Below are 133,966 nucleotides of genomic sequence, written 5' to 3' on the forward strand. Positions count from 1 at the left end.
GCTCCTTTTTCAATGTATCTGGTACCACCAGCTGATACCTGTACCCATCACCCACTGATTTCTCCCATGTTCTATACCATAATTCATCTTTAAGCTCCAAGTTTTCCCATCCTGACCAGCATAGTGAGGAGATACTAGATGCTCTAAGGTGGCTGCGTTTCCAGTTGCTCTCCCAGTCACACACTATTCTGAATTCAGGGCCATCTCTTTGGGAAGTTTTTCACTGCTCTGGAGTTCATTCCTGCACCCTACATCCACTGTCCCAGGGATGAAGCAGGAACATTTTCACTTTGAGGAGCAAAGAGAGTGAGGCAAGGCTAATCTCTCACTGAGCACACACTTTCCCTTTACTGGCCAGTTCCTTGTTCTCCAGCTAAGGGCAGTGTTTGCAATTAGCCCCTCAAGAAGGCCAGCTGGACAAGGCATCAGCATTCCATCATTCAGGTGATCGTTCCCCTCTATTCGACATTGGTGAGGCCTCATCTGGAGTACTGTGTCCAGTTTTGGGCCCCACACTTCAAGAAGGATGTGGATAAATTGGAGAGAGTCCAGCGAAGGGCAACAAAAATGATTAGGGGACTGGAACACATGAGTTATGAGGAGAGGCTGAGGGAGCTGGGATTGTTTAGCCTGCAGAAGAGAAGAATGAGGGGGGATTTGATAGCTGCTTTCAACTACCTGAAAGGGGGTTCCAAAGAGGGTGGCTCTAGACTGTTCTCAATGGTAGCAGATGACAGAATGAGGAGTAATGGTCTCAAGTTGCAGTGGGGGAGGTTTAGATTGGATATTAGGAAAAACTTTTTCACTAAGAGGGTGGTGAAACACTGGAATGCGTTACCTAGGGAGGTGGTAGAATCTCCTTCCTTAGAGGTTTTTAAGGTCAGGCTTGACAAAGCCCTGGCTGGGATGATTTAACTGGGAATTGGTCCTGCTTTGAGCAGGGGGTTGGACTAGATGACCTTCTGGGGTCCCTTCCAACCCTGATATTCTATGATTCTATGATTCCCATGATTGTGTCGAGGCCTGTGTGTGATTGTGAAATCACATCATTGCTGGGTCTCCAGTCACCTGGAAAGTGGCCCCTCAAGACTCCTAAATCTAAAGAGCCATTGAAAGCATGCCTGGTCTGGCCTGACCACAGGAGTTAAGTTCTCCTGGACAGCGAGTGGTGGAAATGTTGTAATCGTTGCCAGGCATTCCTTCAGTTGGTGCAATAATTTCTTCCAAGAGAATTTAGTCTTTTGCTGTGATAAGCCACTACCGTCTCCTGTCTTTTGTGTTTTTGTATCAATACCACCCCCAACTCAAAAGCGCTAGCATCTGTGTCCAATATGAAAGAGGTTTTGAAACATGGCTAAGCTAAGACAGGAGCAGTCACAAGAGCCTTTTTTGGCTCTGCAAATGCCAGATCACACTGTGCCGACCGCTGGAATGGTTTCCCTTTCTCACCCGCCCTATGCAGCAGCTTTACTCACAAATAAACCTTCTGTAATAGGAGCAGAGTCCTGTCAAACTCAGCACATCTAGGAGTGGCTGAGGAGTTGGCTGTTCTGTACAGCCTTGATTTTCTTTTTGTCAGTGGAAATTCTCACCTCACCAGTTGTGTGCCTGAGGTAGGCTACCTCTTCTTGGAACAACTTCGGTTTTGGGGTTTATTTCAGTTGATCAGCTTTAAGCCTGTAACAGACCATTTGTAAATGTACCAGGTCCTGTTCACAGGTTTCAGCAGCACCAGGATGTCATGTAGAGTCTAGGTGTAGCAGGCAGGCTGGGAGGGACCTGCCCTGTCACACTCGCCATTAGCGTCTCAGATGTGTGTGCTGCTTTACACACACCAAAGCCATCACCTTGTATTGCCACAGGCCCGCCCTGCTGTGCGGGCAGGTTGTTCCTTCTCTTTTGGATCCATTTCCACATGCCAGCACCCACTGCTAAGATCCAGTGTGGGAAAACCAGACGGAACCTGCTACAGTGTCCAGGGTATCACCTATTCGTGGTAATGGGCAAGAATCCTTTAAAGTGACTTCATTTCATTTTCTATGGCCCACACAGCATCTGGTGCTGCCACCCTGTCCTTACCCATCCCTCTGGTGAGCCCAAGGGCTGACTGAAGGCTCTAGTATGCGTTCCGGAGACATTTTCTGGATGGCCTGTAATGCCTCTTCCCCCTTCCCAACTGGTGAGCTGGTTTCCTCCAATGCACTACAGCCTATGTCTTTGGTGGATCAGGAGAACAGCTCCTGATTCCTAACTGGAAAGTCCCTTAGGTCAAGGTACGTCTGCCCTGCAATTAGACACCTGTGGCTGGCCCGTGCCAGCCGGCTTGGGCTCAGAGGCTGTTCAATTGCTGTGTAGATGTTCTGGCTGCAGCCTGAGCTCTGGGACCCATCCATCTCTCCGGGTCCTCGAGCCCAAGCTCCAGCCTGAGCCCAAATGTCTACACTGCAATTAAACAGCTCCTTAGCCTGGGCCCTGTAGTCCAAGTCAGCTGGCACGAGCCAGCAGCCACAGGTGTTAATTGCAGTGCAGACAGACCCATAGGGTATGTCTACACTACGGAATAAGGTTGAATTTATAGAAGTCGGTTTTTTAGAAATCGGTTTTATATATTCGAGTGTGTGTGTCCCCACAGAAAATGCTCTAAGTGCATTAAGTGCATTAACTCGGCGGAGTGCTTCCACAGTACCGAGGCTAGAGTCGACTTCCGGAGTGTTGCACTGTGGGTAACTATCCCACAGTTCCCGCAGTCTCCGCTGCCCATTGGAATTCTGGGTTGAGATCCCAGTGCCTGATGGGGCTAAAACATTGTCACGAGTGGTTCTGGGTTCATATCGTCAGGCCCCCGTTCCCTCTCTCCCTCCATGAAAGCAAGGGCAGACAATCGTTTCGCGCCTTTTTTCCTGAGTTACCTGTGCAGACGCCATACCACGGCAAGCATGGAGCCCGCTCAGGTAACCGTCACCCGATGTCTCCTGGGTGCTGGCAGACACGGTACGGCTTTGCTGCACAGTAGCAGCAACTCATTGCCTTCTGGCAGCAGACGGTGCAATACGACTGGTAGTCGTCCTCGTCGTGTCCGAGGTGCTCCTGGCCACGTCGGCTGGGAGCGCCTGGGCAGACATGGGCGCAGGGACTAAATTTGGAGTGACTTGACCAGGTCATTCTCTTTAGTCCTGCAGTCAGTCCTATTGAACCGTCTTATGGTGAGCAGGCAGGCGATACGGACTGCTAGCAGTCGTACTGTACCATCTTCTGCCAGGCAGGCAAGAGATGAGGATTGCTAGTAGTCGTATTGTACCATCTTCTGCCAGGCAGGCAAGAGATGAGGATGGCTAGCAGTCGTACTGTACCATCTTCTGCTGAGCAGCCATGAGATGTGGATGGCATGCAGTCCTTCTGCACCGTCTGCTGCCAGCCAAAGATGTAAAAGATAGATGGAGTGGGTCAAAACAAGAAATAGACCAGATTTGTTTTGTACTCATTTGCCTCCTCCCCTGTCTAGGGGACTCATTCCTCTAGGTCACACTGCAGTCACTCACAGAGAAGGTGCAGCAAGGTAAATCTAGCCATGTATCAATCAGAGGCCAGGTGAACCTCCTTGTTCCAATAAGAACGATAACTTAGGTGCACCATTTCTTATTGGAACCCTCCGTGCAGTCCTGCCTGAAATACTCCTTGATGTAAAGCCACCCCCTTTCTTGATTTTAGCTCCCTGAAGCCAACCCTGTAAGCCGTGTCGTCAGTCGCCCCTCCCTCCGTCAGAGCAACGGCAGACAATCGTTCCGCGCCTTTTTTCTGTGCGGACGCCATACCAAGGCAAGCATGGAGGCCGCTCAGCTCACTTTGGCAATTAGGAGCACATTAAACACCACACGCATTATCCAGCAGTATATGCAGCACCAGAACCTGGCAAAGCGATACTGGGCGAGGAGGCGACGTCAGCGCGGTCACGTGAGTGATCAGGACATGGACACAGATTTCTCTGAAAGCATGGGCCCTGCCAATGCATGCATCATGGTGCTAATGGGGCAGGTTCATGCTGTGGAACGCTGATTCTGGGCTCGGGAAACAAGCACAGACTGGTGGGACCGCATAGTGTTGCAGGTCTGGGACGATTCCCAGTGGCTGCGAAACTTTCGCATGCCTAAGGGCACTTTCATGGAACTTTGTGACTTGCTTTCTCCTGCCCTGAGGCGCATGAATACCAAGATGAAAGCAGCCCTCACAGTTGAGAAGCGAGTGGCGATAGCCCTGTGGAAGTTTGCAACGCCAGACAGCTACCGGTCAGTTGGGAATCAATTTGGAGTGGGCAAATCTACTGTGGGGGCTGCTGTGATGCAAGTAGCCCACGCAATCAAAGATCTGCTGATATCAAGGGTAGTGACCCTGGGAAATGTGCAGGTCATAGTGGATGGCTTTGCTGCAATGGGATTCCCTAACAAAAGCCCTGGCTGGGATGATTTAACTGGGAATTAGTCCTGCTTTGAGCAGGGGGTTGGACTAGATGACCTTCTGGGGTCCCTTCCAACCCTGATATTCTATGATTCTATGATTCTATGAACTGTGGTGGGGCCGTAGACGGAACCCATATCCTTATCTTGGCACCGGAGCACCAAGCCGGCGAGTACATAAACCGCAAGGGGTACTTTTCAATAGTGCTGCAAGCACTGGTGGATCACAAGGGACATTTCACCAACATCAACGTGGGATGGCTGGGAAAGGTGCATGATGCTCGCATCTTCAGGAACTCTGGTCTGTTTCAAAAGCTGCAGGAAGGGACTTTATTCCCAGACCAGAAAGTAACTGTTGGGGATGTTGAAATGCCTATATGTATCCTTGGGGACCCAGCCTACCCCTTAATGCCATGGCTCATGAAGCCGTACACAGGCAGCCTGGACAGTAGTCAGGAGCTGTTCAACCACAGGCTGAGCAAGTGCAGAATGGTGGTAGAATGTGCATTTGGACGTTTAAAGGCGCGCTGGCGCAGTTTACTGACTCGGTTAGACCTCAGCGAAACCAATATTCCCACTGTTATTACTGCTTGCTGTGTGCTCCACAATATCTGTGAGAGTAAGGGGGAGACGTTTATGGCGGGGTGGGAGGTTGAGGCAAATCGCCTGGCTGCTGGTTACGCGCAGCCAGACACCAGGGCGGTTAGAAGAGCACAGGAGGGCGCGGTACGCATCAGAGAAGCTTTAAAAACCAGTTTCATGACTGGCCAGGCTACGGTGTGAAAGTTCTGTTTGTTTCTCCTTGATGAAACCCCCCGCCCCTTGGTTCACTCTACTTCCCTGTAAGCTAACCACCCGCCCCTCCTCCCTTCAATCACCACTTGCAGAGGCAATAAAGTCATTGTTGCTTCACATTCATGCATTCTTTATTCATTCATCACACAAATAGGGGGATGACTACCAAGGTAGCCCAGGAGGGGTGGTGGAGGAGGGAAGGAAAATGCCACACAGCACTTTAAGCACAGCACTTTAAAAGTTTACAACTTTAAAATTTATTGAATGACAGCCTTCTTTTTTTTGGGCAATCCTCTGTGGTGGAGTGGCTGGTTGGCCGGAGGCCCCCCCACCGCGTTCTTGGGCGTCTGGGTGTGGAGGCTATGGAACTTGGGGAGGAGGGCGGTTGGTTACAGAGGGGCTGCAGTGGCAGTCTGTGCTCCAGCTGCCTTTGCTGCAGCGCAACCATACACTGGAGCATACTGGTTTTGTCCTGCAGCAGCCTCAGCATTGAATCCTGCCTCCTCTCATCACGCTGCCGCCACATTTGAGCTTCAGCCGTCTTCAGCCCGCCACTTACTCTCTTCAGCCCGCCACCTCTCCTCCCGGTCATTTTGTGCTTTCCTGCACTCTGACATTATTTGCCTCCACGCATTCGTCTGTGCTCTGTCAGTGTGGGAGGACAGCATGAGCTCGGAGAACATTTCATCGCGAGTGCGTTTTTTTTTCTTTCTAAGCTTCACTAGCCTCTGGGAAGGAGAAGATCCTGTGATCATTGAAACACATGCAGCTGGTGGAGAAAAAAAAGGGACAGCGGTATTTAAAAAGACACATTTTATAAAACAGTGGCTACACTCTTTCAGGGTAAACCTTGCTGTTAACATTACATACATAGCACATGTGCTTTCGTTACAAGGTCGCATTTTGCCTCCTCCCACCGCGTGACTACCCCCTCAACCTTCCCCCCTCCCTGTGGCTAACAGCGGGGAACATTTCTGTTTAGCCACAGGCAAACAGCCCAGCAGGAATGGGCTCCTCTGAGTGTCCCCTGAAGAAAAGCACTCTATTTCAACCAGGTGACCATGAATTAGATCTCACCCTCCTGAGGATAACACAGAGAGATAAAGAACGGATGTTGTTTGAATGCCAGCAAACATACACTGCAATGCTTTGTTCTACAATGATTCCCGAGTACGTGTTACTGGCCTGGAGTGGTAAAGTGTCCTACCATGAAGGACGCAATAAGGCTGCCCTCCCCAGAAACCTTTTGCAAAGGCTTTAGGACTACATCTAGGAGAACCGCAAATGCCAGGGCAAAGTAATCCTTTCACATGCTTGCTTTTAAACCATGTATAGTATTTTAAAAGGTACACTCACCAGAGGTCCCTTCTCCGCCTGCTGGGTCCAGGAGGCAGCCTTGGGTGGGTTCGGGGGGTACTGGCTCCAGGTCTAGGGTGAGAAACAGTTCCTGGCTGTCGGGAAAACCGGTTTCTCCGCTTGCTTGCTGTGAGCTATCTACAACCTCCTCATCATCATCATCTTCTTCGTCCCCAAAACCTGCTTCCATATTGCCTCCATCTCCATTGAAGGAGTCAAACAACACGGCTGGGGTAGTGGTGGCTGAACCCCCTAAAATGGCATGCAGCTCATCATAGAAGCGGCATGTTTGGGGCTCTGACCCAGAGTGGCTGTTTGCCTCTCTGGTTTTCTGGTAGGCTTGCCTCAGCTCCTTCAGTTTCACGCGGCACTGCTTCGGGTCTCTGTTATGGCCTCTGTGCTTCATGCCCTGGGAGATTTTGACAAACGTTTTGGCATTTCGAAAACTGGAACGGAGTTCTAATAGCACGGATTCCTCTCCCCAAACAGCGATCAGATCCCATACCTCCCGTTCGGTCCATGCTGGAGCTCTTTTGCGATTCTGGGACTCCATCATGGTCACCTCTGCTGATGAGCTCTGCATGGTCACCTGCAGCTTGCCACGCTGGCCAAACAGGAAATGAGATTCAAAAGTTCGCGGTTCTTTTCCTGTCTACCTGGCCAGTGCATCTGAGTTGAGAGTGCTGTCCAGAGCGGTCAGAATGGAGCACTCTGGGATAGCTCCCGGAGGCCAATACCATCGAATTGTGTCCACAGTACCCCAAATTCGAGCCGGCAATGTCGATTTAAGCGCTAATCCACTTGTCAGGGGTGGAGTAAGGAAATCGATTTTAAGAGCCCTTTAAGTCGAAATAAAGGGCTTCATCGTGTGGACGGGTGCAGGTTTACATCGATTTAACGCTGCTAAATTCGACCTAAAGTCCTAGTGTAGACCAGGGCATAGACCGTTCGGCTGTGTCTCATTTAAATGCACAGCACTGCACTGAAACAATTCCAGCTGAAGCGCTGGGAGCTTGCCTCTCCGCTGTGTACTCCCCCAGTGCCAGTGTTTACCAGACTCACCGTTCACAGGTAGTGACTGTGGTTCCTTTTCAGCTATTTTCTGTTTGTCAGAAACATTTAGCAAACAAATGGGGATCAGTGCCAGCTTCAGAGCCACAAGAACTTAAACAGCTAAGATTCCCCAGGACCCTGGATCTCAAATCAGGGCCCAACCACTCCCCATCGTTCCTTGCTGGGAAGATACCGCAGCATGTAGCGGTTATCATGATTTCTGCCCCTGGAGGCAGGACAGCTCATTCACTGCAAACCAATTACCTACAAACTTGTCTCACCCGGGCCACATCCGTAAAGGGAATTTGCACAGACAGCATTTGTAAGACACCTTCCCTGACCCTGACTATACAGTCCTTAGCCATCATGAAAGCCAAATTAATTATTAGCTCATCTGCATCTCAGCTACCCTGATGTCTTGCTTGAATTCCAGTCTTCATTCCCAATTTCCCCATTGTGCGGGGATGCCCATTCCCCAGTCATGGCTCCAGCTGAGCCCAAGGGGGCAGCTGGTAAAGGGTCTGGAGGATGACCCCGTGGCTGGGGTGGTCCAAAAGTCCTGCTGTTGATCACATGGGTTGCTGGAGCTGCTCGGTTAGAGGGGAGTAGGCAGGCTCTGACCGTGCCTGAGGCCAGCAGCTACTACCCAGCTGTGGGCACACACACAGCCAGGGCATGCCACAAGCACCGGGTGTGCCTCAGCAGCAGTCCCCTGGCAGCTCAGCATTGAGGGCCTCCAGAGTCCCCTCCCTGGAAAGACAGTGGATAGCATGGAGTCTCACTCTCAAGGGTGGGGTGAGGGGAAAGTGAGGACAAGTGAGGGCTCCTCAGGGGCTGGAGGGGGATACCTAGGAGTCCTCTATCATGGATCTTCTGAGAGACCCCTACTATCCCCCCTGCCCCACACTCCTCCTGGGAGTGAGATGGATCCATGGTCACTACTCCCCAGGATGTGTGATACTGGAGCAGCCAAACTGCTGCCATTCTGCTCCACCCCTGCATGTCCCTGGCTACAGTGTCAGTTCCGTAGGGAAATGCCCTGCTGATAAAACCTGCTCCCCTGGGACTGATTGCACTGGGATCAAGAGCTCTGCAGTGCAGGTAAGAGCTGGGGCTGAAGTCCAGAGCTTGTCAAGTCCTTGGGAGCTGGTTCCAGCCTTCGCTCTGCAGCACAGCCCCTCCAGCAGCTGTGTCAGCTCCCAGCTGCACACCTGCCCCGGGGCAGAGGCTCAGGAGATGCCTGCGCGGCTGCTCCTCTTGGTTCTGGTGCTCTCTGGTAAGTTCCCCTTGCGGACGCAGCACTTCCCAGCTGGACATTGCTGGGAGAGGGCAGGGAACAACCCATCACTTGCTAGTTCAGATTCAACCTCCACGTCTAACTTCTCTGTGTCCCATTTTGGGGGACTGTAAACTCCTGCCGTGCCAGGGCTTTAAGGAGACATTTTGCCCTTAAACAAGAAGCTGAGGCAAGATTGGCTTTGATCATGCCACATGTTAGTTCCCTTGGACTGAGTTGCCAGAGAGCAGAAAGTATGTTGAGCCTTGGATGACTCCACACTAAAGGAAGGAGAGTTCTCTAGTGGTTAGAGCATGAGGGTGGCACACTGCGAACCTAACTTCTATTCCCAGCTTTGCCACTGATTCCCTGGATGACCTTGGGCAAGTCACTGCTTCGCGCTGTGCCTCAGTTTCCCCTTTGTCATGTCTCTTTAGATTGGGCTCTTCAGCACAGGGTCTAGTTTCTCACTCGGTGTTTGTACAGTATCTAGCACAATGGGACCCTGAGCTCAGGTGGCGCCTCCAGGCACTACTGAAATACAAACACTAGAGCTGAGTGAACAGGAACAGACTGATTTAATCAGAATGTTCCTGGGAGATTACTGATCTGGTTTCTTTCAGCTGTATCGTGTGGACATGTTTAATATAATAGATCAGTTCCTGTTGTTCTGTTATTAGTTAGGTGCATTTCCCTAGCACCTAGGAGCCTTCGTCCTGGGCCAGGAACCCTTTGTGCAAGGTGCTGTGCAAACACAGACCCAAAAGATTTTCCCCACTCTAAAGAGCTTCACACCAAATCGAACAGAGAACATGCAGCTGGATGATAAAGTCTAAAGGAAAAAAAATGATCAAATCAAAACAAAACCAGACTCCTGGCAACTCTAGGTGGAGGGTCCAGGGCTCCCCACAGCAGCCTTGGCTCCCTGGGCAGCTCTTACCATGGCCCTGCTGGCTCCAGCTTCTGGCTTGGCCAGGGGGTGGGGCCTTGGGTGGGAAGGGGAGGAGCAGAGGCAGGGTACAATGGTGATGGAGGTGTGAGGGGCTCAAATGTTCTTTGTGCCCAGGGCCCCAATAAATCTTAATGTGCCTCTGTCAAGGGAAGTGGATTTCAAACCTGAGTGTTAGGTCCATCTTTTCCAGGTTTGGATGTGAATGCTGATTGGAAGCCAGTGATGCCATTCAAACATCTGTAATATCAGCATTGCTCAGGCTCTGACTTTTCCTTGGGTGCATGTTCATTTTATGACAAGAGCAAGCCCCCGGGGCATTGATACAGAGGTTATTGGACACCTGAGTGATCACTAACTATTAGAGCTATCCCGAGGCCAGAAATGCCCATTCACAAAGGATTCTAAAATATGGCTTAATTCAGAATTGGAATGAAACTGCACAATATTGAAATTCTCCATGAAGGAAAATTCTAAAAAAAAAATTGTTTCAATTTTAACTTTTTTCAAGTTTGGTATTCTATTATTATGAATTACAGATAGTGTATTGACCTATAGTATATAACTAAATAGAAAATCAAACTGAAACAAAAAGTTATTTCAAAATGAAAAATGGAAATGGTTCATTCTGACAACTTCACCTAAAGTTAATGCCCAGAAAGATACAGGAACAAATGATTAAACAATCGATTTGTAAGGATAACAGGGTTATAAGGAACAGTCAGCATGGATTTGTCAAGAACAAATCATGCCAAACTAACTCAATTTCCTTCTTCGACAGGGTTACTGGATGTGGATGGAGGGGGAGGGGAAGCAGTAGACATGCTATAGCTTGATTTTAGTAAGGCTTTTGATACAGTCCCACATGACATTCTCATAAGCAAATTTGGGAATCATAGAGTCATAGAATCATAGAATACCAGGATTGGAAGGGACCTCAGGAGGTCATCTAGTCCAACCCCCTGCTCAAAGCAGGACCAATCCCCAACTAAATCATCCCAGCCAGGGCTTTGTCAAGCCTGACCTTAAAAACTTCTAAGGAAGGAGCTTCCACCACCTCCCTAGGTAACTCATTCCAGTGTTTCACCACCCTCCTAATGAAAAAGTTTTTCCTAATATCCAACCTAAACCTTCCCCACTGCAACTTGAGACCATTACTCCTCGTTCTGTCATCTGCTACCACTGAGAACAGTTTAGATCCATCTTCTTTGGAACCCCCTTTCAGGTAGTTGAAAGCAGCTATCAAATCCCCCTTCATTCTTCTCTTCCTCACACTACACAATCCCAGTTCCCTCAGCCTTTCCTCATAAGTCATGTGTTCCAGCCCCCTAATCATTTTTGTTGCCCTCCACTGGACTCTTTCCAATTTTTCCACATCCTTCTTGAAGTGTGGGTATCCAAAACTGGATACAGTACTCCAGATGAGGCCTCACCAATGTCGAATAGAGGGGAACGATCACGTCCCTTGATCTGCTGGCAACGCCCCTACTTATACAGCCCAAAATGCCATTAGCCTTCTTGGCAACAGGGGCACACTCATATCCAGCTTCTCGTCCACTGAAACCCCGAGGTCCTTTTCTGCAGAACTGCTGCCAAGCCACTCGGTCCGTAGTCTGTAGCGGTGGATGGGATTCTTTTGACCTAAGTGCAGGACTCTGCACTTGTCCTTGTTGAACCTCATCAGATTTCTTTTGGCCCAATCCTCTATTTTGTCTAGGGCCCTCTGTATCCTATCCCTACCCTCCAGCGTAACTACCTCTTCTCCCAGTTTAGTGTCATCTGCAAACTTACTGAGGGTGCAATCCACGCCATCCTCCAGATCATTAATGAAGATATTGAACAAAACCGGCCCCAGGACCAACCCTTGGGGCACTCCGCTTGATACTGTCTGCCAACTAGACATGGAGCCATTGATCACTACCCGTTGAGCCCGACAGTCTAGCCAGCTTTCTATCCAAATTGAGATGTGGTCCAGATGAAATTACTATAATGTAGATGCAAGACTGGTTGAAAAACCACATTCAAAGAGTAGTTATCAGTAGTTCACTATCAAACTGGAATGAAGTAACTAGTGGAATCAGTCCTGGGTCTGATACTATTCAATATTTTAGTTAATGATTAGGATAATGGATTGGAAAGTGTGCTTATGACATCTGTGGATGACACCAAGCTAGGAGGGGTTGCAAACACTTTGAAGGACAGGGTTAGAATTCAGAACTGGAGAATTGGTCTGAAAACAACCGGAAGAAATTCAGTGAAGACAAGTGCAAAAGTACTTCAGTTAGGAAGGAAAACTCAAATGCAGAACTACAAAATGGGGAAGAGCTGTCAAAGTGGTAGCATTGTTGAAAAGGCTCTGGGGATTATAGTTTATCACAAATGGAATGAGAGTCACCAATGTGATGCCATTGTGAAAAGGACTAACATAATTCTGGGTGTATTAACAGGAGTGTCGTATGTAAGGCACAGGCAATAACTGTGCCACTCTACTTGGGCCTGGCGAGGCCTCAGCTGGATTCTGTGTCTAATTCTGGGCGCTGCACTAAGAATATGTAGACAAATGGAGGGAGTCCAGAGGAGAGCAATAAAAAAGATAAAAGGTTTAGAAAACCTGCTCTGTGAGGAAATGTTACAAAAACTGGGCCTGTTTAGTCTTGAGAAGACTGAGGGCTTGTCTACACTTTCCGGGGGATCGACACGGCGATTGATGCGTTGGCGGTCGATTTAACAGATCTAGTGAAGACCCGCTAAATTGACCGCAGATCGCTCTCCAGTCGACTCCTGTACTCCATCAGATCGAGAAGAGTAAGACGCTCTCCCATCGACATCACGTAGTGTGGACCCTGCAGTAAGTAGATCTAAGCTACATCGCTAGTCATGTCACTCAAATTGCATCGCTTCGATCGACTTTTCCCTTTAGTGTAGACAAGGCCTGAGAGGGGACCTGATAGCAGTCTTCAGGTATGGTAAAGGCTTTTATAAAGAGGCTAGTGATCAATTGTTCTCCATGTGCACCAAGGCAGGTTGTGGAAGCCCCGTCACTGGAGGTTTATAAGAACAGACTGGACAAACATCTGTCAGGGATGGTCCAGGTTTCCTTGCTTCTGTCTCAGTGCAGGGGGCTGGACTAGATGGCCTCTCTAGATCCCTTCCAGCCGGACATGTCTATGATTCTATGACAATGTCAAAATGGGACATTTCAACAGTGTTAGGACTTTTTTTTCTGGTTGTCTTCCAAGGTGAAATTCCAGAGCACTCAATGAGTGGAGTGTTCCACTGTTAACAGACTCCCATTCCGATGGAATATGGTTCTGTCAAAGCTCTTCTGAACAGCTCTATTAGCTACGGCGCTGTAGGAGCCATCCAAGGTGTGGACTATATTGCCCAGCACTGCATGGCCTCTTAGGCCGCATGGTTCTATATGGCTCTGCCAGGGACATTTCTTCACCTGGAGAAACCTATCAGACAGAGATGTGAGCTCTGCCCCCCACAGACGGTGCCAGCTGTCACTGAGACAGGCCTAGTGGAAGGGATTATGGGATAAAGCACATTCTGAATCAGGTTTGAAAGAATTCAGGGAGGGGAAATTGTTACATTCCATTTCTGGCACATTCCCATAAACATGTTGGTTCAATTGCCTAGGATTTGGTTAAAATACAATAATATTGTGATGCTGGCAGACCAGGTGCCAGTTCATGTCAAAGCCCCAGGCCTCACTGCATGCTCACAAATGCATGGCTGGAAGCCAGGCCCATTCACTTGTGTATTAGTATAGATCAAAGTGATTGTTAAAGGTATAAGAGTGCATTTAAACTTCATAGAAAATGAATGGGACATTAAATGCATTGTTTTCACTTATCTGTATCCCGTTATAATGTAATAGCAAACATCTACATTGTGTACACCTCTGTAACTAAGTAACCCCTCAAACGAGAAAGAGGCCTTGTGGAATGCAAATGAAGAACTCTAACAGAAAAGTGCTAATTTCAAATCAGGTTGTCATTCTGTGTGATGATCAGAGATCAAAGACTTAAAATGCATTCCTCACTCTCTGTCCTCAGAGAAAGAGCCCACCAGGGTAGTGACCCTGTCAGCTTGTTTTCTGTCAGAAAAAGCTATAAGAATGGATTCAGGGAAAGATCTTTCATGTCTGGACTGTTTGGACTCTTACAGGGAAGTGTACGGGATGCAAAGCAGAGATTCCCCAGAGACAACCTAGGTACCCTGAAAGACTTTTGGGAAACTGGCAGTTTATTACATCACTGACACCTTTTGGAGTTACAAACTGTGACTCACCTGTGCATATATTTTACCTGCTTTAACCTCAATAACTCTCATTTCCTTTTTTTAGCTAATAAACCTATAGTTAGTTTACTATAGAATTGGGTGCCAGCCTTGTCTTTGGTGTAAGATCTGGAGTACCAGCTGATCTGGAGTGACTGGTCTCTGGAGACTGGGAGCAACCTGATGTTGGTGTGATTTTTGACATGACCATTTATTACAAAGTCCAGTTTGTCTGGGTGACAGGATAGACTGGTAGGGTTACCAACTTTCTGATTGCAGAAAACCGAACACCCTTGCCCTGCCTGCTACCCCATTCCTTCCACGAGGCCCCACCCCTTGCTCACTCGATCTCCCCTCCCTCCATCTCTTGCTGTCCCCCACCCTCACTCACTACTTTCGCCAGGCTGGGGCAGAGGGTTGGGGTGTGGGAGAGGGTGAGGGCTCCGGCTGGGGGTGTGGGCTCTGGGATGGGGCCAGAGATGAGGGGTTTGGGGTGCAGGAGGGGGCTCCAGGCTGGGGCCAAGGGGTTCGGAGTGTGGGAGGGGATGCGGGGTGCAAGCTCTGGGAGGCTGTGGGAGGGGATTCCGACCTGGGGTTGGGGTGTGGGAGGGAGTGCAGGGTGCAGGCTCCGGCTGGGCGGTGCTTACCTCAGGCGGCTCCGGAAGTGGTGACATGTCTCTCTGACTCATAGGTGTAGGGGTGGCTACAGGGGCTCCACGTGCTGCCCCCACTCGCAGGCCCTTTCCCCGCAGCTCCCATTGGCCATGGTTCCTGGCCAATGGGTGCTGCGGAGTTGGCGCTCGGGGTGGGGCAGGAGCTCCCGGCAACCCCTGTGCCTAGGTGCTGGACATGCCGGACACTTCCGGGAGCCACACGGAGCCAGGGCAGGCAGGGACTAGTCTTTTAGCGGCCCAGTTAGCAGTGCTGACTGGAGCCGCCAGGGTCCCTCTTTGACCGGGAGTTCCGGTCAAAAACCGGATGCTTGGCAACCCTATAGAGTGGAGAGTCCAAAGGGACTGTCTGTGACTCCATGGTAAGACTGGTAGAGTGATCGAGGAGTTCACATTTGTTAGAATTATAGGCCACATCACCAGCTTGGGGAGTCTTGTGTTTTCTGACAGTCTGCCCTGAGGTGGGCACTCATGGTCATGAGCCACTCCAGACAGCATGACAAATATTCAATTAAATAACATCACTATTTTGTGATGCTCACAAAGGTTTTGCAGGAGTGTGAGCGCCAACCTCAGGACTGACTCAGGGCACCAACCCCAAAAGTTGGGAGTTCTAAACTTAGATTTCACCAACCAAATGCACCAAGTGAACACTTCTCAGGCACCCAAACCAGGCCTTCCCCCCCGCACCGCCCCTTCCCTCACTGCCTGACCCCTACCCCCGAGGCCTCCTCCCCCACGGCACCCCTTTTCCCTGAGGCCCTGCTCCTTCCTCCAAGGCCCCACCCCTGCGCCTCCTCTTCCCCTCAAAACCCCACCCCCTGCTCTCTCCTCTCCGCTCCGCCAACACTCACCCTTACAGATGGTAAAAAGTGATGGGGCCATGGGCCCCCTGGCCCCCCCCCGTTCTGGCGCCCCTGGTCACAAACAGCCCCTTGGGTTTGCCAATCTGTCTTGCCACACAGGTGATCATAGCTCTGTGGTAGATGGCCCCTTACACCAAGAATCACAGCAACGTTCAGGTTATTTCTGATCCCAAAGAACCAGTCAATTATCCCAGTCAGTTGTGCTTTAGGTCTCACCCCAAAGACAAAGCTTGTAGTCAATCCTGTAGTAAACTATATGGAGATGTATTAAACAGGAAAAGGAAATTAGAGAGTTATTTGCAAGCCAGCAAATATAGACACACAGGTGACACAAATGAATTACAGTCTTAGATTTCAAAAGATAATGTAGGCTTCTGTCATCAGCAAGCTCTGTATGTTCTTTAGGGCTAACCCAGGCTAAGCAGGCAAGGATCTCTTGGTTACGCCTAAAAACAGCTTGTGTCCCCCTGTGCCTGAGTCCAAGCAGCACAGAGACCTTAGTTCCTTTGGTCTGAGGTTTTTATCCCTCTCCTGCCATACGCTCTGAGCTGCAAACTCAGCAGAGGGGCAGCGGCCACTCAGGTGACTCACCCTCACAGGGAGGGAGGGAGCAGCAAACCAGCTATAGGAGTCCTTTTGTTAACAGTTTGTCAGTCCAGATGTGGGGAGTTTCCAGTTGTAAGAACGAACCAGAGCCCACCTGGTATTGCCAGGTCTCCTCTTTGTGGGGGGGAGGGGCATAATTTCTGTAGAAGAGCAGCTCCCACACTAATTAATGTCCCTCTCCTCTCTGGCAATTCAGTCCCAGAGGGTCCCAATACTCCTGCTCCAACATTATCTTCCAGTCTGGAGCACAGATATTATAGGTAAGATGAACACAGGTGACAACTCACAAGTATTCAACAGAGTCTAGACACTAAAAACTTTCTTATAATTCTAATACCTATTTTATCACTATTAACCCACATGTGTCCAGTCAGGGTGACCAGATGTCCTGGTTTTATAGGGACAGTCCCGATTTTTGGGTCTTTTTCTTATATAGGCTCCTATTACCCCCCACCCCCGTCCTGATTTCTCACACTTGCTGTCTGGTGACCCTGCGTCCAGTTGAGACATGGAACCCTGGCATGAGCTGGTGCCTGGTCTGCTGGCGTTACATATTTATCTCCAGATCTCAAGGCCCTTTACAAGGCTGGGTCAGCACCATTATCTTCATTTTACAATGGGGAAACTGAGGCATGGAGCGGGGAAGTGACTTCCCAAGATGTCACAGAGAGCTGGGAATAGATCTCAAGCCCCATTTCCCACTGGAACCTGCTCTCTCCCAGAGCTGGCAATATACCCCCAGCATCCTGAGCACTAATCATGCGACCAGGCTCGTGCCCACCCCCGACATCAGAAGTATTTTATGGTGTATTTGAGACATGCCACTGTAAGGCAGGAGAATCCAGAGCTCAAATGTAGCCTGTGGGTCTTCAAATCCAGATCCCAAGAGGCAAATGAGTTCCCACCCTCCTAGCCCCAAATGCTGATGGGGCAGATGTCTTAGCTCTTTTTCACCACATGGTGACTTTCACTGGGATTTTGCCTCCATTCATGTTTAACTCTCCAGCCCATGAATCATGGTAAATGACCTCCCCAAAAGCCACCATCTTCCTCCTGCAGCCACAGGCTGATGTGAATGAGAACCAAGCCAAACTACAGCCTAGCTGGAAAGGGCAGCTCTGCAATCTCCCCCGGCAGAATCCCCAGCCTAGCTCTGCAGGTGCTGGAGTGTTCAAAGGGGCATATGAACATCGCAGGTACAGAGGCTCCCCGCCTGTCAGGCCCCCAAGCCTCAGGATTCACAACCTAGTGTCATGCTCTGGCTGTAACCCCCTGCAGAGATGGCAGCCAGTGGCCAGGGACAGGCCTCAGTGCTGCCTGGGGCTGGCCCTCCTGATGCTGGCTTTTACCCTCTCTGGTAGCTTGGCCTCACCCTGGCATCCAGTCCATCTTCATCAACAGATGCAGCAGTCCTGCCCCGGGGGTGTGTGACTTTGTGTGCGACTGCAGGGACTGCTCCGATGAGAACCAGTGTGGTGAGTGCTGCCTCTGACTTCTGCTCTTTGGCTTCTGGCTGCTCTTTCCTGCATAGCAGTTTTCCTGGGATTAGCAATCTGCAGCCCAAGAGGCTCGGGTTCCCAGGGGTCCTTGACCCTGAACCTGCTCCAAGAGAAGAGTAGGGAACCAGGTAGGGTTGCCAATCCTCCAGGATTGGCCTGGAGTCTCCTGGAATCAGTATCCATCTCCCGGCGACTATTGAAAGGAATCCAGGAGATTTTAATAAGCTATTTTAAGAAAATTACATTATGTCATGTTGGGGAAAAAAAAACCCCCGGAATAGCTTCAGTCAGAGTTGGGAATCCTAGAACCAGGGCCCCACTGCATCACACAAGGATGGGCCAAAGGCCCTGAATGAGCGAAATGCGCTGCAGAGCTACGCAACTGTCGCTTTCCTGCTAGCTCTGCCTGGCACACAGGCCCCATGAGAGCCACCTCAAGCTATCCACATGCCACTTACCCACCCACCTAAGTACCCACTCTCCTCACCCATTCCACTCATCCCCCACCCCCTACCCACTCCCCCAGGAATCCCTAAATGTCCGATGCTGCTGATTTATCACCAACAGAAACATCCTGGAATTTGCTACTCTCAGGAATGAGTGCTGCCCAGCCCTCATAAGCACTAATCACTCTCCTCTGCTTCCCGGCAGGTTATCACAAAGAATCAGTCACGCTGGGAACTCCCTTCACCTGCGATTTTGAAGAGGGTAACTGTGGATGGAAGGATGTGAGCACCTCTGCCTACAGATGGGTCACAGGCCGAGCCAGCATCGCCATGTTGGGGACAGGACCCAGCGCCGATCACACCCGGGGCACTGATCTGGGTAACCGCACCACATTCCACTGGGTACATAAGAACATAAGAACAGCCAGACTGGGTCAGACCAAAGGTCCATCCAGCCCAGTGTCCTGTCTGCCAACAGTGGCCAATGCCAGGTGCCCCAGAGGGAGTGAACCTAACAGGCAATGATCTAGTGATCTCTCTTCTGCCATCCATCTCCACCCTCTGACAAACAGAGGCTAGGGACACCATTCCTTACCCATCCTGGCTAATAGCCATTAATGGACTTAACCTCCATGAATTTATCCAGTTCTCTTTTAAACCCTGTTATAGTCCTAGCCTTCACAACCTCCTCAGGCAAGGAGTTCCACAGGTTGACTGCGCTGAGTGAACAAGAACTTCCTTTTATTTGTTTTAAACTGGCTGCCCATTAATTTCATTTGGTGGCCCCTAGTTCTTATATTATGGGAACAAGTAAATAGCTTGGGTAGCCAGTGGCTGCTCTCCTTACCGCTGCACTGGGGTATCAGAGCTGAAAAAATCTCCCTCCCTGCAGCAGCTGTACCTGACGAGTGTTTAGGGGTAGGGTGCACTGTGGTCTTCAGAACAGATCCACCTGTGATCAGCACACGGTGGCTCTTTGGGAATCCTTAGCCCTGTTGCTTTAATGCTGGGATTATAAATGCACAAAAGCCAGGGTGTTACCTGCACCATACACTCTAGGGCACCCACCTTTACCATTCTGTGGGCTCAAGGTATAACCTGATTAATTTAGGCACCCCCACCCTTACCCAGTTCCTAATGCTCTGGGCGAAAGGCACCTACCCTTACCCAGTTCCTAGGGCTCAGGATGTAATCTTTTGTGGGTTTGCAGAGTCTTTTACCAGTGAAGGAGCCTTGCACAGTAATATTCTCTATTTATTAACAGTTACCAAAACAGAACACACAGGCTAAGCAGACAATGCTCCTCACTCCCAATAAGGCAGATGAACTTTTCCTGGTGGCCAGGCAGGATCAGGTCATTTGGAGCAACAGCTTCTGCACAGTATGATTGGCAGGTGTTGAGGTCTGGCAGCTCTGATCCTGGGCTGTGTCCTGGAGTTGGGTGCTAAAGAACTTCCTTTTGGATCCCAGTTTATATAGTGAAACTTGAGTCCTGCTTAGCTCTACCGTCACCAACCACTGTAAACTGAAGTGTTACAAGACAGTATTTTTACCCATCTTAGCCCATTGTGAAACCATTCTTTACCCAATCAGACCCCAGCACCTGAGTTGATTTAAATCTTGCAAAATTAGTTATGCCACAGACAGAAACAATCAAAGAACCAGACAGAGACCCTACAGATAAACAATAGAGAAGTGGGGCCCGTAAAGGCAAAACAATAGAAGTAGAGATTTCACAATCACAACTGTTGAGAAAGGAACAGGGGTACTTGTGGCACCTTAGAGACGAACAAATTTATTTGAGCATAAGCTTGCTTGGGCTACAGCTCACTTCATTGGATGCATCCACTGTTGAGAAGTGGTTCCTTGCCAGGCAGAACGCTGTCAAACAAAGTTTTCTTTAAACTTTTTAAGCTCTGTTTCTTGGTTGGTGGTGGTGGGCACTGTTAGGACAGAAGCACATTCTTCACAGCCGGATATGACATTGTTTTGATGTAATTTAGAGGGAATGTGAGGATGTGACTCTCTGCTTCTTAGCTCATGGCTGCGACTGTCCTACTGTGGCTGCTGCACCTTCCTGCAGAAAAAGGCCTCAGACCTCGCAAGGGAATTTGGGAGCCAGTTTCTTTATTAGCCAGTGCAAAGCTGCTGTGAACTACCCAAATGGGGGGCTTTTCCCATTCTCGGCCGGAGTAAAGGGCTACCCAGGATGTAGGGCACTGGGAAGTCTGGCCCTTGGAGTCCTGAAAGGCCCATCCAGTCACATGACTTCATGGCACTTAGACAGAATTTGGTATTTCTGTAGCTGGGCTTTGCCTTTATTCTTTAAGACACATGCTGGCTTTGTGTCTGTCTATGCTGCAATTAAACACCTGGGGCTGGCCCATGTCCACTGACTTGGGGTTGTGGGGCTATAAAATTGCAGCGTAGACATCCAGGCTTGGGCTGAAGCCCTGTCTCTGGGACCCTCCCCATTCACACCCCTGAGCGGCACAGCTTGGTTGATCTACATTTTAAGTGTAGACCAGGCCTGAGAAAAGGACGAGGCATGATGGAGGTAGTCAGAAATAAGGAGGCCTGTGCAAGGAGCTGGCGTAAGTGGAGACGCAGAGAAGAAAGGGTGGGGGAAGGCTGCTCCAGGTGCCATGAGCTGCAGAGGAGACGGCTCTTTGCACAGCTAACAGTGACTCAGTTCTCAGGAGTATATGGAATCATGCAGTCAGATAAAGCGGGGTAAATGCTGCCTCACGCACTGGTAGTGCTGCACAGGAATGAGAACTGTTTTCACAGCTTGCATCCGATGAAATGGGCTGTAGCTCACGAAAGCTTCTGCTCAAACAAATGGGTTAGTCTCTAAGGTGCCACAATCCTCCTGTTCTTTCTCCTGGGGGGGCATTCCTCCTGGTGGTCTGTGTTAGAGCCTAAGAACTAGAGCCCGGTTTGAGACTCCTGGTGAGAACACGCGTGGTGTGGCAGTCGCGGTGGGTCTGTTTCCCGTGAAGTGGATCAGGGAAGGGAATGTGTCTGCTTCTCTGCCTTGCCCTTGCAATGTGAATACCCCTCCTGATGTATGCTCTCCCCAGGCTGGTACATGGCTGCAGAGATGCGCAGAAACACGTTTGCTGCCATCGCTAGGTTAAGGTCCCCTGTGATGCGACAAGCAGCAGCCACCTGTGAGATCAGAGCATGGTATCGCCTGTGGGAAACAGGTAAAGGTGCACCCACTGCACTGTCTGCTACAGCAGTGCTGCACTGCTGGGGGATGTCACAGCCTCTCCTGCCCCTGACACAAGCACAGGGACAAGAGCTGTGCCTAGTGGTCAAAGGAGCACTGGAGGGGCCAGGGCAGCTGCAGAGGGTGGAGGCTGGGATGGGATCAGCTGGCCAGGACAATTGACGGGGCGGGGTTGCTCCCAGCAGGTTGATGTGCTATTGTCTGGTATAGGGAGGTGTGCACGCCTGTCCAAGACAGCTGGTACGGGACTCTTCTGGAGACAGGATCTGGGCTTGATGGAGCCCTATCTGATCCGATCTGGCAGTGCTTATATTCCTTGTATAAATTGAATTGTCAATGTTTTAGCAGCTACTGAGCACCAGATACCATTGGTATTACTACTAAATAGCCCCTTGCCTTCCACTTGCCCATTTCCTTCTGAGGGTCCATAAGCATTTTACAGACATTTCTGAATCCTCTCAGTCTCCCTGTGATGTGGGGAATAATATAATCCCCATGTTATGGCTGGAGAAACCGAGGCACCGAAGCGGAAGGGATTTGCCCAACTTTACCCAGTGAGTCAATGGCAGAGCCAGGGACAGGGTCAGAATCTATCATACTCTGTCTGGGTCTCTAGAGGGCCACTGGACCGAGAGAGACCCTTCCAGCTTCCAGGCCACCAGAACTTGGTCCTTCTGGTGGAATTAAAGCAGAACCTTACTGAACTCAGGAGTCCTAGTTCCCAGTTGCCTAGAAAGTGTAAAGCACAAGCCAGGCTGGCCTCGCATCCTGAGCAGCAACATTCTGTGCTGCTGTGCAGAAGACTTGAGTGGGGGGCACCATTGTGCCCTAGCTAGGATGAGAGGATGGCACTGGTTGATGCTAGAAGAACATAAGAATGGCCCTACTGGGTCAGACCAAAGGTCCATCTAGCCCAGTATCCTGTCTGCCGACAGTGGTCAATGCCAAGTGCCCCAGAGGGAATGAACAGAACAGGGAGTCATCAAGTGATCCATCCCCTGTCACTCATTCCCAGATTCTGGCAAACAGAGGCTAGGGACACCATCTCTGTCCATCCTGGCTAATAGCCATTGATGGACCTATTCTCCATGAATTTATCTAGTTCTTTTTTGAACCCTGTTATAGTCTTGGCCTTCAGAACATCTTCTGACAAGGAGTTCCACAGGTTGATTGTGTGTTGTGTGAAAAAATACTTCCTTTTGTTTGTTTTAAACCTGGTGCCTATTAATTTCATTTTGTGGCCCCTAGTTCTTGTGTTATGAGAAGGAGTAAATAACATTTCGTTATTTATTTTCTCCACCCCAGTCATGATTTTATAGACCTCAATCATATCTCCCCTTAGTCGTCTCTTTTCCAAGATGAAAAGTCCCAGTCTTATTAATCTCTCCTCATATGGAAGCTGTTCCATACCCCTGATAATTTTTGTTGCCCTTTTCTGAACCTTTTCCAAGTCCAATAGATCTTTTTGAGACGGGGCAACCACATCTGCATGCAGTATTCAGGTTATAGGCATAGCATGGATTTATATAGAGGCAACATGATATTTTCTGTCTTATTATCTGTCCCTTTCTTAATGATTCCCAACATTCTGCCGCAGCACATTGAGTGGATGTTTTCAGAGAACTATCCACAGTGACTCCAAAATCTCTTTGTTGAGTGGTAACAGCTATTTTAGACCCCATCATTTTGTATGTATGGTTAGGATTATGTTTTCCAATGTGAATTACTTTGCATTTACCAACACTGAATTTCACCTGCCATTTTGTTGCCCAGTCACCCCGTTTTGAGAGAATTGGTGACTAGAGACTGGCATGTCATGCTGGGGCCAGTGGTGAGCTGGAGCCGGTTCGCACCGGCACCTGGAGTACCCAAGGGGAAAATTTGGTGGGTGCAGAGCACCCACTGGCAGCTCCCCGCCCCACCCCCAGCCCCAACTCACCTCACCTCTGCTCCGCCTCCTCCCCTGAACGCGCCACCCAGCTCTGCTTCTCCACCCCCCCCCCCCCCGCCAGCTTCCCGCGAATCAGCTGTTCGCGCAGAAAGCCGGGGCAGGCTGAGAAGCAGGTGCCGGCTTCCCGCTCAGGCCCAGGGAGGCAGAGCGGAGGTGAGCTCAGGTGGGGGGGGGGCACAAGGAGGGCCGCCCACGCCGCAGCAGGTAACCCGGGGGGGGGCCACAGGGAACCACTCCCCGCCCCAGCTCACCTCCACCACCCTCGGCCTGAGCGGGAAGCCGCAGCCTGCTTCTCAGCCCTCCCTGGCTTCCCGCCGAACAGCTGATTTGCGGGAAGCCAGCGCGGGGTGGGGGGGCACGGAGAAGCAGAGCGGGGCGGTGGGTTCAGGGGAGGAGGCGGAGCGGAGGTGAGCTGGGGCCGGGTGCAGGGAGCTGCCGGTGTGTGCTCTGCACCCACCAAAATTTCCCCGTGGGTGCTCCAGCCCCGGAGCACCCAGGGAGTCGGCGCCTAAGGCACCACTTTTGATGTGATCGGTGGGGGGAGCGGCCACTCCCCCTGCTCCCCCCCAGCTACACTCCCCCGCCCCTAGGAGCCAGAGGGACCTGCTGGATGCTTCCTGGGAGCCGCCCCAGGTAAGCACCGCCGGGACTCCCCACCTTGCCCCCTGACAGGTGCCTCTGGCTCTTAGGGGTGGGGTGGGCACCCACTCCGGTGGCCCACAAGATCCTCCTGCCCGGTTCTGGGGACAGTCAGGGGACAGGGGAGGGGGGTGGATGGGGCAGGGGTCCTGGGTGGGGGTGGGCAACGACCCCCTCATGGGGTGAGGAGGGAACCCATTGTTAAGATTTTGGCAGCTCATCACTGGCTGGAGCACTCTTGGGGTGTCCAAGGCTGGAGGAGAGACCATGTGATCATGTATCCTGGCTTGCTTGTAGGGCTTAACAAGACAGTGCAGCCGGCTCTGTGGGTGGAGCTGACGTATGACAGTGAGACCATAACGCTGTGGCAGAGCCCTGAAAGCAGCATTTCTGCCTGGCAGGAGCTGGTTGCATACACAGGCCGGGTGCCAGGGGAGTTCCAGGTGAGAAACCAACCCTCAGCCTGCTCTGCGCCCCCTGGCAACAGCCTGAGCCAAGTTGGCAGAGCCTGAGCACATGCAGGCCTCCCATGCTAGCTAGGCGTGATGTGCTGATACATGGCCCTCCAATGTGTGGGGCGTGGGACACTGGCCTGTGGGGCAGCCCCACTCCTACCTCCCAGGGAAGCGCAGAGTTGCAAAGGCTGGGAAAGGGCTGGGTAGACATTGCAGCTCACATGGGAATCAGCCGGCTCTGGAGATCAGGGCACCGGTTCAATATTGGCCCACAGCATTAGCATAGAACCAGGCCAGTGACCGGACAGGCTCTAGACCGTCCACATGTGACAGGCTTGTGTCTACAGACCCCCTTTGAGAGGGGCTAGTGCTCATGTGTGATGGGCCCTGGACAGGGGGCATGCCCAGCAAATGCAAAACTCTGCAACACCTGCTGCGGGGCTCTTGTCAGCCCTGGCTGGGGGAAAACAACCTCACAGTGGCTACTTGCCCCACCTGCGGGGGAAGAGCAGGCAGAATCATAGAATATCAGGGTTGGAAGGGACCACAGGAGATCATCTAGTCCAACCCCCTGCTCAAAGCAGGACCAATCCCCAATTTTTGCCCCAGATCCCTAAATGGTCCTCTCAAGGATTGAACTCACAACCCTGGGTTTAGCAGGCCAATGCTCCAACCCCTGAGCTATCCCTCCCGCCCAGAAGTCTCTCCCCCTCCCCATTCTCACAGGAGGGGAGGGGGAAGAGGGAGCAGAAGGAACCCAGAGGCTGTGGGTGGTCAGGCTGTGCCAGTCATGCCCACTCCTTGGGCCGTGTCAGTTGTCCTGGTGCCTAGGCTGTGCCCACACCGGGGTTTCTCTTCTCTTGGCAGATAACCCTCTCCTCGCAGCAGAGCTCCTTGCAGCTGGACGACGTGGAGTTCAGGAGCTGTGGCTTGCCACGTAAGGCAGCATGCCCCCCCCGCACCTGCCTCTACCCGGGGTGCTGCGCTTGGCTGTGGAGTCAGGAGGGAGCCAGTGCAAAGCCCCCAGATGCTTCCCTTATTCCTTTAGCTTCCCCCAACTCCCCTCGGCATGCCCAGGGCAGGACAGAGCCCCAATCCAGAGCACATGACCCCCTCTGAGGGGCTGCTGCTGCGTGGGAAAGCGGGCACTCTCGCTGCACTGTGGCCAGCTACTTCCACCCCCCTGGCTGGCTGTTGATGTTGTGGATTCTCTGGGACCCCTGAGCTGGGCAAAGGGGTCAGAGGAAGTGAGCGCGCCACTGGCTGGAGAGGGCCCACTGCGGCTCAGTGGGCCCAAGCCTGTGCCCAGAGCTTACGTGTGGCCAGAGCCAACAGTGTCCCTGGGGCTGCACATTGTGCCCGCTCCGACACCCGTAATGCACTTGAGCCAGAGCCCCAGTCACCTACACTGTGCTGGCTACACAGTCCCACTGCCCCTCTTCTCAGCCAGCTGGGCCCAGCTGCCCCGGCCACGGACCCGCAGCAAGGGTTAAGTCCAGCTAGCAGCATTCAGCTCTTCCCAACCCTCACAGCCTCATGCCCCCTCAACTCCCCGGGAGGCCCCAAGCACTACCAACCTGCCACGCCCAGGCCATCTCTGGGGAGTGGGCACCAGCCCTGCAAAGCTGGGATTTGCCCTATCTCTCTGAGCGACTTAACCCTTTCCTGCCTGCACTCAGCGCCCCTGAGCCTAGTGTGTGGCTGGGAGGAGAGGAACTGCAGCCGTGGATCATGTGTGCAGCTGGAGCAGCTCTGTGATGGCACCGACAACTGCGGGGATCTGTCAGACGAATCCACCGCAGAGTGCAGTGAGTGTTCCCGGGCAGGAGAGAGCTCAGCACCAGCTGTCGGGGCAGGACAGCGGGCAGCATTCCTGGGCTGGAGAGCACTGGCCACCAGAGTTTGTAGAGTTGGCAGCATTCCCAGGCTGGAGACCAGCAGCCATCAGGGGCCCTAGAGCAGGCAGCGTTCCCAGGCCAGAGAGCGCTGAGCACCAGCTGCCAGGGCTGGAGAGTGGGCAGCGTTGGTGGGCCGGGGAGCACTGGCCTCCAGGGGCCCGAGAGCCGTGATGCTGTTAAATCCAGACAGGAACCACAGAGTGTATGTGTGTTGGAGTCAGAGGTGGATGGGACCCAGTGGGTCTTTCCCAGTCCACCCTGGGGAGCAGGCTAGGATTGCTGGGGGGCTCCATGCCTGAATGGCTCCCAAGAGCTCAGAGTTTGGCCAAATGTTGCCATGTGCCACCCTGCTGCATGAGCTGGGCTTGGGGGAGGTTTAGGTTGGATATTAGGAAAAACTTTTTCACTAGGAGGGTGGTGAAGCACTGGAATGCGTTACCTAAGGAGGTGGTGGAATCTCCTTCCTTTGAGGTTTTTAAGGTCAGGCTTGAGAAAGCCCCGGCTGGGATGATTTAGGTGGACTGGTCCTGCTTTGAGCAGGGGGTTGGACTAGATACCTCCTGAGGTCCCTTCCAACCCTGATCTTCTATGATTCTGTGACTTGGGAACTTTGGCATTGCCTGGTTCCGGCTGGATGGGGAGGCGTTGAAGCAGCCTAACCCCACCTTCCAAGCCTGTATTTGCCAGGAACCTCCCCCCAGGCCCAGAGCCCTGCTCCTAGGACCTAGGACCCCCAGCCACGCAGTTCTGGCTCCTCCTAGAAAGGGCGGTGCCACGTGTGCACACATACCCAGGCACCCCCAGCCAGCTTACTGGGTATCTCTGGCCTGGATGTGAGCCAGCCTAGCCTGAGTGGTTCTTGTATTGCCAGGCTCGGATCCCTGATCCTGAGCCTCTGCTCCCTTTGCAGGCTGCTCTAGACAACTCCCCACTGTCTGCTGGGCATCCTGGTGAAAGCCCCAGGGGTGCTCATATGGGCAGCGGAGTGGGTCTTCCCCCAGCTCTCCTGCCCGCCAGGGCTGGGGAACTGAGCCTGGTGCCACCTTCCACATTGCCCCCCATGCCACTGAGTACCGGCTGTTCTCACACACCCCCTCAGCGGGAAGAGGGCAGCACCCTGTGTGCGCATGCAAGAGAGAGCAATCACCATGAAGGGGATAATGAAGGGAGACTCCAGCCCTGGGGATGCCCTGCAGAGCCCTCCTGCCGGGTGGTGAGGGGAACCCCCATGTGGTGTCACCCCTATTGCCAACTCCTTTCTCCTTCCAGGATCTTTCACCCCCTGTTCCTTTGAGACGGGCTGGTGTGACTGGGTCTCTGCGCCCGATTACCCGACCTGGGTCAGGAACACAAGCCTCCACCTCGCGCCTGCAGCCCGCACCCCCACACGGGACCACAGCAGCAACAGCAGGACAGGTACCTCTGCAACCCACTTAGGGCTGCTGGGTCGCCCGCCCCCGCGCTGGGCCCCTCCTGTCAGGAGAGGGAAGCAGAGTCCAGGATGCACCAGGGGCCTGGGCTGCTAAGGGGCTGGGTGGTTTTCTGTGTGTGTCTAGGGCTGAATAGATGCCAGAGTCTGACCCTGTTCCCTGCCCCCCGGAATGCTGCTGCCTGGAGTGGTGTGTGGGGCCAGGTAACGCTCTTTGGAGAGGCCAGGGAGAAGCAGCTGGCAGATCCCGCCCATTCCTGTCCCATCCTGGTCATCAGGTCACTGTGACTTTAGGATTGGCTCAGCTCTGCTCCTACTGCTGTGAGGACTCCATGCAGAGGGCGGGTTTGGATTTCCCTGGAATATTTCCTGCCCTGAGCCCTGGCCTGGCACAAGGCAAGCCCGTCCGAGCCCAAGACAAGCTGATGCTTTGCTTGCTCAGTTATTCAGTCACGGAACAGGGCCCAGGCTGGTTCTTAGGGCTCATGGAATCACACCCATGCTAGGGGCAGGTTCCACACTGGCTGCCTTTACTACCTTGATTATGTGGGTTCCCACAACGTACCGCGGGCCCTCTGGGATGGCTGGATGGAGCAGGCTCCAAAGCCGTGTCTTAGACCCCTCTGCTGGTGGTTCTGGGTAAGGGGACAGCCATAATGTTCTCCTGGAAAGCAAGCTCTGTGGTTACTGGAAGGCACTGCCAAGAAAATAGAGCATAACAAATGTTAAACATTAACCCCCTGCCAACACACCTGGGACAGGCTGGGACCTCTGAGCCCTTGGGGAGGAGATAAAAGCAACCTCACCTTACTGTTCCCATCGAGGATGAACTGTTCCCTCTGACACAGCACATCAGAGTGACCTTTGAGTCTGACAGTCTCTCCCCAAACACCCGTCCCCGAGTTCCGGCTCAAAGCTGCTCTCCTGCGTCAGTACGTTCTGACATGGTGCTCGGTGTGCCCATGCACAGCAAGAGGTGTCTCTGCCCCCGCCAGCGCAGAAGGGGGGCGTTGGGAGAGAAGTCCTAAGTCACTGTCCTAGCCACCTTGCCACTCTGCTCCGTCCTTAGCTCGCTAGTTTCTTTGACTGTTGGGTTTTTCAGTTGTCACAGGTACATTCTGATGTGCTCATGTCTGTTTCAAACAGGGTCTTTGTTCCAGGGGTGGGTGATGGCATCAGAAGTCCCCAAGTTAAAGTAGCTCTCTTTGGCCTTCAGACCTTTATGCAAGCAAAATCTTACCAGATCTTTGTCTTCCTTCCTGCAGTCAACGCCCTTTGCGTATTGTTTGCCTTGCTGGAGAGTGCCTTCCATGCCCACTGGGGAGCATGCTAGTGAAACACCAGTGAGCAGTTCACCATGGGAACTGGCTTGTGCAGGGAAGGTCACAAAATTAAAAACCAAATGTGCAAGTGCATGGAGGGGGCCCTAGTCTGCAAAGGTGTCTGCTGTTTGAGGCGGGGGCACTGGCAAAGCTGGGGGCCTTGCCCCAGGTGGCAGATTTCTCTCTATAGTATTTGCCTCTCTTCATCCTTCTTGCTGGGGACTCTTTCTGGGAGGCGGAGTTACTGGACAGGTCTAACAACAATCCCTAGCTCACATGGAGCGCTAGTCAGCAGGACATCTCTGCTCCAGGGGGCGCTGTCATTATCCCCATTCTACAGCTGGGGAAGCTGAGCCACAGAGCAGGGAAGTGACTTTCCCATGGTCCCCCTAGAGCACACATCCCATTCCAGTACTTTGCCCACTAGGCCACACTGCCCCCTCTACCCCCGGCAGGTACAGCATGGTGCATGCCCAGTAACACATGGGGCCTGGGTATAAAGCCAGCCTGGGGGGCTGTACTGAATATGTTCTTAGGGTTGCCAACCCTCCTGGTCTGCCCTGGCCCCCCGCTGCTCTCGGAAGCGGCCAGCACGTCCCTGAGGCCCCTGGAGGGTGGGCAAGGGGGGTCTCTGCATGCTGCCCCCGCCCCTAGTGCCGACTCTGCAGCTCCCATTGGCCAGAAACTGCGGCCAATGGGAACTGTGGGGGGGTGCCAACAGGCAGGGTCAGTGCACAGAGCCCCCTGCCCCCCCCACCCCCCCGGGGACGCAGGGATGTTGTGGCTGCTTCTGGGAGCAGTTCACGGACGGGACAGCGCGTGGAGCTCCCTGGCCCCACTTACCTCTTTGGCAGCGCAGCGGGGCTAAGGCAGTTCCCGGCCAATGGGAGCTGCGGAGTCGGTGCTCGGGATGCAGGCAGCACACAGAGATCCCTGCCCTCCCACTGCCAGGGGCCGCAGAGTTGTGCTGGCCGCTTCCGGGAATGGTGCGGGGCCAGGGCAAGCAGGACCCTGTCTTAGTCCCACTGCACCACTGACCGGGAGCTGCCTGAGGTAAGTGCCACCTGGCCGGAGCCTGCACCCCTCACCCCATCCCACACCCCAACCCCCTGCCCTAGCCTGGAGCCTCCTCCTGCACCCAAACTCCCACCCAGAGCCCACAACCCTCATTCACTCCCACACCCCAACCCCCTGCCCCAGTCCGGAGCCCCCTCCTGCACCCCAAACTCCTGCCCCAGGCATAGCCAGGAGCCCCCTCCCACACTCTGAACCCCTCGGTCCCAGCCCAGAGCCCACACCCCTGCCCACACCCCAGCCCACACCCCCGCCTGCACCTCAACTCCCTGCCCCAGCCTACTGAAAGTGAGTGAGGGTGGGGCAGAGCGAGCGACGGAGGGAGCGGTGATGGAATGAGCAGGGCGGGGCCTCGGAGAAGGGGCAGGGCACGGGGCAGGGCAAGGGTGGTTAGACAGTTGGCATCCCAACGTGTGCTGCTGATCTCCCGTAGGCTTTTTCCTCTACATCAGTACCGGCCCACAGGACCTGAGCAGCGGTGCGGCCAGACTGATTAGTCCAGTTTTCCAAGCAACCAAGACCAGCAGCTGCTCTGTAAGTCACCCCTGGGCTACCCGGCTGTCAGTCTCCTCTTGGCTTTGCCTGGCCAGGGAAGGATGGCTGACATCTTGAGAGTGGCTCCTACGCAGTGTCTAGGGACTGCAGGCAGGGCCCCTCTTTACCCACACGCACCTCACCCTCTGGGGGCTGCTGCTGGGGAGAACCAGCCCTTCAAGGCTTGCTGGAAACCACTGAACTTTAAAGGTGCCACTGGGCTTTGTGTTTGCCCAAGGCAGCTAGGGTGTTTCCATCCAGCTGGTGCTCAGCTCCTGGCAGCTCCCAGCTAAGCAGCAAAGGGAAGGGCTGGGGATGAGCTGCATGAGGTGGGTATTTTATGGGAGCCTCAGCAGATCATTAGGCTTAAAATTCCTAAACTCTGGATTTCATTGAGTCAAAGAGAGCCCTGGGCACCACCCCATTGGGCAGGAGGGACATTGACCTGCTCACCAGCCAGTCAGGATTCTCCAGCGCTAGGCACGTTCAGGAAGTTTGGGTGCTGATTGGCTGGTGAGGGTCGTGCTGTAGGCTGAACAGCATCTCCTGGGATCTTTCGGTGAGGAGAGCATGGTCCAGAGCCAGGCAGAGCTGCGGGGCACACTCCAGCCAGCACCCAGATAAACCAGGGGCTCTTCTGCAGCTGCCCTGCACTCCTCATGCCACCTCTGCTTTGGGCTTAGTGGCTGAGCCAAAACCATGCTGGAGCCGAGGGCCTCCTTCCTGGCTGGTTGCTCCTGGGCATGCAGGGATTGAGCCTGGCACTGAGTGGCAGGGCTTGACAGAGTTATTATCTGTGTGCTTGTTCCGGGTCCAGCTCGTTTTCTACTCCCACCTCTACGACTCGGCCACCGGCAGCCTCAACATCTACTACCAAACCAACTCCGTCACGCAGCTCATGCACGCGAGGGCTGGGGACCTGGGCGATTACTGGTTCAGGGGGAAAGTGGACTTCAATGTGACCGAGAACTTCCAGGTGGGCAGCAAACCCTTCTGGTGCCACCGTGGGGGCTGGGCCAGCACAGGGCGCCAGGCCCATCTCTTGCCATGGAGCAGCAAGGCAATGTGGGTTTTAAGCCAGGACCCAGTAGGCTCGTGACATGGCACAAAGCCACCCGCTCAGAAGGGGCAAAGGAGAGAATGGGCATGAGCGGCCTCATCCCCTCGGAGCCGCTAGAGGGGTCCCTCCCAGGAAGGGGTGGGGCAGCATGGGGCATGTCCCTGCCCAGGAGATACGTTTCTTGGGGATCACAGGGGCTTTCAGGCTCCAAGGATGCCATTTCAGCCCTGTTCCCAGCCTGACCCTGCATCCCCATAACCTCATTGCTCATCAACTTCTGAAGTCACACTATGACCGTGCCCCAATGAGCCAGGCCTTGGCCAGCCATGCCCCAGTGCAGGGGGCACAGGACATGGGGAGAGTTCCCACCTGCCATGCTCCACAGCCATGGACAGGACATGGGGTCTCCTGCCGTGCCTCACACACCCCAGCCAGGAAGGCGGATTAAAGAGCTGGACCAGCACTAAGAATTGGGTGCTGCAGCCGAGCTGCCCTAGGGGAATGAATTATACCCTGTACATTGACCCACCCCTCACACCCTCTACCCCCCACTAGGGTGACCAGACAGCAAGAGTGAACAATCGGGATGGGGGTGGGGGGTAATAGGAGCCTATATAAGAAAAAGATCCCAAAATCGGGACTGTCCCTATAAAATTGGGGCATCTGGTCACCCTACCCCCTACGCACTGACACCCTCCACATGTACACACTGACCCACCATCGTCACAGCCTAAACACTGACCCACCTCTACCCCCCCTACACACTGACCCACCCTCATCACACAGCCTAAACACTGACCCACCTCCATACCCTACACACTGACCCACCATCGTCACAGCCTAAACACTGACCCACCTCCATACCCTACACACTGACCCACCCTCATCACACAGCCTAAACACTGACCCACCTCTACCCCCCCTACACACTGACCCACCCTCATCACACAGCCTAAACACTGACCCACCTCCATACCCTACACACTGACCCACCCTCATCACACAGCCTAAACACTGACCCACCTCTACCCCCCCTACACACTGACCCACCCTCATCACACAGCCTAAACACTGACCCACCTCCATACCCTACACACTGACCCACCATCGTCACAGCCTAAACACTGACCCACCTCTACCCCCCCTACACACTGACCCACCCTCATCACACAGCCTAAACACTGACCCACCTCCATACCCTACACACTGACCCACCATCGTCACAGCCTAAACACTGACCCACCTCTACCCCCCCTACACACTGACCCACCATCGTCACACAGCCTAAACACTGACCCACCTCTACCCCCCCTACACACTGACCCACCATCGTCACACAGCCTAAACACTGACCCACCTCTACCCCCCCTACACACTGACCCACCCTCATCACACAGCCTAAACACTGACCCACCTCTATCCCCCCTACACACTGACCCACCCTCATCACACAGCCTAAACACTGACCCACCTCTACCCCCCCTACACACTGACCCACCATCGTCACACAGCCTAAACACTGACCCACCTCCATACCCTACACACTGACCCACCCTCATCACACAGCCTAAACACTGACCCACCTCTATCCCCCCTACACACTGACCCACCCTCATCACACAGCCTAAACACTGACCCACCCTCATCACACAGCCTAAACACTGACCCACCTCTACCCCCCCTACACACTGACCCACCCTCATCACACAGCCTAAACACTGACCCACCTCTATCCCCCCTACACACTGACCCACCCTCATCACACAGCCTAAACACTGACCCCCTCCATACCCTACACACTGACCTACCATCACATACACGTTCAATACACAGACCCACCTCACACCCCCATATGTCCCCCGCATCCACCCACATGCCCTGAAACCATCCCCATCTAAGCCAAGGTTCTCCAGGGAAACGAATCACGCTGGTATCGGTCTTGCATCACAACACACCATTTGCTTTCATTTGCCTATTAGGAGATGGCCCCTCCATCCTCTGTCTCGCAGCCTCTTGCAGTGCCGGCAGATACCCCTGGCTGGGACTCCATGGGGCAGGCCCCATTCCTGTGTGACATCTGGGGTGTCCTGCCTGGGGAGCAGGCGCTAGCCTGCTCCCTCATGTTACCCGCAGTTTGTTCTGTCCCTGCAGATCATTCTTGAGGGCATGATCGGAACAGGACAGAAAGGCACCATGGCCCTGGATGACTTGGTTCTATCCCCAGGCTGCATCCGGGCTGCAGGTGAGCCGCCAGACAGGTCTCTTTGCTCACCCTTTTCCAGCTGCTGGACTGGAGTTTTAACCTCAACTCCCTCTCCACGGGACTAATGGGCAGGGCAAGGTTAGTCCTGTCGCTGATGGCAGCTTCTTCAGGTCAACCTCAGCGCTGTGAGGTCATCCACTCCTGACTCCCTGCTCGCCATGCAGCACAGCATGGCTTAAAACCTATCTGTCTCTCTCTCCAGCTAGCCGTCTGCCTGCCCCATACAGCCCCTCTAGCTATAGCCCCAGACAAAGGCAGAGTAAGATTTTCTGGGGCCTTGGGCCAGAGCAAGTGGGTAGTCCCTCCAGACTCCAGCCACCTGCAGCCCCGCCTCTGTTCCGCCCCTTCTGCCTGTGGCCCCGCCCATAGCCAGACCCCTTTCTGCCTCTTCCCCAGCGTCCTCTCCATTCCACCACCCCATTGCAGTCCCACAACCCCTTTTGCACCTTTCTGTTCCCTGCTCCCCCCCCCGCCCGCTGCGCGGCCCCAAGACTGAGGAAGCTCTGTCTTTGCACCATGGCCTGGGGCGCAGCAGGGAGTGAGAGCTCCTCCAGTCCCAGGGTCACAACGGGGATCCGCGTGCTGGGGCTTCCCCCGCTACGCCACGCGCTTCTGTGGGGGACTAGGGTCGGGGCTCGGGGTCTTCTCCTGCTCGGGGGCTTCTGCCAGGGACAGGGTTGTGGGCCTCTGGGGGGAACTTCCCCCCACCCGGGGCTTCTGCTTGGGATGGGGTCAGACTGGGGCTGGGAGGGCCTTCCCCCATCCCGCAGCTTCTGCCAGGGATGGAGTTGTGGGCACTGCTTTTGGGGAGCGGGTGCGGGGCGCAGGGGTGCTGCTGTGGCAGAGCGGGGTCGAGGTGCGGGAGCTTTGCCCCCTCAGCAGCCAGAGCTCCAGGCTTCTGCTGCCCAGTGGCGGATTTTTTCTGGGAGCTCCCCAGGTGGCTGGGGCCCCTGGGCACAGGCCCCATCGGCCCAGTGGCTAATCCACCTGGCCTCAGGTCCCCCTCCCGGGCTCTGCCATGTTTATTCCCTCAGCCAACTTTGTTACAAACCAGGCAAGTGTCCCATCGACACACCCGGAAGCCAGGAAATCCTCCCCCGGCCCTTGTGACCTACCCCTCCTGCTCCCCCTCCCCCAGCCCCCTCCTCCTCCTACTGCCACATGTGGGAAGCCTTTACAGGTTCAGTGACTCCCCAGCTACCCATGGTGTACCAGGCGAGGCAGGCTGGGGCGAGCTGGGATGGGGGTGGGACTGTGGGGTGCGGTTCAGGGGGAAAAGCCCAGGGGAGGCCGGGGGGCTGGCAGACACACGACTCAAGCCGTGTCCATGAGCCACCTGTGGTCTGGGCCACACTGGCTGGTCACATGGGGCAGGCTCTTCCACGGCTAGCAGTGCATGGCACAGGTGCCTAGTGGGACTTTTCCAGCAGTGTGTCATGAGGGGAGGTGGGGCTGGGCTGGGGAACAGGGGGGAAAGAGACTAGGCCTCTCCTGGAGTGACCCCCACTCTGAAGAGCAGAGACCTTCCCCTCCGGTCTCCGCTCTCGGTAACGTTCCAGTGCGGCTTGTGCTAAGGAGACATCGGAGGGGCCTGCAGTGCCCCGGCTGGGTCTGTGTTTGCAGGCAGTTAGCTGAGCACTAGGGCCCAGTATAGCCCCTGCCGTAGTGCCCCCTGACCTGCTGTTGCTCTCACCCTCTCCAGGCAATCCGGTCATCGCCCCCACGCCTTCCTCCACTGACCCCACCACGCCCTGCACCCCAGAGGAGTTCACCTGCGACAATAAGAAGTGCATCAGCGCAGAGCTGGCCTGCGACTTTACAGAGACGTGTGAAGACGGCTCCGATGAGAAGTATTGTGGTAAAGGATCACGCAGCAGCTGGCCTGGGTGGGAGAAAGCTCCATGGTGCTGTGATATTAACATGAGGTGCGGGACTGAGAGCACCAGCTAGAGCAGGCAGATTGTGGGCAGGGGCTGGGCACACACATTACCAATGCCGCTGAGTCCTCACCTGTGCCCTGCTGCCATCCCAGCCCTGGGATCCCTGCACACACCACTCTGCCAACGCCCCTGAGTCCTCACCTCCTGCCCTGCTGCCATCCAAGCCTGTTCTACCCTCCCAGCCTCGGATTTCCTCCCTACTCACATCTCTGGATCGTGCAGTGCTTTTGTGCTTCTGAATCTGGTCAGTAAGGACAGTGCTCAGCCCACTCGGCAGACTGGCACTCTGCAGTGACAGCTGGGGCTTTGACACCAGCACTTTGACACTCTGCATTTCCAAACCCTGGCTCCTCGCCTGGCTGGCCAAACCCTAGTGCTGCTGTTTTACACTTAGCAGATGGAAATGCCCAGAAGCCTGCTCAGAATCAGGGCCCCATTGTGCTAGATTCTCTGCAGACACAGAGATAAATTCGATCCAGCCCAGAGAACTGTCAGGCCAGGAACCCTCCCTTTGGAAAGTCACCTGGGCATCACAGGTAGCCACATGAATGCCTATTGGACACGCCTGGGGGCCTAGCTCTGGTCACGTGAGTGAAGCCCAGGTACAAGGAGCGGGCATGCTGCGGCACAGTGGGGGGAGGAGAGGAAACCTCAGCCCAGGGGAGTCAGGCAGGCCCAGGGCACCTACCCAGCAAGGCCATCCAGAGCTCCCCAGGCTCCCTGGGTCCACGGGGCTCAGGGTAATGCGCTGGCTTGTCTAGCCAAGGCCGTAGTGCATGTGATCATGTCTCCAGCTGCCCCGCCGGTGCTGATGGTTGTGGGCACAGACGGCTGCAGCAGCGCGCGCCTTCAGGCCAGGAGCAGGCAGGGCTCTTGGCACCGCCTGGTGAGAGGCTTCGCTCTCCCGGGGGCTGCAGGGGCCCAGGCGAGGCTTGTGAAAACTTGGTGTGTTGCAGGGACATCGACCTTCGAGGCTGGGGCTAGGGGCTGGAAGGACATCAGTGTGGGCCAGCTGCAGTGGGTGAGGGAGAAAGCCAGCAAGGGCTTACTGCCTGGGGCAGACCACACCACCAACACCTCCACAGGTGAGACCACCCGCAGGGAGACCCCTGCCCCCTACCCTTCCACCGGTGAGACCCCCACTCCCATCACCCCACAGGGGAGACCTACCTACCCCCTAACCCGCCCTATAGGGGGCAGTGGGGGAGGGGAGGGGTGGCAGGCGGCGCCTGGGGGCAGTGGGGGAGGGGAGGGGTGGCAGGTGGCGCCTGGGGGCAGTGGGGGAGGGGAGGGATGGCAGGCGGTGCCTGGGGGCAGTGGGGGAGGGGAGGGCGGGCAGGCGGGGTCTGAGGGCAGTGGGGGAGGGGAGGGTGGCAGGCGGCGCCTGGGGGCAGTGGGGGAGGGGAAGGTGGCAGGCGGCGCCTGGGGGCAGTGGGGGAGGGGAAGGTGGCAGGCGGTGCCTGGGGGCAGTGGGGGAGGGGAAGGTGGCAGGCGGCGCCTGGGGGCAGTGGGGGAGGGGAGGGGTGGCAGGCGGCGCCTGGGGGCAGTGGGGGAGGGGAGGGGTGGCAGGCGGCGCCTGGGGGCAGTGGGGGAGGGGAGGGATGGCAGGCGGTGCCTGGGGGCAGTGGGGGAGGGGAGGGCGGGCAGGCGGGGTCTGAGGGCAGTGGGGGAGGGGAGGGTGGCAGGCGGCGCCTGGGGGCAGTGGGGGAGGGGAAGGTGGCAGGCGGCGCCTGGGGGCAGTGGGGGAGGGGAAGGTGGCAGGCGGTGCTTGGGGGCAGTGGGGGAGGGGAGGGCGGGCAGGCGGGGTCTGGGGGCAGTGGGGGAGGGGCCTGGGGGCAGTGGGGGAGGGGTGACCATTCCCCTGCTGTGGCCTGTGTTTCCTGCCTAGGGAGTTACCTGGGCGTGGAGTTGGCTCCAGGCCAGATGGTGTCCGTGGCAAGGGCTCGCACCCCCCTTCTGGGCCCCTCGGGCCTGGCCTGCTCCGTGGAGATGCACTACTGGCTGCACAGCGACCCCCAAGGTACCGCACTCGCTGCCCCCCAGCCGGGCTGCACTCAGCTCTCCAGCGCAGAGGGGGGTCCTATGCCCTGTCCCCCACAATATGCCCCGGTGGTAGAACTCCTGGCGGGGCCTTAGGTGCTGACTACGGGCCAACAGGCTCCTCCCGGTGCTGCAGGGGGAGGAGGCAGCCATGTTCTGCCGATTTGCCCCAGGGAAGAGGTTTCTCTGAGCCCCACCTGGAGCCTGGCCCCATCTTCCCATCCCCATCCCCAGGCAGTGCAGACCCAGCCTCCCTGCTGGACGTGACCCCTCCCCGCATCAGAGCGGCAAGGAGTCACCGGAGGGGTCACTGCAGTCCTCCAGCCCTGCCAGGCAATGAGCTTGGCTGCTGACTCGGATCCCGCTGCCTGACACAGCTGCTGGTACTGGGCCCTGCCATGCTGGGTGGGCTCCCAAGGAGGCTGCCGGGCCGGCGGCTAGGGCCAGTGTCTCAGAGCCAGCGGCTGCCCTGCCATCCCCCGTCTCCCTTTGCTAGGGTTCATTGCGCTCGGCATCGTGGATCATGCCCTGGGGACACACAGGCTGGCCTGGCACATGCAGGACAACGGCAGCGCGGAGTGGAAACATGTCACCGTTCCTCTTGGGGAGAGAGCCAGACCCTTCCAGGTGGGCAAAACAGCCTGAAAACACCCATCTTGGGCCTTGTGGGTGCTCCGAGGGCGTCCCCAGCACATGCAGGCAGCTTGGGCACCGTCTTGGGTCAGTGCTGCAGCCCCAAGAACAAAGTACAGAGCCAGGAGCAAACCCCGGAGGTTGCCTGGGGTGAGGGGACCGGCTGGTCGGGGGCCAGGGGTGGAACAGGAGCCCTTCATGGCAGGGAGCCCAGGGAGGCAGTGCCCAGACTCAGCCCCAGCCAATCTCCATCCTGGGGAGACATAGGCAGGGGTCTCAGCAATGATTGGCTTCTTGCTGTCAGCAGCCAAGGGCTGAATGGGCCCCACAGAGGGAGCTCCTCTCTTGCTCCCAGGGGAGGCCCCTGCAGGTTGGTATGTGAGGGGGCCACTGCCCATCCACCACCAGGCTACCACACGGCACCTCTCACCTTTGTGCTGAATTTTCAGAGAGACTTCTGGGCCCCTAGTGTCTGGAGGGGACTGTGGGGCCAGGATGGGGTGTGTGTGCAGCCATGGCTCTTACCAGGGCTGCTGTCCCCCTCAGCTGGAGCTGATCGCCCTGGTGAATCTGCGTGGCCCCGTAGTGCAGAGTGCTGCTGTGGACGATGTTGCATTTGTGAACTGCGACCCCCGCTTTACCCCTCCAGATGCCTCAGGTACGTCTCTCCCTGGGGCACCGCAGGGAAACGGGAATCGGACAATTACCAACTTCTGCCACTGGGGTCCTGCTCTGCTGCTGGCCCAGGATGGGTAGACTCACCAGCCCTGACCCATTCATGCTCCAGGGCTTGGTTCCAGACGGTGCCAAGTGGAGGATTTGCTCTTTTTCATGGGTTAGTTACTACCACTGCGTGAAGAGCAGGTTAACAACAGGCTGTGGCTGGAGGTGCCCTACACTGGCATGGTATTGAATTTCGTGCACAGGGACTCCACCATCCTGTATGCTGCCCGTGTTGGGCGCCGAGTTGAGGTGGGTGATGAAGGTGCAGGGTGTCTACGTGCTCATCCAAGAGCCAGTGATCTCTGCCCCCTGCAGCCTCCCTTGCCCTTCTTCCAGGTTTGCTCCTCATCCCCTGGGGACTGTGGGGACAGCCCATGCCAGCAGGCAGTAGGGAAGCAGCTGCCATCTGGCTGGCCAGCAGAGCTGTCCTTGCAGAAGGTTGGGGACCAGTGGTATCAATGGGAGTTAGGCACCTAAATAATTTTGAAGATCTAGGCCCAGGAGTATAGTCCCAGCACCAGAACCTCACCCTGTCAGATTCACATTCCTAGTGCCCATGCAGGGGATGATGCTGAGAGTGTCTCCAGAACCACGGGAGCAGAAGAACTGGGAACCCTGGATACCCTTTCTTCTAATCACTGCCCAAGTGGCCTTCCTTCCTGCAGCCACCATGTGCCCTCTGGGCTACTCCCCGCCCTCCAGGGGGTGATCCAGATTCCCCATGCCTGCCAAGTGCTCAAGGCTCCCATCAAAGGGGCAGGGAAGGGCATCAGGAGCCAGCAGGGACTGGAGCTTGCTCTTCTTCTTCCCGGGCAGAGAGAAGGGCATGAGGGATCCACCTCCTTCCATCTGGAGAGCTCAGAGCAAGGAGCTCACCCCAACTCCAGATTGAGAAACTGAGGCACGGGCACATTTAAGTGACTTACCCAGGGTCACACAGTGAAGCAATAGCAGAACTGGGATAGAGCCCAGGAGTCCTGACTCCCAGTTTGCTTGCTCTGACCACTCAACATCACACCCTTTCAGAGTACAGTAGAGAACCTAGGAACAGAATTTCCTGCTCCTTTGCTCTGGCCACTAGACCTAAGAATGCTTTGAAATTAGTGGGGTTGGGGATGGACTATAGCAGCTGTAACGTGCTCTGATGTGGGGCTGAGCCAGGAGTGAGGAGTTTGGTTGCAGGATGGCGGTCCCCTGGCCCCTGCGCCAGTGTCTGACTTCATTCACAACTTGGCCTTTCCTCTCTCTGCACAGAGCTGTCTTGCAACTTTGAGATGGGGCTCTGCGGCTGGTACCAGGATCAGAGCGATGATTTTGAGTGGGTGCGAGGCACAGGGCTGGGGCTGGGCTCTGACCACACCACCGGCACAGGTGGGTCCTGCTGGGGAGCCGGAGGGCTTGCCTCAGAAACTCCTTGGCTATGGGGTGCACAGGGCAGGTTAAGCAGCAGGGTTGGGGCCCTCCTCCAGGGCCTACCCTGTAGAGCTGGTCTCAGAGCTGCACTCAGCTGGGGCTCTGGGATCCATTCCAAACTCAGCCCAAAGAAGGCGAGCTGAGGGCCAGGAACTTTAGAAGGCAAAGCTGGGCCCCTAGTTGTGGAGTGCAGGGGGGCATGCCTGGGCTCGGCCCCCAGGCTGGGCTGTGGGGCAAGGCAAGGGATCTGGTAGGGAGCAAGCAGAGTTCCTCTGGGAGAGGCTGGGTTTGCTTCTGTCTGCTGCCTTTCCAGCTCTCAGGGGTTGCTGATACACCTGGGCTGGGGTAAGGGCCTGGCCAAGATCTTGGTGAGGCTGGTGTGATGGGGCTTGGCCTGTAGCTGTAGCAAGCTGGGGCTGTGTTTGCAGGGAGGGCTGGGCTCGTGTCTGTAGATACCTGCCTGCCCTTGTTCCTGCTGCTCCAGCTCTCACCGTGGGCTGTGTTTGCTTCTGAAAGGCTATTTCTTGTCCGTGGATCTCTCCGCCCAAAGTACCTGGGCCCTGAGCGCACGTCTCATCACCTACCCCCAGGACCCTCCCACCAGAGAGCAGTGTCTCTCGTTCTGGTACCGCCTGGATGGCCCTCAGAGTGGTAAGTCGCACCCTGCTAGGGCTTCCAGGGCCCATTATCTGTGGGGCAGGAGAAACAGATCCTTCCCCATCTCCTCCAGGAAGGTGCCAGTTGACATGCCTGGCATTGGCATTCAACAGAAGGCACTTCTGGCAAGGACACACCTGGGCACTGCCCAGGAGGCCATGGTGAGGGGCGTGGGTGTGAGCCAAGGCCTGGAGTTGTGTTGCAGAGAGGGACATGTCCCTGCTGTGTGGGTCACCCTGGTGCTCGCCCTTCCGGGGGTGAGGTCCCAACTGTGTGGGTCACGCAGTGCAGGCTGGGAGAGAGAGTTCCCCAGCACGAGGAGCCTCTCTCCCATCCTGGCTCCCTCCCTTTCCTAGTGCCCCCAAAGAAGGACAGACGCCTGCCCTCCCTGCCTCAGCCCTACCAAGACTCCTTCCCACAGGCCCCTTGCTCACTGGCCTGGGGTGGCTGTTTTACAGGGACCCAGTACTTGGGGTGCAAGGCCAGCTTTAGCTCCCAAGAACCACAGGTTCCATTCTCAGCTGCTCAGCCCAGCATCTGCCCCTTCCGGGGCGATGAACTGAGTGCCAGGCATGTTTCTCTTTGGGGACGTAAAACCCAGGCTCCTGTATGCTCTGCCAATGCAGATCCCTGGTCACTTTCCAGCAGAGGCTGCCCCTGTCTGCCGGCGGTCATCTCCCCAGAGCTGGCTGCAGGTCACTGGGGAGGGGGTTCCTGGCTGTGTGACAGGGGCTCAAGGAATGCTCTGTGACTGTCCCCACTTGCTGTTCGCCTGCCCATTCCCATGGGCTCCCTAACCTTCAGTTCCAACCCAGGCACGCTGAACCTAAAGATACAGCACGATGGGGAGCCCGAGACGGTGCTCTGGACCCGAACGGGAGCTCACGGCAGCATGTGGCACCTGGGATTCGCAACGCTCAGTCGTCAGGCTCTACAGAGGTACCGGGTAAGGCCCCCGACATAATGCCTCTTCCCTCAGTGCTCAAGGCTCTTCCGTGGCACGTGGGGAGTCACTGCAGAGCCAGGGGTAGGACTCCGGCCTTGCTGGCCCCAGTGCCATGCTGTGATCACTGAGCTGTGCCTGCCCGCATGTGCCTGCACCAGGGACCTTGCTGGCACTCAGTAAGTAATAACAGCGAGTGCCACACTCCTGAGCCCGAGGCTGGGCTGCACGGCCATGCAAGCTCCGTACGGCTTTGTGCTGCTCACCCAGCCACAGGGCACCTGGGCTGCAGCCCTGGCAGCAGCTGCTTCCAGGGGTCACTTGGGCCCAGACCCTCGAGGGTACTTAGGTGTCTACGTGGCTCTGAAGACCCTTTATCCTGTCCCAGGCAGGCGTGGCGCTGACATGGTGCCCTCCAGCAGTGAGCATAGGTGACAAAGGGGGCGGTGCTCAGTGCTGTGTGCCTCCCTCCTTGACAGCTGGTCTTCGAGGCTCTCCGGGACGGGTACCTGGGGGACATAGCCCTGGACGATGTCACCGTGCGAGCTGGAGCCTGTGGTCCCCAGGATTCCTGTTCGTTCGAGGCCAATGCCTGTGGCTTCTCCTCCAGCTGGCAGTACACGTGGGCACGGCAGAGCAACGTCACTGGCACTGCTATGGCTGGCCCTCCCACTGACCACACCGTGGGGACAGCCCGAGGTAATGCAGCCCCTGTGCTCCCGCAGGGCTGCGGGGGCCCGTCTGCCTTCCTTGGGCCTGGCACGCAGCCCCTGCACACTGCCTGCAGCACAGGGCCCTGGCCAGCCACGAGGGTGCCGTGCGGTGCTGGGGACTGTCCTTGTGTGGTTCTGACTGCAGAAGGCAGCTCTTCCACATGCCCATGGGCTGATTGTCAGGCCCAGGGCTGCACCTGGCACGCTGAGCGCTGCGGAAAAGATGGTCCCCCAGAGAGAGACCACGTGCGGGCAGCTGGAATGCTGCAGCATGGGCGCTGCAGGGCAGGGCTGAGGTGGGGACCAGGACACGGGAGGGGGATGGGTGAGCAGGGAGCCTGCGTGGCACTGCCAGGTGGGGCTGAGCCAGTCCATTTCCAGGGCACTCCAAGGTGGCCATGCCAATCTCCTGGGTTCCCGGTTCCACTTAGCCAGTGGAAACAGCCGGGGTGCTGTGCTGTGGCTGGCAGGGACCAGCCATACCTCCCCAGCCTGAGGGGTGGGCTAAGGCAGGTGAGGCACCAGATTAAGGGTCTTCTAGGCTTTTGAAAAGGAGATGTGGGGGTTGCTCGGTAGTTGGCACTGCAAGGAGAAGGCAGGCTGGGACTGGAAGGAAAAGGACACTCCAGGGACCCAGGTGGGACCTGGGGCTCCGGGAGGTGCTGAGCATAGAAAGGGGCTGGGAGCAGGGCTGGGGGAGGGGGAGCAGGTGAAGAAGTCCTGAAGGGCAAAGGAAACTTTCTGTTTGGTGGGAATGTTTGAGTTTGGACTCTTGGTTTTCTCCCCCGTCTCCACCCTGGGGTTATGTTTGTTGTAAAATGGCTGGAGGGCTAAGCCATAGCTCCTCCCCAGACTGATGCATGACAAGCTGAGGGCGCACACCTCGGGAAGAGAAACTGAGGCAGGGAGTGCTGGCAATGCCATGCTGGGCCAACAGGAGGTACAATAGAGTAGCCATGCCCCTGTGACAATCCCACTGTCTTGCACTCTAGGAGGTGCCAGGTCAGGTAACAGGGAGAGCTCTGTCAGCCCGCATGGTCTATGCTGGTTCAGGTGCACTGGAAGATGCAGTTGTTCTCTGGCTTTTCCTTACTGTGGGCCTGCAGCTGGGTCCCTTCTCTGGTTGGTTGGAGGGCTGGCAGGGTCTGCTGTGGGGGGGTCCATGATTGTGCCCTGTGCCCAAAGGTCTGCCCAGGGCTGATGCTGGGGTGTTACCCGCACACTCTAGGGCGCCCACCTTTCCCCAGTTCCTAGGGCTCAAGGCGTAACTCCAGCCTTACCCAGTTCCTAGAGCTCAGGGCCAGTGGCGTATTTACCATGAAACAAACCGTGCAGTGGCTTGGGGCCCCCAACAATGGGGGTCCCCAAAATGCAGGACGAATCTGACAAATGACTGAATTTAATGAGTGTTTCAAGTTGTGAAGCGGTCCAGGCTTTCTGCATTCTGAGAACTTATTCTGTGAACTGTGCTCTAAACATGGTTTTTTGAAGTAGTCTATTTGCTTTGCCATTTTTTCTGTGTCTTGGCAATAGCATAACAGCAATTAAGGGAAATCATCATTTGCCAGGCACAGTCTGTCTGCTTGACCAATTATCCAATTGAATAAAAGCACCCTCCCCCACATTGTTTCAGAGCCTGATAAAAACACGGAATTAATGGCGTTAAAGCTAATTAGGTGGTCCATGGCCCACCCAGGCCCACCCGTGGCTACACTGCTGCTCTTTCAGACATTTTTAATCTGCCTAAAATCAAGGTCAATTTTTTAGCAATAATGGAACAACGCTGAGTCTGGCAGTCAAAAATGCAAAAAAAATCAAGGCGAGGCAAGAAGACAAAGCGAAGCAAAAAGACAGTTTGTCATCTTATTTTTAAAAGCTTGAAGTATTGAATTGTGGACATTCATCAAAAAGTATGGGCGAGGAAACATCTGAATTATCTGATCACTTCCCGAGTTGTGGGGATACCACAACGACTGCAAAAGTTGAAGAAGTGGACTCTGAAGTGACAATGGAACTACAAAATATTGGTAATTTTGTTGAAGTAAGGGAAGAAACCTACCCTGAAGACATTGCATTATGGCCAAAATCTGTTGCATTGGATATGATAGAATATTTCTTAGTAAATGAACCGAAAAATGTAGGTAATATGGAAAATTTGAGAAAAGAGTATGAGATTGCAGGACGAAAGCAATTTAGAGGTCTTCATGAGTCCCATTTTCTGAGGATGAAGAAGAATGGGATGACAGAAATGAGAATTTGGTTGATTGTTTCATAAACCACTAAGGCAGGTTACTGTTATGTTTGCAAATTAATCCCTGACCATAGTAAAGGAAAACAAACATTCGTTGACGGGCACTCTAATTGGAGAAACATTGCAAGACATATCTCTGATCACGAAACTTCCAAAGCTCATATCAACGTTATGTGTAAGTTCGTTCCAAGGTGTAAATTATCTGGAAGAATTGATTCTGTGTTATCAGATCAGGAGTGAAAAGGAAATGCTGAGACGTGTTGTTGCCCCGGTCAAACTGCTGTCTTCTTTGGGACTACCTTGAAGAGGACATGATGAGTCATCATTGCCAAATCAAAAAGGTAATTTTTTAACCCGCCTTGAATATCTTAGTGAATTTGATGATTTTCTCAAAGAACATTTGAAAAATTATCAGTATTGTGGTCAGGGAAGATCAACTTTTTAACACAACTGAACCTACAATGAATTCATCACTATAATGGCAGAGCAGCTCAGAAACCAATTCACTGATGAAGTAAAGGATGCCAAGTATTATTCTATAATAGTCGATTCAACACCAGATGTGAGTCATGTAGACCAATTAACATTAATTTTAAGAAATGTGACTGGCAATGGTGAAGCTGTAGAGTGATTTCTTTGTTTTGTCCCGCTAAAATCCCACACTTGGAAGGTCTGGAGACAACGGTTTGGAAATCATTGCAAATTTAGGTTTGGACATCAAAAACTGTCATTGGCAGAGCTTTGATAACGCCACAAATGTGGCAGGAAAATGTTCAGGTCTACAGGCAAGACTGAATGATGCAAGCCCCTCTGCTGTATTCATACCATGTTCCAGCCATTCCTTAAATTTAATCTGCAACGCTGCAGCCGAATCTTGTGAAGGAGCTACACATTTTTTGACTTTGTTCAAAACGTGTATGCTTTTTTTTTGGTTTCCACGCATCGGCAGAGTATGCTACAATCACGCTTGGAGCAGGCAAATGAAAAACATTTGACAGTGAAAAGAATTGGTGACACCAGGTGGTCTGCTCATGCAGATGCTGTTTTGGCTTTGAAAATGAGCTATGATGACATAAAGAAAACCTTATTTGACACAGCCACATCAAATTCTGTAAAACCATGTGCGAAAAATGAAGCAAAGTCCTGAGCAGAAAAGTTTGAAAAGTACGATATTGCTGTTTTTACTCTTTTTTGGAACTGTTAACTTCAAAGAATTAATGCCATCAGCAAATCACTACAAAAGATTGATACAAATTTATTGAATGCTGCACAATTGTTAACCTCAGTTAAAAGTTTTGTCATAGAAGTTCAAAATGACTATAGCTCAGTGGAAGCAAGAGACAATGAAATCAATTTAAAAGGGAAAGAGCAGATCATCGTTGAGACAGTCAATGTTATTTGTGACACAATAATAGTGCAGTTGCAGAGTAGAGGTGAATCTCTAAAGAAAACTGTTGCTTTATTTTGCTTGTTTTTTGACAGAAGTACGGATGAAAATGCTAAAAGCCACTACAGTAAGAAATTAAGTGAATTCTACTGAGAGGACATAGACACAAATCTTTTTCAAGACGAAGTGAAACATTTCATTCATTTTAACGAAAATGATGAGGTCTGTGCTTCGAGATCACCAATTGATTTGTATAGATTTATATGTGATGGTTTGCAGGCAACCTTTCCAAATGTAGAAACCATTCTGAAAATATTTTTAACAATACTTGTCCCAAACGCTTCTGGTGAACGTTCTATTTCTGTATTGAAACGAGTTAAAAATTATTTTCAAAATACGAGTCAGGAACATTTGATAAGGTCGACAATATTGACAATTGAAAGTGCCTCTTTACAAAATGTTACTTATGATGACTTAATTGACGATTTTCTAAAAAAAAAGTGGAAAAAGAAAGCTATCTGAATAAATTTTTTTTTTCCAAATTGGGTAAGTTTCTTCAGAGGAAGTTAACTTTTATTTTTCCATCATGTGTCATCTGTACTTTTTATTTTTGTGCATTTTTCACATTAGTATAATGCAAATACAAGCTTTCATCTAGACCAGAAGTTCTTAAACTGTGGTCTGAGAACTCCATTCAGGTGGACCGAGGAAAGGTTATTAAGTATTTTTATAAAGCGCTCTTATCCAAAGTACTTCACAATAGTTCAACGTTTGGTAAGATCATTAAGTGGTCTGCTGAGTCCCTCAGCAATTTTCAAGTGGTCTGTGAAAAAAAAGTTAGAATTCAAAAACAATCAAGGTACCTCACTTTATTTTATTTATTTTATTTATTTATTGACAAAGCCCTGGCTGGGATGATTTAATTGGGGATGGGTCCTGCTTTTGAGCAGGGGGTTGGACTAGATGATCTCCTGAGGTCCCTTCCAACCCTGATATTCTATGATTCTATGATTTTATTCTATGATTTTAATTTACTTCCTATTACTTATAATATAGGAGGAGGATGAAGTAAAAAAGATTGGAAAACTTGGGGGGAGATACGAGAGAATGTTCTCTTACTTAGCTGGGTCCCGAGGGTCAGGCCCCAAAAATGAAGCTGCACACAGGGCCCCACTAAACTCTAAATCTGCCACTGCTCAGGGCATAATCTTGTGTGGGTTTGGGGGGTCTTTTACTAGTGAAAGAGCCTTACACAGTAATATCTTTTACCTCTATTCACAGCTACCAAACAGAACACACACGCTAAGGAGACAATGCTTCCCGTTCCCAAGGAGGCAGAGGAACTTTTCCTGGTGGCCAGGCAGGATCAGGACATCCTGGGCTGTGTCCTGGAGCTGGTTCCAATCCAAAGAATTTCCTTTTGGACTCTCCAGTTTACATAGTTAAACTTGAGTCCTGCTTAGTTGTACCTTAACCAACCATTTTACTAAAGTTTTATAAAATAATTCTTTGACCAGTCCTAACCTATTGTGAAACAATTCTTTACCCAATCATACCCCACCATCTTAGTTGATTTATACCTAGCAAAAATTAGTTATATAACAGACAGAAGCAATCAAAGAACCAGACAGAGACCATTTAGATAAACAATAGATAAGTCTGGGTTTATGTCACTGAGGTCATGGAAATAGGGTGACCAGATGGCAAATGTGAAAAATCGGGACGGGGGTGGGGAGTAATGTGTGCCTATATAAGAAAAAGCCCTAAGTATCGGGACTGTCCCTATAAAGTCGGGACATCTGGTCACCCTGCATGGAAGTGACTTGCAGAGACCTCCCTGACATTCCCTGCTTCAGCCCCTGGGGCTGTGGGACTCCGGAGCTGGGGCCTGGGCAGGGTTCCAGTGACAGGCCTCAGCAGCGACAAGGTTCCAGCAACAGGTGACAGACTCCTGAGGGGTCCTCCTCAGACCTCGAGCAGGGGGAGGGGGACGCCTCGGGTGAGCGGCTGGGGGTGTCCCATTTTTTCCTTGGGCAATATGGTCACCCTGCAGCTCCCAGGTGCTGTGGGCAGATAGGGAACCCCCCCAGCCACCGCAGTATGGGGGGAAGGAACCATGGAGCTGCAGCAGCAAAAGTCACAGACAGGTCACAGCTTCCACCCTGAATTTTTGTTTATTGCCTGTGACATGTCCATGACTTTTACTAAAAATAACCATGACACAATCTTAACCTTAGTAATAGAGAAGTAGGGACCATAAAGGCAAAACAATAAAGAAAAGAGATTTCACCACCCACAACTGCTGATAAGCGATTTCTTGCCAGACAGAAGGCCAGCAAACAAAGTTTTCTTTAAATATCTTAAGAGATTCCTTGCTTATGGGTGGTGGTGGTGCTATTGGGACAGAAGCTTTCTTAACAGCCTGATATCTCATTGGTTTGATGTAATGTAGAGGGAATGTGAGGATGTGACTGTCTGCTTTTAGCTCATGGCTGCTGCCCTCCTAATGTGGCTGCAGAAAAAGGCCTTAGCCCTTATGGGGGAGAGGGGTCTGTAGCTGTTCCCCATGCCCAGGGGTCTGACTAGGGATGCTGCTGGGGGGATAAGGGAGTCCATGACTATGCTCCAGTCCGTGCCCAGCGGTCTGATCGGGGCTGATGCTGGAGGGTCCATGGCTGTGCCCCGGGCCCAGGGATCTCAGTTCTGGGCCTGGAATGATTAAGTGACTCTCTCTGCCAGGCTGTTGGTTTTTGTTTTCCACAGGATATTACATGATTGTTGATACCAGCAAGGGCTCCCTGCCCCGTGGGCAAGTAGCCACTCTGAGCTCTGGGCAGTACAGGCCCCTGACTCATCCGCAGTGCCTGGGCTTCTGGTACCAGCTGAGCCCCAGTGACCCAGGTGAGCCCGGAAGCCTTTGATCCCCTCGGGCTGGCGGGCGCGGAGATGCTGGGCAGTGGAGTGAGGGGCAAGAGGCTGTGGAGGAAGGCTGTTCTGTGGTTAAAGCCAGGCCTGGGAGTCAGGACTCCTGGGTTCTCGTCTTGGCTCTGCCACACACTTGCTGGGTGAGCCATGGCCCTTCTTGGTGGTTGGTTCCCTCATGGTAAACTGGGCATCCCGACCCCTGCCCGCGACCTCACAGGGAGTGTGAGTAGGAGTGTGGGGACCTCCAACCCAGGAACAAATCCCACTGCCTCCTACTTGTACCCTGGCCCAGGTGCATTTCTCAGGCCCGTGGGTTCTGCCAGCTCCCCAGGAGGCTAGAGTTAGCCAGGTCAAGCCAGGGCTCGAGGCCGGCCAGCCAAGTGTCCTGGCAGTGCCTGGAAACATCTTCCCCATGGAACTGCTAGTGACAGAGCCTGGGGGGGTCTTTCCGTGCCATGTTGTCAGCCCCATTGCACCAGTATGGAAATGGCTAAGGCCCCGCAGTGAGTCAGGACTAGAACTCAGGGGCCCTGACACCCAGTGCCCTGCATGCTGCCTCCATGGTGCTTTGGAGGAAGGTTGAGAGCAGAGCAAGCTCCCGGGAACACCACCAGTGCCACGGGCTTGGCGGTGCCGCTGCTCCTGTGGGTGGCCCTCAGGAGGTATCACCATCTCTGTCTTTCGCTAGGTTCCCTGACGGTGGGTGTGAAGGAGAAGGGGGTGCAGCGGAGGCTGTTCAGCGTGAGCTCAGTGCAGGGGGACGCTTGGCGCTACGGTAAAGTGACTGTCCAAGTGGCTGAGGACTGGCAGGTGAGACAGCCAGGGGACCTGGTCCTTGACTGGTGCTCTGATGCGCTACCTATACAGAACAGGGCGATCAGTCAGATCCCAGCCTGAGTCAGAGAGGAGCTCCAGAGCCCTGGCCGCCTGATCCGGGAAGCTGCTCTCTGAGCAGCAATGTGCTCTGAGGGACTTCTCTGGGGCTGAACCCCAGCCCCAGCTACTCCGCTACATGGGTGGAGGCTGGACTGGGCCTGCCAGGCCTGGTGAGGGGGAAGGATGGTCAAGTCCTCCACTGGAGCTGGGTAGGTTTTACACCATGCGCCTCCCTGTGGCACATGGGCACCGGCCAGCAGGGGGTTGGAAGGCTGGAGCAGACCTGGGCTAGTCCTGGGGCATCATGCTGTCGCTGCATGGCTGAGACTCGGGGGGTCCATCAGGCTCTGGCCCAGCCTGCACAAAGAGGAGGAGCAGAGCAATGCCCTGGGTGGGCCTGGCCCCCACTTCCAGGCTCCATGAGAGCATGCCGAGTCCCAGTGGTGTCCAGTCGGCTCTGGCGGGACCTCCGGCCTGACCCTGGATCTGCTCCCTGCTCTCTTTGGCAGGTCACCTTCGAGGTGGTGAGTGCTGGCGGTGAGCTCTCCTACGTCGCCCTTGATGATTTGCACCTGAAGGCCAGCAGCTGCCCAGAGCCAGGTACGGGGCTGATAGCGCCCAGGGCCCACTAGGCAGGTGCTTCCAGACACAGCTCTTCAGAGCCGGGCAGTCTGGCTGGGGCAGGGGAGGGTGGCCAGTAGGCTGAGGAGGGGGCAGTGAGGGGAGAGCTAGCTGCAGGGGGTGGGTTCAGCTACACGGGAAAAGGGGGGCAGGGCAGGGGAGGGGAGGAGGGATGCCGAGGTGAGGACTGAGAGGGGACAGCTGGCGCAATGTGCCAGCCAGCACCGAGCAGAGTCTGGAGCAGTCCGAGGTCCCTCTTTGGCGCCTGCCCGCGGGACGTCTCTGGCTGGCTTCTCTCTGCAGCTCCTACAGGACCATGGGTAGGGGGGCTGTACCCTAGGACGGGTCCTGGCCAGTTGTGTGTCGGTGTCCAAGTGGAAAGGCCGGGGCAGGTGTGACACGTACACTGCTGTGTGCAGCAGGGTCAGACAGGAACTGGCCCCTACCAATCTCAACATGGCAGCCAAGGCGGGGTTGGGAACTGGCTGCTCAGCCCAGGGGCAGCAGGTTTGTATAATTTTTGGTGGTGCCCAGAATGGGTCCAAGTCCTGTCCCCCCTCCCCCCGCCCCTGTGCCTTGTAAGCCGATATATATTTTTAAAAATACTGTAAAAATGGACTGGAAACAGTAAGCGGTTAACAGTTTCCCTATATTGCACAATTTGGGGGTGTGGCGGGGGATGACGGCTCTGGCTGGGGGTGAGGGCTCTGGGGTGGAGCTGGGAATGAGGGGTTTGGGGTGTGGGAGGGAGCTAGGGTGACCAGATGTCCCGATTTTATAGGGACAGTCCCGATATTTGGGGCTTTGTCTTGTATAGGCACCTATTACCCCCCATCCTCTGTCCCGATTTTTCACACTTGCTATCTGGTCACCTTAGAGGGGGCTCAGGGCTAAGGCAGAGGGTCAGGGTGTGGGGTGAGGGCTGCGGGGTGGGGCCATGGATGAGGGGTTCACAGTGCAGGAGGGGGCAGAGGGTTGGGCAGAGGTGAGGGCTCTGGCAGGGGGTGCGGGCTCTGGGGTGGGGCAGGGCTGGGGATGAGGAGTTTGGGGTGCAGGCAGGCTGTCCCGAGGCTGGGGCCAGAGAGGAGGACTCCACAGTCCCCCCCAGCCCTCTCGGCCGTGGCAGCACGCTCCCCCGGCACCGTTACTGCTCCCTCCGCAGGTCAGCCTCCTGCTGGTGCTGCTCCCTTTTGTAGCCGGCAGTGGCTGTCAAGGGAGCGCAGCGCAGAGCAGCAGGGCAGGCCGGGACGCTCGGGGGAAAGTGTATGGGGGCAGCAGGCAGGGCTCCGGGGGCAAGGTGATGACTGTCCCCGTGGTTAGAGACATGCTGCTGTTATCCCGTAGCATGCCCAGGCTCGTAGTGTAGCAGCCCAGGCTCGTAGGGATGGGGCTGCCCCAGAGAGGTCTTGCCAAGGGCCTGATCCCGCACTTCTCCCAGTGAGTGCAGGGTGGGCCCAGAGGATGCCCCAGAGGCACCATGAGCCCATGCTCCTGTAATGGGGCAGGGGGTCTCTTGCTGGCAGGTTCCTGTGACTTTGAGTCAGACACTTGTGGCTGGACCAGCCCCTCAGACCACACCCTGGGCAGCTACACCTGGGGCTGGAAAAGCGGGGCCAGCCCGGGCCCGGAGGTAGACCACACGCTGGGCACGACAGCAGGTGAGAGGCACTCTTGGCCAGGTGGGAGTGGAGATGGGGCTGCTTGGGGGAGGCGTCCTGGAGGCGGGGTTCTGACTGCCCTGTGGGGGTGTCCAAGGGACCCACACACTGATGGGCAGGGCTGGGGAGCTGAGCAGGTAGCCCTCACCATGCAGCCTTCCTGGGAGGGGGTGAGCGGCAGAGAAAGGGGGCTGGGGGACTCAGTGTTTGAGCAGGGAGGCTTCTCACTTCAGAACAGTGCCCAGCATGGCCAGGAGTGCCGGGCCAGAGCCGCCGGGGGGGCTCATTCCTGAGGGCTGGGGTACAGCAGATGTTGCTGCACCCTGGAGGAGGGAGGCAGATCCTCTCCTCCGTCCTGGCCCGGCTCAGCTGAACTGGGACCAAGACGTCGCGTGGGACTGAAGCCTGGTCCCTGGGGCTGGGTGGAAGAGACGACGAATGGCTCAGGAACTGGTCAGGAGCTGGCTGAGCTCTGCCCGGCGTGACTTGCGGCTCAGCAGGGTGCTCAGCGGCTCTCAGCACCACGCAGGATGCCTGGGTCTTGGCTGGGGGCCCTGGGTTGGTGCTGGCACTGCCGTGTCCCCAGACTGTCTCACTGGCTGTGGGGCGACCCACCCTTTCTCTGCGGCTGGCCGTGGCTGGTGTTGCTGGGAGCGATGGTGCAATGCGTGACCCCAAAGGACCAGAACTGACCCTGTGACAGCCCAGCTCAGAGCTTGGCTTTTGGGCGGTGCCCAGCCACCAGCACTGACCCAGGGCCCCCATCAGGATCACAGGCGCGTGGGGCTTGACCACATTGGGAAATGGTGGGGAAACTGAGCCCCATGAGTTGGCGGGAGCAGAGAGACGCTTCTGAAACTCAGAGGGCCAGAGAGGCTAAGGGGAGGGGATGCCGAGCCCATGGTGCTCTGAGCCGGGCTGGGGGTGGGCAGGCATTGAGCCCATGGTGCTCTGACCCGGGCTGGGGGGGAACCGAGCCCATGGTGCTCTGAGCCGGGCTGGGGGTGGGCAGGCATTGAGCCCATGGTGCTCTGAGCCGGGCTGGGGGGGAACCGAGCCCATGGTGCTCTGAGCCGGGCTGGGGGTGGGCAGGCATTGAGCCCATGGTGCTCTGACCCGGGCTGGGGGGGAACCGAGCCCATGGTGCTCTGGCCCAGGCGGGGGAGCACTGAGCCCATGGTGCTCTGACCCGGGCTGGGGGGGAACCGAGCCCATGGGGCTCTGGCCCAGGCTGGGGGGCACCGAGCCCTTCTGTGGATTCTGGTGTCAGGTTCCTAGCTGGGGGGAACCGGGGCCCACTGCGGGGAACATGGAGTGCAACGCCCCCCGCCCATGGGTACCTGGGCAGATCCGCCCCATGTGGGTCTGGCCAGGCTCCCAGCCGGCCAGTTCCCTTTGCATGCTGTGTGGAGCTGTGCAGCTGACAGGCCTGGCGGCCCTGGACTCTGAGACTCTGTTTCTGCCCAGCCCCAGCACGGCTCAGGAAGCAGCAGGGCACAGCCCTGCCCTTCTGCACCAACGTGCCTCCGCCTGGCCCTGCCTGTGGACCCCTTGGGGGCGAGGGGCCTGTGGCTGCCCACTGAGGCAGGGAGTGTCCTGGGAGTGTCCCTCAAAAGGCCGGTGAAGCAGAGTGCTGCCTAGGAGTCAACCCGAGGGGTTTGGGCAAGGTCGGACGAGGAGCCCTGGGCCACAGTAGGCAGAAGGGCACAGGGAGATGAGGGGTGGGCAGACCCGACCTGGCCTGCAAAAGGAGGCTGGCCCCTGTACTCCTGCTGCATCTCCCCCACAGGTCACTACGTTTACTTCGATGCCAGTGTGCTGGGGCCTGGGGGGAACGCGGCCCGGCTGCTGAGCGAGCACCTGCCAGCCACCACAGGCGCCTGTCTTCGGTTTTGGTACCACATGGACTTCCCAGAGCACTTCTGTGAGTGACGCCTACTGCCACAAGCCTGGGGCCTTCGCTCCCAGTGCTGGCATGGGGGGCTGGTGTGTGAGAGGCAAAGGGCTGGGGCCAGCTGTGGGCAGGGGATCCACAGTCATTGTGCTACTCCAGCTGGGGAGAGGCAGAGCAGGGAGTTGGGAAGGTCCCAAATGGGGCTAAATCCTGGGTGAGGGAATTATCCCAACAGACTGATGAAGCCATGAGCTGATGTCAGTGAAGCTGGGGGCTGGCCAGGCTGTTCTAGGCGCCCTGGGGCACTAATTGCGGAGAGGCCCCACCCTGTCAGTAAGAGCAGCTGCACAAGGGCTTAGGGGACTTGTGGGCAACATGGCCTGCCTAAGCTGGTCTACCTGGGCAGCGGGACTCGTCCCTGCCTGCTATCCTGGCCCAGGGGCTTCACCTGGGCCAGCCAGCTGAGCTGATGCAGTTGGGAATGGCAGCAGAGAGGGTGATGCTGCACAAGTCAGGTGCAGGGGTTGGAGCAGGAAGCCAGAACTCCTGGGTTCTAGTCCCAGCCCTGACACTCAATGGCTGTGGGACCCTGGCAAGTCACTGCCCTCCTTATGCTTCAGTTTCCCTCTCTGGTTCTGGAGAGGGTGCTCAGGTTTACCCTCCAATGTCTGAGCTGCACTGGGCCGTGTGAGTGGTGGGGTTAGTCCAGGCAAAGGCTGAGCTCTGGGCTGCTGTCCCTGGCTGTCTGCATTGACCTCGGCCCCCACTTCCATCTCTGGCCCAGACAGTGGCGAGCTGAGGGTGAAGCTGTACAGCATGGCGGGGGAACTAACAGTCTGGTGCGCCCAAGGGCACCAGGGCCAAGGCTGGCGGAACACGACCATCTCAGTGCAGAACACCGTGGAGTTCCAGGTAATGGTGGGGGACATGCCCAGAGGGAGGCAGGGAGCTGTCTGGAGCGAGTTGGCATGGCTCTGCCAGCAGATCTCGCGCCAATGCCCATGCAGTGCTCCCACTGCTGAGAGCCGGAGGGATGCAGAGACGCAGCCGGCAGGGAGGTGGAGCACTAGTGATGGAGGAGTCCACCTGTTAGCTCACCATGGGCAAGTCAGGCAGGTTGAGTGCTGGGGGCTTCCCTGGCCTGCAAGCGGGTGCTAAGCAGGGCAGGTGCAGGGCATCCTTGTTCTGCGAGCAGGCACCCGGCGCTAGGGCGAGCTGAGCGGGGCAGGCGCTGAGTGTCCCTGTTCTGCGAGTGGGCACCCGGGGCGAGCTGAGCGGGGCAGGCGTTGGGCGTCCCTGTTCTGTGAGTGGGCACCCCACCACTGGCCTTTCCCCTTTGAAATGTGGGTAGTGCACTCTGAGCCCAGGCCCAGCCAATCCACGGTGGGGAGTAAGAGCAAATACCACGTTGTGACAGACTTCCCTGGGGTGCAACCTGGAACTGGGACACCGCTGAGCCCTCTGGGCCCCCTCTCACACTGTGAGGCTGTGACAAGCCGCAGTCCTCTCCAGGACTTGCATTCACACAGCCATACACAAACAGGGACACACCCAGCTGCAGTTACATGGAGGCTTCTCTTAGCCACTCATGAACTAACAATGGAGAGGCTCCAGACAGTCCCCTTCAGCTCCTCAGCCAGGGACCTCAGAACTGTACTGTCCTGCCGTGGTCAAAAGCTTGACCAGTGTCTGTGGCGGTTCAATGATGAGACAGAACACAGCTTTATGCAAGCAAGCAGGCTGGTCAGCTGAGATGGGCTGTTCTGCCCCCCGCCTTCCACCTTCTCCTTTTATTATATTTCTCCCCCCTAAGCATTACACACTGCTACCGCAAAAAGATACACAAAGGAATGTATGACGTTGATTAATATACTTATTTACCATCCTTTATCTACTACAATCCTGGTTCTCAGGCCTTGAGCCCAGGCTAAGAAAGCTTCCCACAGTTGCTGTCCCAACAATCAAGTTCTCATGGTTCATATCTAGCCCTTGTCCTTGGATAGAGCAATGTGTGCATTGCTTCTACAGAACAGTCAGGGTGTGCCCTGCCTGCTTCCAGGTGGAATAGCTAAACATGAACCCTTCAAGTGTCAGTTTATTATCCAGTCCATCCCCTCCCTCAATGTGGAGAGGACATGCACAGGTTTTTATTAACTGAGCTAAGGTTTTTCATGCACTACACTCAAACCACTGTTTTTAGGTAAAATATAAAACAGATTTATTAACTGCAGATAGATAGATTTTAAGTGATTATAGTAATAACGTACAGATCAAAGTTGGTTACCTAAGGAATAAACAAAATCCCCCAATCTTTCCCCAGTCTTCCATACATAGGCTGGGCTTCCTTCTTTCCCTCCTGGGACCCCTCCCCACTTCAGTCCTTTGCTTTCCAGATGTCTTTTCAGGTGTTGAGTTGCGGGAGGAGTGAGGCCAAATGGTGATGTCATTTCCCCCTTTTATAATTTCTTCCGCGTGGAGGGAACGTCTTTGTTCCAAACCAAGTCCCCAGGTATAGTTTGTGGAAAACTACAGGCACAAGATGGAGTCCAGCATCATAGGATCTAGTCACATGTCCCTGCGTGCTTCCAGGAGTCATGGCCGGGGCCATTACCCCTGGTCTGGCTGGAAAGTTCGCAGGAAAGATCCTTAGGTGAGGCTGCCCATTGTTTTCACTGATGGGCCGTTACCTTGAGTAGGTAATTCACAACATGCTGGCTAGGCTGGATGTAAGCTAACTTGTGGGAGTTATCCAGGAGCAAATACATTTGAGACTCAGGTCCATAGTCAATGTTCATAACTCCAGATACAACACTGATACCTGCACACAAATAGGATCATCATATGCAGCAAATGTAACTTTTCCATTGACACCTCCCATGACAGGTTTTGTAGAAGATGCATCATAATTATACCATAAGCATATCCCTGTGGTGAATACGGAGCACAGAGTGTCACACACGTGTCTGTGCGTTTGTGACGTAGGGGCCCTGGGGCTGTTGGATGCTGCCCATGCAGCTGGTTGGCAGCACCAGCTCAGATGCCCCAGTGAAAATAACCCAATGGACCCAACCTGCCCCCCACCCTGAGCAGGTTGGGTTCAGTTCCTTGCCAAGGCTGTTTGTCTTTAGCTCCAGTCACAAGGTGCCATTGGCTTGGGGGGGAGTGGGCTCTCTCCAACCTGCAGTCAGGCCTTTGACTCCCCCCTTCCCTGCTCTTCTGGCTGGGTGCCGCCCCAGCATCCCTTCCTCTGGAGTGCCCGCCAGTGCTGGGGGCTGAGCAGCGAGGGTAGCACCTCCCTGCAGGCATCATTCTGGCTCCTTGCCAGAGCTGGGACACCTGTTCTCCCATCCGCCTTCCCTGGGTATTGAGCTTGGCTGTGCTGGGGCTCAGGCAGGATTCCCGCTCACCCTGCAGATTGTCTTTGAAGTGACCAATGGCGTGTGGCCTGCCGGGGGGACCATCGCCCTGGACGATATCATGTACCATGCTGGAGAGGGCTGTAATGGAGACGGTTTGGGCCAGATGGAAGGTGAGGTCGATTCCAACCAAGCCAGAGGTCAGAGCAGCTGTGCCTTTAGCAAGGCATAACTGCAGAGCACCCCCATTCCCCACTTATCTGTGAGCCCCATGGCACAGCCCCCTTTGCACAGGGCAGGGTGTGGCAGGGAGCTGTGGTACAGAAATGAGTCACCCGACTCTGTACAGGGAATTAGCGGTGGCGCTGGGCATAGGACCCAGGAGTCCTGACTCCCTGCCCCTTTGCCTTCAGCACAAGAACATCCCTTTCCTCTTCTGCTTGTATGCTGGCCCGCCTGGAGCTCTCGCCCTGGGCCCGCAGGGGTGGGCTACTCTCTCCTGCTGCAGCCTGCCCCCTTCCTGACACCTCTGGGGAAGGCCATGTGTGGAGAGAGAGAGAGTGCTGGGGGCTGGAAGAGGAGAGACTGAATGCTCTTCTGGGCCTGCTCTGCCAATGCTGGCAGGGACCCAGTAGGGGAAGTGGGGCTCCCTGGGCAGTCAGGGAGGGGGACACGCACACTGGTGCTGGTCTTCTGGGTGAGCTGGAAAAGCAAGGCCAGCAGCCAGGGGAGAACAGGAAATGCTACCTGCTCCAGAGGTAGGGGAGGAGGGCCCTGGGCTGGAGCTAGTTCCTGCTCCCCATGAGGGCCCCTCAGGAGCAGGCCTGTGGGTGAGGACACTGTTGGGGAACCTGAAGGGTTAATGCATGCAGTGATAGTTACTACTGCCTTAGGCCACTCCTCTACCCTTGTGCTCTCAGGAGAGCTCCTAGTCAGGCAGTGCTGGGGCTTAGTCGTGTGCTAGGCAGATGCATGCCCTGCCAGGTGCTAGGAAGGGTTGGGAGATGAGTAGCATGGACCACATATTGCAGATTGAGCCCCTGAAGCCAGGTGCTGGGGCCTAGCTGAGACCTGACCTAGCTCACATCACTGGTGGCGATGGTGCATAGCAGTCATCTTCCATTGTGCTCAGCACTTGCTTCTGATTGCAGATGGGAAACCTGTCGAGGGCTCTGTGGCAGCAATGGTGATTGGCATTCTCCTGGCCACTGTATTCCTGCTCCTAATAACTTTGAGCATATGCTATTGGCTGAAGAGGAGGGTGTCAGCAGGCAGGAGGCCAGAGGAGAGAGGCACCAGCCAAGGCTTTGACAACATCACTTTTAGAGATGTAAGGAACTGCAGCTCACTCTGCCTGGGCTTGGGGGGTGGGAGTTAGACTAGGGGCTTTGCTTATTTGTCCAGCTGCTGTCTTCAGAGCTTGAGCATCAGAGTCAAAAATGACTGAATAGGAGGGTGACGGGGAAGACAGAAAATATGAATGACTGACCACTGCCAGTCTAAATCCCTCTCCCCCCCTCTCCGACAATGCCAGCTCCCACAGCCCTATACGTACACTCACCCTTTCTTTGGCCTTTTTTATCCCTGCAGGACTAAAAACTGCTTGTGCTGCAAGTTCACCAGCATCACGATTTGTACTCCTGAGGGCATTCCACACCCAAAACATTAAAAATTCTGTGCACAATATTTTAAAATTCTGCAAAATTCTGTAAATTTTATTTGTCAAATAAATGTGGGACAGACTCAGTGGTGAACCTGCACCCAACCCTGACACAGCACAAGGACTGGGCCTGTCCCAGAAACACCCCAGGGCCCTGCCCATCTGTGCCAAGTTCACCAGGTGCGGGCTGGCAGGCTCAGCAATGCAGGATCCAAGTGTGGGGCAATCTGAGGGGGAGCTCGGGGGGAGAGAATCTGGATTCACAGGGGCTTGTTGAGGGGTTCTGGGTGCAATGATAATGGGACTTTGCAGGGGGGTCCAAGTAAAGTTGGTTGGGGTTCAGAGGGGGAGGTCTGGACATGGGGGGGGGGAATAGAGATTGGCAGGGGGTGTCTCAGTGTGGGGGCCTTAGTGTATGTGTGGGGGGGAAAGTGTATCCATGTGCAGCTGGTTGGGACTCGGTAGGGTGGGGATCCGGGTGCAGGTGGCTTGTCAGGGTGGTCCAGGTACAAGGAGAGTGGGATTCGTCAGGGGTAGTTCTGGGTGCAGGGTGAGGCTCATCAGGAGGGTCTGGGTATGAGGGGAGTCTGGTTGCACCAGGGTTAGGTGGATGGGGGGAGCAGTTCCCTGTACAGTGATTTCTCCCTCCTGCAGCTGAGGAGTGATGGGTGTAGGAAGCAGGGGGGGGGGGCACAGAGGAGAGAGTATTCAAAGCTTTCTACAGCCAGGGAAGAAATCTGGGGGGGGGGTCTGATCCAACCCCGGATGCCGTGCAGGGAAGAGGAAGTCCCGTCCTCCCCAGCCCAGCTGGGACGAGCACCTGAGCCTGGTGCAGGGTAGAAGCCACAAGTCAGGTCTTCTCCAGGCCCGGCCCCTGCCCCAGAGTGATTTGCCTCTCAGCTAACTGCCCTGGACACCTGAAACATACTGCTGGCAAAGGTTGTACGACCGCTCTTGTGGCTTCCCTCTACTTCCCTATCAGAAAGTCATTTTTCTGTAGGGAAGCTAAGAAATCTGCAGGGGACATAAATTCTGTGCATGCGCATTGGTGCAGAATTCCCCAAGGAGTAACGTTGTGTGGCTTATCAGCTTTGGCCCTGTGCAGCAATACAGCAGCCAACAAACACGGCGGAAGATTGCACAAGACCCCACCCTGACTGCTGGCCACAGGACAGCTGTGAACTCCTCAAACCCTCCTTTTTAGAGTAGAGCAGGAGGTGGTAGTGGACACCGCAACCATCGGTGCTGCTTGATGTTCTTCACCCCCATAGTACAAGGGGTACCGAAGCAGAGGCTGGCTCTTCCCTTTTCCTCCCCTCCATGAGCTGGTTGGGAGGGAATAGTCATACACGTCAATAGACTGGTTGTAATTAGCTTAGGCCCAATTCCTGTTCACCTTTAATTCCAGGACAGGGTCACTATAACTCCACTACCTGCGGATGGGGAAGCAGAACCAGGTATGAGCCTCCCACAGTAGGCAGCTGTTCGTACTGTAGCTGCACATACAGAATGAAAGGTGTGTTCTGCAAGGCTTCATACTCCTCCGGCAACACTGGGCTCAACTTTCAGTTCCAAGGCTACTCTTGAAACGCTTTTGGCCACTGACTAAAATGGAAGCTTTAGCTGAGACAAACAAGGTCAGCTGGAGGGAGGAATACAAGCCCCTTTTTTAACAGATCCTGTATCACTGAACTTCCTGGAACACATTCAAGAGAGTCCATCAGTGCTGTCATATTCTTGCAGTTTCCCCATATAGTATTGCCTTTTCCATATGAAGATCAAGATTACTGCAAGATTATTTGATTTTATCTAAAATAAAATGAATTCTATAAAAGTCGGATTTCTGAAGACTGTGTAACTTAGTCTGTGTTTCAGTCCGTTCCGCATAATTGTCTGTGGTCACAGATTTTAGTTGCAGCACTGCCTCCAAATACAACCCAGCTAAGCGGGTATACTCAGAGGTCCGAATGTGTAGAATCTTGAATGTCTCCATTAACTATTTAAACCCGTAAGTGCTGCAGCATCTTGACCATTGTAGCAATACAGGAGTCCAAGTGCAAAATCCTTTGTGTTTCTCTAGCCAAGCAGCACTGTCAGAAGACAGAAATTCTCCAAGACCAGCAGATCCAGAAGGCTTTCATGATTTCATGAAGGCTCTGCATATAGCTTGAGCAAAGCTGTAGCAATGTCTTCCTTGTAACCATTTGCAACTTCAGTGTTGTGGCCCTCATACAAATAACTCAGGAGGAATCGTTTGCACTTAGTCATCTTCTCCTGATCCTCTTAGGCCAGCTGGTTTAAATCAGCATAATTGTAAAGAGGTGGATGAGCCGTATGAACGAAGAGGAAGTAGGCAAAAGGATGGGGTAGAGAGCGATCAGCTCCTGGACATCAAGTTGGTCGCTTCTGAAGAGTTCTTTTGTTTCTAGGAACTGAAACTGTGCAAAGTATATAAAACCTGCTTGCTGCAAGATTCGTTTGTACATTACCTGAAATTTCTCTTTTGGAATGTTCATAGAAGATTAGGGTTGGAAGAGATCTCGGGAGGTCATCTAGTGCAACCCCCTGCTCAAGGCAGGACCAACACCAACTAAATCATCCCAGCCAGGGCTTTGTCAAGTCAGGCCTTAGAAAAACTTTTAAGGATGGAGATTCCACCACCTCCCTGGGTAACCCATTCCAGTGTTTCACCACCCTCCTCGTGAAAAAGTTTTTCCTAATATCCAACCTAAACCTCCCCCACTGCAACTTGAACATTGCTCCTTGTTCTGTCATTTGCCACCACTGAAAACAGCCGAACTCCATCCTCATTGGAACCCCCCTTCACGTAGTTGAAGGATGCTATCAAATCTCCCCTCACTCTTCTCTTCCGCAAACTAAAGCAGCCCAGTTCCCTCAGCCTCTCCTCATAAGTCACGTGCCCCAGACCCCTAATTATTTTCATTGCCTCTCCAATTTGTCTACATCATTTCCTGTAGCGGGGGTCCCAAAAATGGACGCAATACTCCAGATGTGGCCTCACCAGTGCTGAATACAGCAGAATAATCACTTCCCTCGAGCTGCTGGCAATGCTCCTACTAATGCAGCCCAATATGCCAGTAGCCTTCTTAGCAACAAGGGCACATTGCTGACTCATATCCAGCTTCTCATCCACTGTAATCCCCAGGTCCTTTTCTGCAGAACTGCCGCTTAGCCAGTTGGTCCCCAGCCTGTAGCAGTACATGGGATTCTTCCATCTTAAGTGCAAGACTCTGCACTTGTCCTCATTGAACCTCATCAGATTCTTTCAGCCCAATCCTCCAATTTGTCTAGGTCATGCTGGACCCTATCCCTACCCTCCAGCATATCTACCTCTCCTCCCAGCTTAGTGTCATCTGCAAATTTATGGAGGGTGCAATCCATCCCACCATCCAGATCATTAATGAAGATGTTGAACACCACCAGCCCCAGGACTGACCCCTGGGGCACTCTGCTTGATACCGGCTGCCAACTAAACATTGAGCCGTTGATCACTACCCATTGAGCCCAGTGATCTAGTCAGCTTTCTATCCACCTTACAATCCATTCATCCAATACATACTTTTTTAATTTGCTGGGGGGAGGGATAGCTCAGTGGTTTGAGCATTGGCCTGCTAAACCCAGAGTTGTGAGTTCAATCCTTGAGGGGGCCATTTAGGGATCTGGGGCAAAAATTGGGGATTGGTCCTGCTTTGAGCAGGGGGTTGGACTAGATGACCTCCTGAGGTCCCTTCCAACCCTGATATTCTATGAAAGAATACTGTGGGAGATATATTGACTTTAGCAAAGCTTTTGATACTATCACATCCACCGCTTTCCCCATATCCACAGAGCCAATTATAGAAGGCAATCAGGTTGGTCAGGCATGACTTGCCCTTGGTGAATCCATGTTGACTGTTCCTGATCACCTTCCTATCCTCCAAGTTCTTCAAAATGGATTCCCTGAAGACCTGCTGCATGATTTTTCCAGGGACTCAGGTGATGCTGACTGGTCTGTAGTTCTCTGGATTCTCCTTCTTCCCTTTTTAAAAGATGGGCACTATATTTGCCTTTTTCCAATTGTCTTCAGCTTTTTCCAATTGTCTGGGACCTCCTCCGATCGCCAAGAGTTTTCAGAAATAATGACCAATGGCTCTGCAATCACATCCGCCAACTCCCTCTGCACCCTCATATGCATTGCATCTAGCCCCATGGACTTGTTCACGTCCAGCTTTCCTAAATAGTCCTTAACCTGTTCTTTCACCACTGAGGGCTGCTCACCTCCTCCCCATACTGTGCTACCCAGTGCAGCAGGCTGGGAGCTGACCTGGTCTGTGAAGACTGAGGCAAAAACAAAAGCATGGAGTACTTCAGCTTTTTCCACATCATCTGTCACTAGGATGCCTCCCCCATTCAGTAAGGGTCCCACAATTTCCCTGACCACCTTCTTGTTGCTAACATACTTGTAGAAACCCTTCTTGTTACTCTTAACATCTCTTGCTAGCTGCAACTCCAATTGTGCTGCATGCTTGAGCAATATTTTTATACTCCTCCCTAGTCACCTGTCCAAGTTTCCACTTCTTGTAAGCTTCCTTTTTGTGTTTAAGCTCACTGAAGCTTTCTCTGTTAAGCCAAACTGGTTGCTTGCCATATTTGCTATTCTTTCTGCACATCAGGTTGGTTTGTTCCTGCACCCCCAATAAGGCTTCTTTAAAATACAGCCAGCTCTCCTGGACTCCTTTCCCCCTGATATTAGCTTCCCAGGGGATCCTGCCCATCAGTTCCCTGAGGGAGTCAAAGTCTGCTTTTCTGAAGTCCAGGGTCCGTATTCTGCTGCTTTCCTTTCTTCCTTGTGTCAGGATCCTGAACTCTACTATCTCATGGTAACTACTGCCAGATTTGCCACCCACTTCTACTTCTCCTACCAATTCTTCCCAGTTTGTGAGGAGCAGGTCAAGAGGCGCACGGCCCCTAGTCGGTTCCTCCAGCACTTTCCAAAAACTTCCTGGATTGTCTGTGCATGGCTGTTGCTACGCTGGGCAACACAACATGGGGAGTAGGTGGCCAGCCCTCTGTGGAGAAAGAAGTGGTTTGGGACTATTTAGAAAAGCTGGACATGCACAAGTCCATGGGGTCGGATGCGTTGCATCCGAGAATGCTAAAGGAATTGGCGGCTGTGATTGCAGAGCCATTGGCCATTATCTTTGAAAACTCGTGGCAAATGGGGGAAGTCCCAGATGACTGGAAAAAGGCTAATGTAGTGCCAATCTTTAAAAAAGGGAAGGAGGAGGATCCTGGGAACTACAGGCCAGTCAGCCTCACCTCAGTCCCTTGAGCAGGTCCTCAAGGAATCAATTCTGAAGCACTTACACGAGAGGAAAGTGATCAGGAACAGTCAGCATAGATTCACCAAGGGAAAGTCATGCCTGACTAATCTAATTGCCTTCTATGATGAGATTACTGGTTCTGTGGATGAAGGGAAAGCAGTGGATGTATTGTTTCTTGACTTTAGCAAAGCTTTTGACATGGTCTCCCACAGTATTCTTGTCAGCAAGTTAAAGAAGCATGGGCTGGATGAATGCACTATAAGGTGGGTAGAAAGTTGGCTAGATTGTTCGGCTCAACGGGTAGTGATCAACAGCTCCATGTCTAGTTGGCAGCCGGTATCAAGTAGAGTGCCCCAAGAGTCGGTCCTGGGGCTGGTTTTGTTCAATATCTTCATAAATGATCTGGACGATGGTGTGGATTGCACTCTCAGCAAATTTGCGGATGATACTAAACTAGGAGTGGTAGATACAGTGGCAGGTAGGGATAGGATACAGAGGGACCTAGACAAATTGGAGGATTGGGCCAAAAGAAATCTGATGAGGTTCAACAAAGATAAGTGCAGGGTCCTGCACTTAGGATGGAAGAATCCAATGCACCGCTACGGACTAGGGACTGAATGGCTAGGCAGCAGTTCTGCGGAAAAGGACCTAGGGGTGACAGTGGACGAGAAGCTGGATATGAGTCAACAGTGTGCCCTTGTTGCCAAGAAGGCCAATGGCATTTTGGGATGTATAAGTAGGGGCATAGCCAGCAGATTGAGGGACCTGATCGTTCCCCTCTATTCGACATTGGTGAGGCCTCATCTGGAGTAGTATGTCCAGTTTTGGGCCCCACACTACAAGAAGGGTCTGGATAAATTGGAGAGAGTCCAGCGAAGGGCAACAAAAATGATTAGGGGTCTGGAACACATGACTTTGAGGAGAGGCTGAGGGAACTGGGATTGTTTAGTCTACAGCAGAGAAGAATTAGGGGGGATTTGATAGCTGCTTTCAACTATCTGAAAGGGCATTCCAAAGAGGATGGTTCTAGACTATTCTCAGTGGTAGAAGATGACAGGACAAGGAGTAATGGTCTCAAGTTGCAGTGGGGGAGGTTTAGTTTGGATATTAGGAAAAACTTTTTCACTAGGAGGGTGTGAAACACTGGAATGCATTACCTAGGGAGGTGGTGGAATCTGCTTCCTTAGAAGTTTTTAAGGTGAGGCTTGACAAAGCCCTGGCTTAGTGATTTAGTTGGGGATTGGTCCTTTGAGCAGGGGGTTGGACTAGAGGATCTCCTGAGGTCCCTTCCAACCCTGATATGCTATTGCTCTCCCAGCAGATATCAGGGTGATTGAAGTCTCCCAAGAGAACCAGGGCCTGTGATCTGAAAACTTGTTAGCATTTTTCTCTCTGTTTCCATGATTGATAGAAATGGTTATTTTGGGAGGGTGAGGTGTAAGTGGCATGTAATGATAATCTAATCCTTCCAAGACTAATCATGGGTAATTGCATTAAAGCAGCTGTGAGCACTTAAGAATTACTTCCCCTCCAAGGAGCAGGGTAGAAATAGCCCTGTTTTGTAGCAATCTGGTACTGTTATTTTACAATAAGTACAGCTACATATCAAACCAATTTCCCCCTTTACAATCTCAGAAGCCATTTGACTAAAATCCTAATCTGACCCTTTATTAATCTTGTAAACACTATACAACCTTCAATATGTCAGGAGTTACTTTCAAATAAAAAGAAGTGCTTGAGTGCTGGTGACCAGAAACTCCTTAAGTCCAAAGACTGGCTTGGGGGGAGGGATAGCTCAGTGGTTTGAGCATTGGCCCGCTAAACCCAGAGTTCCGTGTTCAATCCTTGAGGGGGCCATTTAGGGACCTGGGGCAAAAATTGGGGATTGGTCCTGCTTTGAGCAGGGGGTTGGACTAGATGACCTCCTGAGGTCCCTTCCAACCCTGATATTCTATGATTCTAAAATGGGGAACTTAGATATAGAAGGTCGAATCCAAGGCAGTGGCTGTAGCTATTGAAGTCCAAGCTCCGCCAGAGTTTGTGCATGACCTTGGGCAAACAACTTACTGTATCTCATCATCTGCTTTTCCCTTCAAAGGCATGCGGAGGAGAAATCAAGGTGAAGGGGCCATGTAACTGAAATGGTTGCATTGCATTAGTATTCAGAGCATGAGCTAAATTCCCCATGTGAACTGGGCTCCAGGGAGCAGCAGAGAGAATGAAGTGGGGGTCACTGCAGGTCCTACTGAGGAACATGAAGGGAGTTCCAAGCCCTCCGTTTTTCACACAGCTAAACAAACAGCTTTTGAAGATTAGTTGGCACAAGCCCATTTGTACAGGAATTGTTCAGCCTATTTTTCCCCACAATCCACAGCTGTATTTGTGGACCCTGAAGTACAGCATCATTTAAGCTAATCAGAAGCCTGCAGTCTGAACCACAGACTAGAGTCTAGAGCTGCTAGCCAACTGGTTCTGCCTCTGTACAAGTACAAGCATATGTCATGCAAGTCTAGCTTCTTCAGAACCATCATTCTGAAAACTTGGCTGAAGGAAAGGGTTACATTTCAGCACTCATTTCAGGAGAGAAGTGTGCAGATTTCATCAGTAAGTCTCTCTTGCAGTACTCTACAGAGGTCATAAGATGCAGTGCTGACCTTACCTAGGCCATTACACTAAGTTACACTGAGCTGTCATCTCTAGCAAGAGCCCTGGCAAGCTCAGAATATTTGCACCCATTTTGGTTAAAAGAAGTTTGTCTAGTTCCACTGGGAACTACTGGCTTGGTACAAAAGAGAATGGTGCTGGGTAGAAGTACTTATTCTTGACTAGCTGGAAGTTTCCTGGTTTAGTCTAAGTCACTTTCTTTGTGACGACCTTGCTCTTTGAACCCACCTCCACTGCACTAGAGTCAACACCATGACTTGTTTCGGATGTCAAGGCTGCTTTCCCAGGCCATGCAGAAGAACATCTCACTTCACTGCTTCTGGCAACATCTGACTCCTCCTGTGCTCTCTCTGACTTTAGAACTTCAGTGATTTCCTCCGTGCTCTATGCATTTTCCATTGTGTGTAGTCCCACACGCTAAACAGGCACTGGGGAGGTGAGCCACCTCCAGACCCAAGAAATGATCACACCAGCCAACTGAAGGGTAACAAACTTTATTATACATCTCTTTAAAACAGGCTGGAAGGAACAAATAAACGTCATTCCAATATAGTGCCCCAAACCCACCCCTTTTCCATATGGATTCTGATCAACCCCCACCTCTCCCAACCCACCCTCCCTTAAAATTGCTCCAATTAAATTATCCTACTTCAGATCACCCCAACTGTCTTATCAATAGCTATTTCTGAACACCAAGACACACTGTTCTGGCAAAATTAGATGCAATATTTATTGGGTTTAGTTTCTTAATCTCCAGAAAGGAGAAAGGAAAAAACAAAATCAGGAAAATCATTTCTTAAGTTTGCCTTTTTACAGAAGGTAGAAATTCTGCAGGTCCCCATCCCCCCAAGCAAGTCTGAAACCCTCTTGTTCTGCTTGGCAACATGAAGAGAGATTCTGGTGGTCAAAGAGCACCAGCCAGATGAGATCAGTCTGAACAAACTGATTTCGAGGCTTTGTTTTCATTTCCCTTTCGGGCCAGCCTCAAGTGGTTTTCCAATATCCCTTCCACGTAGCTTAAGGCCTGGAATGACACACAAAGGAGACAACTTTCAGCAGTTTGCCTTGAGTCCTCCCTACATACTTGTCACCCTGAACCTTCCAACAGCCCAACAAATGAACTAAGGTGGCTGGAGGGAGGGGAGGGAGGGAGAAGTCACCCACTACAAGACAGAGCAAGCACAGAAGAGAGAGGAGGAGAAAGGGAGATTTATTTAAGAAAAAATCAGGCTTTATACATAACTGAAAAGAAACTGAAACAGGTAATTGAAAAAACTGACCCTTGCTCAGGTAACTTACAGGCCATTAGCTGAGTCATTGCCCAAAGAATAATCCTGGGGGTCGGGGGGGGTGTGTCACTAGTCTGAGAAGCACCACTCTACTAAGCATCATTGCAAAAGCCATTTCAGATGGTTTTAGCAGCAGATATCCTAGTTCATTACAAATATGAAATTAAGGCTTTGCATAACTAGAAAGGTGGGCACTCAGCCATTAAGGTCAGAAGGGACAATTATGATTGTCTAGTCTGACCTCCTGCACAATGCAGGCCACAGAATCTCACCCACCCACTCCTGCAATAAACCTCTCACCTATGTCTGAGCTACTGAAGTCCTCAAACCATGGTTTAAAGACTTCAAGGTGCAGAGAATCCTCCAGCAAGTGACCCATGCTGCAGAGGAAGGTGAAAACCCCCCCAGGGCTTCTTCCAATCTGCCCTGGAGGAAAATTCCTTCCTGACCCCAAATATGGTAATCAGCTGAACCCTGAGTATGTGGGCAAGATTCGCCAGCCAGATACCCAGGAAAGAATTCTCTGCCGCAACTCAGATCCCACCCCATCTAACAGCCCATCACAGGCCATTGCGCCTATTTACCATGAATAGTTAAAGATAATTGCCAAAATCATGTTATCCCATCATATCATCTCCTTCATAAACTTATCCCACTTCCAATGGCACTCATCTGGAGTACTGTGTCCAGTTTTGGGCCCCACACTTCAAGAAGGATGTGGATAAATTGGAGAGAGTCCAGCGAAGGGCAACAAAAATGATTAGGGGACTGGAACACATGAGTTATGAGGAGAGGCTGAGGGAGCTGGGATTGTTTAGCCTGCAGAAGAGAAGAATGAGGGGGGATTTGATAGCTGCTTTCAACTACCTGAAAGGGGGTTCCAAAGAGGATGGCTCTAGACTGTTCTCAATGGTAGCAGATGACAGAACAAGGAGTAATGGTCTCAAGTTGCAGTGGGGGAGGTTTAGATTGGATATTAGGAAAAACTTTTTCACTAAGAGGGTGGTGAAACACTGGAATGCGTTACCTAGGGAGGTGGTAGAATCTCCTTCCTTAGAGGTTTTTAAGGTCAGGCTTGACAAAGCCCTGGCTGGGATGATTTAACTGGGAATTGGTCCTGCTTTGAGCAGGGGGTTGGACTAGATGACCTTCTGGGGTCCCTTCCAACCCTGATATTCTATGATTCTATGTATTCACTGCAAAATACATGACTTTGGATTTACATAAGGCCTTCAGGTCTCTGCCATCCAAAAAAATCACTATCAGACATAGAGCAAGTCCCAGACACTGAACCAATGTGAGTTTTCAATCCTTGCAGAGAGCTGAAAGCTTCGGAGTTCCTGCTTCTAAATCAGCAGAAACAATCTTAACATTAGGATGCAAAGTGACACCCCATAGGTCAGTGGTCTCCAACCTTTTTACACCCAAGATCATGTTTTGAATTTAAGGGCAACCCAGGATCTACCCTGCCTCTTCCCCAAAGCCCCACTCCCTCCATCCCACCTCTGTCCATTTCTTGTTCTCCCGCACCCTCACTCACTTTGACTGGGCTAGGGCTGGGGCACAGGGTGGTGGCGGCTCTGAGAGGGAGGGCAGAGCTGAGGCTTGGGGTGCAGGAGGGGGGTTTGGAGTGCTGGCTCTAGGAGGGGGCTCCTAGGGCTGGGGTGCAGCCTCCCACCAGACAGCACTTACCTCCAGCAGCTCCCAGTTGGTGGTGTAGCATGGCTGCCGCTAAGGCAGGCTCCCTGCCTACCCAGGCCTGCCGCCGCCCCTGAGGAGGGGCTGGGGGCATGTGGCTCTGCGCACTGCCCTTCTCCACAAGCACTGCCCCTGCAGCTCCCACTGGCCACAGCTCCCCATTCCTGGCCAGTGGGAGCTGCAGGGGCAGCGCTTGCAGGCAGGAGCAGCGCGCAGAGGGAGACCCCTGGCCCCCTGCCCCTGGGGCAACACTGGCCGCTTCCAGTGCAGCCCTAGGGGCGGGGGGCCAGGGAAGGCAGAGAGTCTGCCTTAGCAGCAGCCCTGCTACACCACTAGAGATCACGATCGATCGAGAGATCCTCTAGGATCGACCAGTTGATCGCGATTGACCGGTTGGTGACCACTGCCATAGGTGAACCTATGAAACAGCACTGACATCAACCCTGCAAGCATCCTACCGGCAGAGCAACACATGCTGTTTCCCTATAGAATTGCTGGGTGCAAACAGAAAGGCGCTAAATGTAGATAATCAAATGACAGCAGCAGCATCCCTCTCCCCCACACTGAAGTGGTTAGACAGCTACTGTGCATCTGACACTCACCGATGGCTCTTTCGATCTTGCCCAGAACCTGGTTGTTGGGGATTGCTCTTCCGCATTCGTAGTCAGCAATAACTTGTGGTTTTTCATTTATTTTCTAAAAAGAAGATGTGCTTTAAACACATCAGTTTAACAAATAGTGAACATTCAGAAACACAAACCCAAGACATCCCATATTACACGAGTGGCTGCATCTTCTCAGAAGTACACCAGGCTTGCAAGAGTGAATTCTGCCTGTCATCACTGGTTTCTTCTATCTGGGTGCTACCATGCAGATAACAGTTGTATTGTAAAAAGGTCTGCCTCGCTCTCAAGAAATCGGATACAAGAACGATAGTGGAGAGTGTCCACAAGCTACAGCAGTCCAGCAGCATGGCAGACACTTCTGTTTGAAAGCTCAGATACAGATAGGTTTTCAACACCTTATGTCAGGAATTACTATGCCAGGGCTAAGTCGGTTAAAGAGGAAGCCATTTTACCTCCAGCCCACAACATAGCTCACAGGTTCCAGATAGAGGTCCCTGGTCCACCACCTGAGCTGCTAGTTAGCCAGTAAACTGAAAAGTTTTGAGGTCTTCTATTAACCCTTGATGATACCTCCTCACCATCTACCGGTCAGGAGGCTAATTTGACACCATTTACAACCCAGCTCCCTCACATACACAGAGCCTGGCTAAGGAAAAGCAGGAGTAAAGACCAAACGACACTGATAAGCACTCACCGTGGCCAAATCCTTTTGTGTCAGGCCCTTGCTCTGTCGGCCCTGCTGGATTACTTTGCCCACCTCAAGGGGGACTCTGTCATGGTGCAGCTCCTCTGTCTCCCGATCCAGCTTAGCTGTGTTCTTAGTGATAGAATGCTGCTTGTTTTGGCCTGCTGCCCCTAGCATTTAAAACAAAATCAAGAAGAGGCAGTGTCAAAACTGTACTATGGCAAACAAGCACTTTGATGAAAGTCAATCAACTTCCCCAAGCTTTGTAGAATTTTCAGCATTCATCACTCTACCTATTCACGTCACCATTAACTTTATCATACAATCAGACTTTAAGGTCAGAAGGGACCATTATGATGGTCCAGTCTGGCCCCCTGCACAACGCAGGCCACAGAATCTCACCCACCCACTCCTGTAACAAACCTCTCACCTATGTCTGAGCTACTGAAGTCCTCAAATTGTGATTTAAAGACTTCGAGGTGCAGAGAATCCTCCAGCAGGTGACCCGTGCCCCACTCTGCAGAGGAAGGCGAAAAACTCCCCGGGCCTCTGCCAATCTCCCCTGGAGGAAAATTCCTTCCCGACCCCAAATACGGCGATCAGCTAAACCCTGAGCATGTGGGCAAGACTCACCAGCCAGCCACCCAGGAAAGAATTCTCTGTAATAACTCAGATCCCACCCCATCTAACATCCCATCACAGGCCATTGGGCATATCTACCACGAATAGTCGAAGATCAATTAATTGCCAAAATTAGGCTATCCCATCATATCATCCCCTCCATAAACTTATCAAGCTTAGTCTTGAAGCCATATATGTCTTTTGCCCCCACTGCTTCTCTTGGAAGGTTGTTCCAGAACTTCACTCCTCTGATGGTTAGAAACCTTCATCTAATTTCAAGTCTAAACTTCCTGATGGCCAGTTTATATCCATTTATTCTTGTGTCCACACTGGTACTGAGCTTAAATAATTCTCCTCCCTCTCTGGTATTTATCCCTCTGATATATTTAGAGAGAGCAATCATATCTCCCCTCAGCCTTCTTTTGGTTAGACAAGGAACAAGCCAAGCTCCTTGAGTCTCCTTTCATAAGACAGGTTTTCCATTCCTAGTAGCCCTTCTCTGTGCCTGTTCCAGTTTGAATTCATCTTTCTTAAAAATGGGAGACCAGAACTGCACACAATATTCCAGACGCAGTCTCACCAGTGCCTTGTATAATGGTACTAACACCTCCTTATCTCTACTGGAAATATCCCGCCTGATGCATCCCAAGACCCCATTAGCTTTTTTTTTATGGCCATATCACATTGGCAGCTCATGTGATCAACCAATACTCAGAGGTCCTTCTCCTCCGTTACTTCCAAGAGATGCATCCCCAGTTTATAACAAAAATTCTTGTTATTAATCCCTAAATACATAACCTTGCACTTTTCACTATTAAATTTCATCCTATTACTCCAGTTTACAAGGTCATCCAGATCCTCCTGTAGGATATCCTGGTTCTTCTCTGTATTGGCAATACCTCCCTGCTTTGCATCATCCGCAAACTTTATTAGCACATTCCTGCTTTTTGTGCCAAGGTCAGTAATAAAAAGATTAAACAAGATTGGTCCCAAAACCGATCCCTGATGAACTCCACTAGTAACCTCCTTCCAGCCTGACAGTTCATCTTTCAGTGTGACCTGCTGTATTCTCCCCTTTAACCAGTTCCTTATCCACTTTTCAATATTAATATTTTTCCCCACCTTTTCCAATTTAGCTAACAATTCTCCATGTGGAACCATATCAAGTGCCTTACTGAAATCGAGGTAGATGAGATCAACTGCATTTCCTTTGTCTAAAAAAAAAATCTGTTACCTTCTCAAAGGAGGAGATCAGGTTAGTTTAACACAATCTACCTTTAGTAAAACCATGTTGCATTTTATCCCAGGTACCATTGACCTCAATGTCCTTAACTACTTTCTCCTTCGAATTTTTTTCCAAGACCTTGCATACTACAGATGTTCAACTAACAGGCCTATAGTTACCCAGATCACTTTTTTCCTTTCTTAAAAATAGGAACTATGTTAGCAATTCTCCAGTCATATGGTACAACCCCTGAGTTTACAGATTCATTACAAATTTTTGCTAATGAGCTTGCAATTTCATGTGCCAGTTCCTTTAATCTTCATCCAAGAATATTATCTGGGCCCCTGGATTTAGCCCCATTAAGCTGTTCAAGTTTGGCTTCTACCTCGGATGTGGTAATATCTACCTCCATTTCCCCATTCCCATTTGTCGTCCTACCATTATCCCTAAGCTCCTCATTAGTCTCATTCAATACTTTGCCTCAGTCTTTGTTTAGATATTGGGCCATGCCTTGATTATCCTTAACCTCCACTCCATCTTCAGTGTTTAGCAGTCCCACTTCTTCTCTCTTTGTTTTCTTCTTATTTATATGGCTATAGAACTTTACACTATTGGTTTTAATTCCCTTTGCAAGGTCCAACTCTACATGGCTTTTGGCCTTTCTCACTTTATTCCTACACGTACTGATCTCACTAAGGTAGCTTTCCTTGCTAATCCCTCCCATCTTCCACTCCTTGTAGGCTGCTTTTTCTTAATCACTTCTCTGAGATGCTTGCTCATCCAGCTTGGTCTACAACTCCTGCCTATGAATTTTTTCCCCTTTCTTCAGATGCAGGCTTCTGATAGCTTCTGCAGCTGTGACTTGAAGTAATCCCAGGCCTCCTCTGCCTTTAGATCCACAAGTTCTTCAGTCCAATCCACTTCCCTAACTAATTTCCTTAATTTTTTTAAGTTAGCTCTTTTGAAATAAAAAAGCCTAGTCGCAGATCTATTTTTTGTTTATCCTTCCATTTAGTTTGAACTGAATTAGCTCATGATCGCTCGAACCAAGGCTGTCCCCTACAACCATTTCTTCTAGGAGGTCCTCACTACTCACCAAAACCAAATCTAAAATGGCATCCCCTCTAGTCGGTTCAGCAACTACTTGGTGAAGGAATCCATCAGCTATCGCATCTAGGAAAATCTGAGCCCTATTATTATTATTAGCACTTGTCCTCCAGTCTATATAGCTTTCTTCCCCAATGTGATTTTTGCCCAGACAGACTGTCTTATCCATTCCATCGCTTCTTATTTCTTTACATTCTACCTCATCCTTGATATACAATGCGACTCCACCACCTTTACCTTTATTTCGGTCTTTCCTAAACAGCACAGACCCTTCCATACCCGTACTCCAGTCCTGACGACTATTCCGCCCTGTTTCCGTTCCCCCTAGAATACCTGGTTTCATTTCCTGCACCAGTAGCTCCAGTTCCTCCATTTTGTTACCTGGGCTCCTCGCACTGGGGTACAAACATCTTCATTTTTGCTGTTTGGCCTCACTCACTTTCTTTACCCGATTAGGCCCGGTCATTCTACCGCCAGTATCACCTATTAGACTGGGATCCACACTGCCCTTCCTCCTTATGTCCATTCTCCCACCCACAGCTGTATCTTTTCTTACTTCATTTTCTTCCTTCTCAATGTTAAAATCCGGTGTAGAGGTTACCTGGACATCTCCCAACCATCTTCCCCAGATTCCATCAGTTCCACTGATGCAGAAGTTACCATAGAATCACTCTTCAGAACCTAAGCTTTTAATTAAAAAAATTCAGCCCTGATGATTGCAAAGAAAACCTTCCAAACAAAACTTAAGTGTAACTGAGGCAACGCTGCCTGCAGACTGCCTGAAATAATACTTGAGACAGGTGTTAACTGCTTTATTAATCTTATTTGGCTTGACTCTGAAACCTAATGACAACAATCTAAACTATGCTGCTGGCCATTTTACCAGAAACCCTGTTAATGTTTTAACCCGCAACCCTCTACCCCAGCTGCCAAGCACTCCAAGCTCCCCTGCCACTCCCACCACAACTTGTATGATGGAATTGTACAGTGCAGTCTGTGGCATGTTGAAAACTGAAAATTTAGGGTCAGAATAAAATGTAATGCACTACCAAAACACAGACTACTGGCTTATTGGTTTTCATATTTCAGTTTAAAATATTAATTTGACTTTGAATTGCTATAGAACTTCCAGTCTACCACATAATTTAAGTCTAGTTCACTGTGGAGTATGAAGGGCCTTCAAGCTGTTACTCAATAAAACGTACATGGACCAAGAGAAGTTAAAGTACACTCATTTGAGGGAAGGTAGCTAAGTACCCAAATACTCTCACAATTCACATTGAGTACACATGCATAAAATATTACACTGCATAATCAAGCAACAAAGCTAATTCCATCCAAACCTCAGCCTATACACCTGAAAAGTCTATACTCTCACTAAATTACAAATATTTCCAGTTTTGACTTTCTGTAGAACTAATTTTCATTTGTGGTCAAGGATTTCAGGAATTTCTATTGTCAGATTTTTCAAACATGCAGAATTACCTTCCTCTTGTGCATGCATTTGCCAACCAAATGGTGTTGGAAGTATAAGGGTATTCCAAACATTGTTACCTTTCCCTCAACAGTGCACTTTAATAGTTAAAAAAAGCTCTAACGCATTTCAAACCAACATTCCTTGATATACATTTTAATTTCAAAGTGACCTGCAAATAATATAAATTGGGCTTATATCCTTTTTGCTTATAATGTATATAGACTTTAAGGTCAGAAGGGACCATCATGATCATCTAGTCCAGGGTTTCTCAACCTCTTTTGTTCAGAGCCACGGCTCCCCCACCCCCAACATATTACAAAAAAACACAGCCCACCTGTGCCACAACTGTTTTTCCTGCGTATCCAGTAGATTAAAAACCAGGGCCAGTGTTATGGGGTACCAAGCAGGGCAACCGTTCAGGGCCCCATGAAGTTAAGTTGCTCAGGCTTTGGCTTTAGCCCTGGGCAGTGAGGCTCAGGCTTTGGGTTCAGCCCTGGGCCCAGCCCTGGGCCCCAGAGAATTTAATGCTGGCTCTTTGGTTTATTTTGGCAGACCCCCTGAATCTGCTCATGGCTCCGCAGGGGGCCCTGGACAAGAACCACTGATCTAGTCTGACCTCCTGCACCCACTCCTAGAAATAGACCCCTAAGCTCTGGCTGAGTTGCTGAAGTCCTCAAATCATGGTTTAAAAGACTTCAAGTTACAGAGAATCCACCATTTACACTAGTTTAAACCTGCAGGCAACCAGCGCCACATGCTGCAGAGGAAGGCAAAAACAAAAAAAACACAAACAAAAACCCACAGCATTTCTGCCAATCTGACCCCAGAGGAAAATTCCGACCCCAAATATGGTGATCAGTTAGAGCCTGTGCATGTGGGTAAGACCCACCAGGCAGATACCCAGGAAAAAAATTCTCTGTAGTAACTCAGAGCTCTCCCCATCTAGTGTCTCATTTCCAGACATTGGGTTTTTTTGCTATTGGCAGTCATCAATGGACCATATGCCATTGTAGATAGCCGCATCATACCATCCCCTCCATAAATTTATCAAGCTCAGGTCTTGAAGCCAGTTAGGTTTTTTTGCCCCCACTGCTCCCCTTAGAAGGCTGTTCCAGAACTTCATTCCTCTCCTCTGATGGTTAGAAACCTTCATTTAATTTCAAGGCTAACCTTGTTCATGGCCAGTTTATATCCATTTGTTCTTGTGACTCCACAGGTGCTTAACTTAAATAAGTCTTCCCCCTCCCTGGTATTTATCCCTCTGATGTATTTATACCTTTTGGTGAGGCTAAACAAGACAAGCTCTTTGAGTCTCCTCTCATAAGGTAGATTTTCTATTCCTTGGATCATCCTAGTAGCCATCCTCTGCACCTGTTCCAGTTTGAATTCATCCTTCTTAAACATGGGAGACCAGAACCGCACACAGTACTCCAGATGAGAGCTCAGCAGTGCCTTGTATAATGGTACTAACACCTCCCTGTCTCTACTGGAAATACCTCCCCCGATGCATTTTAGGACAGCATTAACCTTCTTCACAGCTGCATTACATTGGCAGCTCAGTCATCCTACGATCAGCCAATACACCCAGGTCTTTCTCCTCTTCTGTCACTTCCAACTGATAAGTCCCCAGCAGATAGCAAAAAATCTTCTTGTTAGTCCTTAAGTGCATGACCTTGCACTATTAAATTTCATCCTATTTCTATTACTCCAGTTTACAAGGTCATCCAGATCTTCACATGTGATAGTCTGGTCCTCCTCCATACTGCAATACCTCCCAACTGTGTGTCCTCTGCAAGTGTCATTAGCATACTCCCACTTGTTGTGCTAAGATATAAGAGACTGAAAGGTTTTTTTGTTTTAATTTTTTTAAAGGGATCAGTGTCAACTCCTGCTTCCCCTGGTTTTACTGCAGGACCCACTGAAGGTCTCAGAGGATGTACTGTTAGTTCTCTCTGAATAACCCAAGAGGTGAGGGTGTTGACTCTTGAACAAAGATGTTCCTTCCCCAAAATGTTAACCACTACAGATAATTCAGCATTAGCAACAAAAAAAAAGAAAAAAAAAATCCACAAAGTTTTAAACAACCTGAATAAAAATCCCTTCCCCTCCAAGTTTTCACTCTTTTGGCTGTTGGCAGTTCATTAGATTTCCAGTTATCACAGACTCTCTCAAGCTGTAAGAGACCTTAATTTCTAACATCACACACACTTTCCCCTTGATGGTGAGTACTATTATATATTAATCGTCCATATTTTATTTTAAATTTGTATTGCCCTGTAACATTTCATTCTCGGTAGGGATATTGAAGTTACAGATATTTCACAGTGATTATTCATGTTAACATGCTTAATACATGTGTGTGGGTGTGTTTTATTAAATGACAGACTTGAATCATAAAGCTAAGATAAAGAGTTCATGTGTACGGACTGTTTTCTTTCAAACTCTGATACGAATATTAAATAAGCCACAGAAGGCTTGAAAGTTTCAAATATGGTTTTATATATGCCTACAATAATTTTATTTTACAAAATCAAAGTTAATACTCTTCATAAACTCAAAACAGATTCAAAACAAAACAGTTTTCTCTAAGTGTTTTAATGCTAATATTTACATCTATTTGACATTTTATTTATGTACTTTTTTCAAAGTCTCAGATGTAATTTATTACATCTTTCTTGGAGGTTATTTTTAGGTTATACAGTGGTTTGATTTCATTTAACAATATAAGCAATATGCCCTGGATATATTATTAATGCACAGCATTGTATGCGTTTGTTGAACAGGTGCACTTGCTTTGTGAAAAATGTTTTTCTGGAGTCCAGATTTTGACTGTACCTTGGCCAAGAAATATAGACCTTGACAAAAAAAATAGGACTATTCTGGATCCCCCTTCTCCTTTATTTCCACTTAAATTTATATTTGTTTTCAAGTCTGATCATTACATATAGCAAACTTTATTAGAAGAGGATACTTTAATGAGCTAGAGATGTGTTTTATCCTTTTCTGGATTACATTATTACAATCAACATCTAGAAAGGAAATGCACAAATTTAAAAAATCAACATTCACCATTCTTAACTTCTCCCCATTGTTTTCTTAAACTTTCCCTATTATCCTTAACTATTGAAGCACATATATTATGTATTGTCAGAGCCTGACCTGAGACCTCTGCAAAACGAAAACGACTGAAGGACTGTTGAGAGTTTAGAGGTCTTAAATATTCATTATTTTCTCTCATTTTTTCTCATTATTTTTAGGGGGAAATCCACATAAAGTACAGACAGAATAGTACCATTACACTGTATTATGTAAATACACGTTTACACTTCTTAAAGAACTTTAAATAGGTTGTCAATATAATAGACTGCAAGAGTTCCAACATCTGTAACGATTTAATTCATAATTAAAAACTAGTGCAATAGCTATTTTATATATCTCACTTCTTGTATTTTGAAAGAGTGAATTTATGGAAATATGTATTATTTTAGCTCTACTGCATAACAGTGTTGCTATGGTTAAAGATGCTGTAACAGTTCTATTTTATATATATCAGCCACTAGGATCTTATCTTTTAGATATTTGCTCCAAGCTGCATTTTTGGATTAAAGAATTTTAGCCAAAATTATATTTTTGGTAGTTTTCCAAAAAAGACTATCTGTTTTTAGAGTTTTGTAAATGCAATACACAAACGAATTCATTTATGTAAAAAGCAAGTATTTTTTTAAAAAGATACAGAGCTCAATTCTCAGTTACACCAAGTCCTTTTTACATAATTCAGTAAGCATAAAGGGGCCTTGATTTAGGAGTAAATGATGTTTATACCCACTATAAGGGCCCACTTTACAGTCAGAGCAGTGTAAAAGTTCAGGTGCCAACACCATGGGGGCGGGGATTGTCCCGCTGATCAGCAACTCCTCCTCCCTCCCAGCACCTCCAACCCACCACCAATCAGCTGTTTGGCAGCCAGTGGGATTAAGGTGAATCACTCAGGATGCAAACACCTCCAGAGAGGTATCACCCCTGGGGGAGGTTGGCACGTAATGGTTCAAACTGGGTTTTCCAGAGACCAACAGACAATGAAAAGGTTTTTGGCATAAAAAAAATCCCAGAGATTAAACTGACACATGGGTCTTTTTTTTAATTTAGCAAATGGCCACAACCTTCTGTTTGAGAGAGAGGACGGAAGATTGGATATTAGGAAAACCTTTTTCACTAGGAGGGTGGTGAAGCACTGGAATAGTTACCTAGGGAGGTGGTGGAAACTCCTTCCTTTGAGGTTTTTAAGGTCAGGCTTGACAAAGCCCTGGCTGGGATGATTTAGTTGGGGATTGGTCCTGCTTTGAGCAGGGGGTTGGACTAGATGACCTCCTGAGGTCCCTTCCAACCCTGACATTCTATGAGGGAAACCCTTGCAGAAGGGTTGGAAAGACTTTGGCTTATTAGGACCACCTAGGATGAATGGGTGACCTTTGGTAAGCTTCTGCCATGCATATGGGAACTTTTATTTGTTTAATATGTTCCCTACGATTAAATGCAATTTGCTTTGTAACTAGCACACACTGTTGTAACCCCTGGAGAAAGTTTAAAAAGTGCTGGGGAAAATCACAGAGGTGCTGCAAAAACCCTAAGTCCCCAAGTCTGGAGGAAGAGAGATAAGGTCCCTGTCTGAGAGACGCAAGGGCTGGGACCCTGAAATCTGAAGTGGGTACCCTTGAGGAATGCTGGGGTACATGTGTGCAGTTAACCCTAAAACTGTGACAGGGGTAACTATGAAGTTAAAGGAAAACATGAAACTGGCCTTCCCTACCCACCCCCGAGACAGAAATACCTACATTTCTTGGAGGTCTCTACATCTTCTCCTCTTCTCTGAGCTGCTAAGATTGCCTAGAAATAAGAAATTTAACTTTATCAAGATTAGTTCCATTAACATAAGGCACAGACCACTATTTAAACACTTTAACAAAGAATGATTTATCCTCAAACAGCCAAGCTGCTAGCAAAAAAAAAACCTCCCTGAGCATGTATCCAGGCAACCGAAATGACTTTGCTACAAGAGGAGAGGAAAGGAAGTAGCCTGCTTTGGCAGTTGGATAGGAGATTTATTAGTTCTGAGAAGTACATTGGAAGAACTCTCCATATTAAGAGAGACATTTTGGATGTTCTGGAGAAAAAAATTATGTTATGTGGATTTTAATCTTCCTTCACCCAGTTTGAGAAAGAAACATTGCTTTATAGTCCCTATTATTGAGAAAGCAATGTAAAATGGGCTAGGATAATGTCTAGAGGTGTGTCTAGACTGCAATTTAAGTCCCAGGTTTGAACTCAGGCTCAAGCCTAATCCACCATCTACACATAAATCATGAAAACCCAGGGTAGGGGTGCAATTTCAGACCGGTGGAGTGGGGGAAGACAGCAACTTTACCCATGATTCAAGGGGCTACTTAAGGCACCTGATAACTTAGGCCTGGTCTACACTACAAAGTTAGGTCGACATAAGCCGCGTTAGGTCAATTTAATAACTTATGTGTCTATACTACTGAGTCCCCTTCCGCTGACCTCAAGGGCCTATAAAGTCAACTTTGTACTCCACCTCCATGAGAGGCACAGCGCTTGATTCGACATCCAAGGGTTGACATGGGGATAGTGTAGACACGGTGTTGTGTAATTTGAATGAACTGGCCTCCAGGAGGTGTCCCACAGTGCTCTGCTTTGACCGCTCTGGAGAGCACTTTCAACTCCACTGCACATCAGCCAGGTACACAGGAAACAGTTGCCCCCCTGTTAAAGCCCTGGAAACTTTTGAATTTTCATCTCCTGTTTGATCAGCATGGAGAGCTTGTCAGCATAGCTGACATGGATGCTTAAGGCCGCAAATGTGCTCCAGCATGGAGTACACAGGAGGTGCTGGATCTTATTGCTGTGTGGGGATAAGAGTCTGTGCAGGCAGAGCTCCGATCCAGCAGAAGAAATGCTGACATCTTTGCCAAAATCACACAGGGCATTGGGGAAAAAGGGCTATAACACGGACACACAGAAGTGCGACATGAAAATAAAGGCGCTTCAGCAAGCATACCAGAAGATAAAGGGAGGCAAACAGTCACTCTGGTTCTGATCCACAGACATGCCACTTCTATGAGGAGCTGCATGTGATTCTTGGCGGCAACCCCACCACTACCCCAAAATGCTCCATGGATACCTCCCAGGAGCCCCAGGCGACCTCAAGCAACAACAAGGACATTGTTGATGAGGAAGAGGAGGAGAATGCAAGACAGGCAAGCGAAGGATCCATTCTCCCTCAACAGCCAAGAACCCTTTTTAAACTCTGGAGCACATCCCCACATAGGACCAATTGCCGGCAGAGCATGATGCCCGGGAAGACACCTCTGGTGAGTCCACATTTCCAATCAAACTGTCGGGGTTACATGCTATTATTTTTAATGTTGAATCTGAAGAAAAAAGGAGGTGTCGTGGGTATCAGTGACCACTCCAGCTATGCAGAGGGAGCTCTCCAAAAGACTGTTTATGTGCATGGGGATGGCCCTGGAATCCTTCATGGAGATCTCTAGGAAGCTTTCATGGAGGTACTTTGCAATCCTTTGCAGAAGGTTTCTGGGAAGGGCTGCCTTATTTCGTCCACCACGGTAGGATACTTTCCCCCGCCACTCCAGTATTAACTCTGCTGGCATCATTGCGGGGCACAGCACTGCAGCATAAGGACCAGGTCTGTACCCAGACGCTTGCAGCATTTGCTCCCTTTCCGCCTCCCTTACCCTCAGGAAAGTGATATTGTATGTGGTCACCTAGGGGAAACGGGGGGAGTTTTAAATGCTAGCCCTTAAACCACAAGCAATTTGACAAGTAATCCACCCCATTTGGTGAATTCTCAGTCACAGAACCACACTTTCCCAAGTGTGCTCTGGTTGTGGTTGGAAGGGATCATCACATATTGCAACCAGCACTTAAAAATGGGGAGACGGATGTTTCCTGTTTGTCTCCTTTCCCCCCGCCCCCAACCCAGTGCCACTTTTGTAACAACCAAACTATTTTCAGAGCTTGACACTGGTGCCTGTCCTCAAGCAATATCAAGGTTGCTAGGGGAAAAGGGGCCTTTTCTCAAGTTCCAACCTGTGATCCCAAGAATGTGCTGCAGCTTTTGTGAAGACAAGACCTCTCACCCATGCCTTGTGGACTACACACCATGGCTGGAGCAGCAAACCAACTCCTGCAATAGCCAGTGGTTGTGATTATGTTGTGGCTTGCAGGGAAGTGCATTGAAGGATGTTTCTTTTATAAAAAGAATTAACCTTGCACCAGAAACAATGCATGCACTGTCAATGCTACCCTTGTGCTTTGTATTCTTTACAGCTGAAACCTGTCCATTGGCACATCCTCCACACTGGGACAGAGACTTTCCCAGATTAGAAGGCAGAAAAAGACTACTTGGGAGGACTTGTTCAATGAATTAATGCACGCCTCCAAGAGTGACAAGACGGAGCTCAGAGCATGGAGGATTACACTGCGTGACAGCCTGCATAAGGACAGCATGTAGGGAACAAGAGCATGCCACCGAGGAAGAGATGCTGTGGATTATGAAGGAACAAACAGACATAGGGGGAGGGATAGCTCAGTGGTTTAAGCATTGGCCTGCTAAACCCAGGGTTTTGAGTTCAATCCTTGAGGGGGCCATTTAGGGATCTGGGGCAAAAACTGGTCCTGCTTTGAGCAGGGGGTTGGACTAGATCTCCTGAGGTCCCTTCCAACCCAGATATTCTATGATTAGGCGTCCGATTGAGGCTCAAGAAAGGCAGCTGGATGCTTGAATCCCTCTGGAGCCATTGCTGAACCTGCTGCCATCATCACCCAGTTCTACATCCTCCCCGCCCCCACAAACATCTGGGGGAGGGGGGGAGAGGAGCACTCAATACCAGGGGAGGGTACAAGGACCAGAAGGTGCCCGTTCCCGCACCTTTGATGGTTATTGCAGTGCATCTGTAAGCAAGCTTTCCTTGTTCCCGCCCCCGCAGTATCAGCAGCCCTTTTTGCCCCAAGTTATCTTACTCTTCTTTGCTGTCTGTGTGTTTGTGACCATAATAAAACTTTACAGATTGAAGAGCCTTTTCTCCTCATTCATCAGTACACTGTGGTTAGTGGGGGTGGAGTTTACAGGGGAGAAAATGCAATGAAGGGAACAGCTTGGTAAGGAACAACACACGTGTTCCGTCTACAGTCCCACAGCAGTTAGGGAACCGCATAGTGGCAAAACCATCCACTATGCCCTGCATGTTGCCCAGAGTCACTATCCTTCGTACCAGAAGTCTATTGATTGCCCTGGAAACTTGGATCACAGCAGACCCCACGGTAGATTTACCCACTCCAAGTTGATTCCCCACTGATCGGTAGCAGTCTGACATTGCAAGCTTCCAGAGAGCTATCGCCACTCGCTTCTCAACTGTCAGAGCAGCTCTCATTTTACTATTGCTGCGCTTTAGGGCTGGGGAAAGCTCCTCACACAGTTCCATGAAAGTGGCCTTACGCATTCGAAAGTTCTGCAGCCACTGCTCGTCATCCCATAGCTGCATAACTATGCGGTCCCACCAGTCAGTGCTTGTTTCCTGGGCCCAGAAGCGGTGTTCCACCATGTCAAGGTGATGCGTGACTGTTGCCAGCATCTGCTAATTGCTCCGGTCCATGGCTTCCAGCAGGGCTGCTTGCGTGGCATCACATTGTTCCTGCTTCGGCTCAGTATATACTGCAGGATAAGACATGAGGTGTTTGTAATGCTCACAACAACAGTGTACAGCTGATCAGAGTCCACGCTTGCCGTGCTATGGCGTCTGCGCGGGTAACCCAGGTTTAGGAAAAAAGGCGCAAAAAAGGCTTGGTTTCTTTGCTGTGCATTTCAGGGAGAGAGGGAGGTAAGTGCATCATGGGAGGCTAACGCCATGTTATAACCACCCGCGCAAATGTTTTGGTCCCATGAGGCATCGTAAGCCCAACCCAAAATTCCACTCAGCTCCATGCACTCACCCATAGTGCAGCGCTCTGTGCATTGATGCAAGCCCTGCTAGGGAGGATGCACTCCACCGACACTATGAGCATAGTGGGGACACACAAGATCAACTTGCTTAAATCGGCGGATCAATGTCGATTAACATAAAATCAACTTAACTTTGTAGTGTAAATATACCCTTAGATACAGTACTCCTAATTACTATATAAAGAAAAAATATACAAACCCCAATTAAAGCCATTGTTCTAAATTTACACATAAATTTAAAATATCAGAAGACAATACAACAAGATATTTCCAATCCCAAGCCTTGAGGTATCAATTTTGGAGCCTTACAAGGTATCAGAAACACACATCTGATACTTTATACACTACCTTTAGTAGAGATAAATACAAATAAATAAAATAGGCTTCCTTTCTCTAACAGATGTTGTGTTACTGCCACTATCTACTCTATTTTAGTCAATTGTTTTCACACTACTAAAAATGTATTTAATTTTAACATGTGATTACTTTTTTTCCTCTTATTAAGAATGGGAAATTTTTCTAATTATTTTGGCATTTATATTTACTGATCACAATCATGTATCTGACTCACTAACATTTGACTCCATCATTGCTATTAGTATCAGACTTGGAACCGCATTTGTTTTCCTATGAATTTTAAGTTATTTTACAGATATAACTAAAAATACTATTTGAAAATAAAGAACCTTCATCTGTAGTGTGTCTGAAGTTGTGTGTTTAGCTAATTTTTTTTAAACTGGCATTGCTAAGGGGAGTACAAGCTAAATTTACATTCAAGAAGGATCACATTATTTGATTGTATCACTTTAAACAATGATTGACAAAGCTCAACATGGTCAGTAATAATGATAATTACTCCAGCCAGGACCAGTTAGGCATTTTAGAACTCACTACTCAAAGAATTAAATTTAAGCATAAGAAAAACAAACTATGAAATAGACAGAACCAGTCAAAAAAATTAAAATAAGCACTGTAGTTCTTAAAGAACTTTTAAAGAAAAAAACCCACAGAGACTAGATGTGCATTTCGACGGGAAGTACCAAGTAGTAACAGCACCACCACTAGTGTGTGAGGGAGATTAAGTGTGAGCCTGAGTGAGTGTGTCAGCACACCAAGCACTTTTTCAGTATAGCAGCAGCTGAAGCACCAACTCCTGAGCCAGAGGCAGCAACATAGACAGGCCCTGTCCTCTCACCCAGCTTAGTGAGACCAGACACATGGGGGAGCAGCTTGGCCAGCGGCAGCCGCAGTGGAAGACAGAGTGGGAGAGGAGGGGTGGCATCTCCCACCCTGCTGCAAACTGCACCCGAATGTGGTATGAAGCTTGGGGGGAGGACAGGTGCTCCTCTGACTCACGGCTCTGACCTAGAGTCCCAGGACCCCTCGGGGGTGAAGGGTCTGAGCCTGAATCAAGCAGGGATCCAGGATTCAATCCCTATTGCTTTGAAGTGTAGATGCAGTCCCACTGGACTGGTGTTTGAGGAGTCTGCCGAAAATATTCCACAATCCCACGGGCTGATTTTCTTTGTCCTCTGGATAGTCAGGTTTGGTGGACAGCCAAGTTTTCCCACACTGCATCACAAACAAAGGGCTAGAGTGGCCACATTTTGGGAAGGCACTAGGAAGTCTAGGACATGGGTGGTTGGACTCGGGCCCACATAATTCAGTGTAGACACTCAAGCCCTAAATTAACAAACCCAGGGTCTGCTAACTTGAGTTCTACTAAACTTGGGCTTACATTGCACTGCAGACAGACCCTGAAGCTGCATATATCTGAAGACATGGTTAAGGATACAATTCTCTTATGGAAGTTACAGATTCCATGACTTTCCAGGACCTTCATGACTTCTTCTGGGGCGGGGCAGAGCCGGCACCCTGCCCCGGGGCCCCCAAAACAGCTAGCCAGCAGCCTGCCCAGGGGACCTCTGCTATGGTGCTGGGCCCCAACCCTCTGGAGTAGCAGCCGGAGTGTGGTCAGCCCTCTTTGGGCTTGAGAAGAAGCAGTTAGCCCCTGCCACAGGAGCAACTGCAAGCCCTGGCAGTGCTGTTTGTTCCTCCTTTTGCCCCCCAGGGTATTTTTAGTGAAAGTCAGAGACAGGTCACAGGCTTCCATGAATTTCTGTTTATTGCCTGTGACCTGAATACCCGTGACAGAATCTTAACCTTACATATGGTCTAATCTCATTCACTCAGATGTTTTGCTGAGGTCATCATTTTTGTCTAGTTAAAGAGTAACTGTGTACAAACTTGTCAGGAAAAAAAAACTGTTTCAAGTCATACACAGAAATGCTCTTTTATGACTTCTCACGGTTGGATAAGAGATTGTTTCCATACCTAGCTAACTTATCCACTTGCTCTCCTAAAATAATTAGACTATAGATGAGAAGTCTGGTGGCATCTTAAAGACCAATAGATTTCTTTGGGCATAAGCTTTCATGCATAAAAACCCCACTTTTTCAGATGCATGGAGATGCATAAAACTGTTAGTCTTTAAGGTGCCACCGGACTCCTCATTGTTTTTGTGGACACAGACTAACGCAGCTACCCCCGATACGTAGACTATAGATCAGGGCCGGCTCCAGGCACCAGCTTTCCAAGCAGGTGCTTGGGGTGGCAATTAGAACAGGGCGGCAGTCCATGTCCCGTGGCAGCAATTTGGCAGCTGCTCTGCCACTGTTGTGGCGGTGGCAATTTGGCAGCAGCTGCTTGGGGCAGCAAAATTGCTAGAGCTGCCCCTGCTATAGATGGTTATTTTTTAAGTAGCCAGTAAACAAAATGCAGCACTAACCATTAGTATTATTAAACACAAACACCAACTAAGTACAAGTTAATGGAGAAAAGTACTTATCTCCACTGATACCAAAACCACATGCTCCAGTTTCACCTTGGAACTTTTAGAGTTACCTAGGAACAAACAGATGATAGGCAAAGGTCACAGAATTTGGTATTCAGCTGCCGTACCATGAGGGGCAAAAGGATCAAGGTGACAGATGATTACGAAACAGCTAAGAGATGGTTATCATACAGGTTTTTTGTACAACTGTTCACAGATGGACTGTTTTCAGTTAGGAATTCTGTGTTCATTTTTATTGCCACCCAACAGTAGTTGCACCAAACAGCTACATGACTTTGTTTTCAGGCAATGAACCCACATGTGAAATAAGTAATATGAACTTGGGAAGTTTGCAGCAGCTTCTTCCCAAAGCTGTTGTCCAATCACAAAAATCCTTAAAAGTGAAATAGACCATAGGAGAACTGCAGTACTAGATGTGTGTCAAAAGCTCCTTCCTTTGGGGTTGGGGCAGGACATACACTCCAAGTAGTTTATACTTGTTTTGGCTCCACCCCATTATGTTGCATCAGCCAGCTTATTTGATGCACAGCAGTTTTGAAATATTATTTTAATATACAGTAAATTATCTGTTCTCTATCTTTAATGGGGGTAAGACCTTTGAAAGCCACTGAATGTCCGAACGCACACAAGAACAAGCCAATGCAACACTGGAGGAGCTTAAGAGAGAGATTAATTTTTTAGAATCGGTGCCAAATGCCCCTCTCAGCCTGGTTAGCAGGATCATATATTGAAAGATGAACTACGTTATCTGCAATTCTGTATTTCCAGCTGTATTCCATCTTATTCCTACTAGAAGTAGCAATTCAAGGGGCAACATTATATCTTGCCAAGTCAGTGCTTTTCCTGGATAAGAGTGAAGCCTCAGTGTTAATTCTGTCTTTTCAGCAAAAAACATGGAAAGCACCAAGATGTCACACGAGAGACCAGCAGCCATTTGTCACTGTACAATAATCTAGGTGAATTAATCTTACTGCACAGACACCAAGTTATTAGAAAAAAGCCACCCTACATGTGCCAGCAATGGAACACACCAAGCCAGACAAAACCCCCTTTTCTATGTCACACTCCTTCCAGCCGCGCTGCGGCCGAGCAGTGACCGGATTCTGCGTTCGGACCGTTTACTGGAGCGGGGGTCCCAACCTCTCTCTTTCTGAGCCCCCCAACAGGCTATAAAAACTCCACGGCCCCCCTGCGCCACAGCGCCTGGCTTTCTGCGGATACAAGCCAGGGCTCGCGTTAGGAGGTAGCCAGCAGGGCAACTGCCCAGGGCCCCTGGGCTCAGGGGGCACCATGAAGCTAAGCTGCCCAGGCTTCAGCCCCAGGAGGCGGGGCCCCGGTGGGGCGCGGGGCCCCGGTGGGGCGCATCCCGCCCAGCACGGCTCTGCCCTCAACAAAAGGCCCCCGCCAGCAGCCCATATCCAGCCGGCTCCCAAGAGGGGTGCTGGGCGGCGAGCAGGGCAAGGACCCCAGCGAGCGTTACTCGGCGCGCAGCAGGGCGCCCCACTTCCAGCCATCCGCACAAGCCCGCGCAGGGAGCGGCGGCGCGGGCCCCACAGCCCCAGGCCGCCGCGAGCCCCGCGCCGCGCCCGCCCCGCAGCCAGCCCCCGAGCGCGAGCGGGGCGCGGCGGCCGCCCGGCCCCGGCCGGTGAGCCCCGCCCCGCCCAGCACACGGCAGCGGGGAGCCGGGCCCCGGGCAGCGGGGAGCCGGGCCCGCCCCGCCCCGCCCCGCCCCGGGCCCGCCCCGCCCCGCCCCGCCCCGGGCCTCCTCCCCCGCGGGCTCAGCCAGCGCCTGAGGGGACCCGGCCCGGCCCGCAGCCAGGGAGGGGGAGGGGCCGCGGCGGGGCGGGGCGGGCCGGGCCGACGGGACCCGCTCGGGCAGCCCCGGCCCGGGCTCCGGGCACCCCCTGACCTGCTTGGACTTGGCCTGGGCCGCGCTCGGCCCCTTCTTGCGCAGCACCGTGACCGTGTCCCAGTCGCTCTCCGCCATGGCACCGACCGACTCCGCCCGCAGCGCAGCCTCCTCTTGCGCCCTCCAGCCCGCCGCTCATAGGGCGACCTGCCTGTCACTCCTCAAGTAGACTTGCACTGATTGGATGAGAGAGGGGTCCCGAACCGGAACGGCTGTGCGGCCCATCGGCGCGCTGATTGGTGCACATACACGCCACTCATTAAATACGTTACCTTACTGGGTGAGATTGACGCCTTCTGGAGGGTGGGACTTCGGGGCGCCTTGTCTCAATAGGCTTCGGCGTCAACACGCTTCTGGGCCCGCGCTGACGCGGTTCGGGGGCGTGGCCGGGCTGAGCGGCGAGGGAGGCGGGGCTGCGGCTGGCTCCGCGCTCGGGGGCGTGGCTGGGGCAGGTGTTTGCTGGGCAGCGCCGGCCCCGGGGTCTCCGCCGCCCCGAGCGACAGGCTGTCCGGCCTCCCCGCCCCCGCGGCTCCACCGCGTCCCCGGCCTGCCCCAGACCCCCCGCTCCGCCTGCCCCCCCCCGGGCGTGCTGCACCCCCCCATTACCCCCTGCGGGTCCCCCCACCCCCCCGCTCCGCCTGCCCCCCCCCGGGCGTGCTGCACCCCCCCATTACCCCCTGCGGGTCCCCCCACCCCCCCGCTCCGCCTGCCCCCCCCCGGGCGTGCTGCACCCCCCCATTGCCCCCTGCGGGTCCCCCCACCCCCCCGCTCCGCCTGCCCCCCCCCCGGGCGTGCTGCACCCCCCCATTGCCCCCTGCGGGTCCCCCCACCCCCCCGCTCCGCCTTCCCCCCCCGGGCGTGCTGCACCCCCCCATTGCCCCCTGCGGGTCCCCCCACCCCCCCCGCTCCGCCTGCCCCCCCCCGGGCGTGCTGCACCCCCCCATTGCCCCCTGCGGGTCCCCCCACCCCCCCGCTCCGCCTGCCCCCCCCGGGCGTGCTGCACCCCCCCATTACCCCCTGCGGGTCCCCCCACCCCCCCGCTCCGCCTGCCCCCCCCCCGGGCGTGCTGCACCCCCCCATTGCCCCCTGCGGGTCCCCCCACCCCCCCGCTCCGCCTGCCCCCCCCCCGGGCGTGCTGCACCCCCCCATTGCCCCCTGCGGGTCCCCCCACCCCCCCATTGCCCCCTGCGGGTCCCCCCACCCCCCCGCTCCGCCTGCCCCCCCCGGGCGTGCTGCACCCCCCCATTGCCCCCTGCGGGTCCCCCCACCCCCCCCGCTCCGCCTGCCCCCCCCGGGCGTGCTGCACCCCCCCATTGCCCCCTGCGGGTCCCCCCACCCCCCCCCGCTCCGCCTGCCCCCCCCGGGCGTGCTGCACCCCCCCATTGCCCCCTGCGGGTCCCCCCACCCCCCCGCTCCGCCTTCCCCCCCCCGGGCGTGCTGCACCCCCCCATTGCCCCCTGCGGGTCCCCCCACCCCCCCGCTCCGCCTGCCCCCCCCGGGCGTGCTGCACCCCCCCATTGCCCCCTGCGGGTCCCCCCACCCCCCCGCTCCGCCTGCCCCCCCCGGGCGTGCTGCACCCCCCCATTGCCCCCTGCGGGTCCCCCCACCCCCCCGCTCCGCCTGCCCCCCCCGGGCGTGCTGCACCCCCCCATTGCCCCCTGCGGGTCCCCCCACCCCCCCGCTCCGCCTTCCCCCCCCGGGCGTGCTGCACCCCCCCATTGCCCCCTGCGGGTCCCCCCACCCCCCCGCTCCGCCTGCCCCCCCCCGGGCGTGCTGCACCCCCCCATTGCCCCCTGCGGGTCCCCCCACCCCCCCGCTCCGCCTGCCCCCCCCCGGGCGTGCTGCACCCCCCCATTGCCCCCTGCGGGTCCCCCCACCCCCCCGCTCCGCCTGCCCCCCCCGGGCGTGCTGCACCCCCCCATTGCCCCCTGCGGGTCCCCCCACCCCTCCCCTCCGCCTGCCCCCCCCCGGGCGTGCTGCACCCCCCCCATTGCCCCCTGCGGGTCCCCCCACCCCCCCCGCTCCGCCTGCCCCCCCCGGGCGTGCTTTATCCCCCCATTGCCCCCTGCGGGTCCCCCCCCCGCTCCGCCTGCCCCCCCCCGGGCGTGCTGCATCCCCCCGTTGCCCCCTGCGGGTCCCCCCACCGCCCCCCGCTCCGTCAGCCCCCCGGGCGTGCTGCATCCCCCCCATTGCCTTTTGTGACTCCCCTCACCCCCCGCACTCCGCCTGCCCCCCGGGCGTTCTGCATCCCCCCCATTGCCTCCTGCGGCTCCCACCACCCTCCCCCGCTCTGCCTGCCCCCCGGGCGTGCTGCATCCCCCCATTGCCTCCTGCGACTCCCCTCACCCCCCCGCTCCGTCTGCCCCCTGAGCGTGCTGCATCCCCCCATTGCCTCCTGCGGCTCCCACCACCCTCCCCCGCTCTGCCTGCCCCCCGGGCGTGCTGCATCCCCCCATTGCCTCCTGCGACTCCCCTCACCCCCCCGCTCCGTCTGCCCCCTGAGCGTGCTGCATCCCCCCATTGCCTCCTGCGGCTCCCACCACCCATCCCCGCTCCGCCTGCCCCCCGGGTCTGCTGCATCCCCCCCATTGTCTCCTGCGGCAGGTGAGCTGAGGCCGTGGGGGCACATTTCTAGGGGCGGCATGGCAGGCGCCAGAATGCTGCCCCTAGAAATGGGCCGCCCCAAGCACCTGATTGTTTTGCTGGTGCCTAGAGCCAGCCCTGATGGTTAGGGGCATTTTTACCTCAATAGCTGCACTAGCCTACGCTCCCTTACACTAGTGCAAAGCACTATTATATCAGTGTCCATTTTTAAAAATGGCTCCAGAGGTGATCTCGGTAATTACAGGCATGTAAGCCTGACTTCAACACCGGGCAAACTGGTTGAAACTATAATAAAGAACAATATTGTCAGACCTATAGATGAATGTTGTCGGTAGATTCCGGTGTGGTGCTCTGCTCTTGTTCGATAATGATAACAGTCGGCTGCGGGCGTGTTCCCTCTGTGTACTGCCCCAGCTCTGCGCAGATACCTAACGCAGCAGACCCCGAGAGAACGCCTAAAAACCACAGACTAGTAAGATACGAAGGCACCCGAGCCGGGTTTATTGTTGAACGAAGCACAGTAATAGTTCCCTATAGACTCTACAGGGCATACTACAAATTTGTGCTCCCTGGCAATGGACACAGCTCAGTCAGGGGCGGGACACTCCACTGCCCAGTAGGCTGGACATAGATGTGCGCTCCCGGACCTACTTTTATACAGTTGCAGGACAGATTACTCATCATAGTTCAAACGAATCTGTCCATCATGTTGTCCTTTTGACCTTGTCTTTAAGTTGCACCTGCCTGTTCCTTGTTACGTCTGTGGAGTGTTCTGATGCCATCTTGGCGCAAGTTCCTCTCATTAGCCCTTGTGTGTGTGTGCACGTGCTTCTAACAACCTTTTCTTGCCAACTTCTGTGAGTGGGACCTGCCTCACAGCCCAGCTTTGCTTATCACTGGCTGGAAGTACTTTGGTTCAGGCTTTACTTTGGTTCAGGCTTCAGGCCTCAGACTGGGCCTCTGATACAAGAATTTATGTTTCAGGGCCTCCTAGATATTTTCATAGATATTTAGGTCAGAAGGGACCATTATGATCATCTAGTCTGACCTCCTGCACAATGCAGGCCACAGAACTTCACCCACCACTCCTAAAAAAGACCTCACACCTATATCTGTGCTATTGAAGTCCTCAAATTGTAGTTTGAAGACCTCAAGGAGCAGAGAATCCTCCAGCAAGTGACCCATGCCCCATGCTACAGAGGAAGGCGAAAAACCTCCAGGGCCTTCCAATCTGCCCTGGAGGAAAATTCCTTCCCGACCCCAAATATGGCGATCAGCTAAACCCTGAGCATATGGGCAAGATTCATCAGCCAGATACTACAGAAAATTCTTTCCCGGGTAACTTGGATCTTACCCCATCTAAAAACCCATCACAGGCCATTGGGCCTATTTACCATGAATATTTAATTACCAAAACCATGTTATCCCATCATACCATCTCCTCCATAAACTTATCGAGTTTAATCTTAAAGCAAGATAGATCTTTTGCCCCCACTACTTCCCTCGGAAGGCTATTCCAAAACTTCACTCCTCTGATGGTTAGAAACCTTCGTCTAATTTCTAATCTAAATTTCCTAGTGGCCAGTTTATATCCATTTGTTCTTGTGTCCACATTGGTACTGAGTTTAAATAATTCCTCTCCCTCTCTGGTATTTATCCCTCTGATATATTTATAGAGAGCAATCATATCTCCCCTCAACCTTCTTTTAGTTAGGCTAAACAAGCCAAGCTCCCTGAGTCTCCTTTCATAAGACAAGTTTTCCATTCCTCGGATCATCCTAGTAGCCCTTCTCTGTACCTGTTCCAGTTTGAATTCATCCTTCTTAAACATGGGAGACCAGAACTGCACACAGTATTCCAGGTGAGGTCTCACCAGTGCCTTATATAACGGTACTAAAACCTCCTTATCCCTACTGGAAATACCTCTCCTGATGCATCCCAAGACGACATTAGCTTTTTTCACAGCCATATCACATTGGCAGCTCATAGTCATCCTATGATCAACCAATACTCCAAGGTCCTTTTCCTCCTCCGTTACTTCTAGTTGATGCGTCCCTAGCTTATAACTAAAATTCTTGTTATTAATCCCTAAATGCATGACCTTACACTTCTCACTATTAAATTTCATCCTATTCCTATTACTCCAGTTTACAAGGTCATCCAGATCCTCCTGTAGGGTATCCCTGTCCTTCTCTAAATTAGCAATACCTCCCAGCTTTGTATCATCTGCAAACTTTATTAGCACACTCCCACTTTTTGTGCCCAGGTCAGTAATAAAAAGATTAAATAAGATTGGTCCCAAAACTGATCCTTGAGGAACTCCACTGGTAACCTCCCTCCAACTTGACAGTTCACCTTTCAGCAGGACCCGTTGTAGTCTCCCCTTTAACCAATTCCCTATCCACCTTTCAATTTTCCTATTGATGCCCATCTTATCCAATTTAACTAATAATTCCCCATGTGGCACAGTATCAAACGCCTTACTAAAATCTAAGTAAATTAGATCCACTGCGTTTCCTTTATCTAAAAAATCTGTTACTCTCTCAAAGAAGGAAATCAGGTTGGTTTGGCACGATCTACCTTTTGTAAAACCATGTTGTATTTTGTCCCATTTACCATTGACTTCAATGTCCTTAACTACCTTCTCCTTCAAAATTTTTTCCAAGACCTTGCATACTACAGATGTCAAACTAACAGGCCTATAATTACTTGGATCACTTTTTTTCCCTTTCTTAAAAATAGGAACTATGTTAGCAATTCTCCAATCATATGGTACAACCCCTGAATTTACAGATTCATTAAAAATTCTTGCTAATGGGCTTGCAATTTCTTGTGCCAATTCTTTTAATATTCTTGGATGAAGATTATCTGGGCTGACTACAATGAACATAATTTGTTGAGGAAGAGTCAACATGGTTTTAGTAAAGGGAAATCATGCCTCACCAATCTACTAGAACTCTTTGAGGGGTCAACAAGCATGTGGACAAGGGTGATCCAGTGGATATAGTGTACTTAGATTTTCAGAAAGCCTTTGATAAGGTCCCTCACCAAAGGCTCTTATGCAAAGTAAGCTGCCACAGGATAAGAGGGAAGGTGCTCTCATGGATTGGTAACTGGTTAAAAGATAGGAAATAAAGGGTAGGTATGGAATGGAGAGAGGTAAATAGTGTTGTCCCCCAGGGGAATGTTCTGGGACCAGTCTTATTCAACAGATTCATAAATGATCTGGAAAAAGGGGTAAACAGTGAAGTGGAAAAATTTACAGATTATACCAAATTACTAAAGATAGTTAAGACCCAGGCAGATAGTTGTGGATAGTTCTCTGAAAACATCCACTCAGCTGCAGTCAAAAAAGCGAACGGAATGCTGGGAATAATTAAGAAAGGGGTAGATAATAGGACAGAAAATATCACGTTCCCTATATATAAATCCATGGTACGCCCACATCTTGAATACTGTGTGCAGATGTGGTCACCCCATCTAAAAAAAAAAGATATATTGGAATTGGAAAAGGTAACAAAAATTATTAGGGGTATGGAATGGCTTCCATATGAGGAGAGATTAATAAGACTGGGACTTTTCAGCTTGGAAAAGAGACGGCTAAGGGGAGATATGATTGAGGTCTATAAAATCATGACTGGTGTACAGAAAGTAGATAAGGAAGAGTTGTTTAGTACTTCTCATAACACAAGAACTGGGGGCCACAAAATTAAATTAATAGGCAGCAGGTTTAAAACAAATAAAAGGAAGTATTTCTTCACACAACACAGAGTCAACCTGTGGAACTCCTTGTCAGAGGATGTAGTGAAGGCCAAGACCATAACAGGGTTCAAAAAAGAACTAGATAAATTGATGGAGGATAGGTCCATGAATGGCTATTAGCCAGGATGGGCAGGAACGGTGTCCCTAGCCTCTGTTTGCCAGAAGCTGGGAATGCATGACAGGGGATGGATCACTTGATGATTACCTGTTCTGTTCATTCCCTCTGGGGCACCTGGCACTGACCACTGTCGGCAGACAGGATACTGGGCTAGATGGACCTTTGCTCTGACCCAGTAGGACTGTTCTTATGTTATTTTATTGTGTTTTTAAAGTAAAGTTGTACCAGTGCAAAGCACATGGTACCAATGTCAAGCCCCACTGTACCAGTGTTAAACTCTGTTCCGCCAGTGTAAAGCTCCATTATACCAGTGTAACTGAGGCTACACTGGGCAGGGGGTGTCAGACCACTGGACCCATACCGGTGTAGTTAAAAGTCCGGTTTCCTAGTGTAGAGCATCCCAAAGCAGTAGACCCTCAGCTGGTGTAAACTGCCCTACAGCCACTGACTTCGATGGCACTCTGACACTTTACACCAGCTGGGAATCAGCCCTGCGATGTTTGGAAGTAGAGTAAATAAGTCTCAGGAACTGATTTAATCAGTGCTATTAAAACAGCATATATCTCCCCATGCTCTGGTAACGCCCGCCGGGATCACACTTGGTATTAGCCCGAAACAGATTTGAAGGTGTTTACCTTCTGAGGCTGCTCAGAAGATGGGCTAATCAGCAGGCCCTTCCCCCTCCTGTATCTTGATACCAGTCAGCAATGTGTTCTTGGGGAACCAGTACGCAGTATCTAGACTGTCTGACTCATGAAACAACCCCCTCCCCCAGCCAGTCTCTGCTTGAACCAAAACCGATCAGAGAAAAGACTTCCAGAGAGCAGTGAAGGGCATTAGAAGACACACCTAGACCTCTCCTGACAGGGGTGACAAGATTAAGGCACCTCCATTAGCATACAGAATGAAGAACAGAGGCCACTCTCCAAGCCTCATGTGCATGAAAGATGGGACAGGAAGACATCTCCATTAGCATAGAGAATGGAGAACAGAGAACTGCACTGAACTCTGAGATCAGAAAAGCAGGGAAGCACTGCATCATGGGGCATCTCTGCTTCAGATGTTAATGAACCCACGCTTGCACACACCCAGCTCAGCAGTTATCAGACCAATTCTAGTAATGAATCCTTGATTGATATCCAAAATACTGAAGCAGCCTAATTGCATTGTGAGCTCCCTGGAAGAAAACACCACCCATAGCCAAGAGTGATCAGCTCATATTGTCTAGCCTAAAGAAAACCCTTGAGTCATCAGTTTACCCATAAACAAATCTAGTGTTCTTGTGACAGATTTTTGTTACCGATTTGCCTGATGAGTCAGTTGATCAGGCTGGGGCCACAGGATCGTTTAGGGAAGAGATGACGTAACACACCAAGTGTCTCCGACATAAACAGCAATACAGCATGCATAAAATTGTTAGGATCACAACAATTGCATACACTAGCCAATAATGGCTTCTGGCTTCATTAGTAACATAGCATAATACGTCCCCCTGTTGGCACAGATGCCCCACTCAAATGGTGGTGGTAAAGGCAGCTTTCCCTAAATTAAATGTGTGTTGTAACACTGTGAAGGAGGAGGCATCTGTCTGGAATACGGAAAGTTGCTCTCTGGTGTGCGCCAGTGGGAGAAACACATTGGGCGTTAACCATGAAATATTAAACACAGCATAGTTAGAAACATTAACAGTCTTGTAGAACGACGGGCCAATGCACTGAAAAATTTTGTGCCTGAGACGGTAACAGCAAATCAAGGGGTATCCTGGGGTAGGTGGCCCTCCAAACACAAGCAGAGGTATTGGTAAAAACATGGGCCTTAGTGGGGGCATATCTTGATGCCTCCCCTTCCCAGCAGATGTGTTGACTCACCTCGTAAAAGCAGCCTGGGATTGCCTTTTCTCTACACATCCGTTGAGGGGGCTCCAAAGGCCACAGCTGCCAAGTGTTGCCCTCTGCAATCCATATGTGCTGATGGTCAGTGGCCATGGTCAGCACATAACACTGAATTGTGTTATTGGGGGGAGCCACCTTCCATGTCGCAATGGACCACCCAATCCCAGATAATACGTGATGCCACATTCCCAGGATGCTAAGCCACAATTGCCCCGCCCCGCCAATGAATAATTGACCTTTCCCCCCCCCCCCATGGTCAGTTCTGAACAGTGGTAAAATTAACAAAGGAGGCCCAAAACATTGGGAACCCGAGGATTCCCAGAGAGAAATACCATCATACATACATTGGTTTGCCCTGACAAATTTTGCAGGCTTAAAGCAGCAAGAGTGGTCCCACCATTCCTGTTCGGGGTGTCCCTGGGCTCTCGCTATTACTGCCTTGTCCTGTTAACAAAGGAAAAGGGGGAAAAAGCAACAATGTAAATGCACCTATTGGGGAAACAGAGGCACGTACAAAAACTCTTTAAATTATTAGTTGTCCCGTTACAGCCCTCCCTGGCTTTCATCAAGGATGTTGTTTGTCTGGTTTAGGAGGTTACAACAACATTACATCCCGAGATCAGTAATTGCTATTGCTTGCCAAAGGGCTTCCCATTCCACTTCCACTCCAGGCCACCACTGGAGGAACAGGGTTCGTCCCCATGGGATCCAGGGGAGGTTCAGGGCCACCCACCAGGTATTGTGCCGTGGCCCTGCTGTGTCTATCTGGACTATGCACTGTTTCCAAGGCACCTTCCCTCCTGTCTTCCACCACACTGTGGCTCGGGCCCCTTGGGCAGCTCGAACTAGGGAGAGCCTTTGGAGGTATTTTTCCTCCTCATAATTGTAATCATCCAGATAATCCCATGGACAGCTGGACGCTCAGATGGTCCAAGCAGGTGGCTGGTCCACAACCAAGGCCCACAACGCCATGACCAGAAACCTAGGGGGAAGCATATGTTTTGAGCTGATTGGCATCCGCCCATTTTACAGTACTTTGGTCTCATTATCCAATTCATCCTACATACAGGATCCTAGTGAAATGTCTTCACTACCAGGCTCTTGAGCAACAGGCAAGGACAAGCACACCCACTTTTGAGAAGTCCACTAGGTACAACCCCTGGTGTCCAATAGCTTCCCTCCCTCCCCAGCCCACTGACTCAAGGTCTGGGGTAGCCAGAAAGATTCCATGTGCAATATGTGGAGTGGGCTAACTTTCCATATCCTTGCTTCCAGAGCTTGTTGGTGTGCATTTTTAACAACAATTTTCCCAATTGAAAGGTCTGGCCTTTCCATGCCAGAAACATATTGCATCCATTCATATTAATAAGTACCAAACAGTGATCTTTTTCTTTGCTTTAGCAAGTGTATCAAAACCTTAGTGTTTCCTGATATTTCCCAAAACATTTTGTGTTCCAAGGTGAACAAAGCAAGTATCTGCATTTCAGTACATCCCATAGCTATAGCAGTATGGGTTATTTTTATTTCCATTTATTTCTGTATTAGGCTGTCCTGTAGCTGGGACAGAGAGTTTAATTTATTCTTAATCATCTCCAGGTCTACAGTATTTATAATCTCTGCTCTAAAACCAATTTCTTCTAATATGGTGTCTGCTACCTGAGGAGGTTTCCCTACAAAATTTAATACACAACAGTGCTAGCAACAAGACAACACAAGACAAAACATAGAACACAAAACACAATTTCTATTGTGACAGCAGATTCATGGTATTTTGGGTTGCTTTTCAGCTGACATCAGCTTTTCCTGTTGTTCTGAAAGACAAGAAAAACATATTTCTACCCCTTTGGGGGTGGCAGATTATTGCTTAAAATATTCCTTTCTTTTACAGACACCCTTGCTGGTTGCAGGCAAAACAGAGGAATTACCCCCATATTTTCCTGTGTTTGTTCTATAGGCAGGTCAGGTTTCAATGGCGTCTACCTTTATCAGTTAGGTAATTTGCATTAACACAGGCGCTTTCTGGCTTGCTTTTGGATTCAAAGCCATTAGCAGCTCAGAGACTCTGTCTTAAAAGGGACACCAGAGCTTTGATTACTGTTCACTTTTAACTCCTGCTTTTAAAACATACAAAAATCTGAAAAAGAAAACACAACCTATTGTGGCTCCCTTTGGAGAAAGAACAGTAAATATGGCAGGCGACCAGTTTGGCTTAACAGTGAAATCCTTGCTGATCTTAAACACACACAAAAAAAAGAAGCTTACAAGAAGTGGAAGATTGGACAAATGACCAGGGAAGAGTATAAAAATATTGCTCGGGCATGCAGGAGTGAAATCAGGAAGGCCAAATCACACCTGGAGTTGCAGCTAGCAAGAGACGTTAAGAGTAACAAGAAGGGTTTCTTCAGGTATGTTAGCAACAGGAAGAAACTCAAGGAAAGTGTGGGCCCCTTACTGACTGAGGGAGGCAACCTAGTGACAGAGGATGTGGAAAAAGCTAATGTACTCAATGCTTTTTTTGCCTCTGTCTTCACGAACAAGGTCAGCTCCCAGACTACTGCACTGGGCAGCACAGCATGGGGAGAGGTGACCAGCCCTCTGTGGAGAAAGAAGTGGTTCAGGACTATTTAGAAAAGCTGGATGAGCACAAGTCCATGGGGCCGGATGCGCTGCATCCAAGAGTGCTAAAGGAGTTGGCGGCTGTGATTGCAGGCCATTATCTTTGAAAACTCATGGTGATCCGGGGAAGTCCCGGATGACTGGAAAAAGGCTAATGTAGTGCCCATCTTTAAAAAAGGGAAGAAGGAGGATCCTGGGAACTACAGGCCAGTCAGCCTCACCTCAGTCCCTGGAAAAATCATGGAGCAGGTCCTCAAGGAATCAATTCTGAAGCACTTAGAGGAGAGGAAAGTGATCAGAAAGAGTCAGCATGGATTCACCAAGGGCAAGTCATGCCTGACTAATCTAATTGCCTTCTATGACGAGATAACTGGCTCTGTGGATGAGGGGAAAGCGGTGGACGTGTTGTTCCTTGACTTTAGCAAAGCTTTTGACACGGTCTCCCACAGTATTCTTGCCAGCAAGTTAAAGAAGTGTGGGCTGGATGAATGGACTATAAGGGGGATAGAAAGTTGGTTAGATTGTCGGGCTCAACGGGTAGTGATCAATGGCTCCATGTCTAGTTGGCAGCCAGTATCAAGTGGAGTGCCCCAAGGGTCAGTCCTAGGGCCGGTTTTGTTCAATATCTTCATAAATGATCTGGAGGAGGGTGTGGATTGCACCCTCAGCAAGTTTGCAGATGACACTAACCTGGGAGAAGAGGTAGATACGCTGGAGGGTAGGGATAGGATACAGAGGGCCCTAGACAAATTAGAGGATTGGAGCAAAAGAAATCTGAGGAGGTTCAACAAGGACAAGTGCAGAGTCCTGCACTTAGGACAGAAGAACCCCATGCACAGCTACAGACTAGGGACTGAATGGCTCGGCAGCAGTTCTTCAGAAAAGGACCTCGGGGTTACAGTGACGAGAAGCTGGATATGAGTCAACAGTGTGCCCTTGTTTCCAAGAAGACCAATGGCATTTTGGGATGTATATGTAGGGGCATTGCCAGCAGATCGAGGGACGTGATTGTTCCCCTCTATTCAACATTGGTGAGGCCTCATCTGGAGTACTGTGTCCAGTTTTGGGCCCCACACTACAAGAAGGATGTGGAAAAATTGGAAAACATCTGGCGGAGGGCAACAAAAATGATTAGGGGACTGGAACACTTGACTTCTGAGGAGAGGCTGAGGGATCTGGGATTGTTTAGTCTGCGGAAGAGAAGAATGAGGGAGGATTTGATAGCTGCTTTCAACTATCTGAAAGGGGGTTCGAAAGAGGATGGATCTAGACTGTTCTCAGTGGTAGCGGATGACAGAATGAGGAGTAATGGTCTCAAGTTGCAGTGGGGGAGGTTTAGGTTGGATATTAGGAAAAACTTTTTCACTAGAAGGGTGGTGAAACGCTGGAATGCGTTACCTAGGGAGGTGGTGGAATCTTCTTCCTTAGATATTTTTAAGGTGAGGCTTGACAAAGCCCTGTCTGGGATGATTTAGTTGGGGATTGGTCCTGCTTTGAGCAGGGGAATGGACTAGATGACCTTCTGAGGCCCCTTCCAACCGTGATAGTCTATGATTCTATGATTCTCCCTTGATCCACTGTATTTTCTCTACAAAAACCCCTACCTATGTTCAAGTAAGTGTTCTGATGCATGGACCCAAACTCTGCATCACTTTCCCTGGGACTCCATCTCCTGACTGATTGTGCTGGGGTCTCTGCCTGTCTCCAGCACTCAAGACCCTGAGCTACCACCATCACCTGGGAACCCCGACCAGTTCAAGCATCATGGAGTGGGTGAGATCTCTTCCTCTCTCTCTCTCTCTGTTTTCTTTTCAACCTCACGTATTATCCTTTAATAATGTAACTGTTACGTTTGTTTAGCCCTCCTTGTGTAGTTATCACTATTTTTCAATAAATAACTTTTATGTTTAAGCTGGTTGCTTCTCTCTCTCTGAACTTTACTCTTTTGTGTTTTCAGCTTCCCCATTTTACTCTGCAGCAACACTTCTCTTACCTAAGCTAAAGATCCCTGTAGTGCCCAAAAATACTGTCGGTTTGCTCATCAGGTGGGTTACTACCAGTATAATTGTGATGTGAAAGTGGGGATAAGGATGTGCTGAACCTGTGACATACGAGGGTGGCAGCTTGAAAGCCCTGCTTGACCCAGACTACTGGGTCTAGGGGAAGGGTAACAGCTTGAAAGCGCTGCTTGACGCAGTCCACTGAGTACAGGGACGTATAAGGGGGTCAGCTTGAGAGTGCTGATTGACCTGGTTCACTCAGATTTGCTCTGTTAGCGTGTGTGTGTGTGGGGGGTCATCTACCCTGGGGAACCTAGGTCCTGCAGGATAGCTCCATTGGGAGGGGACTTGCAGAAGGGAGAAGTAGAGCTCCATATGAACACACAAGTGACAAAAGCAGTACGTTAATAGAATTACAGAACCATCCCCCCACCCCCCGCCAGAAGAGTAACCCTAATAAATGAGCATACGCCAAAGTAACAGACACATCTGGTAACAATCTGTCCCCAGGGTAGTTAAGAATGAAATCAACAGGGTAAGGTGCAAATACAACAAGATTTATTAGACCAACGTGGTCTCAAATAGAACGCTTGTTGCAAAGCTAAATAATATAAGCACAGGTAATAACAAAAGCACAGGTAAAACAAATGGCTCAGTTGTTAATAGGATGGAAATGGACTTGAAGTCCAGAGCCCACAAACCTGAAACACTGGGATAACCAAAAGACAATAAAAGGAAACTATAGTACCATCTCCCTCCTTGTCCTAAGTGTGAACCCCAACTGTCCAAGTGATGGACCCTGACTGTCCCACGGGACAAATCCTGACCATGTGATGAGGATGGTTCTGGAATTCTGGACAGAATCAAGGAAGACTGGAAATGCTGGACCACAGGAACATTGGAACACACTGGAACAGGACTCGATTGTGATGTTCCCCACTAGTGTTATCTGGACCGGTGATCTGCTAGGCCTCTCCATTCCTTGATTCTGGGAGCCAGCCTTACCTTGCTGTGCTGTGAGAACCCCCACTCCTGGGCTGTTCACGCACAGCATCTAGCATGTAAGCTCATCCTTGGACTGTGCAACTGAATAACACTAGCCACTATCTCCAGTCCCAGACACAACCCTAGGAACCTCCGTCTTGCAGTATCCAGTTATGTCCACTGGACACTGCAAGCTTATATAAGTTCATCAATTTAACAAAGAAATTGTTGTGTACCAGGTTTGTTATCCCAAGGGGAGTCTCTGACACGCTTCAAACCAAACGCACTGCTTCAGGTAGAATACACAAACTAATTTATTAACTATAAAAGATAGATTTTAAGTCAAAGCACAACAAGTCAGATTTGGTCAAATGAAACAAAAGCAAAACGCATTCTAAGCTGATCTTAATACTTTCAGTGCCCTTACAAACTTAGATACTTCTCACCACAGGCTGCCTGGTTGCTCTTCAGCCAGACTCTCCCCTTTGATCAGCACTTCAGTTGCTTGGTGTGGTGTCTGTAGATGTAGGTGGAAGAGAGAGAGAGAGAGAGAGCATGGCAAATGTCTCTCCCTTTTATCATGTCCTTTCTTCCCTCTTGGCTTTGCCTCCTTGCCCCCTTCAGAGTCAGGTGAGCATTACCTCATCGCCGTCCCAAACTGACCAAAGTACTGTGTGCAGTTTTGGGCCCCACACTACAAGAAGGATGTGAAAAAATTGGAAAGCGTCCAGTGGAGGGCAACAAAAATGATTAGGGGACTGGAACACATGACTTATGAGGAGAGGCTGAGGGAACTGGGATTGTTTAGTCTGCGGAATGAATGAGGGGGGATTTGATAGCTGCTTTCAACTACCTGAAAGCGGGTTTCAAAGAGGATGGATCTAGACTGTTCTCAGTGGTAGCAGATGACAGAACAAGGAGTAATGGTCTCAAGTTGCAGTGCGGGAGGTTTATATTGGATATTAGGAAAAGCTTTGTCACTAGGAGGGTGGTGAAGCACTGGAATGTGTTACCTAGGGAGGTGGTGGAATCTCCTTCCTTTTTAAGTTTTTTAAGGTCAGGCCTGACAAAGCCTTGGCTGGGATGATTTAGTTGGGGATTGGTCCTGCTTTGAGCAGGGGGTTGGACTAGATGACATCCTGAGGTCCCTTCCAACCCTGATATTCTATGATCCTAGGGGGGTGACTCCCTGGAGAGTCTAACAGATCCTTTGTTGCTGCCTAGGCCAGCATCGTTTGTTCCTGTGAGACTGGGCTGGTTTGTCCCATACCTGCCCTGATGAGGTGTGAACTACCTCTCTGTTCTTGAAGAGTTTTTGCCTGGGCTTTCTTTAAGCCATGAGGATACTTTTTCAGCCTCATAACTATATACATGAAATTATAACCTACAACTTTACTATAACATTACTGTAACAATTACTATAACATCACTATAACAGCCTTGCTCAGTGCATCATGAGCCTTCCGAAGACACCCAAGATGACAAACTTTGCATTGGATACCACACAACCTTTTTATAAAGATGAACATGGGGGTGTAGGGTGTTCCCCTCAAGTACAGAGCGTCACAGTGATGATCACCAGGTAAGTGGCTTTCCTCTTCTTTCTTCTGTCTTCCATCCCTAGGTGCCATCCTGAGTGGTAGGATGCGAACTCGCAGGTGGAAATGGAAATGGATGCATGCAGTGTATGACACAGATGGAACCTAGTACCATACACTACAGTCCTGGCCTAGCTAGGACTCCTTCCACAGGCTGAGAGAGAGACACTGACAATGTGGGAGACACTGACTGTCACTAAGATGGACATCCCCGAGCAGCCGTGGGGCTGCCACCCATAGTCTGCTGTTGCTAGGCAGACTACGCAATCACGTGTTTAACCACTCCTTGCCTTTCCTGCTCTAATTTGAAAAAGGCAGGGAGGAGGGGCGGGAAACTCTCCATAAAGGAGGGCATCCAAAATGGAGTCCTAGTTATTGTTTTAGTAAAACAAGATGGAGACTAGAGGAGAAACATACCAAAATAAGATTTTACCCCAACAGTGTCTCTGGACCTTAATGCAGGAGCCTCTACTGCATGAGCTAAAAGATACATCTCTAGTAGCCAAGGCTGCAGCAGGCTCATCAATCTGTAGCTGAGCTAGCTGCCACTAGAGGGGGACAGAGTGTCACACCAGCAGGCATGGCTTACACTATAACTAAGTCACGGAATCCGTGACTTCCAGAGACCTCGGAGACATTCTAGGTTTCAGCCCCTGGGACTGCGGGACTCTGGAGCTAGCAGTCAGCAGGGCCCTGGCAGGATCCCAGCGACAGGCAACAGGCTCCTGAGGGGGCCCTCCTCAGAGTTCCAGTGACAGGCGACCTCACGCAGGAGGAAGGGGATGCCTCGGGATGAGCGCCTGGGGTGTTCCATTTTCTCTTTGGGAAATACGGTCACCTTGAGGCTTCCAGCTGCCACAGGCAGAGGGGGAACCCCACAGCTCCCAGCCACCATGGTGGCAGGGGAAACCATGGAGCCACAGCAGCCAAAGTCACAGACAGATCACGGCTTCCGTGAATTTTTGTTTACTGCCCATGACATGTCCATGACTTTTACTAAAACTAACTATGACACAATCTTAGCCTTAACTATACCACTGTGATAGCAATGCTATTAGGATGAAGGAAACACTGTCATTATATGCCTCTGTTTTCAGACACTTATAAATTTCCAGAACAAGACAACTTTTGGAGATATATATTCTCCTGCTTATTCTCAGGTTAGGATGCTAATATGTGCTTTATTAGTCGCATCCCATGCTGCAGCTGCATGGAGTGGGAGCTCTTTCGTCCTGATTGAGTTTGGAGGAAATACACAATGTTTCCCTCATACCCCAGCCCAACAGTTGCCAACATGTAACCTTTTTCCAGGGCCAGTTGTGTGATTGAGATGGGCTTCTAGGGGCCAGTGTGCACATTCTGGTAAAGTACTGCCGTGGTTTTTAATAGAAGTTGCATAATTAGAAGGTTCACTAAAAGTTTGAAGGTTGGAGTAGCATCCAGTCCCCTCCGGGAGGCATTCAACCATCCTCCCTCCCTGCCCTGCAGATGGCCTCTTGGGTGGTAACCAGTCCTGGGGCCTGCTAGCCCACTCCTCCATGTTTAGGAGAGGATGGCAAGTCTGTTCTCTCATCTTGAGTCTTTGGAGGCAGCTTCCCTTCTCTTTCCTGCCAGTGGATGGGTCTGTGGGGTTTCTACCCTGGGGAGAGGAGGCTTTGGGGTGTTGCCACCTCTCTGTATCCCCCTTATACCAGCCCTCTATCCCTATAAGTCTCCTCTTTTCCTGACCCCATGTCTCCTACCTCCCTTCTCCTCAGCCCTACCCAGGTGAAGAAATGGGCTGTCTGCCCCCTTCCACAGTCATACACTGAAGTACTCAGAGGAATTAGGCTGTCACTGGCAGTCAGGTGGTTGTCAGGAGCTGGTGGAGATCTTGTTCACAAAGAGAAGCTGAATGAAGATTTAGTTAAACAAATGGGACTTTATTAAGCCCCATGCACTGCTCTGTCCACGTGGCTGAGGCCAGGTCTACATTACAAACTTACAGCGGTACAAACTACGTCACTCAGGGGGAAGGATAAGGCCTTTTCCTGTAGCCATTTGTAAGGTCTGAGGCCTTTGTCTGCATCCACATTAGGACAGCAGCAGCCATGAACTAAAAAGCAGAAGGTTTGTGACATTATTAATATGAACTGTGACTGTATAAAGAAAAGGAGTACTTGTGGCACCTTAGAGACTAACATCCGATGAAGTGAGCTGTCGCTCACGAAAGCTTATGCTCAAATAAATTGGTTAGTCTCTAAGGTGCCATAAGTACTCCTTTTCTTTTTGCGAATACAGACTAACACGGCTGTTACTCTGAAACCTGTGATTGTATAGATCATTTTTGCAACCAAGGTCCTATAGTGGCACCAAATCTTGTACAAAAAAGGTCACATAAGTGGTCTATGGAAAGGTTGTAATTTGCTGGTTATGATTATGCTGTATCATTTTTGTATTTGAAGTTATGAATATTAGCTATATACTTGTATCTCAATGTGTTTGTTTCTAAGTAGCATCAGTGAGGCATTTGGTCAGCTTCTTGAGAAAGGACTACTCTGAGAAAATGCCCCATCAAGAAACACTTAACTGACAATGGACCTTGGGAGACTCCAAACCACATCTGAGGAGCCTTCCTGGGATGTTCAGGGTAGCACGTGAGCAATGGCTGCCGCCTGCAAACTGAGTCATGCATGGACATGTCACTTGCTCATGTGACTCCAAACTCCATCTTGCTGCTGTGATTTTCCGCAGTAAAAACAAAGGTCCCCTTCCACATGGCAGAGGATAAAAAAGGCCCTGGAAACCCCTCTGTCTGGTCTTCAGTCCTGCTTCTTATCTCTAGAGAAAGTTTGTTACACTAAAGCTCTGAACAAAGGACTGAATGATACATCCAAGCTGTGGATGTTCTCCAGAGACTTGATTTGAGCCTGCAGTTTATTCCATCACTGCTACAAGCCTGAACCAAGAACTTTGCCATTGCTGTGTGTAATTGATTCCATTTGACCAATTTTAACTCTCATCTATATTTCTTTTTTATGAATAAACCTTTAGATTTTAGATTCTAAAGGATTGGCAAGAGCGTGATTTGTGGGTAAGATCTCACTTGTCTATTGACCTGGATCTGGGGCTTGGTCCTTTGGGATCGAGAGAACCTTTTTTCTTTTACTGGCATATTAGTTTTCATAACCATTTGTCCCCATAATGAGTGGCACTGGTGGTGATATTGGGAAACTGGAGTGTCTGAGGGAATTGCTTGTATGACTTCTGGTTAGCCAGGGGGATGAGACTGAAGTCCTCTCTGTTTGGCTGGTTTGGTGTGCCTTAATAGTAAAGAAAACCCAGCCTTGGGCTGTAACTGCCCTACTCTAAGCAATTTGTCCTGAATGGATACTTTCAGATGTGTTCCTCCAGAGGCAGCATCGTTACAAGGTTACATCTCACAGTCATCTAAATTAAATTAAAAACAACGTAGTACTGAGCTGTTAAGAAGGCCACCCTATCCTAATAGTACCCATCACTACCAGATAAAGAAACAAATCTTAAGATGGTGTGACAGGGTCCGACCAGATGGCTACAGGAAAGTATTGGAAAAAATTTTGAAGGAGAAGGTAGTTAAGGACATTGAAGTCAATGGTAAATGGGACAAAACACAACATGGTTTTACAAAAGGTAGATCGTGCCAAACCAACCTGATCTTCTTTGAGAAAGTAACAGATTTTTTAGACAAAGGAAATGCAGTGGATCTAATTTACCTAGATTTCAGTAAGACGTTTGATACCGTGCCACATGGGGAATTATTAGTTAAATTGGATAAGATGGGGATCAATAGGAAAATTGAAAAGTGGATAAGGAATTGGTTAAAGGGGAGACTACAACGGGTCCTACTGAAAGGTGAACTGTCAGGCTGGAGGGAGGTTGCCAGTGGAGTTCCTCAAGGATTGGTTTTGGGACCAATCTTATTTAATCTTTTTATTACTGACCTCGACACAAAAAGTGGGAGTATGCTAATAAAGTTTGCAGATGATACAAAGCTGGGAGGTATTGCCAATTTAGAGAAGGACAGGGATATCCTACAGAAGGATCTGGATGACCTTGTAAACTGGAGTAATAGTAATAAGATGAAATTTAATAGTGAGAAGTGTAAGGTCATACATTTAGGGATTAATAACAAGAATTTTAGTTATAAGCTGGGGATGCATCAATTAGAAGTAACGGAGGAGGAGAAGGACCTTGCAGTATTGGTTGATCATAGGATGACTATGAGCCGCCAATGTGATATGGCCGTGAAAAAAGCTAATGTGGTCTTGGGATGCATCAGGCGAGGTATTTCCAGTAGGGATAAGGAGGTTTTAGTACCATTATACAGGGCACTGGTGATACCTCACCTGGAATACTGTGTGCAGTTCTGGTCTTCCATGTTTAAGAAGGATGAATTCAAACTGGAACAGGTACAGAGAAGGGCTACCAGGATGATCCAAGGAATGGAAAACTTGTCTTATGAAAGGAGACTCAAGGAGCTTGGCTTGTTTAGCCTAACTAAAAGAAGGTTGAGGGGAGATATGATTGCTCTCTATACATATATCAGAGGGATAAATACCGGAGAGGGAGAGGAATTATTTAAGCTCAGTACCAATGTGGACACAAGAACAAATGGATATAAACTGTCCACCAGGAAGTTTAGACTTGAAATTAGACAAAGGTTTCTAACCATCAGAGGAGTGAAGTTTTGGAATAGCCTTCCAAGGGAAGCAGTGGGGGCAAAAGATCTATCTGGCTTTAAGATTAAACTCGATAAGTTTATGGAGGAGATGTTATGAAGGGATAACATGGTTTTGGTAATTATATATTCATGGTAAATAGGCCCAATGGCCTGTGATGGGATATTAGATGGGGTGGGATCCGAATTACCCAGCAAAGAATTTTCTGTAGTATCTGGCTAGTGAATCCTGCCCACATGCTCAGGGTTTAGCTGATTGCCATATTTGGGGTCGGGAAGGAATTTTCCTCCAGGGCAGATTGGAAGAGGCCCTGGAGGTTTTTCGCCTTCCTCTGTAGCATGGGGCACGTGTCACTTGCTGGAGGATTCTCTGCTCCTTGAAGTCTTTAAACCACAATTTGAGGACTTCAATAGCTCAGACATAGGTGAGAGGTTTTTCAAAGGAGTGGTGGGTGAAATTCTGTGGTCTGCATTGTGCAGGAGGTCAGACTAGATGATCAAAATGGTCCCTTCTGACCTAAATATCTATGAATCTATGAATCTAAGTGATCGTACTGTGATCCGGGAAATGGGCAGGCAAAGCTGCCCTCTGCTAAAGGATCTCCCCGCAGCCTAAAAGGGGGATCCACGGGACCTGGAAACCAAATGACTATGGGGGACAACTAATGAAATAACAGGGACAGGAGTGCGGTCAAAGGGTCAAATGAAGGGAACCAGATGGGGACACGGAGCAGAGAACCCTGGGCAGCACCCACTGCTCCTCAAAGGCATCAAGGGAGTCAGTGGACGCTGCCCAGAGGAACTCTGCCTGGATACGTGAATGGACCGAGGATCGGAAATAGGCCTCACAGTCACAGGAGACTCCATCAGCCAACCTCCTCACCCTGGTTTTATAGATGGCCACTTTAGCCAGGGCTAGGAGGAGGTTGACCAGGATGTCCCTTGACATTGTGGGGCCATGGATAGGGAGTGAATAAATAAAAAGGTGAGGGGAAAAGTGCAACCAAAAGCATAACAAAATATCTGTGAGGAGCCGGAATAGGGGCTGCAGCCTGGTACACTCCAAGTATATGTGTGCCAGAGTTTCCCTCACACTGCAAAAGAGGCAGGTGTCCGGGATAGGGGTGAACTGCGCCAAGTAAACACCCATGCTCACAGCTCCATGAAGGAGCCACCAACTGATATCTCCAGCAGGCCTCGGGACCAGGGTGGAGTATAGGCTGGCCCACCGGGGCTCCTCGCCCTACAGAGGTGGCAGGAGGTCCCGCCATTTTGTATTGGAGTGGGATGCGAGGATGAGGACATGAAGGATGTGGAGCACGAGCGTGTTTCCTTGGCGCGGTATGGAAACAGACCGGCTGCAGATCGTGCAGCCGGCTCACGGGGCGGGGCGGGAGGGCGGGAGGGTCCACGGGGCAGGAGGCTGATGAAAAGGTCCAGAGGGCCTGGGGTGGAGGGTGGGCAAGGCGTGCCCTCGTGCAGGACCCAGTCAAAGTAAACCCGAGCAGCAGGTGGCAAAGAGGCCCTCACCTCCTGAAGTACGCGCCGGGGAGTATCATAGAATCATAGAATATCAGGGTTGGAAGGCACCTCAGGAGGTAATCTAGTCCCACCCCCCGCTCAAAGCAGGACCAATCCCCAACTAAATCATCCCAGCCAGGGCTTTGTCAAGCCTGACCTTAAAAACTTCTAAGGAAGGAGATTCCACCCTCCCTCCCTGCCAGGTAATGCATTCCAGTGTTTCACCACCCTCTTAGTGAAAAAGTTTTTCCTAATATCCAACCTAAACCTCCCCCACTGCAACTTGAGACCATTACTCCTTGTTCTGTCATTTGCTACCACTGAGAACAGTCTAGATCCATCCTCTTTGGAACCCCCTTTCAGGTAGTTGAAAGCAGCTATCAAATCCCCCCTCATTCTTCTCTTCCGCAGACTAAACAATCCCAGCTCCCTCAGCCTCTCCTCAGAAGTCATGTGTTCCAGTCCCCTAATCATTTTTGTTGCCCTTTGCTGGGCGTTTTCCAATTTTTCCACATCCTTCTTGTAGTGTGGGGCCCAAAACTGCACACAGTACTCCAGATGAGATCTCACCAATGCCAAATAGAGGGGAATGATCACGTCCCTCGATCTGCTGGCAATGCTCCTACTTATACATCCCAAAATGCCATTGGCCTTCTTGGCAACAATGTCACACTGTTGACTCATATCCAGCTTCTCATCCACTATAACCCCTAGGTCCTTTTCTGCAGAACTGCTGCCGAGCCATTCGGTCCCTAGTCTGTAGCTGTGTATGGAATTCTTCTGTCCTAAGTGCAGGACTCTGCACTTGTCCTTGTTGAACCTCCTCAGATTTCTTTTGCTTCAATCCTCTAATTTGTCTAGGGCCCTCTGTAACCTATCCCTACCCTCCAGGGTATCTACCTCTCCTCCCAGTTTAGTGTCATCTGCAAACTTGCTGAGGGTGCAATCCGCACCATCCTCAAGATCATTAAGGAAGATTTTGAACAAAACCGGCCCCAGGACTGACCCTTGGGTCGCTCCACTTGATACCGGCTGCCAACTAGACATGGAGCCATTGATCACTACCCCTTGAGCCCGACAATCTAGCCAGTTTTCTATCCACCTTATAGTCCATTCATCCAGCCCATACTTCTTTAACTTGCTGGCAAGAATACTGTGGGAGACTGTGTCAAAAGCTTTGCTAAAGTCAAGGAACAACATGTCCACTGCTTTCCCCTCATCCACAGAGCCAGTTATCTCTTCATAGAAAGCAATTAAATTAGTCAGGCATGACTTGCTCTTGGTGAATCCATGCTGACTGTTCCTGATCACTTTCCTCTCCTCTAAGTGCTTCAGAATTGATTCTTGAGGACTTGCTCCATGATTTTTCCAGGGACTGAGGTGAGGCTGACTGGCCTGTAGTTCCCAGGATCCTCCTTCTTCCCTTTTTTAAAGATGGGCGCTACAGTAGCCTTTTTCCAGTCGTCCGGGACCTCCCCCGATCGCCATGAGTTTTAAAAGATAATAGCCAATGGCTCTGCAATCACATCCACCAACTCCTTTAGCACTCTCGGATGCAGCACATCCGGCCCCATGGACTTGTGCTCGTCCAGCTTTTCTAAATAGTCCCAAACCACTTCTTTCTCCACAGAGGGCTGCCCACCTCCTCCCCATGCTGTGCTGCCCAGTGCAGTAGTCTGGGAGCTGACCTTGTTTGTGAAGACAGAGGCAAAAAAAGCATTGAGTACATTAGCTTTTTCCACATCCTCTGTCACTAAGTTGCCTCCATCATTCAGTAAGGGGCCCACACTTTCCTTGACTTTCTTCTTGTTGCTAACATACCTGAAGAAACCCTTCTTGTTACTCTTAACATCTCTTGATAGCTGCAACTCCAGGTGTGATTTGGCCTTCCTGATTTCACTCCTGCATGCCCGAGCAATATTTTTATTCTCTTCCCTGGTCATTTGTCCAATCTTCCACTTCTTGTAAGCTTCTTCTGTGTGTTTAAGATCAGCAAGGATTTCACTGTTAAGCCAAGCTGGTCGCTTGCCATAGTTACTATTCTTTCTACACATCGGGATGGTTTGTCCCTGTAACCTCAATAAGGATTCGTTAAAATACAGCCAGCTCTCCTGGACTCCTTTCCCCTCATGTTATTCTCCCAAGGGATCCTGCCCATCAGATCCCTGAGGTTGTCAAACTCTGCTTTTCTGAAGTCCAGGGTCCATATTCTGCTGCTCTCCTTTCTTCCCTGTGTCAGGATCCTGAACTTGACCATCTCATGGTCACTGCCTCCCAGGTTCCCATCCACTTTTGCTTCCCCTACTAATTCTTCCCGGTTTGTGAGCAGCAGGTCAAGAAGAGCTTGGGGGGAGGGATAGCTCAGTGGTTTGAGCATTGGCCTGCTAAACCCAGGGTTTTGAGTTCAATCCTTGAGGGGGCCATTTAGGGATCTGGGGCAAAAATTGGTCCTGCTTTGAGCAGGGGGTTGGACCAGATGAATTTCTGAGGTCCCTTCCAACCCTGATATTCTATGATTCTAAGAGCTCTGCCCCAGTTGGTTCCTCCAGCACTTGCACCAGGAAATTGTCCCCTACACTTTCCAAAAACTTCCTGGACTGTCTGTGCACCGCTATATTGCTCTCCCAGCGGATATCAGGGTGTTTGAAGTCTCCCATGAGTACGAGGCCTGGAGAGCCCGATGTGCTGAGCGAGCGTCAGGGGATCCAGCCAGTCTCCCCGGTCATAGTCCAGAAGGTCTCCAACTCTTGTGACTTCTGCCAGGGCCAACCTCTGGTGCACTGAGGGGGACTCCACCACCTGCACACGGAGCTGGGGCTTGTGTAGCAGGGGCTCCGCGAGGAGATCTGCTCCCCCCCGGTGGCTGCCACAGACCTGGTCACTGAGAACAGTTTCCAGGTCTGGAGGAGGTCCTGGTAGAAGACCAGCAGCCCAGAGAGGTCTCGCAGAAGGAGCTACCGGTCATATCGGAGCCCACAGAAGCGGCGCAGGAAGGTGTGCGCCAGTATGCTCCATTCCGCACTACCTGCACCATAAAGGAGACTCTACATGGCCTGGAGGTGGGAGACATGGACCTGGGTGTGCAGACACTTCAGGCCCTGCCCTCCCTCCTCCAGGGGTAGATGGAGAACCCCCGCAGAGACCCGACCAGAAGAACTCTTTAAACCATGATTTGAGGACTTCAATAGCTCAGACATAGGTGAGAGGTTTATCGCAGAAGTGGGTGGGTGAGATTCTGTGGCCTGCATTGTGCAGGAGGTCAGACTAGATGATCATAATGGTCCCTTCTGACCTTAATATCTACGAATGTAACTCCAGAATCGATGTCCGGAGGTTGGCCAGGAAACCTGGGGCCGGGACCAGCGCGTTGAGCCGGTGCCAGAGCATGGACAGGACTAGTTGATTAAGCACCAGCGCTCTCCCTCAAAGGGAGAGGCACCGGAGTAGTCCTGTCCATTTCCGGAGCCGCTCTGTCACCCTGCCCTCTAAATTGTGCCAGTTTTCTGGCAGAGAGGGATGCGTGGCAGAAAAGTAAATGCTGAGATAGAACAGCGGACCCATGCTCCACTGGATGGCCTGAAGCGTGGGTGGGAGGGAGCTCGCCTGCCAGCCGTTCCCTACCACCAGGCCAGAGCTCTTGACCCAGTTGACCCAGGAGGAGGAGGCTGCCAAATAGATGGCCTGGCAAGCCTCCACCCGCGCCAAGTCACCCAGGTCCTGGACCACGAGGAGCACGTCGTCGGCGTACACTGACAGGACCAGCCACAGCTCCAGCTCCCACAGCACCATCCCCATCAACCTCCTCTGGAGGAGACAGAGGAAGGGCTCAATCGCCGGAGCATACAGCTGGCCCGAGATGGGGAACCCTTGCCTTACTCCTCGCCCGAAGCTGACTGGTTCGGTCAGGGTCCGGTTGAGCCTGACCAGACACTCTGCGGAGGCATACAGCACCCGGAGAAAACTCACAAACTGGGGTCCAAAGCCAAACACTCGCAGAGTGCTCAGGAGATACCCATGCTCCACCCTGTCAAACGCCTGCTCCTGATCCAAGGACAGGAGGGTGAACGACAGACCATCCCTACACCCGAGTTCCAAGAGGTCCCGGATCAGATACAGGTTGTCAAAGATGATGCAGCCTGGGACAGTGTAGGTCTGGTCTGGGTGGACCATGTCCACCAGCCCGGACCCTAGCCACAGCAAGATGCCTTTGGCTATAACTTTGTAGTCCGTACTGAAGAGCGAGACGGGACGCCAATTTCGTAAATTGCGGAGGTCCCCCTTCTTCGGCAATAAGGCGAGCACGGCTCGCCTGCATGAAAGAGGGAGGACCCTGCTCTGCAAAGGCTTGGCCCAGACGGTGACTAGGTCTGGGCCAAGGATGTTCCAGAAAATGCAATTGAACTCCACGGTCAGCCTGTCCATGCCCGGAGATTTATTGGTGGGCATGCGACGGAGGGCTTTCGAGAACTCGGCCAGAGTGAGAGGCAGCTCTAGCCAGTCTCGGTCGCCCGCGCTGACAGTAGGGAGTTTGTCCCAGAGCACTCTGCAAGCGTCAGGATCAGCTGGATCCGGGGAGAAAGGCTTGCGTAGAAGGCCCTGGCCCTCCCGCACATCTCCACCGGATCCGTGAGGGAGGTGCCGTCTTCTGCCAGAAGGCAGGAGACATGTTTCTTGGCCCCCCTCCTTTTCTCCATGGCATAGAAAAAGCAGGAGCCGTGATCCATCCCCCGAAGGAGACGGATGCAGGATCGAACAAAGGTGCCCCGGGGCCGACGGCCTTCGAGGGCCTGGAGTTCCTCCCACTTCTCCCGGCATGCCCAACAGAGGGATGGATCCTCGGGGCTGGCAGCCAGATGCCTCTCCAGCTCTAAGACCTCCCGTTCTAACTGCTCTATCACCGCATCCCTCCGTCGGCTGGTGCCCCGGGTGTAGTCACGGCAGAAGAGCCGGGCGTGCACCTTCCCCAGGTTCCACCGCCGCCGCGCCGAGGGAAAGGCACACCTCTGCTCTCGCCAGGCCAGCCAGAACTCCCGGAAGGACGTCACAAAGCCCACATCCTCCAACAGGCTGTTGTTAAAATGCCAACAGGCCGGCCCGGGCCTCTCCGTGCAGAGAGAGGCCGTCACGGTGGCTAAATGATGATCGGAGAACAGGGCTGGCCGGATGCTGGAGGAGTGGGCTCGTGAAAGGTGGAAGCGTGATAAATAAATGTGGTCCAACCGGGAGTGGCGCGACCGATGGGCCTCCACCCGGACAAAGATGAACGTGGAAATGTCATCCGGGTGGTGGTCGCGCCAGACGTCCACCAGGGAGTGGTGTTCGACTATCTCCCAGAGGACGTCCGCGAGTGGTCCTGCTCCTCGAGGGTGCTGTTAAAGTCCCCTCCCAGGACCAGGCACTCGTGAGGATCCAAGGTGCCGAGGAAGGTGGACACCTGCTGATAGAATTGCAGCCGCTCCGGGCCCGATGTCGGGCCACAGACATTAATGAGGTTGACCACAAGCCCCTCCATATGGACCTGGAGGTGCAGCAGGTGGCCTGGCACAGCCTCGGCGACCCCCAGCACCTCGGGCCATAGGTCGGGGGAGAACAGGGCCGCCACTCCAGCCGTACAAACTGTGAGATGGCTAAAGTAGACCCTGTCCCCCCAATCCAGCCGCCAGCTGTCTTCGGCGGTCGGATCCATGTGGGTCTTCTGCAGGAAAACCACAGAGTACTCCCCCTCCCGAAGGAAGAAGAGCACCTGGGACCTGCGGAGACCCATCCTACAGCCCCGGGTGTTCAATGTTGTGATGGTAAGAGGTGCCATGAGGAGAGCTGCGGGGGATCCTCACCGCAGGTATGCTCGCGGCTCCCGACGGGCTGCGCAACAGTCTGTGACCTGCCCCATAGGTGAGTAAGGAGTCACAGAAGAGGCGGACTCGCTGGTAGGCTGCAGCGACCTGCTTTCCGGTCCTTTTACCCTCCCCCATAAGGGCCCTCACGGCTCGGAGGATTTGATGAAAGTCCCCCCATCACTGGAGAGCAAGCTGTACCTTGTTGCGGGAGCCACGGACATCTTCTAAAAACTCCCGCAGCTCCTCTCACAGCGCATGGGGGGGTGGGGTTACGGTCTCCTGGTTATTCCCCGACGGGGCCCTTGGTTCAGCCCCGTGGCCCACCGAGACGGGCAGACAGGGTGCGGACCCCCGACGGGGCGCCCGATGGGCCAGCGCCACAAGGCCCTCCTTGAATCCTGGGACAATAGGGGGCGGTGGAGGGAGGATAGCAGCCCCGAGTGGGTCGGGACAGGGAAACACAAAGGCCGCTCCCTGGTGGTCAACCATTGGAAAAGGGCCCAGGGGCGGCAATCATATCGCGGGAGGTGGACTGGAGGGGGCTCTCAGTGATGCCGGGCGCAGGCTCTATGGTGGGTTTGGCAGCCACGGCATCAGCAGGTGGACTGTCTTCTGTAGGGCCCCTGCCCAGGAAGGAAGTTGATTGCTCCACACCAATGAGGGGTGCCCCTGGTGGCTCGGGTCCCGGCCGCATGGCACTGGCCATTGCCTCAATAGGCTCGGTGGCCGTCAGCGGGGTGCCTTCTGGGGTCGGGTTGATGGAGGAGTCCAGAGGCTCCTCAGAGGTGGGAGAGGAAGCAACAGTTAGGGGGAGGGAGCATGGGAAAAGGGGGGCTGAAGTGAGGTCGCCCAGATCGAGGCCCTCTGGCATAGGGTCGTCCTCCCCCTGGGTGACTGGGGTCAGACCCCGGGCCTTGATCTCCTCATATATGGAGGGGAGATCGCTTTCCGCCACCCTGGTGTTCTCCCCGCCGGCACCCGACACGACGGTCGCCTCGGGCCTCACAGAGGCTTCAGATGGTACCAGGGCAGAAGGGGCTCCCTCTGGGGACTCAGAGGGGAGGAACTCCCGTGGAGGGGAGATACTGCCTTCCGGTGCTGCCATGTCTTCCCCAGCCGGCACCGATGGATGGATCACACCTGTGGGCAAAGCGGAAGGCTCAGCATCGGTGCCCCCCTTCCTAGTCTTCTGGGGGGCTTCCGCATCAAATTGGAGGAGCGGAGCTTGAGCCTTCCACTTGCCCCACGTCCCCTGGAATAGGGCCCAGCCCTCCATGGGATCATCCGGGGGCTGGCAGCCAGGGGCACCGGTGATGATGGGGCTGGTGCCCTGCCGGGACTTGGGGGTCCCGGATGCCCCTCCTTGCCGGGCCAAGGGGCAGTCCCTCCGGACGTGCCCCATCACCCGGCAGAGGTAGCACCGGGCCTCCCCCATGGAGTAATGCACCTGGTAATGGGCTCCCTGGTAGGGGACCAGGAAGGACCCCTCGAGCGCCTCTCTGTCATGCGCCACCAGCGGCAGTTGAAGCTGCACTTGCTGGCGGAATGAGAGGACGTGATGGAGGGTGGGGTCTTTGCAGCCCAACGGGAGAGGGCTGATGACAGAGATGGGTTTCCCCAAGGTGGAAAGGGCGGGTAACAGGGCAGCATTGGGAAGAAAAGGAGGGACGGAGGTCAGGACCAGGCAGACGCCCAGGTCCTCTAGCGGCTCCAGGGGGACGAACACACCCCCCATTGCCAGGCCCCTCTCCACCGCCTCCTGGGCGGCGGCCTCTGATGCCAGGAAGAAGACAACCTTGCCATACATTTTGGAGGCCGCCACAATGGCCGTGGGCCCACCACCCTCGCCAACGCCCGCACGTAGGTCTCCACGTGGGGCGAGGTGGGCACCAGGAGGCAACGGACGCCGTGCTTCCTGGTGATGGTGGGAAAGAGGCCCTGGCTGCTATAGATGGTAGCGGAGGCGCTGGGCGGGAGAGATGATGGAGCAGCAGGCAGGGGGGCTGCAGCCACCTGGGCGTACGCCCTGGGGGCCGGGGGAGGGACACCCGCAGAGCTGGTGGAGGGAGCAGCGGGGAGGGACGCTGTGGCCGGTGGTGGGTCCGTGGCAGTGGGGACAGCCCCTGCCATGGAGGGCCTGGTCTTTTTAGCTGGCCCTTCCCGCCAGCTCGGGGGGCTCCCCCCGAATCTGAGGGGGTGAGGGATGCGGCAGCAGCAGAGGTCACCGCGGGGGCGGGGGCAGGTGGTTCGGCAGCAGAGGTAAAGGCTTGGGGGGGGTGACAGAGGGGCAGGAGGGGGAGGGGCCCCTCCCGTCTCCTCCCAGGCCATCAAGAGCAGGGAGGGAAGGGGAGACACCAGAAGGAGGAGGGGAAAGGGGAAGCAGGTCGACCACACCTCCCTGCGAGGCTGCAGGCAGGGGAGGAGGGCGCCAAAAGGGGTGGGCTGGACCGGGGGACAAAACAGGGTTTGGTGTCAGTCACCGACTCAGGATGGGAATCCGGCTCCTCTAGCTGCACTAGGGGAGGGGGGTCATAACAACGTTGGGAGGGGGGGTGTAGTGAGATAGGGGCAAACTCAAACAGGGGAGTTGCACAAGCACGTGGGAGGGGGCATGGGCGCACGGAGCAAGGGGCTGAGCGGGCTGGAGGTAGGGCCGGGAAGCCAAGGGGCTAGCTTCAGAGGCTGGGGCGGGGCAAACAAACAAAGGCTGCAGAGGGAAACGGGCGGGGCAGGCAAACAAACTGAAGCTAGTAGGGGGGCTGGGGCAAAAGGCTGCAAGTGGCAAATGGGGCAGGTAGCAAGGGGCAAAGCTATGGGGTGGGAAGTCCGGGGGGGGGGGCACGTGCGCCCACGTGTGCTTACACAAAGAGTCAGTTTGGGCTGGCTGCTGCTTCTGGCCCAAAGGGTGGAATCGGGGTGTGGCAAGCCAAGCAAGCAGCTGAGTCCAGAGGCAGGAGCTGAGGCAGATGGTAAACAGCCAGTGGGGGTGGTGAAGGGGGCAGCGGTGGTGGTAGTGGTGGGGGTTGGGGGACACACAGATGGATCGGGGGGCAGCTCCACGCCACATCCCCTGTGTCCCCACAAACACAGTCAAGACCCCAGCCACAAGAGCACAGTTGAAAGGTTACTTAGTCTTAAGGCCCCCTCCACGGTGGTCTGCAGAGTCTCTAGGTGTTCCCCCACTGGTAGATGGTCCCCTTCTTCTCCTCCTCGGGGCTTCAGCAGCTCCAGGCAGCAAGCTCTGCATCAGCAGCCCCAGCAACTCCAGGTGGTGGTCCAGGCAGGCCGAAAGGACCCCTCTCAGGTGGTGGTGGTGGTGTGTCCACAGCAGCAACAGCTGGGGCTGGGGTCCCTCACTCCCCTCTTCTGGGGAGCGGGCCAACAGGCCTCCCCCCAATGGGCTGCAGTTGGAGCATTAGCAGTACCCGAGGGTGGGGGGTCCAGCAGCCGGCCAGCAACCAGGTAGCAGAGAAGGGGGGCTGGTGTCTGGCCCAGACAGGGGAGCAGCTGGAGCAGCAGCAACAGTAGCAGCAGGGAGAGCCCAGGGCCTAGCAGCAGCAGCAGCCCTTTCCCTCCTGCCTCCCTCCAGGCCAGAGGGCTACAGGAGCGTGATAGAACATAGATATATTAGCCCCAGGTTAAGTAGGTCCCTTTTCCCTGGTAAGGTAACAAGGAAGGTTTTTTTTTTTTTTGTTTGTTTTTTTTTCACCTTAGAAACTAACAAATTTATTAGAGCATAGGCTTTTGTGGGCTACAGCCCGCTTCATCGGATGCATAGAATGGAACATAAAGTAAGATAGATATATACATATATATTGTGACAGGGTCAGGCCAGATGACTACAGGAGAGTAATAGAAGGCAGATATATTAGCCCCAGGTTAAGTAGGTCCCTTTTCCCTGGTAAGGTAACAAGGAAGGTTCCAGAACAATCAGGAACTTTCTGGAAACAATTAAGGCAGACAGGCTGATTAGAACACCTGCAGCCAATCAAGAAGCAGCTAGAATCAATTAAGGCAGGCTAATCAGGGCACCTGGGTTTAAAAAGGAGCTCACTTCAATTTGTGGCGCATGCGAGGAGCTGGGAGCAAGAGGCGCAAGAAGCTGAGAGTGAGAAGGCGTACTACTGGAAGACTGAGAAGTACAAGCATTATCAGACACCAGGAGGAAGGTCCTGTGGTGAGAATAACGAAGGTGTTGGGAGGAGGCCATGGGGAAGTAGCCCAGGGAGTTGTAGCTGTCACGCAGCTGTTCCAGGAGCCACTGTAGACAGCTGCAATCCACAGGGCCCTGGGCCGGAACCCAGAGTAGAAGGGAGGGCCCGGGTTCCCTCCATCCCTCCCAACTCCCTACTTGATACCGGAGGAGTTGACGTGGACTGTGGATTCCACCAGAGGGGAAGGTCTCTGGCCTGTTCCCTGATCCACTAGGTGGATCAGCAGAGACTGCAGGGATCGTTTTTCTTCCTTTCCCCATCACTTTGGCCAGTGATGAAGCTAACTGAGTGAACGGCAGATTTGAGCCACAAAAGTGGCCAAACTGAGGGCTGCTGTGAACCTCTGAGGTGAGAAAATCCGCCACTAAGCGCAGGAACCACCAAGGCAGAGGAGGAACTTTGTCACAATGGTTAAAGAAAACTTTGTTTTTCAGCATTCTGTCTGGCAAGGAATCACTTATCAACAAGTTGTGGTTGTGAAATTCCTACTTCTTTATTGTTTTGTCTTTAGGGTCCCCATTTCTGTAGCTCTCGAAAGCTTATGCTCAAATAAATTGGTTAGTCTCTAAGGTGCCACAAGTACTCCATTTCTCTATTGTTTATCTGTCTGGTCTCTGTCTGGTTCTTTAATTGTTTCTGTCTGTTGCATAACTAATTTTGCTACGTGTAAATCAATTAAGGTGGTGAGATATGATTGGTTAAAGAATTGTTTTACAATATGTTAGGATTGGTTAGAAAATTGTTTAGTAATAATTTAATAAAATGGTTGGTTAAGGTACAACTAAGCAAGACTCAAGTTTCACTGTACAAACTGGGGTCCAAAAGGAAGTTCTTGGGAACCAAGACAGCTCCAAGATCAGAGCTGCCAGATGTCAACACTCTGCTAATGACACCATGCAGAAGCTGGAGTTCCCCAAATGACCTGATCCTGACTGGTTTCAGAGTAACAGCCGTGTTAGTCTGTATTCGCAAAAAGAAAAGGAGTACTTGTGGCACCTTAGAGACTAACCAATTTATTAGAGCATAAGCTTTCGTGAGCTACAGCTCACTTCCTCAGGTGCACTTCCACGATATGCATCTGAGGAAGTGAGCTGTAGCTCACGAAAGCTTATGCTCTAATAAATTGGTTAGTCTCTAAGGTGCCACAAGTACTCCTTTTTTTTTTTTTTAAATTAAGAGGGTTATGCCTTGAGACCACAGAACTGAGTAAAGGTGGGTGCCCCTAGAGTATGCGAGTAACAGAGAATTTTGTGCCGGTAAGAATTTGGTGGTGAATGCCCAGGCAACCTAAGGTCTTTTGGACTGAACTGATAGAGCCTAATACAGTAAATAATAGCAGAGTACCTGTGCCTTCTGTCAGAAAGGGTCGCTACCTACCTGGCAGAATGACCACCCTAGAGCAACAAGAGAGAAAGTAAACAAAGAAAAGGGACCAGGAGGGGTAGGAGCTAGTTGAGGAGTCCACCCTCCTTGCCTGTGCCCATGGGAAGGGACTGTTCACTGAGGAAGGCAGGATCGATCCCAGACAAGCAGGCAGGCAATAGATAGTGGCAGGAGTAGCAGGGAGTAAGTGCAGGCACTGGGAATGAGGAACCCTGGGACAGTACCTGGCATGGTGATATCTGGGCTGATGAAGGTGCCATTTTGGGAGGTAAGCAAGTGATTTAAGGAAAGAGAGTGAGAAGTTAACTCTGCAGAGGCTGGAAGGAATTAAGCAGTTGAACGTTGTGAAAATGTTAGAAAGTGATATAGGAAAATAATTCTTTCTTTGCAGCCATTCTGAAGGAAAATGGACCCTTTCTCAAAGGAATGTCTGTAAAGGCAAAGAGACAATCTGATTTAAATCATTTGACTATGGACAACTTAATTAAAATTCAGGGTGTCTACACTACGAAATTAGGTTGAATTTATAGAAGTCAATTTTTAGAAACCAATTTTATACAGTTGATTGTGTGTGTCCCCACTTTAGACCATTAAGTCGGCGAAGTGCGTCCACAGTTCTGAGGCTAGCATCAACTTCTGGAGCGTTGCAGTGTGGGTAGCTATCCCACAGTTCCCGCAGTCTCCGCCGCCCACTGGAATTCTGGGTTGAGATCCCAATGTCTGATGGGGCAAAAACATTGTCGCAGGTGATTCTGGGTACATGTTGTCATCCCTCCCCCCCCCATGAAAGTAACGGCAGACAATCGTTTCATGCCTTTTTCCCTGGGTTACTCATGCAAACGCCATACCATGGCAAGCATGGAGCCTGCTTAGCTCACTGTCACCGTAAGTGTCCTGGGTGCTGGCAGACGCGGTACTGCATTGCTACACAGCAGCAGCTCATTGCCCTGTGGCAGCAGACAGTGTGGTATGACTGGTAGCCATCATCGTCGTCTCCTGGGTGCTCTTGGCTCGGTCAGGGGCGCCTGGACATAAATGGGAGTGACTCCAGGTTATTCTCTTCTTAAGTTTCGTCTCATGGAGATTCAGTCTGCCTGGAAACAATGACTGCTACAGTCGTACTGCACCCTCTGCTGGCGAGCACCCAGGAGACGACGACGGCTAGCGGTTGTACTGCACCATCTGGTGCCAGCCTACCCCTTGCTCCCCGCTCCTTCCCTCCATGAAACCAACGGCTGACAATAGTTTTGCGCCTTTTTTCATGCGGTCGCCATATTACTGTCAGCAGCATCATCCACCCACCGCTTCCGCTGTCACTCTGCTCTCCTGCAGACGCCATACCACGGCAGGCATGGAGCCCGCTCAGATCACCGCAGCAGTTATGAGCATTGTAAACACCACGTGCATTATCATGCAGTATATGCAGAACCAGAACCTGCAAAAGCAGGCGAGTAGGCGATGGCAGTGCAGCGAGGAGAGTGATGAGGACATGGACACAGACTTCTCTCAAAGTATGGGCCCCGGCAATTTGGACTTTCTGGTGGTAATGGGGCAGTTTCATGCCATGGAACGCCGATTCTGGGCCCGGGAAACAAACACAGACTGGTGGGACCGCATAGTGTTGCAGGTCTGGGATGATTCCCAGTGGTTGTGAAACTTTTGCATGAGTAAGTGCACTTTCATGGAACTTTGTGACTTGCTTTCTCCTGCCCTGAAGCACAAGAATACCAAGATGAGAGCAGCCCTCACAGTTCACAAGTGAGTGGTGATAGCCCTGTGGAAGCTTGCAACACCAGACAGCTACCGGTCAGTCAGGAATCAATTTGGAGTGGGCAAATCTATTGTGGGGGCTGCTGTGATCCAAGTAGCCAACGCAATCACTAAGCTGCTGCTATCATAGACTATCAGGGTTGGAAGGGACCTCAGGAGGTCATCTAGTCCAACCCCCTGCTCAAAGCAGGACCAATCCCCAACTAAATCATCCCAAGATTAATCAAGAGTAGTGACTCTGGGAAATGTGCAGGTCATAGTGGATGGCTTTGCTGCAATGGGATTCTCTAACTGTGGTGGGGTGACAGATGGAACCCATATCCATATCTTGGCACCAGACCACCAAGGCAGCAAGTACATAAACAGAAAGGGGTACTTTTCAATAGTGCTGCAAGCACTGGTGGATCACAAGGGACATTTCACCAACATCAACGTGGGATGGCCAGGAAAGGTACACGACGCTTGCATCTTCAGAAACTCTGGTCTGTTTCAACAGCTGCAGCAAGGGACTTTCTTCCCAGACCAGAAAATAACCATTGGGGATGTTGAAATGCCTATAGTTATCCTTGGGGACCCAGCCTACCCCTTAATGCCATGGCTCATGAAGCCATATACAGGCAGCCGGGACAGTAGTCAGGAGCTGTACAGCTATAGGCTGAGCAAGTGCAGAATGGTGGTAGAATGTGCATTTGGATGTTTAAAAGCACGCTGGTGCAGTTTACTGACTCGGTTAGACCTCAGTGAAACCAATATTCCCATTGTTATTACTGCTTGCTGTGTGCTCCACAATATCTGTGAGAGTAAGGGGGAGACGTTTATGGCAGTGTGGGAGGTTGAGGCAAATCGCCTGGCCACTGATTACGTGCAGCCGGACACCAGAGCGGTAAGAAGAGTACAGGAGGGCGTGGCGCGCATCAGAGAAGCTTTGAAAACCAGTTTCATGACTGGCCAGGCTACAGTGTGAAAGTTCTGTTTGTTTCTCCTTGATGAAAACCTGCCCCCCTTGGTTCATTCTATTTCCCTGTAAGCCAACCGCCCTCCCCTCCCCCCTTCGATCACTACTTGCAGATGCAATAAAGTCATTGTTGTTTCAAATTCATGCATTCTTTATTAATTCATCACACAAATAGGGGGATAACTGCCAAGGTAGCTCAGGAGGGGTGGGGGAGGAGGGAAGGAAAAGGCCACACTGCACTTTAAAACTTATTGAATGCCAACTTTCTGTTGCTTGGGCAGTCCTCTGGGGTGGAGTTCTTGGGTGCCCGGAGGCCCCACCACCATGTTCTTGGGCATCTGGGTAAGGAGGCTATGGAACTTGGGGAGGAGGGTGGGTGGTTACACAGGGGCTGTAGTGGCAGTCTGTGCTCCAGCCTTTCCTGCAGCTCAACCATACACCGGAGCATATTAGTTTGATCCTCCAGTAGCCTCAGCACTGACTCCTGCCTTCTGTCAGCAAGCTGACGCCACCTATCATCTTCAACCCACCACAAATTATCTTCAACACACCACCTGTCCTCGTGTTCATATTGTGCTTTCCTAGACTCTAACATTGTGTGCCTCCATGCATTCTGCTGGGCTCTTTCAGTGCGGGAGGACTGCATGAGCTCAGAGAACATTTCATTGCGAGTGCATTTTTTTTCGCCTTCTAATCTTTGCTAGCCTCTAGGATGGAGATGATAATGTGAGCGTTGAAACATTTTCAGCTGTGGGAGGGGGAAAAAAGGGAGAGTAGTAGTTAAAGAGACACATTTTAGAGAACAAACGGTAGACTCTTTCACAGTGAACCTTGCTGTTAACATTACATAGCACATGTGCTTTCGGTACAAGGTCGCATTTTGTCTCTTATATTGAGGGTCTGCCACTTTGGTGTGAGAGATCACACGTGCAGGGCCGGGCAACAGAATTCGGCTTGCAGGCAGCCATGGTAAGCCACAGTCTTTTGGCTTCTTCAACCTTCATAACATGTGGGAATGGTTCCAAACAGCAGCGCCCTCCTTTCCCATACCAAGCACCCATTGGGTTGGCTATTTAAACTGAGGGGCCGCGGTTTTTGGGTTAACATGCAGCACAAACCCAACTAACCCCCCCCACACACACACCCAATTCTCTGGGATGATGGCTTCACCCCTCCCCCCCACCATGTGGCTAACAGCAGGGAAGATTTCTGTTCAGCCACAGGTTTCAGAGTAACAGCCGTGTTAGTCTGTATTCGCAAAAAGAAAAGGAGTACTTGTGGCACCTTAGAGACTAACCAATTTATTTGAGCATGAGCTTTCGATGCATCCGATGAAGTGAGCTGTAGCTCACAAAAGCTCATGCTCAAATAAATTGGTTAGTCTCTAAGGTGCCACAAGTCCTCCTTTTCTTTTTGTTCAGCCACAGGCACACAGCCGAGCAGGAATGGGCACCTCTGAATGTCCCCTTAATAAAATTACCCTATTTCAACCAGGTGACCATGAGGAGTGACCATCCAGGAGAGCTTTATGGAGATGTCCCTGGAGGATTTCCGCTCCATCCCCAGACATGTTAACAGACTTTTCCAGCAGCTGTACTGGACGCAAATGCATCCCAAGTCTTCAGGGCAAATTAATTATTAAACACGCTGGCTTCTAACTCATGTATTATATTTACACTCACCAGAGATTCCTTCTCCCCCTGGCGGGTCTGGAAGCCCTCCTTGGGTGGCTTTGGGGGGTACTGGCTCCAGGTCCAGGGTGAGAAAGTTCCTGGCTCTCAGGGAAAACTGTTTATCTGCTTGCTTATTGTGCGCTATCATCTTCCTCGTTCCCAAAATGCGCATCCCTGTTGCATGATAATCCGTTGATGGAATCAAAGCACAGGGATGGGATAGTGGTGGCTGCACCCCCTAGAATGGCATGGAGCTCATCATAGAAGCGGCATGTCTGGGGCTTTGACCCCAAGCGGCCATTTGCCTCTCTGGTTTTTCGGTAGGCTTGCCTGAGCGCCTTAAGTTTCACGTGGCACTGCTGCGGGTCCCTGTTATAGCCTCTGTCCTTCATGCCCTTGGAGATTCTTTCAAATGTTTGGGCATTTCATCTTTTGGAATGGAGTTCTGATAGCACATATTTGTCTCCCATACAGCAATCAGATCCCGTACCTCCTGTTTGGTCCATGCGGGAGCTCCTTTGCGATTCTGGGACTCCATCATGGTCACCTCTGCTGATGAGATCTGCACTCACCTGCAGCTTGCCATGCTGGCCAAACAGGAAGTGAGATTTGTAGGCCTTTTCCTGTCTACCTGGCCAGTGCATCTGAGTTGAGAGCGCTGTCCAGAGCAATCACAATGGAGCACTTTGGGATAGCTCCCGGAGGCCAATACCGTTGAATTGCGACCACACTACTCCAAATTCAATCCGGCAAAGTCGATTTCAGCGCTAATCCCCTCGTCGGGGGAGGAGTACAGAAATCAATTTTAAGAGCCCTTTAAGTTGAAAAAAATGGCTTCGTCATGTCAACGGGTGCAGGTTACATCGATCTAACACTGCTAAATTTGACCTAAACTCGTAGTGTAGACCAGGGCTAAAAGAACATAAGGGGTTTCTATTGAACTTAACTGCCTCCAAATGTATAAAATATGTAATCAATGTAGAGCTGAGTAAAAATTAAAGCAGTGCAAGGGATGTTAATGAAAAGAGAATGTATGTATCTGTGTGTGTGTAAATATGTAAGGTTTTAAGGACGTAAACCAACACTCCCAGATTAAGATGAATTAGTTTTGTTTTGATTTTTTTTAAATAATGCCACTAAAAATCCATTTGAATCTTTCATTCAAAGTTGCAAAACTGACAGACACGTTTTGCCAGACACAGGTAACAAGTCTTGTTTGGCTTTGGTATTTAGCATTTAACCCTTAAGATACCTCAATGCTTTATAAAGTTCAATATCTTTTTATAGATCCTGGAGCCTCCGTCAATCAATCATGATCTGCGGCTGCTAAAAGTCCAGAGGTGCAGCAGGGCTAAGGCAGGCTCCCTGCCTGCCCCAGCCCCACGCCGCTCCTGAAAGTGGCCAGCACGCCCCTGAGGCTGGGGCGGGAACGGGCAGGGGTCTCTGCTAAGGTTGCCAACCTTCTATTCACACAAAACCAAACACCCTTGCCCCATCCCTGCCCATCCTCTCAGGCCCCGTCCCTTCTCTGAGCCCCACCCACCCGCTCACTGCATCCCCCATTCCCTCGCTCACTTGCTCATTTTTACCGGGTTAGGCTCAGGGGGTTGAGGTTTAGGAGGAGGTTCAGGCTCTGGCTGGAGGTGCAGGTTCTGGGGTGGGGCCAGAAATGAGGGTGTCAGGGTGTGGGAGGGGGCTCTGGGCTGAGGCAGTGAGTTGGGATGCGGGAGGGGGTGAGGGCTGTCGCTGGGGGGGCGGGCTCTGGGATGGAGCCACAGGGTTTGGGGTACAGGAGGGGGCTCTGGGGTGGAGCCAAAGGATTCAGAGTATGGGAGGGGGCTCTGGGATGAGGCAGGGAGTTGGGGTGTGTGGGGGGGTATGGGCTCTGGGCTGGGGGTGCAGGTTCTGTGGCAGGGCCAGAAATGAGAGGCTCAGGATGTGGGAGGGGGCTGCGGGCTGGAGTAGGGGTTGAGGTGCAGGGGGCTGATGGCTCCAGCTAGGGGTGTGGACTCTGGTGTTGGGCCAGAGATGAGGGATTTGGGGTGCAAGAGGGGGCTCCAGGCTGGGGCTCAAGGGTTCAGAGTGAGGGAGGGAGCTCTGGGCTGGGGAAAGGGGTTGGGGTGTGTGGGGGGGTGAGGGCTTCAGATGGTGGTGCAGACTCTGGTGTGGGGCTGGGGATGAGGGGTGCAGGAGGGTGCTTCAGGCTCAGGGGTTCAGAGTGTGGGAGGGGCTCTGGGCTGGGGCTGCGGACTCTGGGGTGGTGCTGGGGATGAGAGGTGTGGAGTGCAGGAGGGTAAACTGGGCTGGGATTGAAGGGTTCGGAGGGCAGGAGGGGGATCAGGGTTGAGGCAGTGGGTTGGGGTGCAGAGGGGTGAGGGCTCCAGCTGCGGACTCTGGTGTTGGGCCGGAGATGAGGGATGAGGGGTGCAGGAGAGGAGCTCCGGGCTGGTGCTCAGGGGTTCGGAGTACGGGAGTGGGCTCCAGGCTGGGGCATGAGATTGGGGTGCAGGGGGGTGTGAGGGCTCCACATGGGGGTGCAGACTCTGGTGTAGAGCTGGGGATGAGGGGTTTGGGGTAAAGGAGGGTGCTCTGGGCTGGGAGCGAGGAGTTCGGAGGGTGGGAGAGGGATCAGGGTTGTGGCAGGGGGTATGGGCATGTGGGGGGTTAGGGCTCCAGCTGGGGATGAGGGCTCTGGAGTTGGGCCAGGTGTGACACTCTGTACCTTGGGGGAACACCCCAGGGGTGAAAGTAATTTAAAGGACTTACCGGTACGCTGGAGTCCTGAGTGGGGGCATGGCCTCAACCAGAAGAGGCATGGCCTCAACTGGAAGAGGCGATTTAAAGGCCCCGAGGCTCTGGCTGGGAGCCCCGGACCCTTGAAATCACCCCAGAGCTACCAGCTGCAGAGGTGGCTGGGAGCCCCTGGGCTTAAGGGTGAATTAAAGGGCCTGGAGTTCCGGCTGCCGCAGAACTCTAGGCATTTTAAATCCCTGCTGGGGCCGGCTGCCAGAGCCTTGGGGCTCTGGCAGCCAGGCTCAGGTGGGGATTTAAAGGGCTCGGTGCTCTGGCCACTGCGGGGAGCCCCAGCCCAAGCCCCGCTGCCGGAGCTCTGGAGGTGGTTTAAAGGGTCCGGGGCTCCCCGCAGTGGCAGGAGCCCCAGGCCCTTTAAATCACCACCGGGGAAGCCAATCTGGTGCGGCACAGCGTACTGGCTCTTGCCGGTACGCCGGACCATACCGGCTTACTTTCACATCTGGGAACACTCTACACCTCCATGTTCATCATTATAATATGATTGTGTGCAATGCAAAGTTCGTCATGTCAGGTGTCTTCGGAAGGCTCATGATGCACTGAGCATTGTTGTTGTAGTAACTGTTGTTACAGTGATGTTATAGGTTGTAATTCCATGTATATAGTTACGAGGCTGAAAATGTGTCCTCATGGCTTAAAACAAGCAGCCAGAGCAGAGCTGACCGTGTGGTGACGGGTCTCACCTGGGGAGCTGGAGGGCAAACTCACTCTGGCTGGGGAGGTTTCCCAGCAAAACTCTACAAACAAGGAGTCATCAGTGGAGAAGGAAAAGCCCAGCTGAGGGATTTTGCTTTCAGGTCCCTAGAGGCCAGTTCTCGGGGGAACCCTGCATGCTGGCCTGGGACTCCCCAGCTCCCCACACAGCCAGTCCTGCCCTTGCCCTGGCTGGCTCCAGAATGACTCCAAAATGGCTTTGCCCCTTTCCTGAGTTGCCTGGGAGGGCATCTTACTCCCTATTGGTTGCCGGGCAGACTCTGAGTTTGCCATGGCTCCCCCGCCCTACCAGGGACAGCGTGCCTCGCCCTGAGCTGCCGGAAGACAGAGCCCCAGGAATGTAGGTCATCTCCTTGGGGGTTACACTTATTTAATTAACAGATGTTTTTGCAATATTACAAGGACTAAAAGTTGTGATACAATTGTGGTTTAAACTTACATTGTGATGAATGCCTGTAACCTTGGGCATGTATATGACCATGTTAAGAAAATTGTTAATCCATCCTATGATACATTTGCATTTACAATATATTGCGCAAACAGAACATATACATATTGAAGTACAGCATGATGATACAGAAATCACTCATGAACTGAAAACTATGACAGATGCAAGACATTACCTTGGTGGGAAACACTATTAGGGTGGTCACCTTCTACAAGTGGTATGCTAAATATAATGGTTCACTCCATTGTGGTGGTGATTAGAATCCAGTTGGTTTTGTTAGTAAGCATAATTGGTTTGACTTGCTGGATGAAGGGAATGGTTCGGAGAATACAGGAAGCTGGCATGCAAAGTCAAATAAAGCCCTTGTTAATTATACCAAGGAGGCAAGCCCAAGCTCAGCGGTCTGAGTAATGACCGCTTTGGTAAAAATATCATTAAGGACGGGACTGTAAGGATAAGGCCTTTTCCTGTAGCCATTTGTAAGGTCTGAGGCCTTGTCTGCAGCCATATTAGGAGCGCAGCAGCCATGAGCTAAAAAGCAGAATGTTACATCCTCATATTACATCTAAATACCATTAAAACAATGTAGTATTGAGCTGCTAAGAAGGCTCCTGTCCTCATATTACCCATCATCACCAGATAAAGAAACAAATCTTAAGATGTCTTAAAGAAAATTTTGTTTGCTGGCATTCTGTCTGGTGAGAAATCACTTATCAACAAGTTGTGGTTGTGAAATCCCTACTTCTTTATTGTTTTGTCTTAATGATCCCAGTTTCTCTATTGTTTATCTGTAGGGTCTCTGCCTGGTTCTCTAATTGTTTGTCTGTTGCATAACTAATTTTGCTAGGTATAAATCAATTAAAGTGGTGGGATAGGATTGGTTGAAGAATGGTTTTACAATATGTTAGAATTGGTTAGAAAATTGTTTAGTAATTTAGTAAAATGGTGGGTTAAGGTACAACTAAGCAAGACTCAAATTTCACTATATAAATTGGGGTCCAAAAGGAAATTCTTGGGAACCAACTCCAGGCCCCAGCCCCATGATCAAAACTGCCAGACGTCAACACTTTGCTAATGACACCATGCAGAAGTTGGAGTTCCCCAGATGACCTGATTCTGACTGGCCATCAAGAAAAGTTCATCTGCCTTATTGGGAGTGGTGTGTGTTGCCAGGGCAAGAAGCCACCACAGCTTTAGCCTTCCTGGATCTGACCTCAGAGCATTCAGCACCCTGGTTCACCATACACTTTCCGCAGCGAGTCTGGCTAAGCGGGGCTCTTGAGGAAGCCAAAGGGCCCTGCACCCCAGCGCCGCAGTCAGTCGTGACTCTTAGGCAGGGTGTAAACCGGAAGGTTTATTAGTTGACCAGTGACTTTCAGCCAAGTCCATCCTGGGGGGAACCTCAGGCCAGACTCCTTGGTCTTCCGCCTCTTCAAGTCCCTCATAGCAGCCTGAGTTAGACCCCCTTGCCTGGCCTCCGAAAAAACACGTTGCTCCTCCCCGAGGCTTTGTCCTGCTTCCTAGGCAAAATGTCACCTGGTTGCATCCCCCTCCTGATGCTTTGGTTACGAAGGGCATCGGCCATAGCTTATGTGCAGGCAGCTGGGCAGCCTCACTTGCCCCCAAGGGTCTTAGCAAAAGCCACACACCCTTATTCCTACCACCTAGCCATTGGTACAGTACACAGGGACGCCGAGGCACATACAGTATTAATACAGGACAGTAGCATTCACATGCAACATAACAAGGGGGAAACCCCACTTCACCACAAGAGGTAAAGTAGAATATTTCCATGTAAGGCTTTTTCGCCGTTAAAAGACGCTGCAGACCCACAGAGAGTAAGGTTATGCCCTGAGCACCATCTTCACTGAAGCTCTATGGAACTGCGCCACTGCAGTGTTTCAAGGTAGACCTGCCCTGAGCTGCTTCCAGTCCAGCTCCCCAAGTCCCCAGTTGCCCTGGTGTGTGTGCATAACTGTCCCTCCAAGGCATGGGCCCTCCCAGCTCCACTGATCACTAGACAGCAGAGGGGCAGCTTCTGCCTGTTCT

General features: G+C 51.7%; 2 protein-coding genes across 4 annotated transcripts; one reads left to right on the forward strand and one right to left on the reverse strand.

Moving 5' to 3' along the window:
- Positions 1-17,490: 17,490 nt before the first annotated feature.
- Positions 17,491-61,590, forward strand: MAMDC4 (MAM domain containing 4). Its single transcript, XM_073314804.1, has 30 exons — positions 17,491-17,503; positions 17,669-17,782; positions 18,458-18,631; positions 19,517-19,540; positions 21,336-21,461; positions 24,375-24,520; positions 25,400-25,469; positions 26,212-26,340; positions 27,700-27,846; positions 30,689-30,789; positions 31,607-31,765; positions 34,001-34,091; positions 35,815-35,970; positions 37,009-37,137; positions 37,941-38,072; positions 38,589-38,719; positions 39,272-39,383; positions 40,703-40,819; positions 41,378-41,512; positions 42,334-42,464; positions 42,941-43,160; positions 49,576-49,713; positions 50,426-50,547; positions 51,123-51,213; positions 52,758-52,892; positions 54,682-54,816; positions 55,571-55,698; positions 58,201-58,315; positions 59,294-59,472; positions 61,211-61,590. The coding sequence occupies exons 1-30, from the start codon at positions 17,491-17,493 to the stop codon at positions 61,277-61,279; spliced, it is 3,669 nt and encodes a 1,222-aa protein (XP_073170905.1). The 3' UTR covers positions 61,280-61,590.
- Positions 61,591-68,506: 6,916 nt separating this feature from the next.
- Positions 68,507-90,472, reverse strand: EDF1 (endothelial differentiation related factor 1). 3 transcript variants are annotated; one of them, XM_073314651.1, is made up of 5 exons: positions 90,319-90,460; positions 81,351-81,402; positions 72,098-72,258; positions 71,380-71,473; positions 68,507-68,814 (listed from the first exon to the last, which is right to left on the reverse strand). In XM_073314651.1, exons 1-5 carry the CDS (start codon positions 90,394-90,396, stop codon positions 68,753-68,755), a joined length of 447 nt encoding a protein of 148 aa, XP_073170752.1. In that variant the 5' UTR covers positions 90,397-90,460; the 3' UTR covers positions 68,507-68,752. The 3 variants fall into 3 exon arrangements, with proteins under 3 accessions (XP_073170752.1, XP_073170753.1, XP_073170751.1); XM_073314652.1 differs by lacking the exon at positions 90,319-90,460 and adding an exon at positions 85,052-85,270; XM_073314650.1 differs by lacking the exon at positions 81,351-81,402 and having other exon boundaries at positions 90,319-90,472.
- Positions 90,473-133,966: the final 43,494 nt, after the last annotated feature.

This window comes from Lepidochelys kempii, chromosome 16, assembly GCF_965140265.1.
Source record: "Lepidochelys kempii isolate rLepKem1 chromosome 16, rLepKem1.hap2, whole genome shotgun sequence".
Classification (NCBI taxonomy): Eukaryota; Metazoa; Chordata; order Testudines; family Cheloniidae; genus Lepidochelys; species Lepidochelys kempii.

What these genes read in the sequence shown, in the direction of transcription:
- EDF1 (XM_073314650.1), bottom strand. Translation starts at nt 90,457, where the DNA reads ATGAGCGGCGGGCTGGAGGGCGCAAGAGGAGGCTGCGCTGCGGGCGGA. An exon ending in CCCAGGCCAAGTCCAAGCAG is followed by an intron (nt 72,259 to 90,318) that starts GTCAGGGGGTGC and finishes TTTAAATGCTAG; the next exon opens with GGGCAGCAGGCCAAAACAAG. An exon ending in CACAAAAGGATTTGGCCACG is followed by an intron (nt 71,474 to 72,097) that starts GTGAGTGCTTAT and finishes TCTTCTTTTTAG; the next exon opens with AAAATAAATGAAAAACCACA.
- MAMDC4 (XM_073314804.1), top strand. An exon ending in AGGCTGCATCCGGGCTGCAG is followed by an intron (nt 34,092 to 35,814) that starts GTGAGCCGCCAG and finishes CACCCTCTCCAG; the next exon opens with GCAATCCGGTCATCGCCCCC. An exon ending in CACCGTGGGGACAGCCCGAG is followed by an intron (nt 43,161 to 49,575) that starts GTAATGCAGCCC and finishes TGTTTTCCACAG; the next exon opens with GATATTACATGATTGTTGAT.